Source organism: Lytechinus variegatus, chromosome 12 (assembly GCF_018143015.1).
Source record: "Lytechinus variegatus isolate NC3 chromosome 12, Lvar_3.0, whole genome shotgun sequence".
Classification (NCBI taxonomy): domain Eukaryota; kingdom Metazoa; phylum Echinodermata; class Echinoidea; order Temnopleuroida; family Toxopneustidae; genus Lytechinus; species Lytechinus variegatus.
In genome coordinates this window covers 10,059,897-10,204,075 of record NC_054751.1, presented here as the reverse complement: position 1 = coordinate 10,204,075, position 144,179 = coordinate 10,059,897, and the positions used below count along the sequence as shown (strand labels likewise).

At 37.4% G+C, this 144,179-nt stretch overlaps 4 protein-coding genes across 4 annotated transcripts in view; 2 read left to right on the top strand and 2 right to left on the bottom strand.

Annotated features, from left to right (window-relative positions):
• Positions 1 to 69,355: 69,355 nt before the first annotated feature.
• LOC121424881 (actin, cytoskeletal) lies at positions 69,356 to 75,393 on the top strand. Its single transcript, XM_041620729.1, has 6 exons — positions 69,356 to 69,459; positions 71,208 to 71,375; positions 72,250 to 72,489; positions 72,792 to 73,038; positions 73,488 to 73,679; positions 74,284 to 75,393. Exons 2-6 carry the CDS (start codon positions 71,250 to 71,252, stop codon positions 74,607 to 74,609), a joined length of 1,131 nt encoding a protein of 376 aa, XP_041476663.1. The 5' UTR covers positions 69,356 to 69,459; positions 71,208 to 71,249; the 3' UTR covers positions 74,610 to 75,393.
• Positions 75,394 to 79,579: 4,186 nt separating this feature from the next.
• On the bottom strand, positions 79,580 to 111,491 carry LOC121424988 (phosphoacetylglucosamine mutase-like). Its single transcript, XM_041620900.1, has 17 exons — positions 111,292 to 111,491; positions 105,934 to 106,004; positions 101,780 to 101,909; positions 101,401 to 101,496; positions 99,485 to 99,558; positions 97,907 to 98,034; positions 97,356 to 97,514; positions 96,668 to 96,710; positions 95,765 to 95,845; positions 95,169 to 95,212; positions 92,548 to 92,661; positions 91,089 to 91,190; positions 90,363 to 90,418; positions 89,269 to 89,332; positions 88,644 to 88,766; positions 82,628 to 82,801; positions 79,580 to 81,941 (listed from the first exon to the last, which is right to left on the bottom strand). Exons 1-17 carry the CDS (start codon positions 111,384 to 111,386, stop codon positions 81,849 to 81,851), a joined length of 1,647 nt encoding a protein of 548 aa, XP_041476834.1. The 5' UTR covers positions 111,387 to 111,491; the 3' UTR covers positions 79,580 to 81,848.
• Positions 111,492 to 116,669: 5,178 nt separating this feature from the next.
• On the bottom strand, positions 116,670 to 118,800 carry LOC121425517 (histamine N-methyltransferase-like). The gene is made up of 2 exons (XM_041621593.1): positions 118,381 to 118,800; positions 116,670 to 117,783 (listed from the first exon to the last, which is right to left on the bottom strand). Exons 1-2 carry the CDS (start codon positions 118,766 to 118,768, stop codon positions 117,419 to 117,421), a joined length of 753 nt encoding a protein of 250 aa, XP_041477527.1. The 5' UTR covers positions 118,769 to 118,800; the 3' UTR covers positions 116,670 to 117,418.
• A 24,866-nt stretch (positions 118,801 to 143,666) lies between these two features.
• The window catches only part of LOC121425502 (stAR-related lipid transfer protein 7, mitochondrial-like), an 8,533-nt gene continuing 8,020 nt past the window's right edge, over positions 143,667 to 144,179 (top strand). The window contains exon 1 of the mRNA XM_041621574.1: positions 143,667 to 144,179. This exon is cut by the window's right edge and continues 13 nt beyond it. Coding sequence (XP_041477508.1) covers positions 143,723 to 144,179 — 457 coding nt within the window. The 5' untranslated portion in view covers positions 143,667 to 143,722.

Below are 144,179 nucleotides of genomic sequence, written 5' to 3'. Positions count from 1 at the left end.
CCCTTACTCTTACAATGACATCAATATTGATGTTATACATTTCACCCCTAATATTGTTCTTAACCACATATTTTGTAATTAAAATCCAGTAAAAATGGACAATTAAAAATAAATTTGAGGAATCATGTATCTGAACTTAATTCTATCATACATAGGCCTATGAAGGAATATTCCATAGGGAATTCCCAGTGAGTAGAGAAAATTCCCCTCTGGGATTTTTCATTCAAATATTTTAAAAAATCCAAAAGAAAAAATCCCTTATCAAAACTGCCAACAAACCCTTTGCCAATTACTAGTATTCATGTATATTGTAAGAGAAATATTTCTCATCAATGATTTTTTTCAATTAGTCACAGCTTTACAATAGTCAAAGAGAGACTACAACTGTATATGTTAAGGATCTTTTTGATAAAAAGCTCTTCTCTTGCTACAGATATAGATGCAAAACTCTCAGTTTTGGAGAACAATATAGGAGATAGCTTAGTCAAAGGGTGACTATACTACATTCTGTTACTGTGATTTTTTTACATTAATCTACAATTTTTATTCCCATATTCTCTACAAAAAAATCTGTTTGATCCATGAAGTATGAAAAAAAATCTACTTACTTTTAACTTAAAGGATAAAAACTGCAAAACTGCTTAAATTACAACATATGTATTACAAAAAGAAGTATTTTATTTTAAATGAGACACAGCTTACAACTGCCAATGATTGTAACTGAAGTACCTGCATCTTAACGTTAAAATACAGTGTTAAATGTTTATTCTGAGTTTTGCAAATTGTTGTTATAGAGCTCTTTCCATTATTACATGCAGATACAAAACTTCCATTATTTGTAGCACTGAACATAAAATGGGCTGCAGTGACTTAAAAGGTTTATAAGAGAAAGCTTTTCTCAACAGTCAAATTATGACTGTACTACATTATGTTAATGTGATTTTTATAATTATGTTATTCAAAACATCAAATGTATGATAAATGTAACAATACGAAATAAGAGGCATGTTAAATATGTTGATTACATGCAGGTATCATTTTTTATTTTACATGACAGAAGTAGTTATGTGTAGGCGAAGGATCAAAACTGGAAAACTGCCAACAAACCTTTTCTCATCGACTTTTATATATTATATTTTTTTTTACAAACTGCTCTCTGAAAAGTCTTTGGATTATGTGAAAACTTTACGTTAAGAAAGAAATTGACTAATAATAACTGACAAAGAATGTAAAATTTCAGAAGAAAAACTCGACATAATTTACAAAAAATGAGTACCTATTGACAACATACATCTGTAGTTTTTAAGGAATTACCTGATTTTATTAATTTGATTTTAATTTGTTTTAAGTAGATATGAAGACTTTGTTGATCTTTTATTGATATAAAGTTAATTCAAAGTTTTTCAGTTGACTTGAAGAATTAAAACTGCATTGAACAAATACTTTGTCCATGATTTGTACATGTTTCAATGGAAGTGATTTAAATCAATGATTTTTTAAAAAAAATCATGGTGATTTAAATCGCGATTTAAATCACGATTTAAATCAACGTGATTTAAATCCGCCAACCCTGCGCAAAATCATGAAATAGCCTTTAATAAAAACGGACATACTGAAGTTCTTCGACATGCACTCATTGGAGTAATATCGAGATGAAGATGATGAAAAACAGGGGGATGTTAAATGGTAGGAGGATAAAAAGAAGAATTGAAAATGGCGATATGATGAAAAGGAGTGAAAGAAGAAAAGTGAAAACAAGGGAAAGATAAAAATGAAGAGGGACGAAGGAAGAAGGATAGGAAAAATAAGGAGTAGAAGGGAAACAAGGACAAGAAGAGAGAGAAGATATATTCTCAGAAAGTACAAAGGAGTACGAAGGGTGAAGACAAAAAGAAAAAAAAAGACGGAAAAAGAGAAGAAGAAGCATCCTGACTTTCAGGAATTTGTAACTACCATAGAACAGAGAACGACAATGATTATTTCCCATTATACATTTTATGGACAAATTATTCAACGAAAAGTAGGTTCCAGCATGGCAAGGGATGCAGCCCAAGGATATTGTTGTGGAAACCTTCGGGGAATCTCGATCTACAGTATTTGAGTGCATCGTGTTGGCGTCATTTTATAGGTATATTTCACTTCATTCTTTACCCCGGCAAAATTCAAATGATCCATACTTACGTTAATATTGAATCCTTTACGTTACTTTTTTCATTTTAAATAATTTTTTTTCCAATCCTCAGAGTCATCAGTAAAATTAACATTGAATGCAATTTGTGTATGAACACCTCACCCATCAGGGGAAAATACGCTTCCGTGATTGCCGTAATAAGAAACATGAGGTTTGCATGGAATATTAAATAGGATAGATATTCTAAATTGTCTCATAAAAAATGGTCATTGTTTCATAAGTCGTCGGTGCAACTTCTATATTTTGGCTAGCCATAATGAAAGGTTATATTTTCAAGGTAGATATGATACATTAAAAATATGTTGATAGTTCAAGGATGATATTGTTTTCATTATGAGTATAGCAATTAGGGTTGTTGTTGGTTTCTTCGTTTTCAAAAGACAAGATATTCACTTTCATTCGCAGTTTTGAAGTTATCTGGTCATATTATGCACATGTATCACTTACAATGGTCTTGATATCATATTAATCATTTTAATTTTAAAACCATGAGGAGTCATGAGCCTATACTAACAATGAGCAATGCCTCATCCTGACTAGAAGACGATAACAGCATTTGTTTTACCTATTAAAAACAGACTTAGGGGAGGGAGACGAGGCGGAGAAAAATATGTTTGCAACACACGATACCCTACAATCTTGGTGGAAACCACGGTCACTTATGAGATGCTTTAATGGCTTAATGTTTCGCCTTATGAAAGGAATTTATACATCCAGCTTTTAATTCAATCTCTTATGGAAATATAGGGATAACCGGAGGCTGAAAAGCATTTCGCATCGACAATTTGGATTTTCAAGGTCTACCACGGATGTGCAAAATCTGATTTATAAAAAGAACGCTGAATAATTTGTGTGACTTGCGATGACATTTCTAGTATCCGCATATAAAATGGATGAATGCGAAATGGCGTAATGTGTTTTCAACTGTAACTTTACGGAATAATCATCATGATCCTAAGAATGTAACATGACATTTTACTGAGGTGTTTCAAGACGATTTTGGAATTGCTTACGCTATAAAAGTTTGACATTCGCGATGGACTTTGTTTTATTTCATTATAATTCAAGAAATGTACATCCCACGCAGTTATGATGCGCATGGATTTGGTTGATTCTTTATCAAGAGAAAACATGATGTCATTTCTAGAACAATCGTAGAGCCAGTCCCAAATTGAGATTCTTTGTCAAATCAACTGTGAATGCACGCACACACGAACACACACACCCACGTTCATTCAAAAACGCACTACCAGGTCCACACATGAACTCACACCCACAACAGGCAACCCACATCATCAATATCTTAGCTCCCACTCATATCAGTGAATGACTGGGCTCTTTTTATTTCATATAAGCAACCTTGCTGAATAATTGTGAACTTTGTTATTCCAGTATTATTAATGATTCACAAGAAACAACAGCAAACGCCGGCGATTGATAGAAAGGAAATATTCACAAAAACAAAGTACGAGAGATTTTTTGTTGCGCTAGATTTAATGATATAATTCTATCACTTTTGGGAGCCATGATACAATGTCTTTCTTGCATTATTTTACTCTACGTCGCCGTATTTGACCAAACCATAGCCGAAAACATGTCTTTGTCTATTTCCCATGCATATGAATGCATATGAAAAGACGAATTAAACGTTTAAAAGTTTCCCCCTAAGAAAAAGAAATAAATTTGTCTACAAAACCTTTGAAGAAAATGACATTTATTGAAATTTGACACTGTCTCTGGTGCGTCAATTAATGCGAGTGGTACGATTGGTACAGTTGTCACGTGACGCTGTGGACCTCTAAAATTTCTGGGAAGATCAGAACCATTATTAGTTGCTCTGAATAGAGTGATCCATCCGTCTCGTTCTGAGTTGTTATATATTTAATCTTAATATTTTGTACAATGTATTTTTTTTAATTTTCATACGCTAAATAAAACCAAGCCAACCCACCTCCCCCAAAAAAGGTCTCAAACAAAAGAGGCGATGAGGGGGTGACAAGCCTCCCTCCCCCTCTCGATATCTAACGGGATCATCAACCCCCTCTTGATTTTTAAAAACTATTATAATATTATGTATATATTTTTCAATTCACGCCAAAACGCCACACGAATGACGTTCATAATTATTTCATAGACCACGAGTCCACGTGTATGACAAAATTAACCATGTTTTTCGATGATTATTTCGCGAAATATTTCAGCTCAATCGGTTCGCTCACTTGCATAACACAGAACCTTTATTATCCCGAGTTGAATTCTTTAAACAGATTTAGACAGACTTGGTGCTCCTTTCCATTCACTCACAACATAAAATCGCCGCTCGTGGTGACAGTTCATCTTATAATTTAATAAACAGAGTAGAATTCACTGAGCAAAATGCTGAAAATTTCATCATAATCAAACAAACAACAAAGTTATTAAATTTTAAAGTTTAGCAATATTTTGTGAAAACAGTCGCCATGAATATTCACTAGGTGGACTGATGATGTCACATCCCCACTTGTTCTTTTGTATTTTATTATATTTCCTCCAAGAACTAGAAAAATTGGATTTAGTGCATTAGATATTTATTGCTGCATCTTATTTCAATATAAGGGAGACATATTAGTCACAGAAGTATGAAATAATGAAAAAATGATGATTTTATGTAATAACATAAGAAAACGGAAAGTGGGGATGTGACATCATCAGCCCACCTAATGAATATTCATGACGACTGTTTTCACATTGTATTGCTAAACTTTAAACCTCAATATAACTTTATTATTTGTTATCCGATTTTGATGAAATTTTCGGCATTTTGCTCTGTGAATTTTTCTCTTTGTATCAAGATTTAAATATTTTCAACCCGGACCAACCCTTAAATTTCGCGGGGCTTTGTTTTCACGCTCTGTCGCGCGTTGTCCACACTGTACAAAGTGAGAGTCCATGTCAATTTTAACCAGATTTATTGAACTTATTGACCATGTTACAACATCGAATTAGCGATTGATATCGTTCTCACCGCGAAAACAATAGTTAAAACTATCAGGCATGCGTGAGTGGAACACCCAAGAGAGAGAGAGAAAAAAACTGAGGTATCCCTTCTCCTGAGGTGGCGTAAGTGGGTGGATGAGTAGGTCTGCTGCTTCTCATCTACGCCTCAAGCTATACGACAATTGAACCTGTGTATGAAGGCACGGTCTCTTTCATCCCCCGATGTTTACAAACGCCAATTTTGGAAACCAGCCTAAGGGTGTATTTCTATATCTCTTGATGTATATTTAGATCTATTGTTGATTCTTCCTTCATATCTTCTCAGTGTCAGTCTAATGCCACCAAGACTGGTAATTTCGAGTTGCAGATTATCAGGAAATTCAAGTGCACGCGGGTATTCGAATGCAAGAGACAAAACAAAGATGGATCGGATGTTTTAGAAACCAGAATAGTAAGTGGATATGTGGGTGGGGAATAGCGGGCAAAAGTCTAATCAAAGCCTCTGTGGTGTCGAACTATTTCTGGAGAATTACTAGTGGGAATACACCACAGATATATAGGACCCGAGGAAGGTATAATTATTTACATGCGGTTGTGTACCATCATGCAAAATCTTTATATCCCTATACGCACGTTAGGCTCTTTCTTTTTGCGCATACGATATGGAATACAAGAGGAACGGCGTGTGAATGGGCGTGGGGGTGAGGTGTGGGTGGGTGTGCGTGTGCTTGTTGTGTTGCAGTCAGAGAAGCAGGGGTGAGTTTAGTGGGAGGGTATGGGTGTGTGTGGGGGGGAGTGTACCACAGAGAGACAGGGGATAAGGGTGTGTATACATGTATATAAACATAGTGGTGAGTGTGTGTGTGGGGGGGTGTATGGGTGTGGTGCATGGGTGTGGGTGTACATGATGGCGGTATTAATATGAATAGATGTGGGGGAGGGGCAGAATGTGCTATTCATTAGCATTGTATCAACATTGCCTTTTACCCTTTCCTAACGAAAGACAAACACCCTGCACAGACCCATGAACGTGATTCCGCCACTATCCGAGCGGGTCTTTTCGATGTCATACGCCTTGGTTCCCTCTCATTTTTTTAAAATACAATTCTGACCATTTTGAGCCTTTAAATGTCATCTATGTATTTACATATCCCCCCATTAGGAGCAAGTTTTTAATCGACCCGCAGGGAAATCAGAGTTATGAGGATAGTATTTAAATGTGCTGCCATGTGCAACGAAGAACGTGATCAAGTATAGATTCACGTGACGATTTGGTCACGTGTCTCTGACGGAATGATTTCCTTTTAATATATATTTTATTAAGGCTTCACCACCGACTCATATTTATTCACCTTTTCGGTTTCCGTGTTTCTTATTTTCTTACATTAAGTAATGCATTTTTCTTTTCGTTTTTTTTTTAGAAACCACATCATAAGAGTAAGACAGTCAGGTGAGCATTAAGGTTCGGAAAGGGCAATTAACCTAAATTTTCAAAATAAACAAAACATGGTCTAAGTTCATCGACCCTAAATTACTTTTGACCTTGATCATGTGACCTGAAACTCAGACAGGATTTAGAGTAATATTTTATTACCTTTATATCCAAGTTTCATTAACTAGGTCCATACACTTTCTAAGTTATGATGACATTTAAAAAAACTTAACCTTGGTTAAGATTTCAATGTTGACGAGGCCGCCGCAGCCAAGGGAAAGGCGTACTCGATTTGATTCCGCGATTCAGGCGTCAGTAATCAATTAAAACATTTTTCTCATCTTATCGTTTAGAAATAATCATTTGCATTGATTTAAAATTAGCCGGGGAGCGTTTCATCAACATTTTCATCCGACAAGTTGTCAGATCTGACAATTTTCCTTGATAATGATTGGCTTAGATGCACTGTTGCTATGGTAGCTATCGGATAAATCAGGACTTGTCGGATAAAGGCCTATGACAACACGCTCCCCCGGTGGGATCATGTTCCACACTTTTTCGACACCGTTCTGTCCATTGCGGTAAATATTGATATCATCGGGAAAACGAAAATGGAAACTAGATACTGGAACTTCAATACTGGGCTCTACAAATCATATCTGATAATGTAGATTTAAAGACATTTTAGAGGCGTAGTCTGGACATTTTTGCTCATTCCCCAATTAAGAGGAAGCTATCATCTTACAACCAAACTTAAAAGACATTTTCAGTGATATTCCTTTAAAAGATATATTTTTCGATGTTTAACCGATTGGACTGAAGTTGGTCTTCAAAAATGATTCAATTTTCAGTGAAAATTATGAAGTCCATGCAACGAACAGCGATTACGTTTGACGTCATGACGGACGGCGCTCACAATGTTTCATGCCACGTAGCACGACGCTCACAATTTATGACGCCACGAAGTACGCTGCTCCCAATGTCTGACATCACGAAACATGGCGCTCACAATGTTTGGTGCCAGGAAGCATGGGGCTCACATTGTTTGACGCCAGGAAGTACGCCGCTCACAATGTGGTTTGACATCACGAAACATGGCGCTCACTATGTTTGGTGACAGGAAGCATGGGGCTCACATTGTTTGACGCCAGGAAGTACGCCGCTCACAATGTGGTTTGACATCACGAAACATGGCGCTCACAATGTTTGGTGACAGGAAGCATGGGGCTCACATTGTTTGACGCCAGGATGTACGCCGCTCACAATGTGGTTTGACATCACGAAACATGGCGCTCACAATGTTTGGTGACAGGAAGCATGGGGCTCACATTGTTTGACGCCAGGAAGTACGCCGCTCACAATGTGGTTTGACATCACGAAACATGGCGCTCACAATGTTTGGTGCCAGGAAGCATGGGGCTCACATTGTTTGACGCCAGGATGTACGCCGCTCACAATGTGGTTTGACATCACGAAACATGGCGCTCACTATGTTTGGCGCCAGGAAGCATGGCGCTCACTTTGTTTGGCTCCATGAACCACGGCGCTCACAATGTTTGGTGCCAGGAAGCATGGGGCTCAAAATGTTTGACGCCACAAAGCATGGCGCTCACAATGTTTGACGACACGAAGCATGGCGCTCACAATGTCTGACATCACGAAACATGGCGCTCACAATGTTTGGTGCCAGGAAGCATGGGGCTCAAATTGTTTGACGCCAGGAAGTACGCCGCTCACAATGTGGTTTGACATCACGAAACATGGCGCTCACAATGTTTGGTGCCAGGAAGCATGGGGCTCACATTGTTTGACGCCAGGAAGTACGCCGCTCACAATGTGGTTTGACATCACGAAACATGGCGCTCACAATGTTTGGTGCCAGGAAGCATGGGGCTCACATTGTTTGACGCCAGGATGTACGCCGCTCACAATGTGGTTTGACATCACGAAACATGGCGCTCACAATGTTTGGTGCCAGGAAGCATGGGGCTCACATTGTTTGACGCCAGGAAGTACGCCGCTCACAATGTCTGACATCACGAAACATGGCGCTCACAATGTTTGGTGCCAGGAAGCATGGGGCTCACATTGTTTGACGCCAGGATGTACGCCGCTCACAATGTGGTTTGACATCACGAAACATGGCGCTCACTATGTTTGGCGCCAGGAAGCATGGCGCTCACTTTGTTTGGCTCCATGAACCACGGCGCTCACAATGTTTGGTGCCAGGAAGCATGGGGCTCAAAATGTTTGACGCCACAAAGCATGGCGCTCACAATGTTTGACGACACGAAGCATGGCGCTCACAATGTTTGACGCCACGAAACGCGGCGCTCACAATGTTTGGTGACAGGAAGCACGGAACTGGCAATGCCTGACGCCATGAAGCATGGTGCATATACGACCTTCTTCAGCAAAGTCGGGGAATAGGTGGCATCGAAAAGTTTTAGCCCCAGTGCACACATTTCACCCTCTTTGATTTGAACGTAATACCCCTTAAAAATAGCACATAAGGCGGCTTAGGACACGTGTAGAAATTACATTTCGCCCACGGCAGAATAAGAAGAATCGAAAAAAAGGTCGGTTTTAAGGGTATTCTGAGTGATGGCGATGACATTTAAGGAAATTTCCCGGCAAAACAAGACTTGATATTTTCTTAAAATGTTAGTTCAATCTAATGAAAGCATTCAATTCACGGCAGTTCTTCTGGCATTATAAGAATTAAAGGTCACATCTCTCTTCCTCCCCCCCCCCCTCTCTCTCTCTCTCTTTCTTTCTTTCTTTTTCTCCTGCATCCTTGAACTTCAAAGCTCTTCGGGAAAATCCCTATTGATCTGGAAAGGATACGGAAGTACGAATGTAAACCACAGTGACGAATATTCTGATTTCCTATGACAAGATGTTCATAACAAATCGGAACTTGTAAACCAGAACATGTTGTTCTACGAAAAGTATTAAAATGACATTTTATATAGATACAGCCAGAGAAGTAAATTTTGCGTACACAAGTCGAAATGCTTCAACCTAATGGGTATCGTGGTTATTGATAATATAAGTAAAGTCTTAGTCTATGTTGTAGTAACGTTCGTCATGTTTGAATTGATGATCAAGGGGTACAGCAATATGTGACCGAATCTAGGACTCAAAAGCTTGATAATAAATTGATATTGTTAATATATTTCATATAGGGTTTTGATATCGATGGTAATAAATCATAATGTAAACATACGATAGATTTGAATACACCCTCTCTCTCTATCATTTCTCCGCTGTCCCTTCCTCACTCTCCTCTCCCTCTTCCTTCTCATCGGTCTCTTAATTTCATGTTTGATAAGGAGAACAATATACTTTTCAAACCAAACTCTGAAATAGGACAGGCAGAGGCGTCGATTATGGGGGGCAGGGGGGCGATCGCCCCACCTATGAAAATATTGGGGGGCAAACATATCCTTTTGCCCCCCCCCCCAATAATTCCGCATGTGCTAAAAATAAAATAAGATTGTAATGTTACACAGAAATCAGCAAGCGAGATTGAGATACACAACTCGTTCTTCGTCTAAAATCGTGCTCAAAATGTCCACCTTTCAGATTGGAATATCAAAAAATTTCAGCTCGCGCTTCGCGCTCGCATCATTTTTGCAACAAAAACCCATACTTTCCATGATTAAATAGGTGAATATGGTCCCGCTTTCAGTTCTAAACCTCAAAAGAACTCCCACTTCGATTTGCAATAATCTTTTGTTGGATATATATATCTTGTTCTCTATTAAAAACATCCATTAAACTCATTTTTTTTTTCAGATCGAAATATCAAAATTTTCAGCTCGCGCTTCGCGCTCGCATTAATCTGCTGGTGAGATATATATATATATATATATATATATATATATGTATGTATGTGTATGTGTGGGTGTGTGTATATATATATGTACACATATATATAGGCATATGTGTGTGTTTGTGTGATCGAGCGCCTTTGGAAAATTGATTCATGATTTTGCCCCCCCCCCCAATCTGAAAAATGGATCGACGCCCCTGAGGACAGGCCATGGTCCTAGCCTTGTCCATACGTGAACCTTTTAAGGGCACTCATGAAAATCGGATTGTGTTTATTCTTGTGGGCATGGGGCACGGAAATGGCTTGTTGGTTTTTCACAGGGACTTCTTTATTTCTTTCAAGCTCACACTCTAAGGACGGAATTGAATTTCAGAAACCCAAGCAGGCAACGTCGATCTTGTGACAACACATATAACCCTGCGATTTGCATACATATCGCATGCATTCTCTTGAAGTAAAACCGCCAACTTCAGTATTGCCCGTAAAAGTGTGTGACTCTTTTCCGGTTCAAATAAGTGTACTACAAACTGCAATTTAATTTGAATTTACTTGATGTGATGTGATTAGTGAGTTTTATCATAGACCTATATATAGGTCCATGGTTTAATCAACCACTTTTTACCACTTTACGACAAACTTTATGTAATATCTGAACTTGGTTATGGACTCTGGCACCAAAGTCTAAAAAAATGTTGTTTTTTTTTTCTTTGGTGGCCATCGGGGTGGAAATCGTTTAAAATTTGAATATATAGACCCTTTGCATGTAACAATCCTTTTTTGAACAGCGCCATGAAAATTCCTAATTGAGCACACATACGACACATGCAATTCCAAATAAATGTTTATCTATTGCCATTAGCATTAAACACTTGTATTTTTTCACGTTTGTTATGCTACAGTCACACCAACGAAACTAAATCCAAACCGATCGATGGTATGTCATTTGAAATAACATAATAAATTCGATCGGTCTGGAATTGATTCTGCAATTGTGACTGGGGCACTGGTTGATCTGGATTCAGCTTTTCTAAAGAACTCACGGACTGAAGAGCGCGTTTTTCTCCTATTGCACGATAGTTGAACGATCGCGCGATCTCGGAAATTTGCACTCTCGGTAACGGGATGCTAATTATCGATTAACCTGGTGCAGCAGTAAGAATGATACGTTGCAAGCCGAATATTCGATGGAACACTCAAATTTTACTGCGAATCGTGTAGCAAAGCGTCCAAGTCAGCGACAAGATTTAAATACTCATGATTCTAGAGGATCCTTCTTGACGGTCCGATCGTTCTCCACGATTCGCGTTTTAAAGTACAGTGGTTTGTATGAGGACAAAAATTAAAAAAATAAAACTCACAGGATACAGAATGGAGGTATAGGGGAAACCGTTATATTGCTATTGTTTATATACGTTGTGAGCATTATTATTAATTTCATATAAAATCATTCAGAATGCAGTCATAGTTTATTTAAAATCTTGTGATACGTTCATATTCATGTTTTGTTTTGAATTTAAATCGCAACTTGACGATCAGTCCATGAGAGAAGAAACGACAGGGCCGTCAGCCGGTACATAATTATGGGCATGGGAGACTATCCCCCCCCCCCCCTCTCCCGTGATTTTGAAGTGCTGAAAACATAACAATGGTAATAATCACAACGAGGAAACAAGAAATAATATGTGGTAAGAGGTGACTTTCTCAAACAACTGTTAATTGCCCCCTATTTCTTATTCTAAACTGAAAATCAAATTCCCATCTGGATATAAGTTATGTTTAATGCCCCAATCCCTCCATATCAAAATTTCATGACACCACCCCCGCGAGCCCTGCGAGGCATCCCATGTCTTACAAGAATTACTAAAATGTCGAGTTGCAAACATAATAGCTTTAATTTTTACCAGGGGATTTGCACTTGATTTTATAGGGCTCACTTTTCTTTTGTCATTTTATCCAAAATACCTCTTCATCATTAACCATGTTTACGGGACCTATTTATATTGATGAATACCTTGGAACATCGTGCAAACCACATGGGCATTTGAGGAGAAATATTATACGATTTTAGCCCCCGGTTTCTCCCCCGTGCATTATCAATCACATTCTACCCTCAATCAAAGATGAATGATTTATGTTCCTTTGCAGGGAACATGATGTTATATGATGATGTTAAGTAAAAAATGTTACCACCATTCTTTTAAATATATGTGCGGAAAATCTAAAGTGCCACGACGATATTGCGAAATATTGCAAAGTCGATTTGATTACTTTATCATGTCGCCTTATTTGTTAGTTGGTATGAGGAAGTCAATATCTTGCCGATTCGACTTCTAGAAAAATGCATCTCAAGATGATCATATAAATAACCTTACTACGTCGACTGAAAAACAAAATAGCAATGTTTCCGTGTAGACATTTAACTTTGTAATTATGTCGTTATGTCTACATGTATCTGTTTAGAAGTCGACTGATCAGCATACCTACCTTTAAAATCACCCACCCAGCCCTTTAGACTCCGAAGTCTAACCTGACACCATGCTCCATCTTTTAAAACAAAGATTACACTAGGTGATCGTGCCTTTGTTAGTGCTGCACCCAAACTCTGGAATAGTCTCCCTTCCTCAATAAGAAATGCATTATCTATTAGCTTCATCAAAACTAAACTAAAAGCCTACCTTTTTTCAACAGAGTATCAATAAATAGGTCCCTTTTTGCAATATAATTTGTAGAGATAGTAGGCTTCCCTTTTCCAGTAAATAGAACTTAATCGTACTTTCGTGTAATCATCTTGTTAACCATTTTACCTTTTATTATTGTAATGCGCGGATGAGTATATACAAATAGAAATTGCGCAATATGAAAGTATTATTATTATCATTATTATTATGTCGTCATACCAACTCACAAAGTTATTAATTCGATATGATGAGGTGATTAAGACAATGTGGCAAGATAAAATATCTCGCAATCTCCAGCTTTCGTAGAACTTTTTATTTATTTTTCCTTTATATTTTTTAATCACTGTGTTGTTAAATTTTTGAAAAATGTATTAATGGTTTTATCTTTGGAAATAGATGTTGAATTGAATTGAATCACGGATTGTGTCTTTTACGTCCGTGTATAGTGCCTTAATAAAAGTTACTCTTTAATAGTCATGCTAGTTCTATATTTATTATTTTATTTGAATATTTGTAGATCCGTTCAGTCCAGGAACTGCGATTTAAAGGTGAACTCCAGGCTGAAAATACTATGATTTGAACAGATTGAGAAAACTAGCATGTGTTTATGAACATGCGCGGCCCGCACCCCCCCCCCCCCCCTATAGACGAAAAGAGGGCGCCAAAGAGGGAGGAAAGGGAGAAAAAGAAAATGGGGAGAAAAAAGGAGGGGGAAAAAAAGAGAATAAAGGGGTAAGAAAGAGAGAAGGAAAAATATTTAGATGAAAAGGGGGCGTCAAAAAGAGGAAGGAAAGGAAAAGGGGAAGAAAGAAGGAGGGATAAAAGAAAAGAGAAAAAGGAAGAAAGAGAGAAGGGGAAAAAAGAGAGCATGGGGCACCGAATCGATGTTCGAGCAAGGGGGCGCCGAATTGGTGTTTGACACAGGGCACCAAATTGATATTTTACCTGTGAGCGCCGAAATGATTTTCGACATAGGGGGCGTCGAATTGACATTTGACCTAGGGGCGCTGACTTGGTGTTCAACCTTCGGGGGCACTGAATTGATGTTTGACATAGGGGGGGGGGGCACCGAATAGATGTTCAATCCGGGTGGGAGGGGGGCGCAAAAATAATGTTTGACTTAGAGGAAGGGTACCCAATTGATGTTCGACATAGGTGGCACCAAATTTATGATCCATATAGGGGGCGCTAAACTTTCGTTCGACGGGGGGGGGGGGGAGGTGGGGGGACCAAATCAATGTTTGACCAGGGGGCAACGAATCGATGTTCGGCATAGGGGGTGCCAAATTAATGTTCGACCTAGGGGGCGTCGAATTGACATTCGACCTAGGGGCGCTGAATTGGTGTTCAACCTTCAAAAGTGCTGAATTGATGTTGAATCAAGGTGGGAGGGCACCGAATTCATGTTCGACATTCGGGGCGCCGACTTTTTGATCGACATAGGAGGAAGGCTGAATTGGTGTTCAACTTTGGGGGGGGGGCGCTGAATCGGTGTTCAACCTTCGGGGGCGCTGAATCGGTGTTCAACCTTCGGGGGCGGTGAATTGATGTTAGATATAGGGGGGTGGCGCCAAATTGATGTTCGACCTAGGAGGGCGTCAGATTGATGTTTGACCTAGGGGCGCCAGATTAGCATTAATTCTTGGGGGCGCCGAATTAATGTTCGACCAAGAGGCGAATTGACGTTCGATCCAGGTTGGGGGGCGCACAAAATATTGTTCGATCTAGGAGGAGGGTGCCGAATGATGAATTGATGTTCGACCTCGGTGGCGTCAAATTGATGTGCGACCTAGGAAGCTGAAATGGTGTTCAACTTTAGGGGGCACCGGTTTGATGATCAGCGTAGAGGGGTACCTTATTTATGATCGACATAGGGGCGCCAAATTTATGTTTGACATGGGGGGCACCGAATCAATGTTCGACCTGTGGGGCGCCAGATTGGTGTTGAACCATGGGGTCTCACGGGCCTAATTACTAGTGGTAGGCCATAGATATTCATTCGAGCCAACCCATTGCTATTTTTTTTATTTTGATATGGCTGATTGACAAATTGTATGCATATGATTGTACATCTAACACTGATTCTATTTTTGGTAATTACTGAACTTCCTTTTCTAATTGGGAAGAAATATCACCAATTTTGGACTATATTTTGACTGGCGGAAGGATTAGGGCCATTTTGCTGTTTGAGTTGATGAATCTGCTCCCCCCGACGGTGTCTTCAAACACGCCAATTTATTTTTGAAATGAGCCGGTCGAGGGACCCTTTTCTGGTCAGATATGGATTGCCAGATATAAATCCTATCCACTGGTAGTAAACATTCGACCCCCGAATTTCATCCTTATTTTTTAATGAATTTTTTAAAGTGCCAATTTAACACATGAGTCTATGGGGAATGAATTAGGCCTGTGAGACCTTGGGGTGCCGAATTGATGATCGACATAGGGGGCGCCGAATCTATGTTCAGCCCAGGGGGCGCTGAATTGATATTCGAACCAGGGGGTGTCAAATTGACATTCGACCTAGGGGCGCTAATTTGTGTTCAACCTTGGGGGCTGAATTGATGTTCGACATAGGGGGGCGCCGAATATATGATCGATATATTGGAGCGTCATTGATGTTCGAATATAGTGCGTAGGGGCGCCGAATGGATGTTCGACCTAGGAACGCTGAATCGGTGTTCAACCGTGGGGGCGCTGAATCGGTGTTCAATCTTGGGGGGGGGTACGCTGAATTGATGTTTGACATATGGGGCGCCAAATTGGTGTTCAACCTTGGGGGCACAGAATAGATGATTGATCAAGAGGGGGGAGCTGAATTATTGTTCGACCTAGGGGCGCTCAATTGGTGTTCAACCTTGGGGGCGCTAAATCGATGTTCGACATGGGGGGGGGGGGGTGCCGAATTGATGTTCGAAATATAGGGCACCAAATATATGATCGATGTATTGGAGCATCAAATTTATGTTTTACGTAGGGGCGCAGAATTGATGTTCGGCCTAGGGGCGCTGAATTGGTGTTTAATCGTGGGGGGCGCTGAATCGGTGTTCAACCTTGGGGGTACGCTGAATTGATGTTTGACATAAGGGGCGCCGAATTGATGTTCGACCTAGGGGGCGCCAGATTGGTGTTCAACCTTGGGGGCACCGAATAGATGTTTAATCGAGCGGGGGGGGGGGTGGGGGAGCTGAATTGATGTTCGAACCAGGGGGTGTCAAATTGACATTCGACCTAGGGGCGCTTAATTGGTGTTCAACCTTGGGGACGCTGAATTGATGTTCGACATAGGGGGGTGCCGAATTGATGATCGAATATAGTGAGTAGGGGCGCCGAATTGATATTAGAGCTAGGGGGCGTCAAATTGACAATTTACCTAGGGCCGCTGAATTGGTGTACGACATAGGGGGAGGGGTGCGCCGAATAGATGTTCGATCCAGGTGGGGGCGCAAAAATAGTGCTCAACCTAGGGGGCATCGAATTGACATTCGACCTAGGAGGGCTTAATTGGTGTTAAATCTTCGGTGGCGCTGAATTTATGTTCGAGATAGGGGGACGCCAAATTTATTTTCAAACTAGGGGGGAGGGGCGAATTGGTGTTCAACCTTGGGGGCGCCGAATTGATGTTCGATTCAGGTTGGGGGGCGCAAAAAATAATTTTTGATCTAGGGGGCGTCAAATTCACATTCGACCTAGGGGACGCCAGATTGATGTTTAACCTTGGGGGCGTCAAATTGATGTTCGATCCAGGGGGTGTCGAATTAATGTTTGATGTACGGGGCGCCGAATTGATATTCGGCATGGGGGCATCGAATTGATGGTGAGCATAGGGGGACACCGAATAAATGTTCGACCCAGGGGGCTTCGAATTGACGTTTGATGCAGGTGGCTGAATTGATATTCGACATACAGTGGGGGCGCCAAATCGATATTCGACCTAGGGGGAGTCAAATTGAAATTTTACGTAGGGGCGCTGAATTGGTGTATGACATGGGGGGGGGGGGTGTGCCGAATAGATGTTCAATCAAGGTGGGGGGCGCAAAAATAAAGCTCAACCATGGTGGCATCATATTGACATTCGACCTAGGGGGGCTAATTTGCTGTTCAACCTTCAGGGGCGCTGAATTTATGTTCGACATAGGGGGGCGCCGAATCAGTTTTCTACCTTTGGGGCGCCGAATTGATGTTCGATCCAGTCTAGGGGGCGCACAAAAATAATGTTGGACCTAGGGGGCGTCGAATTCACATTCGACCTAGGGGTGCTTAATTGGTGTTCAACCTTGGGGGTGCCAAATTGATGTTCGACCTAGGGGGCGCTAGATTGATGTTCAACCTTGGGGGCGTCAAATTGATGTTCAATCCAGGGGGTGTCGAATTAATGTTTGACATTAGGGGCGCTGAATTGATATTCGACCTAGGGGCGTCGAATTGATGGTCGACATAGGGATCGCCAAATTAATGTTCGACCCAGGGGGCGTCGAATCGATGTTTGATCCATGTGGCTGAATTGATGTTCATTATGGGGGGGGGGGGGCACCGAATCGATATTCGACCTAGGGGTGTCAAATTTGACATTCGACCTAGGGGCGCTTCATTGGTGTACGACACAGGTGGGGGGTGTGCCGAACAGATGTTCGACCCAGGTGGGGGTGCAAAAATAATGCTCAACCTAGGGGGCATCGAATGGACATTCGACTTAGGGGGGCTTAATTGGTGTTCATCTTTCGGGGGCGCCGAATTTATGTTCGAACTAGGGGGGGGGGGCAAATTGGTGTTCAACGTTAGGGGCGCCGAATTGATGTTTGATCCAGGTTAGGGGGGTGCAAAAAAAATTGTACGACCTATAGGGCGCCGAATTCACATTCCACCTCGGGGCGCTTAACCTGGGGGAGCTGAATTGTTGTTCAACCTAGGGGGCATCAAGTTGATGTTCGATCCAGGGGGTGCCGAATTAATGTAAGACATATGGGGCGCCAAACTGATATTCGACCTAGGGGTGTCGAATTGATGTTCGACCTAGGGGGCGCCAAAATCATGATCGATATGGGGGGGGTTGTTGCACCCACAAATGTAATAACGCCCACAAATGTAATAACACTTTACCCACAAATGTAATAACGCCCACAAATGTAATAACACTTTACCCACAAATGTAATAATTTTTGATCGCCCACAAATGTAATAATGACTTTACCCACAAATGTAATAAATTTGAAGGGATTTTTGGCGAATCCGTTCTAAACTAAAATCCTATAGTAATGCGTTCATATAGCACAAAAGTGCAAAGTCTTTTTTTCAGACCGGGTTAATAAAGCATCAAAGTACAAGTCCAAAGTCTTTTTTCCAGACCCGGTTGTTTCAAAAATTATAATATAAATCCAAAGTCTTTTTTCCAGACCCGGTTGTTTCAAGAATTTTAATAAGTCCAAAGTCTTTTTACAGACCCAGTTATTTCAAAATTTATAATATAAGTCCAAACTAAGATACGATAATGATATTCCTGTGGAAAAAATGGGAATCGAGCTTGGTCTTTTCTCCAGACCCAGTTAATTAAAACTGGTGGAATTAATGTCTTTGATGTTGTTTCAACTTATAAGGTGTATATTGTGAATATATGCACTAAGAGTAAATTGAGAATCAAGCGTAGTCTTTTCTCCAGACCCGGTTACCTGTTATTTAAACATTATGAATAACAGTTTAAAAACAGTATAAAGACCCCATAATCTTATTAATGCTGGATATAGCGTAGTCTTTCAGCCCGACCATTTTTTCTTTAAAAAAAACGCTAATAGTAAAAATAAAATAAAAAACAAAGTCTAAGACCAAACAAACCTTCAACCTAAGAACCTGTTTAAAAGAGGTTGTGTTGTCTTTATTCCAGACCTAAAACAGTTACGAAAAAAAAATCTTCTAACATAAGACCTTATATTCTTATTCTCGTGGAATAACACGAGTTTTAAAACGTACTCTTTCCTCCAGACCCGGCTATTAAAAAAAAGTAACTGAAAAACTTCAAATCTAAGACCGAATTTCCAAAGTTTCACCCAGTAAAAATATGTCTTTTTTAAATAATACTACTACCCCTACAAAACATTGTAATAACGCGTGGGTAAGGCAGACATCCTTTCTCCAGACTTGGCTACTATTTGAAAAATAAAATAGTTTTTACAAATATTATAAAACAAATACCCAATAATCTAATTACTGTGGAACAACATGAAGACCGATTGTCGAAGATCGACTTTCCCCCAGACACAATTATTTCAGGAATTAAAAATCAATAAAACTCAACCCCCAACAACGAATCTAAGAACCAACAATCCTCCAAATTAAGACCATGCATGTAAAGCTCATGTTTAGAGCGTTGTCTTTATTCCAGACCCGGTGATTTAAAAATGATTTAAACAATCCTAAAAACAAAGGACTCATATTCTTATTCTTGTGGAATAACACGAGAATTATGCTTAGTCTTTCGTCTGGACCCGGTTATTTAAACGATAAAGAAATATTGAAAAAAATGACAGCTGACACCAATCTTCAAAATTAAACCCACTTAAAATGCTTGGGCTTAGAGTGTTGTCTTTACCCCTCACCGACGTATATTATAACTTTTGAAACGACCGGGTCTGAAAAAAGACTTTGGACTTGCATTATAATTTTTGAATTAACCGGGTCTGGAAAAAAGACTTTGGACGTATATTATGATTTTGAAACAACCGGGTCTGGAAAAAGACTTGGACTTGTACTATAATATTTCATTAACCGGGTCTGGAAAAAAGACTTTGAACTTTTGTGCTATATGAACGCATTACTATAGGATATTATTTTAGAACGAATTCGCCAAAAATCACTTCAAATTTATTACATTTGTGGGTAAAGTCATTATTTCATTTGTGGGTAAAGTGCATTATTACATTTGTGGGTAAAGTGTTATTACATTTGTGGGCGTTATTACATTTGTGGGTAAAGTGTTATTACATTTGTGGGCGTTATTACATTTGTGGGTAAAGTGTTATTACATTTGTGGGCGATCAAAAATTATTACATTTGTGGGTAAAGTGTTATTACATTTGTGGGCGTTATTACATTTGTGGGCGATTATTACATTTGTGGGTGTAACAGGGGTGCCAAACTTTTGTTCGACCGGGGGGGGGGGGGACTGAATCGATGTTCGAACGGGGGGCGCCGAATCGATGTTCGATCTAGGGGGAGAGACGAATTTATTTTTTATGTAGGGGCGCCGAACTGATATTCGACATGGAGGAGTGCCAAATCAATGTTCGACCTAGGGGAGTCGAATTGATGATCGACATAGGGGGCGCCAGATTGGTATTCAACCTTGGGGGCGCCGAATTGATGTGAGCTCCAGGGGGGTGCCAATTTGATATTCGACCTAGGGGGAGTCGGATTGATGTTCGACATAGGGAGGTACCGAACTGATATTCGACCTAGGAAGCGTCGAATTGACATTTGACCTAGGGGCGCTGAATTGGAATTCAATTTTCTGGAGCGCTGAATTGATGTTCGACATGGGAGGGGGCGCTGAATTTATGGCAATCCAGGTGCGAGGGGGCGAAAAAATAATGTTCGACCTAGAGGGAGGGCACTGTATTGATGTTTGACATAGGGGGCGCCGACTTTTTGATCGACATAGGGGGCGCCAAACATATGTTGGACCTCGGGGTGCTGAACTGATGTTCACCAATAGAGGGGTTCCCCAAAATGATTTTCGATTTAATGAGAGCGTTGCATTGATGTTTTACGTAGGAGCACAGAATTGATGTTCGACATAGTGGGCGCCGAATTCCTATTCAACCTAGGGGGCACTGAATTGATGTTTGATTTAGGGGCACCGAATTGGTGCACAAACTTAGGGGGCGCTGAATTAGTGTTCATCATTGGGTCGCGCCAAATTTATGTTCGACCTAGGGAGGTGCCGAATTGGTGTTTGATCTAGGGGGAGCGTCGAATTGATGTTATACGTAAGGGCATTGAGTTGATGGTCGACATAGGGGGGCGCCGAATTAATGTTCAACCCAGGGGGTGTCAAATTGACATTTCAGTGACCTAGGTTGTTGTTGTTGTTGAATATGATGGCGCTCTTCATCTCTTCAGATTATACGCGCTTAGGGGCGCTTAATCGGTGCTCCACTTTGGGGGCGCTGGATTGATGTTCAACATTTGGGGGGGGGCGCCCAATTGATGTAAGACCTAGGGGGTGCGAGATTGGTGTTCAACCTTGGGGGCAACGAATTGATGTTTGATCCAGGGGCTGAATTGATGTTCGACATGGGGGGGGGGGCGCTGAATCGATATTCGACCTAGGGGGTGTCAAAATGACATTCGACCTAGGGGCGCTGAATTTGTGTACGACACAGGGGGGGGGGGGGTGCGCCGAATAGATGTTCAATTCAGGTGGGGGGAGCAAAAATAAAGCTCAACCATGGGGCATCATATTGACATTCGACCTAGGGGGGCTTAATTGCTGTTCAACCTTCAGGGGCGCTGAATTTATGTTCGACATAGGGGGGCGCCGAATCAGTTTTCTACCTTTGGGGCGCTGAATTGATGTTTGATCCAGTTTAGGGGGCGCACAAAAATAATGTTGGACCTAGGGGGCGTCGAATTCACATTCGACCTAGGGGTGCTTAATTGGTGTTCAACCTTGGGGGCGCCAAATTGATGTTCGACCTAGGGGGCGCTAGATTGATGTTCAACCTTGGGGGCGTCAAATTGATGTCCAATCCAGGGGGTGTCGAATTAATGTTTGACATTAGGGGTGCTGAAATGATATTCGACCTAGGGGCGTCGAATTGATGGTCGACATAGGGATCGCCAAATTAATGTTCGACCCAGGGGGCGTCGAATCGATGTTTGATCCATGTGGCTGAATTGATGTTCATTATGGGGGGGCACCGAATCGATATTCGACCTAGGGGTGTCAAATTTGATATTCGACCTAGGGGCGCTTAATTGGTGTACGACATGGGGGGTGGGGTGTGCCGAATAGATGTTCGATCCAGGTGGGGGTGCAAAAATAATGCTCAACCTAGGGGGCATCGAATGGACATTCGACTTAGGGGGGCTTAATTGGTGTTCATCTTTCGGGGGCGCCGAATTTTTGTTCGAACTAGGGGGGGGCAAATTGGTGTTCAACGTTAGGGGCGCCGAATTGATGTTCGATCCAGCTTGGGGGTGCAAAAAAAATTGTTCGACCTATGGGGCGTCGAATTCACATTCGACCTCGGGGCGCTTAATTGGTGTTTAACCTGGGGGTAATCAAGTTGATGTTCGATCCAGGGGTGCCGAACTGATGTGAGACATATGGGGCGCCAAATTGATATTCGACCTAGGGTGTCGAATTGATGTTCGACCTAGGGGCACTGAATTGGTTTTCAACTGTCGCGGGCGCTAAATAGATGTTTGACATGGGGGGGACGCCGAATTGATGTTCGACCTGGGTGGCGCCAAAATCATGATCGATATAGGGGGTGCCAAACTTTTGTTTGACGGGGGGGGGACCGAATCGATGTTCGACCGGGGGGGGGCTGCCGAATTGATGTTCAATCTAGGGGGGATCGTCGAATTTATTCTTTATGTAGGGGCGCCGAATTGATGTTCGACATGGGGGAGTGCCAAATCAATGTTCGACCTAGGGGCGTCGAATTGACACTCGACCTAGGAGTGACTTGATGTTCGACATGGGGGGGTGCCGAATTGATGATCGACATAGGGGGCCGCCAGATTGGTATTCAACCTTGGGGGTGCCGAATTGATGTTAGTTCCAGGGGGTGGCCGAATTGATATTCGACCTAGGGGCGTCGAATTGACATTCGACCTAGGGGCGCTGAATGAGTGTCCAACCTTCGGGGGCGCTGAATTGATGTTTGACCTTGGGGGCAAGAGTTTGATGTTCAACTTTGGGGCGTCAAACTGATGTTCGATCCAGGGGGCGCCGAATTGATATTCGACCTAGGGGGCGTCGAATTGATATTCGACCTAGGGGCGTCGAATCGATGGTCGACGTGGGGGGGGGGGCGCTGAATTGATGTTCGACACAGGGGGGGGGGTCGAAACGAAATTGAAACCCAAAAGTGATGACAACTCTATGCTTTTTGGTCGTTAAGCAAATCAAACAGAAAGTCGCTCATGCTTCGTTCTTGCAATTATTCTATTAAAAAAATCATAGATTTTTTAAAATGAACTTAATACCAATAAAAAAAGGGTGATCTTCAATTGTCTTTTTTATGTGATTCTTCAACATGCATTTAAGACACCTACCAATGTTTGCCTGGAGGAAACGGTGGCACCATTTTTCAAAAAGTAGCCTTACACTGGGGCGCCAAAATCAAGTCGCCCCCCGTGGGTGCAAAATCCTGGATATGCGCCTAAATGGATATTCAATGAGCAAATTGATGATGTCATATTCCCACTTTTTCGTTTGCATTTTATTACATGTACATGAAATTAGGAATATTCTTCTTTTTTCCTTGAGGAACCAAAATATTTGAATTAACTAATTAAGTGCATTAGATATTCATTGTTGCAACTTATTTAATTATAATGGAGACATACCATTTACACATGTATGAAAAATTGAAACAATTATGATTTCATGTGATAAAATAAGAAAAAGGAAAGTGAGGATGTGACATCATCAGCCGCTGATCAGCCCATGTTCATGATGAGGTGCATGTAACTGTTTTTTGCACTTTGCTTTTCGAATTTAATCTATTTAGTATAGTATAGTAATGGTTTATTGGCAATACTGTATATACATGTACATGGATGGCAGCCAGTGGCTGAAATATACATGTTTACAAAATATGAGAACATACAAAGCGTATCAGGACAACTACCCCCTGGACAATTACCCCCGGACAACTACCCCCAGACAATTACCACCCGAGGACAATTACCCCCGGACAATTACCCCCGGACAATTACCCGAGGACAACTACCCCCGGACAATTACCCCGGACAACTACCCCCGGACAATTACCCCCTGGACAACAACCCCCCGGACAACTACCCCCCGGACAATTACCCCTGGACAACTACCCCTGGACAATTACCCCCCGGACAATTACCCCCCAGGACAACTACCCATCGAGGACAATTACCCCCCCCCGGACAATTATTTTATTCTCGAGTATCTTCGAATCAAACGATCACAGCTGACAGAAGCCGTAAAAAGTCGGCTTCATCTGCAAATCTTAATAAGTAGGCTTGTGTCGAAACAGAAAAATCAGAGAATAAGAACAAAGAAAATTTGAGAAAAAATGGACAAACAATGAGTAAGTTCTGAGCATTTGAATATTGCAATCACTAATGCTATATAGATCATTCCACTGGCAATGCGACAAGGATGTGTGATGCCACATGTGAACAGCTTTCCCTTTGATGGACTATCAAATACCCTCAAAATGTCTCTTTTTGCTTTCTCTTGTGGTGATACAAACTTATTATCCATGATGCATTTTATAAAAATCTGTATTACATGTCCTCCTATAGAAAGAACACATGATCTACTGATAGATGTGATAAAAGAGGCATTTTAAGTGAACGAAAACGAAAGTAATGGGGAGAGTTGTTTACAAGTGACTTCACGCATCTTTGTCGCATTGCCAATTTGAGAATCTCTAAAGCATTAGTGATTGCAATATTCAAATGCTCATAACTTTCTCATTATTTGTCCGATTTTTATCAACCTTCGTTGATCTGTTTCTTTGATTTTTTCTGTTTTCACACAAGCTATCTTGTTCTAAAGCCTTCATTCTCATTTTACTATACCATGGCGGAACACTTATCTATCTCTAAATACATTTTTCCATGAACGATCAAAATAATTTAAAACTTTCTTAATAGTGATACTCAATTTGTCCTTCACTTAATTAATTCGATGTAGTGTCGAAGTATTTTCTATTCACAATGTTTTTTATGAGTTTTATTTCCAATTTACATTTTAACATAAATATCTAAAAAACAAATACATATTCTTTTACATTCATAACACCTTGCTAGGTTGAAGTAATATACAACAGATTCTATTGAAAAAAAAAAAAATTGTATCACCATAGAAAGACAAGCTGATGAAATATATAAAGTACATGGTCAGCCTTCAGGGACGCAGTGTCCGATTGTGAAATTTCCTTGAAATTTTTTTGAAGTTCTGCTTATTTGTTATATATCAAGTTTAGAACAAAATTTTAAGGTGATATTTTGCGAAATTATATAGGCATATTCGCAAAAAGAAGAATGTCTGAATGTATTTACGTACACAAGTCTAACGCCAAAATGCCCAGGTCAAGTAGCTTATACATGTAATTCGAAATTCTGATTTCTTTATCATATTTCTTGAACTTCCTCACTTCCTCACAATCGTCTACTCTTATAGGGTAAATTTCAAGCGTCAAGAATAATTTGTAACGTAAACTTAAATGTTAAGGATGGTATACGTCACCTTAAATAAATGAGAGATCGAAGTACATTAGTTCAAAGATCAATAATTGCAGATATCATACGAAAACCTATTTATGCTGACCTCGTATCATATTATATTGCCTATTATATGCATTGAACCATTGTTTGGACAATTCAAAATCTGGACGACGTTGGTCAAACGTCACAGATGCAATGGACTCAGTTGAATCTGTCTAGCTTGTTGTATGTTTGGTGTTTGTAGTTTTTTAAAATATAGTTTCTTTGTTAACCCATTCATGAGAGTAGTTGTTCGGGGAAATTAAGATAATCCTTTATTCTTCAAATTGATAAGAGCTGTATTTTTTGTTAATAAGTGTTCGATACTATAAACAAATTGTATATGCTTAACACTGTCATGATTGTTCATTTGTATGTAAACCACTGTATTTGATTATGTCATAACGTTTGCAATTTAGTACTTAGTTTCCTTCTAATTACTTTCACCCTTAATGGTAAAGTTACATGGTGATCCTTTGCGTCTATTATCTTTACTTTAAAGTTGTTAAACTGATTATATTACGTTAATAAAGTCACGTTTTAATCTGGAATGTGCACCAATCGTTTCATAATTCTTAGCTTCTTGTTTTTTGAATTGTTTTAAATAGCAGTTTTATACTTGTCATTGTTTTCATGGTTGCAATATCGACTTTCATTATTTCTACCTATGAAGGTGTCTTTTTAATATTTTATCTATTTTCCTGATTTTTTTCATGAAAGTAAACCCAACATCAATAAAAAAAAATAAGATCAGTTTGAATCAGAGATGTTTATCATTTGTGATTATTATGTGTAACCGTGTCCTTTCATGAATGTTCGATTGTTTCATGAAAACTTAAAAATAAAAGGTATTATGAGGGATGCTTTATTATCTAATGCATATGTGCGCAACTGAATGGGAGGTTTGGAGGCGCAAGCACTGAAGTAAAAAAGGAAAAAGAAACAAAATGAGAGAGTAAATAGAGAGAAAGAGAGAGAAAAGGAAAGAACGTTATTAAGATAAGACGAAGTACAAAATATTTCGAAAACCTGTGCCACTGGCCAAGACTTACAATAGGTCCCGCTTGATTCTAACATCGATGCTGGAGAGGAGGAGGGGGATGGATAATTGTCATCGAGGGTAATTGTCCTCGGGGGGGTAGTTGTCCTCGGGTGGTAATTATCCGGGGGTAATTGTCCGGGGGTAGTTGTCCGGGGTAATTGTCCGGGGGTAGTTGTCCGGGGGTAGTTGTCCGGGGGTAGTGGTCCGGGGGGTAATTGTCCGGGGGTAGTTGTCCGGGGGGTTATTGTCCGGGGGGTAGTTGTCCTCGGGGGTAGTTGTCCGGGAGGTAGTTGTCCGGGGGGTAATTGTCCTCGGGGGGTAATTGTCCGGGGGTAGTTGTCCGGGGGGGTGATTGTCCAGGGGGTAATTGTCCTAGAACCCATACAAAGATATTTTACAAAGAGTACATAATTAAAAAAAACAGTCATTCCAACATAGTACACTAAATTACACAAAGATTTTCATTATGACGGATCTAATTACATAAAGGAGTTCTAAGTGTAAGTGAAATTATAAATCGCATTGAATCAAATATTGCATAAATAGACAGAATGCAAAATGAAATCAAATGGTAAAACAAAAGAAAATCATATTCAGGAGGTCAGCAAAAATCTAATTTTAAATCAAGTATTGGAAGATTTTAATACTGATTAATGGGTAAACAACATAAAATGTGTAATAATCTCATTAAAGTTGCATTGAATCAAATAAGTAAAACGAAATTAATGGACTGATAGTGTCGAAGGAAATGCATAAATGACCATTTATCATGTTTATACAGATGCAAATATTTTCGATCCGGAGCATACCTTTAATAAGTAGGTTTCCTTTTAATGTTTTTTTATTACATTGTATTTCGCAATTAACCATATTTATTGTATTTTTGTAATTGAACATTTTCAATAAGATTATATAATTTCAAAACACGAATGGACTAACGTATGTTTTCCTTAACAAAAAAAAAATGTGTAAGAAATAAAATACACGTACAAAGTGCATGGTTCAATTTCTTTTACACCTCACATTTAATGCTTAAGTTTCCAGAGGAAAAAATAGATTTACATGTAAGCAATTTAACTGATGATTTTCAGAATGAATTTACTGAGCGCATAGAACTGAAAATAGCTTCCAACTTTGTGGCAATATGGTTAATCATTTAAATTGAAAGATTGGAAGGGAACAATCGCAGGGAATGGCTCCGGTCTCCGATTCACTTTTTTTTAATTCCATGGAGAATAAGATATTCTCGGATTGCTTTCATTCCGATCTACACGATCCAGTCGTATCAAGTTTCCAATGTTTTAGAGATTGATAGCCCGTTCACACTCGCATTTCACACGAGTGATTGATGTAAATGCCTTTTCGGATGTTGTATCCGACAGAGTCTGTTTTATCAGACAGTTACCATAGTAACAGTCAGTTACAGTCTTTTCTCAGCCAAATATAGTGTTGTCAGATCTGACAATTGTTGATTGCTTAATGAAAATTATGTAATTGAAAAATACAATACACAGATTTCACTGAAAACCTAGAATTTGGGGCTTGAAGTCCATCCCCATCTACATTAATTACAAGTATAGGCTACGCCAATGAAAAAAATCAACTTTCATCATGGTTCCAGATGGATGCATCATTCGATTAATGGAACATCATCAATTCCCCTTAGGAAAACAAAGTTTAAAGGCAATAGAAAGTAACAAGGTTTCATCGATTTCCCTTAGAACCTGATCGAGCAGGTAATTGGTACTCCACTTCCGGTTGCTTCTTCCTTTCGTTCACGAGCACAATTATATGTATTTTGCAGTTACTCCAACATACGGATTGGTGGAAATTTGAGATATGAAATTGAGACGTAGGCCTAACTGATGATGAGCTCAAATGTAATGATAAATGAGAACGTGCAAAATTCAGCATTTGGCTTCCAACCGGGCAAACACATTAACCATTACATGTATTGATTTGAGGCAGGTTGTAGGCTGTGTGAGTTTCTTGAGATCGGATTATTATACCAAAATTATCAGAGCTGCTATTTTTTCTCTTATCTATTATTTTGATATTTTAATAGTTATCTTTCTCACTTTGAGTTAACCGAACTAACCACAAAACTGATTCAATTCTAAGATTCCTTACAAATTGTAAATCAAATAATTTAACGCGTTTGCGTTATTTTTTATCGCTTGACATAGGATTTATTTAAGAATATCTAATTTCAAGGTAAACCAGAGCAAGGTTAAACTCAAAAGGGATTTCAGTGATAAGATATTTTTTATTTAAAAAACACACCAAAATAATCAATAAGATTTAAATCGTATAAATAGGAATGGTTATACTGATCAAAATCTATACAGTTTTTTTTTTCCTTTTCGTCGTGCCTTTATAATAATTGTATGACATCCTTTTTGTGGTTCATAAAAAATCACTCAAATCACCAATTATTGATTTTTTTTCTTCTCATAAAATGAATGGGAAAGAATTGTGTTATTGTGTCTCGATTTACCGTATCGTGACTTTGATTCGGAAATGTAATATCGATCCTAATTGTATTATCATGGTCTTTATCACCAGCATTTACTTTTCTGACATCTTGATGGCATGGTTCAAATTTATCAGGTTTATTTCAATCAAAACATTTCATTTTCCTGATTACTCTTAGAAATATGATAAGATAACCAAATACAAATCTCGGTTATTCAAGCCCAACGTGACGTCTACGAGAAATCTAGATGGTTGAGGGCAAATACCAGACTTAATTGCTTTGGTCCGTAACCACTGATTAATGTCAAGGCGTATTATCAAAATCTACGTCATCACTCTGTAAATATTGTTTGGCCATTTTTTTTTACTGAAAAGAAAGTAATTAAAAGCACCAGCCCTGAAGATTTCTAGCGAAAACATGACTTAAAAGGAGATTTTCGAAAGTTTATCTAATGCCGAAGAGAGGCAATGGAAAGGTCAGAAGCATATTATTTTGACAAACAATTCATTTTTTTCTTGGATACGTCTTCGGTGAATCACGCATCTAATCTAATCATTGCTATTTCATGAATGTATTTCAGTTTTATGTCTATTACAGATAATAACTTTGTAATTGCTCGGCCTTATAGAATATCAATGAGCTTCAGTTAGTGAGAGAAAAAAAAACAAGAGTACATGTATATAGGCTAACAATCATCATATGAAACAAGACTTTCGAATAATTCTTACGAAATTTAATTACTATTTTCTTTCAAAACTGGGAAATATGGACGAAACACATATGGCCTGAGGTTGAAAGCCACAGTTTATCAAGACTGACGTGAGCACAAAGTGTAGAAGGCTTTTAATAAAACAAATTGGCTGTTTCATTCTTACTGCCCTCTGGATTACTAAATTTTCATTTTAATCATTTTCTTCTTTTTTTCTTATCGGTGGAACGGACGGAGCACCTAAGGTGTTTTCCAGTCTTCGGAAGAAAAAATGAAAATCAGGTCGGTCAAATATTGGGCTCCAGGGCAAAATTATAACGGTGCTTGAAGAAATACTTACGGATACGTGTTGATTGAAATTGATAAATTTATAACTTGGTTAGGTTTTTAATTTGCTAGCACCAGGGTGACCAGACGTCCCGTATTTTCCGGGATTGTCCCGTATTTTGCTCCTGTGTCCCGGCGTCCCGACAAACCCTTCCCCGGGACGCCTATTTGTCCCGTATTTCAGAATATTGATACATTTAAAAGTGACGAACTTTCATTAAATAACCAACAGCTGACGAAGCAAGGACAACAAATCGATATTTACTGTAAACTTTTGCAAGTTCTGCGGTGATTTCTTGCTAACCCAATGCATTGCAAATGTGTGGCAGGCTACTAGCTAGACATGTAGGATCGAAGCAAATTCTCAATGGTGAAACAGTCTCACATGATAAACAGTTTTTCCACCAAAATAATCACAAAATCGGCGGGAAATTCTTAAATTATGCTATGGATTCTAAGATTAATGATTTGGAGATGTAATCGGAGGAACAAGTTATTGAGTTTTTATAGATCTAGTTGTTTCAGCTTTCGTTTTGAGTCTTGGTGTGCACGCGATGCCGCGATGTAGTTTTAAGTTTAACAATAATGTTTCACTTTGAAATTTTATTTATTTCTAAAATATTTTATCTTTTTAAATTTTTAAAAATACATTTAAAAAACACCAAATGAAATTATGATTTTTATTAGATGATTGGATTTTTTTGTTTACTTGAAGTTTGAACTTTTCCCTTTTTCTTTCTTTTATATATACCCTATCCTTTCTGCTTGCCCTATTTTGTTCCATCTATCTTTATTTCCAATACCATACTTTGTCCGTATTATTTCTTTTGTAATTATCTGTGTTATTATTTGAATATTTTTTGTGTCTTTATTAATTATGAATACATCGCACTTCGGCCTTAGCTGCGATGTCTTGATTTTTATTATTAAACCGTTTATCTATATATTAGTTTCCTATCTTTCTTTCCTAGACATTTTCTTTTCTCTCTGTGTTCATTTTTCTTTCTTTCCTTCTTTCTCTTACTTTCCTTCTTTATCAAATATCCTTTTTTATTTCCTTCATTCTTTCCATATAATTACCTTGGCTTCCTTCTCTCTTCGTCTCCTGTTTCTTTTCGTTCTTTCTCTCCTTCCATTATTTCCTCTTTTTTTCGTTCTCTCCTCCCTTCACTCTTCCCTTCCACTCTTTCTTCCTTTCTTTATTTTTTCCCTTCTTATTCTTTTCCCTTATTCTTTCTTTCTTTCCTTTGTTTCTATCTTTTCCTTCCTTCCTTCCATTTTCTTTTTTCTTTCTTTCAAAGAATGAAGGAAACCTTTTTATCTCTTATTTCTTTCATCCTTCTTTTATTCTAACTTTCTGTTATTTTGTCTGTTTTCCTTTATTTTCTTTCCTTCTCAGTCATCTCTTCTTTCTCTCCTTCATTCTTTCGTTCACCTTCCCTTCCAATTCTTTATATTTTTTTCACAAGTCTAACACTTTGTGTGGGCTTCTTTGTTGATCTTCGTTTGTCAATTGTCCCGTATTTCATTTTGTGAAATCTGGTCACCCTGGCTAGCACTGTTGTATATTGCGATGTAATTATTTCAATTATACAATTTGTACGTCTTTTCTCGGTCGTCCAGGGACCCAATGTTCACATTGAAAGTTTAGTGGATAAAAGATATATTAACAGTGAGAATACATTTTAAACTCTGTGGCTTTAATATTGTTCACATACAGATATATAATGGGAGCGACAGTTTGTATTTTTAAACAAAGTCAAAGAGACACATTAATTTGAAAAAGGTTGACTCATCTCAGAAGAGACTACGAAATAATGTCCATCAAGTGACAAAGAACAACTGGAAGATCTTTTTTTCGAAAATTGGTGAACCTGAACGGCATTTTCTCATCCCAAGTTTCGGAGCCGACGAAAAACTGCAAAGATATCGTTAGTCCAGGGGAGCGTTTCATCAACATTTTTGTCCGACAAGTTGTCAGATCTGACATCTTTCCTTGATTCTGATTGGCTGAGAGACATTGTTACTATGGTAACGGTCGGACAAAACAGGACGTGTCGGATAAAACGTCCGACAAGTCCTTTTATGAAACACCCCCAGGACAAAACTGATGTTTTGATTCACCAATTTTCGACAAAGACTTACTGGCTGTTCATTGTCATCGGGGGGGGGTGGCATTTGACAATATATATTCCGTGTTGTTGAATCTGTCGTGCGTCGTGTCAACGAAAACTCTCCATTTTTTGTTCACAGAAAGAACGCTAGTTTTCATAATAATGTCAAGAAAACCATTTCGACGGAATACGGGAGAAGTTCTCATGCATGCTCAGGAGAGATTAAGTGATATGCCACTTACGAAAACCTTTCCACCGGATAGTGTTCTAAATAATAAAACATGTGATGGCTGCTGACAAAGCAAGGCCTTGTAGTTTCTACTCACCGGCAAATTATTGTGCGAGGATTCCTTGTTTGGCATCATCGTTAGCTATAATACATGGATACTAAACTTCGTTTTAGTATCTCGCATGCCAATTCTCAGTCACAATTTTAGTGCAGATATAGTAACTGCTTTTTTCTTTATCATACAATAATTTCTAGGAAGCAGCATTTAATTGCGCCGATCCTTCATGGTCCTCTACAACTTGGACATGAAGTAATAACTAGCAGGCATCACGAGCAGTCATTATCACAAGTCTCAGTGCGTGGTCTCTGCAGAGGAAATCAAATTTTCTTGGTAAACACGTGGGGGTTGTAACCTTTTCTGGAGGTTTAATCGCATAATGCTCGCAAATTATTAGGTCTTCAAATGTCATCGATTCAAGGACATAATACATCAAGAAATTGTACACAATTTTAGCTCTCTGTGTTGTCAGGGAATGTGATGTTGACAAAATGTGTCATATGCTACGGAAAAGTGTACATTTTGAAAGGCAATACATGCCTTCAATCAGAGGCGTCGATCCGGGGGGGGCAGGGGGGGCGATCGCCCCGCCAATGAAAATATTGGGGGGCAAACATATCGTTTTGCCCCCCCAATAATTCCACTGATGTGAAAAAATAAAATAAGATTGTGATGTTACACAGAAATCAGCAAGCGAGATTGAGATACCAACTCGTTCTTTATTCAAAATTGTGCTCGAATGTCCGCTTTTTAGATTGGAATATCAAAATTTTCAGCTCGCGCTTCGCGCTCGCATAATTTATGTAGCAAAAACCCATACTTTTCATGATTAAATAGGTGAATAGAATGTCCCGTTTTCAGTTCTAAACCTCAACAGAACTCCCGCTTCGATTTGCAATAATTTTTTGTTGGATATATATCTTGTTCTTTATCAAAAACGTCCATTAAACTGTCTTTTTTCAGATCGAAATATCAAAATTTTCAGCTCGCGCTTAACGCTCACATCTATTGTTCTTTTAGATACCCGGCTTAATCATTGGTACCAAAAATGCTTCGAATATCAAGCTTTCAGGCCAGAATATAAAGAAATTTCAGCTTGCTCTCGGCACTCGCATTATTTGTGTAGTGAGATATACATGTATCTATCCTCCTCATGAGTTACTACAAACAGTCCTAAACAAGTACCTTTTTCCTGTTTTCATGTCAGTATACTAAAAAATTTCAGCTCGCGCTTCGCGCTCGCATTAATTTGTTGGTGAGATATGTGTCTCTATCTCATGAGTCACATATATATATATGTGTGGGGGGGGGGTGCGCGTGCGTGTGTGTGTGTGTGTGGTTTGTTTGTTTTGCCTTTGGAAAGTTGATTCAGGATTTTGCCCCCCCCAATCTGAAAAATGGATCGACGCCCCTGCCTTCAATCCGATACATTAAATTCAGATTAGAAACGCCATATTTTGAAATCGGACTTTGCACGCAAACCATATGCCGGATATTGGCAAGTCCTACCTTTTAATTTCAGTTGTTACTTTGTGTCCAAACATTAATATTTCTCATGGCATGGCAATGACTGAGGTCACTTGGAGTATTAACATTATCAAGTTTGTCAAATATACCCGTGGCATTCATCCCAAATCCTGTTTTATTCCCTCACCATGGTGACAGCCGCATTATTTTAAGATTTATTCGCATGTTCTTCAAATATGCCAAGTATCGATTTCATGACATTAAACCGAATGTTGATGGAGACTGTGCCTATGGCTCAAACATGAAATTCGAAAATGGAATCATCGTAATGCATCTCGCAATAAGGAGTTTTCGCAACCACTATGCAGACACCTTCTAGAACGCAGAAAATCTATTGCCAAAAGTCCTTCAGGACAAAGCCATCTTTGTCGAAAACCAGTAAATCAAAACAGCAGTTTCTTCCGTGACTCTGTTTCTTCCGTTACTATGCAGACACCTTCTAGAACGCAGAAAATCTATTGCCAAAAGTCCTTCAGGACAAAGCAGTCTTTGTCGAAAACCAGTAAATCAAAACAGCAGTTTCTTCCGTGACTCTGGGCAACCGACATATAAGCAATGTATCGTCAGCTCCGAATCTTATAGGGCGATCTACTGTCCCGGGGGGTGTTTCACAAAGATTTAAGTATGACTTAAGTCGCACTTAAATGCCGACGCGTACAAGATATGCAACGCGCGATCTCATTGATAGATACGCATTGGTGCGCGTCCTCTTGAGACGATCTGACCAATACGGTCAAGTCTTTCACACCGTACGCAACCCGGCATTTAAGTGCGACTCTAAGTCATACTTAAATCTTTGTGAAACACCCCCCCCCCCCGGATCACCAATTATCGACAAAGGCTCTCAGCTGTTCGTTGTGATATGACGGGCATTTTCAATAGATTTACTATGTTGCAGGATCTGTCCCCGTTGCTATTGCGAAAACTCGCTCATGTGAGAATGGTATCAGTGAACCAAGTAGGCCTACCGAAAATCAGTGCTAAACTGCTTACTCTGAAAGATTTGAATTTCAAAACGAAAAGAGTAGATTAGGGGTGACTTTAAGGTGAAAATGTATTTTCGCCTATTTTTGTATACAAAATCATCCTTGAGATTATAATGGGTCGGGTATATTTTAAGCGCAGATACTAAAAGACACTCTAAATTAGCAAAAAGGCTAGTGCATTCCAATTGTAAAATTGACTTCGTTGCTAAATTTCACATTTCCCCCTCACTACTTGAATAGCAGCATTTCTAAATAAGATCTGAGATGGATGGGGGAGGGGGAAGAGAGAGAAGGGGTTGGCTTTCCTAGTGGTTAAAAAAATTCGATCTTATTTGAATAATGATAATGCAAAACTAAATAAATCACTATCAAATAATTGAGGAAGCAATTTCAGACTGGGAATATCAATTCAAAAAATAATATAGACATGCAGGAATCATATGTATACAATATTGAACCACAGTTCTCTCATTTTTCTATGAAAATAATAATTTAAAAAGCCTTTTAAATTATTATTTTCATTAAAAAAATGTAAAATTGTGTATGTGTGTGTGTGAATTCACACACACACATACACATTTTTTTATCGCGAAATATCAAGACGCTCATCTAGCTCAATCAAGGATTTTCAACAAAGCATCCACTCATCATCTATATTGTTCATCAACAAGCGAGATAGGGGGGGGGGCAAAACTTGACATCAGGTACCCCCTCTCATGAGAAGTGCATTTCTTTTGTAAGTAACAAAAGTTCTCTCTCTTATATTTGCCTTTCAGATTTATTTTCTTATATTTTTTAAAATTTGTGTTACATGTATTTATTTTTTCATTAAGAATCATTCATGGGGGATTATATGTCCTTTACTGTAAAAATATAATTTTTCAGGTTTGTGCACGTCGGCTAATTCTGAACTTCTAAATAGCACCTTGACACACTTCTCAACGTTTTCAATTTATCTTCGATATGACACGGTACGACCACGCGTATAGTCAACTATCTACTATCTAAATATTTAACTTTTAATTTTTAAATCATTATCATCATACTTAAATAAAAGAGGAAATAATCAGTTGACATTTATATTCATCTCGCTCTGATGCATCAATAATAACTATTTCATTAGTTGGAGCATGGGCGGAAATCCCAGGGGGGGGCGCGTCCCCCTACCCCAATTTTGTTTTGTTTTTGCTTGTTAAATTTTCCAGCCCCTGATCCCTCTATCTTTGGATGCAGATTTCCGCCCTTGAATTGGAGAGCCGTTGGTCAAAGGTATGTTCTCAACGTGGCCAATATTTTTGCAGTACTCATTCATCAATTTGATGATATTGTTTCTATTTGTGAAAACATAGAGCTTACATCGATACGAGAGCGCTATCATACCCTGACTGGAAAGACTGACTGTATTTTGTGTTCGCACTGTGAGTCTTCGTGTTCATTGCAATATAAATTGTTTACAAACCAGTATTCATAATTATTAAGTTTTATAACATCGAATTAAAAAAAAGAAACTCATCTCTCACTCAACCCATTCCCCAAAATGCCAACATCCCACGAGTTTGTACCCCTGAAATGGAACATGGAGGGTGAAAGCAACTGTCTTTGTTTTTTATAGATGAACAAGAAAGCTTTTAATTTCAACTTTTTAGAAAAAAGTGACAATATATATTGGAGTTGTCAACTCCGAGTTGAGTCTAAGTTTTCTGAAAGGAAAGAAAAAGAAAGACAATGAGAAGAATTATCATAAATAGTCTTACCTCAAATCCCCTCAAATGCATGAATTTAGCAAGATCTTCAATGAAACAGGTACAACTGGAAATGTCCAGCTTGATCAATGGAAAATGTTCCTGGATCGATCAATACATATCCACCAATATACCAGCATCAATACTCAAATTTCTTCATAGTTGAGATACAGGTGTAATTACATATCTCTGCTTATTACACTCAAATGGAGTCCCCTTGCGGATCAACGGGTGGCCCCTTACCCCCCTCTCCTCAATCGAGGGGTTCATTAACCTGTAGTGTTGAAGTCGCTTCACCTTAACATGAAAGAAATTATTGCGATTGGAGGGCACATTCATCATGTTCAATTTGCCCTCCGTGAAGAAACACGTTACATGCTGTGTGTTTACGAAAGAGAACATTCCACGACGTTAAAGGGCCGGTGTGTACAGGTGCAGGAACGAATTCAACCCCTGATACAACAGCGTTGGGTTTGAAGCTGGCTCGAGATCATTACACCTCCTCGTTACATGGTCCGATGCCTGCTATTGTGTCTAATTTCATGTAGCCTTATTCATGCGACACGAGTCACCTAACTTTAGCATTGTTCTTGCAACGTTCGTTAGTTACAACTATTGTTACCTGTAACTATTGTTTAAAATTTCTAGTTCAGTGGTCAAGCCTTCCTGGATCCACTAGGGGGCGTTTCAGAACTAAAGACCGAGGGCTTCATACCACGAACAGAGATCCAAGCTAGTATTCATGGTATTAGCGGGATGTTACATCGATTGGGCGTTGTGGCATGAGCCGGTAATCCAAGCCGCGCTATAACGTGGGAAAGTTACAAATTGATGGAGAGGTTCGAGGTTCGAGCCCAGGTCACGTCTTTCGGACGGTGACGTCAATTTTACACACACACACACATCCGTCCTCACCCACACACATATAAGTTGAACCATCTCTGAGGCTGGCCTCAGTCCACTTTCGACGAATGTGTAACACCCACCTTCAGAGAAAGTGCGCCATTTATTTGAAATTTTCTGAGTGAATGGTTCTCGCTATCCTATAAAAGAGCCCCCATTGCCTCGACAAAAATAATCATGAAAGGAACACTTATCAAGGGAGGGGGCACAACGCGCAATATGGAACAGAAAAGTGGGCATCGTACTCCACCACCCCCCCCCCCCTTCTGAATCCACCCCTTGAACCGAAACTCACATGGACACTCATTGAACAGTCGATTCTCACCTATTAAAATGTTAGGCATACCATGGACTATTAGACACTCGACAGACATAGTAACGGATAACTGGAATCCAAGTCATAATGGTAGTTCATTCCTTAGTTTTCTAGGAAATATACATCAATTTGGGTCACTTAACAAAAAGACATATCAAGCTTTATACTAGTCCATGGTCAAACAATAATCACGATGACAAGTGCCCCTTTTCAGATTCACATGCAAGGTTTTCACCCGGGGGGGGGGGCAATTCCATTCACGAGTGGATACCATGCGCGACCAAGGGGTCTCGAAAAGCACCCTAAACACGTAATTTTCATGTTCTGAAAATGCACCCCTTAACAAGTATTGGCGTGTGAAACCCTACCCTTAACAAGTATTGGAAACAAAACGATACTCTTGGCAAATATTCCCTGAAATGAACCCCCAAACAAGTACAGGATGTTTTATTGTTACGGGTCCTTCGGATCGCCGGCTTTACCTTATTTGGTTTAGTACGACCCCAGCTTCTACACCTCGCGCAAATCGGACTCTAAACATGAAGTGTTGGGGCAAAAAGGACATCCTTTATAAAACATTTTAATTTTGTTTTATCATTCCCGCAAATTCGACCCTAAACACGTAATTTTCCTAGCGAAATAGATACCCTTTTTCATTATTTTTGTATTTTTGACACCCTTATCACGTTACGTACGTAACGTGCCCTATCGTGAAAAAGATATCTTTTTTACGTGTTTTTTTGGTCGCGCATGGTATCCACTCGTCAATGTAAGTGCCCCCCCCCCCCGGGGTTTTCATGATAGTGAGAGAGAGAGTAAATGAAATAATAAAAATAAGACAGATGAGGTAAATTTTGAAATTGATAACTTAAAAATATTTTATTGATTTTTATTTCTGAAATTGATTATTGAAAATACGTGAGATTGATTATAAAATAAAATAAAGACAGGATGACCATCTTCAAAAAATTATCCTGGCAATTATTTTTACATAACTTTTAAAATGAAAAGAAAACTGTTTTATTCATTTCATTCATCCATCTGTCTACATCTATCCATCCATCTATTTGTCTGTCTGTAACTCCATCTATTCCATTTCCAGTGGACCTTATATAGGTCCAATATCTATATATATATATCTCTCTCTCTCTCCCTCTCTCTCTCTCTCTCTCTCTATCTATCTATCTATCTATCTATCTATCCACCCATCTATTTATCTGTCTGTCTCCAACTCCATCTATTCCAGCGGACCTAATAGGTCCATGATCTATCTATCTATCCATCCATTCATCCATCCACTCACCTACCCATCCATCCATCCATCCATCTATCTATCTATCTATTTTATCCATCTACCTTTCTATCTATCCTGTTTCATCAAACCAGTATACCGTCATTAATATAGATAGTCTTGGCCAATCCTAGAATTCTACTCCCGTGACTGAAGACCCTCTGATATAAATCATACTCCATCTCCCAGAAGTCAGATTAGATTATGGAACTCTGATAGGGTGCGCAATCATTTGGTTACAAGATCGAAATGATTAGTAGATTCATAGAAATGTTTGATTTACGACTCGGAGGGCGATGGTCTCGCCCGGTGTGTAACCATAACTTTTGGATGACTGCCGAGGTCGACCTTTCATAATCTGACCGCGGGAGAGCTGGATACAATTTTAAAAATGATTTATCATATGCTTCCTGCTTCAAAACAAGTTATGTGTTCACGGTTCACAGAACGAGAATATAAATAAATCAGTAACTAACCATCTTTATCGAAAAGAGTTATCAGACTATTAAACGAAGCCAGGGGATTTTTTTTTAAATATGCTATGCATCCAGTCAACTTCATGTATACATGGCTTATACTAAGCGCAATCAATTCCTTAATTGTTATTTTCGTAGAATGTCGACATCATCTATTCAACCATTGCCTAATTCGACACGATGTAATGACAAGCTTCTATGAAAATCCAGTACAATCGATCATCACGAATCATTGAAAATGACAAAAATACGGAATTCATATCACAAGACATCGTAATGCAGCTGCTCACATATCACTCCACAAAATGAAAACTTTCAAAAAATGATTAATATAAAATACCAGTTGTGGAAGATCTCAAAATGGGTTCAAACAGAATCCAATGAAATTACCACCAAAGTGTTTGTATGTATAAACAAAAATAAAAAAAATGTGCCAATAGCTCTTGAAGAAAATGCGTAATTGCTGAGAAATGAGCAAAATAACACGGATTTACATCTATTCAAATGTAGGGTATTTTTCGAAGCAATATTAATACATTGTCCCACATATGCTTTTCCGTGTTAGTGATCATCAGAATGATCGATTTTGAGCTAAGATCTCATGATTTTACAGAGATAAGTTTACATTAACGTACCAGATCTAGATTATGATAATATTTTGACAAATTAACCTTGATTTAAAAGACTATTGCCCTTTTTACACAGGATTTTCTTAACCCCGGACTATCGCTAACCCCGTACTATCCTTAACCCCGTACTATTTTTTTTCCTTTTCACACATGCCAAATTGTTATTGCTAACCCCGGATAAGGAATGCTTGCTTTTTACACACGAAACTCGCTAACCCCGGACTAGTGGTTTTTGTCGATCATTCGTAGTACAAGTGCTTCACTCGCAATTTCCTTAACCCCGTACTATTTAAGCTTAGCCCACTTTCGTTTTACACATGCGATCTTAACCCCGTACTATTGCTCTTAGCACCGCAATTGGTGGGATAACCCTGCTTTTTTGCAGGGCCAAATAATCCCGTACTATAGGTGGGGTTAGCCCACTTTGCAAAAACGCTGTGTAAAACGAAAGTGGGCTAAGCTTAACCCCGTACTATAGGTGGGGCTAAATTGCCATTTAGCCCCACCAATAGTACGGGGTTAAGGAAATTTTATAGGCTTTTTACACAGGATTTTCTTAACCCCGGACTATCGCTAACCCCGTACTATCCTTAACCCCGTACTATTTTTTTTCCTTTTCACACATGCCAAATTGTTATTGCTAACCCCGGATAAGGAATGCTTGCTTTTTACACACGAAACTCGCTAACCCCGGACTATTGGTTTTTGTCGATCATTCGTAGTACAAGTGCTTCACTCGTACACTTTTTACACACGCTACAATTTCCTTAACCCCGTACTATAGGTAGGGCCAAATTGCCATTTAGCCCCACCTATAGTACGGGGTTAAGCTTAGCCCACTTTCGTTTTACACATGCGATCTTAACCCCGTACTATTGCTCTTAGCACCGCAATTGGCGGGATAACCCTGCTTTTTTGCAGGGCCAAATAATCCCGTATAGGTGGGGTTAGCCCACTTTGCAAAAACGCTGTGTAAAACGAAAGTGGGCCGAAAGCTTAACCCCGTACTATAGGTGGGGCTAAATTGCCATTTAGCCCCACCAATAGTACGGGGTTAAGGAAATTTTAGCCTGTCTAAAAAGGGTATTAGCCTGTCTAAAAAGAGTTTGTTCTCACGAAATAATTATTTGATGCTACAGTCTTTTACCTTTTATCTTAATAATCATGATTATTTGATAGATTTGCTCTGAACCAGCATAAGCACGATTGATATTTCCATTTTCTACTGTTATTAAAGGTCAACCTGGCTCCGTGGTACATTTTCCTTTCAAATTTGTAAATTAATTCAATTGATATCCATAATTTTTATAGAGCCATTCATAATAACCCCTACCGAAATTTATTCTCTGTAATTATGGTTGTTGTGCCTACAAATGCTACTATTTTATTTGTTTAAACATGTGAGAAATAAATTATCATTCTCTGAGTCCATAAAACTTTCAGTGTATTACTTAACGTCGTATAATTATGATTTTTTTTTAATTCATCATGTTTTTAATGGCGGGGTGGTGACTGGTGAGTCGTAATAATTATATAAATATAGCTTGAAAAAAAAGATTCCCCCACCCCGTGCACACTATCGATCTTATTAACAGTACCGATTGGATTAAAGCTAGCAGAAAACATTTTGATTTCATCTTAACTTTAGGTCCATCCAACTAACAGGTTGAATATGATAAATAGGGAAAATGTAATCAGCAATAGGCAGAGACAATTACAAGAAGAAAGTAAAGTAATAAGATTATTTTGCTTTCAACAACTCTGCGTAATTTCACTAGATACTATGATCATCATGGTCAACAAGTACAATGTGCAATACCGTTGATGTCGCCAACCCACTCATTATTTCTTTTGCATTTCAATAAAAAAAAACTCAATTTATTTATTTTTTGTTCCAATGATACAAAATATTCCATGAAACTCCAAATGGAACTTGAAAAATTATCATAGTTATTTCTTTTGTTTGTGATACAGTGACAACTCGGGGGCTTTAACTTTTGGACTGGCCTTTAATGATGAATTCAGAATTTTCCTGCAATGATTCGATTTAAATGGTTTGCTATCTCTGAACAAATACCAGTCATCAATTCAGCATTTCGTCTGACATGTTTTGGGCCTTGTTCCGATTGTATTTGCATATCATAAAACAAGATTCATTGAAGGTTAATGATAAAATAAGCGAGACGGAAGGTCGTTTCCATGAATATCTCCGAGATCATTATTAGCATACAATTCCCTTTTAATTGGGTTTTGATAGACAACTACATATACACATGAACACTCACCCCACTCTCTCTCTCTCACACACACACACACACCCTTACACACGTACGATTTCTAATTGTATAAGTGTTTATATAAATTGTGATTGATTGAATATGACCGAAAATCATTAATTGAATAAGTATATACAAAATATATATAGAGAGATAAAAAGGAATCAATGGGTAAATTATATGAATTAATTTTTGTTCCTTCAGTTATTTGTACAGGTTCTGGAACTTTAGGGCAATACCCCCACCCCCGAAAAATAAAGGATCTCCGCCAAAAAAAAAAGTGAGAAAAGGAAGGAAAAGACAAAAGGAAATGGGGTGAAAATTACATTGTTTATTTAATTATGTATAAATCAAACACAAAATAAGATTTTCGTATTATTTTTTACAATTTTTCTTCTCATTTTTAGTTTCCTGCTGAATATGCAAATGTATGTAGGCATGCATCATAAATTTGACCAACGACAAAGACAACAGAAAAACGACTATGATTGCAAGTTGTAGGATGTTAGAGGGAGCCCTACAATTTTATTCATCGATTTTTTTTCTCTCTCTCTCTCTTCTCTTTGCTTTTCAAGCAAACACACGTTTTAAAAATGTATATAAAAACTAAAGAATTTGCATTAAGTACGAAATATAGGTTTGTTTACAATGTCTATCTGACAAAAACCATCTAAACAATATCTTTTGGGTTTTTTTTTCATTCCAAAAACAATCGAGGAAATTGTCACAAATAGAAGGACCCCCCCCCAAAAAAAAAAAATATATATAATATATAAATGAATATGTATATGAAGTAAATAAAAAAATAAATAACTTTTAAAAAAAACTTACGATAGGTCAACTTTAAAACATTATGAAAAGATTAGTTTATGGTGGGAGAGAGAAAGAAAGAGAGAGGGAGAGAGGGGGGAGACAAATGAAATATGATAGAAAAGAGTAGTGGTAAATGAAAACCTGATCACATACATCCACTCAGCACAAAAATGAGAGTATTACCGTAATACTTGGGAAAAGGGGGCGAAAAGTAAATAGTAAATCTGTCATGAGCTCATTAAATGAGAGGGAGACCTCCAGAAATTGTTTAGCCGATTTTCATGATTTATATTTTGCGGTGTTTCGGGGTGTCAAGAGTGAGAAAGGACGGACCTTCGAGCAAAGGATTTGTAATTGTTCAAGAAATTAGTTTTCAGCTTGTGTAAATAAACTTAATCTCCGCCGTAAATGAAAAGAAGATCAAATGGGACGACTGAGTAAGCTTGCTCTACTATTTTCTTGTAAAGCAGTCAAGGCTTTATGCATTTCTGCCTATCAATTGACCTAGTATTTCGTCAATATCCAAATACACTCGTATTGATTTGGAAGATAACTTCACATTCAATAGGAGTCTAGGGGAGCAAAGACTTTTCAGCACTGTTTTATCAGGATATCAAGTAAAGAATGGACAAAAGGGTGCAAATACAGAAGAGAAGTTTAAAGGAAACATTAATAAAAACGGAAACCGAATGGTTCAATTCAGCGAGATCAGTTCCCCCAACTTCTGATTTCTTTTTTATCAATGTGATTTCCATCGTCATTTAATCATACGAATTTGAAAGAGTATATTTCCCTTCAAAACTCATTTTTGTTATTTTTTTATTATTTGCTTACTGTACTGTAGGGACTGTGTAGAGAAAGTAAGGCTATAAAGGAATAAAACAGCGAAATTACTGCAGGTCATAATCGACACTAGCGGGCGTCCTCAACAGCTTGTCATTCGGACTATCAAGTTTGTCATGCATTCTAGATAAACGCAAATTGATTCCTTCGAGTTTCATAATACTAGGGAGAGGTATAACAAAATAATTGCCGAACCATATGGTGCATTTAATGTTTCATCAAAGTAAGTTCCCCATTTCTTATGATTGAATGGGGTCCGTCCCGGGTCCGTCGAAGGAGTTTATTTTCATCCATCTTTCTTCACCTCTATTACTATTGATATCATCACCTTAGTCCTTATTCAACAACCCCATGATCATGGTTTATGTTCATGAACATCAGTTATACCACCAACACCACCACCACTATCATCATCATCATCATCATCATCATCATCAACATCATCATCATCACCATCATCAACATCATCATCATCAACATCATGATCATCATCATTATCGTCATCGTCATCTTCACCACCACCACCGTCACCATCATTAACCGCTACCACCACCATCATCACTATCCTCCACCACTATCATAACTATCACCAACACCACCACCATCCACATCATTATCACACCACTATTACCATCCTCATCATCATCACTACCACCAACACCACTACCACCATCACCATAATTATCGCCACAATCACCACCACCATAATCATTATCACTACCACCACATAAAACAATTTTATCACCAATATTAATTACAATCGTTCATCATCATTACGATCGCAGTCACCACCATTTTTTAGTTCCTCAATACACGCATAATCATCTTCGTCATCGTCATCCTCATCACCATCATCACCACCACCATTTGTCAACACCATTCATCATCATGAACATCGCAATCATCACCCGTTAGTATTTCCTCCATCATCGTATTTTATCACACGCATCATCGTCATCATCAATCATCATCGGCAGCATCATCTTCAACATCTTCATCATCATCATCATCACTATCACCATCATCATCATCATCACTATCATCATCAGCAGCAGCAGCATCATCATCATCACTATCATTCAATTCAATTCATTTTCTACAATATACAGTACATGTATTAACAAAAAAGTATCAGAATAAGTATCATCATCGCCATTCATGATCATTATTAACTTAATCATTATCAAATCATCATTCTCTTTGCAACATCACAATTCTTTGTCTGGGCCTTGAACACTAATCCAAGATTATGAATTTACTCTGTAAGTCACATTTCACGTCTTCTTTCTTTATCTTTAATTAACAAAGTTACAGTGTAAATGTTTATCAATACATTCGTGTTCAGAGACTACGTGTCTTATACTACTGAACCAAGACTCTTTCCAACATCATCTTTACAACAAGCTGCATTCAAACAAGACAAGATGTCAAGATTTTCAATATTATCCCTTCGCACTTTTTCAAGACTAAACCATCATCACGTGTCTAAACGCTCCCAACAATCGCGACCATGTTGGATCATAAAATGGTTGGATCATAGAGCTATGGTTGGATAAAAATGTTTGAGTACTGTACATTAATGACACCACTAATGATTGATGGCACAGTGGCATCGCCCTTGAAACTAGCTGGTTGGTCCACTCGGTTTATCCCGACAGTGACACGTTAGGAATTCGAAATGCAATAAAAACTGGATTCCAATTACCATCTAATAACATATGAAAATATATATATCATATATCTTCTTTACTAATTTGCGAACCTATGAGGTATTAATATAACCAAGTTTGTTTAAGTACATTTCTTTATAATTGCTCGTTCGAGACAAAATACAAGTTTCAATGAAATAAACCCATCCACGAGTGAAATGGATCATCACCATAAAAAAACTACAAAATCGAAAGCAACAGCGGATAATGAATGAAAAAATATCAACAAATATGAAACCATTATTGGTGTATCCGCTCTGCTTGAACACCGCAACAATAAAAAGTTAAGAAATGAGGATGAAGCGAAAAGTGTATGGAGTGTAATGAAACAAGAAAAAGGAGGGGATAAGAGACAAACTAATGAGACAACGGACAATGGCAATAAGTGCAACGAAAAAATAATAAGCTACTTATGTAATACATTATCTGTTAAAAGGATAAGTCCACCTCAACAACAAGTTGATTGAAATAAAAATAGAAAATTCTAACAAGCTTAACACTGAAAATTTCATCAAAATCGAATTCAAAATAAGAAAGTTATGATATTTTAAAGTTTCGCTTAAATTCACAAAACAGTTATGGTCGCATGTCATAACGTGGTCCAATTTCATGAACAGGGTAAAAATGGTCAAAACTTTTATTTTTGATATGTTATAGCTATTACCATTCTCTAAATAATGAGAAAGTTTTAAGTCTCAAATACCTTTATTTTTCCTTAAAATGACTTATTAACAGCTTATTATTCCATAGACGTCAATGTAAATGTGAATTTTGAAATGTGCTTTTCTCCAATTGAACCTGCTGCACATAAAATGGTGTCAAAAGTTAATGCAACGTTGGATCACCCTAGTATTTTGCAGTTAAAATCATGAAACATCAATAATTAAATCTGTACCAAAAAATCGAATAATTATTATTATTGTATGCATATTAATTATACTAATCAATTAACAGTATTTAATTTCACATTTCTGCCCCCAAAATACCCGTCACTGAATTTATATGCTTGGCAAAATGACAACATAATGGGTAGAAATGTTTGTTGCAATGATGCACAACATTTGTACTAAAATTAAGATTACAAATAAGATAATTAACCAAATTTCTCCGGTTTACTAATTGATTAGGTTGCAGATCAGAGATGACATACACATGTATTTCATTGCTGCATATATTCAAAATTGTCAAATTTTTATGACATTTAGTTGTTCCCTGCTTTAAAACACCTAGAAATATGAGGATAACAGTCATATTACATATTATAGTAAGTTGTTAATTAGGTTTAATTAATATTCTATCATTCACCGCATCCACCGGCTCCGCCACCCCTGTTACTTCAAACTTAATGTGCTATAGTTTTTGTTCCTGATATTGTATTGATCTAATTAATACTAGTAATATATTTAGCCTATAGTTCTAGATTCAAAATGAGATCTTACTCAATAAATTTGGTCAAGATGCTGTGATGCAGCAACAATTTATCCATGGCACCGTGTGGAAAATTGTTCATATACGCTACTAGTACCCTTTTTGCATACCCAACTTATGAATGAAATGCGACCAAATATGCACATCTCGGTCGGTATGCAAATGAGAGGACTGATGACATCACTCATTTCTTTTGTATTTCATTATATGAAATATTCTAATTTTCTCCTCGTCCTGTGAAACAAAGTCTTATTCCTTCCTGAAAATGTGGTATTACCATTGTTACAACATTTTATTGGTCAGTTAAGTGGGTGTTAAATGTGAAATTGGTAAAAATTGAAATATTGTATATAATTCAAACAATAACAAACGGAAGAAATAGTGAGTGATTGACGCCATCGACTCTTTCATTTGCATGTCACTGAGTTGTGCAGCTAACTGTAACTTTTATGAAAAATAAGCGAAACTTGAAAAAATATCATAACTTTCTTATTTTACATCCAATTTCTGTGAAATTTTCAGCATTATGATCGTCAGATCTTTCTCTATTTATTCAAAATTAACACTTTTCTGGGGTGGACTTGACCTTTAAGTTAAAGGAGAAATATCATAATATCCCCACTTCATAAGTAAAAGATTCTTGTCAAAATGAAAATATTTATTACAGTAACCGGCAGTGGTATCTTTCCGACAAAAAAAAAACTTATAAAATCTCTGACAAGGTATCTATTCAAATTTGAGTAGATTGTTTATAGGGGAGAACCAGAGTAGGGGAACGAGTGTATACTCTCACTTTTTTTACAAATAATTAAGCAGTTACTGATACATAAAGATCAATGACAACAGAAATCGCAAGGCCTACGGCTACGCTGAGAATTCTTTTTCACAAGTAATAACGAATCCAAATTCACCCCCCCAACTATCACCGATCCGGCCATAGTTTATTTACATTCATCGCACAGGACATCCGGACAGTGGCTTTACAGCGGTGTGTTGAAAACGAATTGTTGGCCGTTCACACATCAGTCAGGGAGGTCTCCATTAAGCTAGTACCGACGAACAGAAGTCCAGTTGTGTAATCCCCTGGGGTACACTCGAAGCAGCATATCTCTAGTTTGCAGGCACAGACCCTCATTGGAACTCTGATCAACAAGGCATAAGCAGGCTGCACATTCAGACCCCTATTTCGAGTGAAGGTTTGCCCGGCCCAGCAGACTAGCATATCTCCGTGGTCAGGTGGTATAATCGTTCTGGAGATTGAAAAAAAAATATTACTCATTTACATTACAGTTTAGGAGAACATATTTTGTCTCAGAATTCTTGGAGGTCATGTGAAACAGGTAGAGGAGGGATAAAGGGAATGGAGCTATATTGATTGATAAGATTAAGAGGCTATTTAGTGGTAAGATTAATAGGGTTGAAATATTGCATGAAAAAGAGAATACCCCATCTCAATATAAAGTAGTGTAGTGAGCTGAAAATAATCATATCTAAATTCAATAGACTAAAAAATCACCGAGCAAAACGCCGAAAATTTTATCAAAATCTGATAAAAACAAGTCCAGATATATAATTTCAAAGTTTGGCAAGATTTTGGTGGAAAAGGTTATGTTCATGACGAAATTGAATGCAGTAGATAGGATGATTATGTCACGTCCATATTTTCCCTTATCATCAGCATATGGAAATAATGTTTCACAATTTTCATACACGTGTATGCCTATATTATACGACTCCCTTATTACAAAAAAGTTGCAGCAATTGCTATCTAACATATTCGATTAGCAGTCAAATCATTTTCCCCCCATTCTTGGAGGGAAAAATGTGAACGTTGGCCCTAATTTCATAATGATACAATACAGATGACATCATCATCTTCGGTTTGCTCAATCATGAAGACATGCATAGTACTGTTCAAGGAAGTAATGCAAACGTTAATGCCATAATTTTGTCATTCCTTAGGCTTTATCTGATTTCGATCAAATCAGTGTTTTGTTCGTTTTATTTTGCATCTGCTCAAACGATATCAATACCAGCCTATAGATAGAGTATCTCTTTGAGTAATGTCGCTTGATCATAATATATTTTTTTAAGTGTTGACATTTCGTGGAATAAACATTCAAAGATGTTGTTTGAACTTAGGTTTGCATGGTGGCATGTACAATTGCTGTGGTTTACGGTACACCATGTGGAGTGGATAGAAAAGTTTAAAGGCGTCAGGGGTCCGTTCCTGAAAGAGTTGAGTTTGAACGCAAGTCAAAAAGGCAATCCTGTATTTTAGGGGTCTAAATTATTTTAGGTTGCTAACTTCAGTTAGTATAGAATAACGGTACACCTAAAGCCGTTGGGGTGTCACGTGACCCGGGACTAGTCATGGCCGGGAGGGCGGGGGGGGGGGTATGCAATGAAGATATATAATGCCAAATGCCATGCAGCACACCTTGGTTTTAGGGTGTTTTATTATTTGGGGCATAATAGGGGGTATATCTGAGCACTTATGGGTGAAGGATGAAGAGTATAATGGTAATTTATATCAAACCAACAGTAATCAGCGTTACTTGTCATGGCGGGGGGGGGGGGTTATAGAATGAAGAAATAATAAACGGCCTGCCATACCCGGCACGTACGTACGCACTACTGAACTACCGTTAACAGCGGTCGTGGAGCTGTTGCCTGAACTGACGTTAGCAACCTAAAATAATTTAGTCCCCTAAAATACAGGATTGCCGTCAAAAAATCAATCTCAAGTCCAAAATGCGCGCCGTTGATCGGTTGAAAATCAAGTTACGCAATTTTTTTTAAAGCTGCGATTGATTGCAACTCTTTCTGGCCCCTGGGGAGCGTTTCATCAACATTTTTGTGCGACAAGTTGTCAGATCTGACAAGTTTCCCTGATTCTGATTGGCTGACAGGTACTCTGTTACTATGGTAATTGTCGGATAAAACAAGACTTGTCGGATAAAATCCTTTCATGAAACGCTCCCCTGATCAGCAGATTAGAGAAATAAAACAATCTCCAATCCGTGAATGAAAGGAGAAGGGGATGCAGACGGTGTATCCAGGTCAAAAAAGGAAGATGGGTAATTTTTTCCTTCTTCATTTTTGGGGACGGTTTAAATTCCACAAGTACAACAAGAAAGGGAACCTAAGCATAAACATGCCGAATATTTAAAGGTCAAGTCCATCCCAGAGATATTAAACAAACATCATCATCATGATTATGCCCAAAATTTCATCAAAATCGGATGTATTTAAGAAAGTTATGACATTTTAAAGTTTCGCTTATTTTTCAGAAAACAGTTATACAAAAAAATATAGACATGCAAATGAGAGATTCGATGATATCCCGCACTCACCTTTTCTTTTGTTTTTTATTCTTTGAATTGTACAATATTTCAATTCTTACATATTTGTCAATGACAAACATGACTGAACCTTGAACAGTTAATTTTTTTTAAAATGGGTAATTACCCATGTTCAGGGGGATTAAAGGGGACAATGAGGAAAAATTAGAATTATTCATATCTCAGATGATAAAATACAAGAGAAATAGTGAGTGAAATCATCACTCCCCTCATTTGCAGCCCACAATGGGTAGATGTAAAACTGTTCTGTGATATTTAACTAAAGCGAACTTAAAATTGTCACAACTTTCTAACTAGTTTTCACCTGATTTTGATGAATTTTCGTAAGTTTGCTGTTTGGATTTTTCTCTTTTTATTAAAATCAACTTACTTTTGTGGTAGATCTGTCCATTTAGTTTTACTTTAATGTTTATCTTTTTTTAATTGTCTGATTTATGGTCGACAATTTCAACCCCCCGCCACCCCCTCATGAATTAGCCCCTTGAGTTTGAACAGAATTCCATTTCCATATCAAATGTAATCAAGGACATATAATGAAAATCTCGGATGCGATTTCGTTTATATTCCATGTACATTTATATGATGATTCGATTAAACAGCAGGAAAAACCTTAAAATAATATCACCAGCTGCAATGTCTGATGCGGAAGAGAAACTATGAATCTACGAATTTTCTAAACAGAAGCTTAGAACATGTAAGGCCTAAGGGGGTCCAAACTCCAAAATTAATTAAATAATTACTAAATTAGCTCAATTTCTAAAATTTTCCTTCGTTTCGTAAAGAAGTGGCGAATATCACACTTTACCTTATGGTCTTTGGATTCTTGTTTCTTCAGGGTGAGGAACTTTCTGTCCATTTGGACAAAGATGCCCTTCTGCTCCTATTCCTAAATTTGTCCGATTCCATGCATGCCATGGGGCAGTATTTTATGGTATGGGCACTGTCCCCATTGGCCCCGCAGATGGGGCATGTGTACGCCCGAAGAACAGGGCAGGTTACCTTCCCTACATCGTCCTTCAAAACATGTGAGCTGTAAAAGCTTAACGTCTCTTTATTGTTCTTGCAAAAAACGCAATACACGTTCAGATATTTCTTCCTTTCATGATGCGGAGAAGGTGAGGGAGGTGGTGATGGGACAGGTGGCGGTGATGATACGGTGCGTGATGGGGTTACAGGTAATGGCCAGGAGAACTGCGGGGATTGCGGACTCTGAGTCTGAGGCTGTGGCGGGGAGCATGGGGATGTCGGCACCGTCCGTGAATAACACATCCAAGTCTCCATAGTAATCGTACGATCTTAAAAACTTTCTGAAGCTTGAGCTCGGAAAGCAGGACACGAGTGCAGTGGACGATACTCAAAGTATGCAATGCGTCGAAATTGATATGGCGAACTACATACTGCAAACTGAACCCCCACTTTGCGGTCAAGCAAAGTTCGAGATTACGCAATTTTCTCATCGCCCCAACTTTCACGATGGTGGGGGAATAACCCCTGCTTAGTTGTATTTCAGGCGGCACTAAACATTAAATATATTTTGCTTGTATCAAAGTTGATTCTAGCACAGTGAGATGGTATCACATTTTGAAGAAGATCAATGATTATAAAAATTTGCAACATAATTATTCAATTATTCTCATTTTAAGAGAAATTTACATTCAGCTGAAGCGTTGATTAAGCTCAAATAAATGACCAAGACTGGACAATAGAGATAAATGAGATCGAACGCAACTTCTAACCTCTGGGATGAACGGTGTGGCTGGAGATAAAATAGTCTAGAAATCTAAACATTTTACTTTCAGTGAAAGGAGCGGTGGTCGATGGGATCTTTCAGATCAAACTCGTTTGGAAATTGAATAATACCCTATTTACAATTTCCTTAACCCCTTACTATAGGTGGGGCTAAATTGCCATTTAGCCCCACCTAATTTTTCAGGGTGACCAGACGTCCCGTATTTCCCGGGATTGTCCCGTATTTTGCTCCTTTGTCCCGGCGTCCCGACAAACCCTCCCCGGGACGCGTAATTGTCCCGTATTTCAGAATGTTGAAGCAAAACACATTCAATTTAAAAGTGACGAATTTTCATTAAATTATAAATAACCAACAAATGACGAAGCAGAGACAACAATTAAATCGATAACTGTAAAATTTTGCAAGTTCTGCGGTGATTTTCTTGCTTCTGTAACCCAATACAATGCAAACGAGCTGGCCTCCTGCCTTTGTGTGTGTGGCAGGCTACTAGCTAGCTAGGCATGTAGGATCGGAGCAAATTCTCAATGGTGCAAACAATCTCACATGATAAACAGTTTTTCCACCAAAATAGTCACAAAGTCGGCAGGAAATTTTCATAATTATTCTCAGATTAATGATTTGGAGATGTAATCGGTGGAAGAATTTATTGACTTTTCATAGATCTAGTTTTTTTCGGCTTTCGTATTGTATTGAGTCTTGGTGTGTACGATGCCGCGATGTTTCATCTAATTTTTTTAGTTTGAAAATATTATGCTTCACTTTGATATTTTATTCATTTCTAAAACATTTCACTTTTTGAAACTTTTAAAATACTTTAAGAAAAACACCAAATAACTTTATGATTTTTTATTAGATGATTGGATTTTTTTCTTTACTTGAAGTTTGAGGTTTTTTCATTTTTCTTTCTTTCCTACCCTATCCTTCCTGCATGCCCTTTTTCGTTCCATCTATCTTTATTTCATATTTTTCTTTCCTGAACATTTTTTTTTTCTCTCTGTAAATTTTTTCTTTCTTTACTACTTTTTCTTACTTTCCTTCTTTATCAAATTTCCTTTTTATTTCCTTCATTCTTTCTTTTCTTAAAATTTTTACCTTTTCTTTCTTCCCCTCCTGTTTCTTTTCGTTCTTTCTCTCCTTCCATTATTTTCTCTTTTTTCGTTCTCTCCTCCCTTCTTTCTTCCCTCACTCTCTTTCTTCCTTTCTTTATTTTATTTTTTCCTCTAATTATTTTCCCTTATCCATTTTTCTTTCTTTCTTTCCCTTCCTTCCTTCCTCCTTCCCTTCCCGTTTTCTTCTTTCTTTCAAAGAATGAAGGAAACATCTTTCCTTCATTCTCTCTTTTCTCCTCATTTTTCCTACTTTTCCCTTTAATTCTCTCCTTTATTTTTTCTTTCACACATTTATTCATCTTCCCTTCCTTTCCTTTTCTTTCGTTCTTTCTACCAACCGGTGTGTTGGCTCAGTTGGTAGAGCGTCCGTCTCACAACCGGGACGTCGGGGGTTCAAACCCCGGCCGCGTCAGACCAAAAGACGTTAAAAGATGGGAGTTGCTGCTACCCTGTTTGGCGTTCAACGATTAAAGGGATACTGGAGCGTCGTCGATCTGGCGCTGCACAGTGGCTGCCGGGCCCGCGACCAATATTGGGAAAAGCAAATTTTCGGAGTATTTCATTTCATGTCTATTTCGAACAATAAATTATGGATTTTCATTTTTTCATTTTTTATATTCATTTCAAAGAATGACAGAAACCCTTTTCTCTTTTATTCTTTCTTTCATCCTTCTTCTGTTCTAACTTTCTCTTATTTATATTTTTCCTTCATTTTCTTTCCTCCTCAATTCATCTCTTTTCTTTTTCTCCTTCATTCTTTCGTTCACCATCCCTTCCAATTCTTTATATTTTTCACAAGTCTAACACTGTGCGTGGGCTTCTTTGTTGATCTTTATTTGTCAATTGTCCCGTATTTCATTTTGTAAAATCTGGTCACCCTGCCACCTATAGTACGGGGTTAAGCTTAGCCCACTTTCTTTTTACACAGCATTTTTGCAAAGTGGGCTAACCCCACCTTTAGTACGGGATTATTTGGGGGCCCTGCAAAAAAGCCGGGTTATCCCAGCAATTGCGTGAGATCGCTATAGTGTAAAACGAAAGTGGGCTAAGCTTTACCCCGTACTATAGGTGGGGCTAAAGGGCAATTCAGCCCCACCTATAGTACGGGGTTAAGGAAATTTTAGCGTGTGTAAAAAAGGGTACGAGTGAAGTACTTGTACTACGAATGATCGACAAAAACCACTAGTCCGGGGTTAACGAGTTTCGTGTGTGAAAAGCAAGCATTCCTTATCCGGGGTTAGCAATAACAATTTGGCATGTGTGAAAAGGAAAAAAATAGTACGGGGTTAAGGATAGTACGGGGTTAGCGATAGCCCGGGGCTAAGAAAGTCCTGTGTAAAAAGGGTATAAGAGTAATACAAATTCAATAAGAAGGTAGAAGTAATTGTTTTAGTATTATCCAGTATGTGGCTACAAAATGATAATCTCTAGAATAGTTTGCACAATCGGATCGAGGGATTTTTGTTCAGAAGTGGGAAATGTAGAAGGAAAATAAAGAGAAGGAAGATGGGAGGGATAAGGAGTTAAAGGGAAGAAAGAAAGAAAGAAAGAAAGAAAGAAAAAGAAAGATAGAAAGAAAGATAAAGAAAAAGAAAGAAAAAGAAAGAAAGAAAAAGAAAGAAAGAAAAAGAAAGAAAGAAAGAAAAAGAAAGAAAGAAAAAGAAAGAAAGAAAAAAGAAAGAAAGAAAAAAGGAAGAAAGAAAGAAAGAATGAATGAATGAAAGAAAAAAAAAGAAAGGGAATGAAGGAAGGAAGGAAGAAAGAAAGAAAGAAGAAATAAAGAAAAAAAAGAGAGAGAGAGAATGAAAGAAAGACAGAAAGAATGAATGAATGAAAGAATGAATGAATGAATGAATGAAAGAAAAAAAAGAAAGGAAAGGAATGAAGGAGAAATAAAGAAAGAAAGAGAGAAATGAATAAAGAAAGAAAGAGATGTGGCTGGAGATAAAATAGTCTAGAAATCTAAACATTTTACTTTCAGTGAAAGGAGCGGTGGTCGATGGGATCTTTCAGATCAAACTCGTTTGGAAATTGAATAATACCCTATTTACACAGGCTAAAATTTCCTTCACCCCTTACTATAGGTGGGGCTAAATTGCCAATTAGCCCCACCTATAGTACGGGGTTAAGCTTAGCCCACTTTCTTTTTACACAGCATTTTACACAGCACAGAAAGAAAGAAAGGAATAATAAAAGAAATAGATAAAGAAAAACAGTAAAAAAGAAAAAAAATATACCGGGTTTGCTGGTGGAGAATAGCATGACGAATCGCAGAAATACCACACATCGAAATAGCCTGTTCTTTATCACCCAGAAATCTGTTATTTGTCAAAGGGGCATTATTCCCATTTCATGTTTTCAAGGTTCTCTGTCTCAAACGAACTGATTAACAGATTTATGACTTTCTTCTTTTTTTTTACTTAGCTGAACATTATTTTACCTCAATTAAGGCCTACATACCATGCAAAAGTTTCCAGGCTTTTTTAATACATTTGCCAGATTTGTGTGGGAGCTAGATTCATGCAGATTCAGATTCATATTCGATTTCAGTTTAATATTAATCCATGCTTTAAAAAGAAAGAAAACAAAGAACATAGATATTTGACCTCATCTGGCACATATTGTGTTACTTATTTTTCAAAAACCAGTAGGAAGTGTGGTCTTTTCATCATTAAAACATATTTTAATCTTAGCTGCATGGATGAGATCTCTGACGCACAGCTATATAGGCCAAAGCTTGTCAAAGCATCCATAACAATCCCAGCAACAAAAATAACTCATTTTTGCGAGGCTTTGGTCGAAAGGACAAGTCCACCCATGGACCTATCACAAACAAAATGTAGACTTTGATAAAAAGAGAAAAATCAAACAAGCAAAACGCTGAAAACTTAATCAAAATCGGATGTGAAGAAAGCTATGACAATTTAAAGTTTCGCTTAATTTCACAAAAAAGTTTAATGCAAATCCTGGTCGGTATGCAAATGAGGAGACTAATGACGTCATCCACTCACTATCTCTTGTGTATTTTATCATATGAAATATTTCAATATTCTCCTCATTGTCAAGTGAAACGACGAATATATCCTCCCTGAACATGTGGCATTAGCATTGTTTGATATATGGTTCGTATGGTTCCGTATTGTCAAATCTGTAAAAAATGAAATATTGTACAATTCTAACAATAAAAAAAAACAAAATACAAAGGAGACATCATCGACTGACTCATTTACATTCCACTGAGTTGTACATATCACTGTTTTGTGAAAGATATGTGAAACTTTTAAAGTCATAACTTTCTTATTTTACATCCGATTCTGATGAAATCTTCAGCGTTGTGCTAGTTTGATTTTCTCTGTTTATTCAAATCAATGTTTTCCTGGGGTGGACTTGACCTTTAAATTGGTCAAACATGGACCTGGCCATGGAGGATTATCTATTGTTACTGGGGGTGCAGTGACAATGCTCAGCAACCCCAGTACTAAGATACAATAATCCTCCGTGGACAGGTCGCTGTGGTCAAACCTAGACTCTTTTCGTATACACAGTCTGATAGTTCGAGGTATCCCATAACATAAAACAATTTTATATAATGCCTGCACTTCGTCAAACAAGTGTATGGCGTCCCTGTGTAAATGCAACATCCACATCACAGAAACCAACTTCAAACCGACCGACGATGTGTCATAATAGCTATGATAGCAGTCTATTTGGTGAGATTGTTTCCATTTCGCGGTGATTGACTCGACACAGAATATTTTGTAAATATTCTGCGAGGTTACTCTCTATCTTGTATACAATGTGCAGATGAATGATAATTCATGGAAACAATTTTTTTCTTCCGTTCGCTTTTCTATTTTTTATATACCTGATATTATACAAATGCTTCCCATTTCTGGGAGAATCATTCCGTTCTTATCTTTTTTTTCAAATACTTTTATCTTTGTATAATTATGGTTGGTTCTATTTAATAATAGTCATATTTCCAGTGAAAGGTAATGTCTTATCAATGCTTACATTTTTGTCTGAAATCATGAGTAATCGTAATACATTTGATTCTAAAATAAAGTTAAGCACTATTCTTGGGGTGGCCTGAATCACTGAATCAGCCCCCTAATAATGTCCCTTGTTTTAGTTGTATTAATGTTAAAGGGGAATGAAACCTTTGGAAAAAACGGACAAATAATGAGAAAGTTATGAGTATTTGAATATTGCAATCAGTAATGCTATGGCAATGCGACAAGGATGTGTGATGTCACATGTGAACAACTTTCCCTTTGATGGACTATAAAATACCCTCAAAATGTCTCTTTCTGCTTTTTCTTGTGGTGATTCAAACTCTTTATCCATGATGTATTCTTTAAACATCTGTATTACATGCCCTCCTATATAGAAAGAACACATGATCTACTGATAAATGTGATAAAAGAGGTAATTTAAGTGAAATGGGGAGAAATGGTGAGAGTTGTTCGCAAGTGACGTCACACATCTTTGTCGCATTGTCAATTTGAGGATCTCCATAGCATTAGTGATCGCAATATTCAAATGCTCATAACTTTCTCATTATTTGTCCGATTTTTCTCAAACTTTCGTTGATCTGTTTATTTGATTTTGCTGTTTTCACACAAGCTATCTTGTTCCAAAGGTTTCATTCTCCTTTAAGGGGAACAGGAATGATGAACAATCCATTGGTAAAAAAAAATAAGAGAGAAAAGCAAATTAGCCACATGGGAAAGTAGCGTTGAGAACAAATGCCTAGTCTGCAGGCACAGACTCTGATTGAAACTTTGATTAACAAGTAAGTCTCCACGCAAAGACTAGCACATACAAAACTATCTGTTTCAATCAATAGAGCTATTGCAGATCGGAGCAAGAGGGCCTTCAGTACAGTGTGTGTGTCTGCTTGAGTTTTGTCAGACGTGTATCAATCAGAAATGATTATTTACGTCTGGGACCGACCTTTAACGTCACCATCCGAAAGACGTGACTACGCAGGGCTCGAACCTCGAACCTCTGCATCAATTTGTAACTTCCCCACAGCTTGGATTACAGGCGCACGCCACTACGCCCAGTACAGACACAAGGCATGCATGAATAGGCTGCATATTCAGACCCTTAACTAGAGTGAAGGATTGCACAGCAGACTGCTAAGGCGACCGCACACCTTACGATTGGTCTGCGACCCGATTTCAGAATAAAATGTAGTAGAATTTGCTGCTAATATTGAGACTTGGAATATCTTACTTTGTAATGTTCTGAATCATCGTACGAATACCTATGTTCAAATCTGTAACCATGCTATCATCCTTCTTAGAATAAAAGCAAATTTAATATCTAGTCGTAATGACGTCATAGCAGTCGTACGATTGGCTACGATTTTAAACTTATTTGGCCTTAACTCCAAAATAAAGGTCTTCAATCTTTCAAAATGGTTATATTAGTAATCTTTCAATTAATTTTAACCTAAAATCAAATGATATGTTCCATTCACATTTTCAGAAAATGAGCAAAATGCGATTTGTTCCAAAATCGGATCGCGAACAGTCGGAAGGTGTACGGTGGCCTTTAAACAAATGCCCGACTCCCTTTACTCCACCCATCGAGTTTCTCTATTTGGTCACCGTACACCTGATGCTTTCTGAAAGCATTTAGTTTCATACCGCCATCTACGACATAAAATAGTTAGTTTTGTAGCAAAGTTGTCAAGAGTTCCTGTTTTGAAACCTGGAAAGGATCCCACTTTAGTGTCTACTTACAGACCAATTTCTTAATTATCAACCTTTTTCAAAATGGTGGGGAAAAAAGATTGATAACCATCTGACGTATAGTCCAGGCGCGGATCCAGGAGGGGGCCGAGCCGGCCCCGCCCCCTATTTTTGACAACCTGCAGAAAAATGTGTACTCTTTACCTTGATAGAAACTACGAAAAACAGAAAGAAAAGTAAGAAAGAGGTATTTTACCCATGATCCGTAATTTACAGCCTCGTAACGACGTAATTGAAGGTTTTGCGAAATTCACCAAATAATGATAAAGTAATGGATTCTTAATCTTATAATTCTGTGATGTCTCGGGTTAGTAGAACAGTGTGCACCCCCATAGTGGCATTCATAGAGCTTTACAGTCATTTTACATGCCCATACAACATAATCAGATACATATTTTCATGTACGCTTAACAAAAAATTAGCCGTTGTGAAAGTTTTTGTTTTTTACAAATGCCATCATCTAATATGGGGAGCAGTCACTCGGTAAATTGCCAATTCGTCTACTGCCATTCCGTCCACTCACCACATGGTCTACCTTCATTTTGTCTATAATGCCCTTTCGTCCATCAACATTTCGTCTATAACCATTTCGTCCACAACCATTTCGTCTATCACCCATTTAGTCTAACTCCATTTAGGCTAATGACAACGCGTCCATTAATCAGTTCGTCCGATGTTCATTTAGTCCAATAGCCACGTCGGCTAATATCAATTGATCCAATATCCAAATCGTCTACTTATCAACTCGTCCAATTGCCATTTCGTCTAATTATCATTTCGTCCACCACCCATTAGATCCAATAATCAGCTCGTCTAACAAGCAAATCGTCTAATAACCATTTCGATTGCCAAATCGTCCAATAGTCATTCAGTCTAATAGCCAATTGGTTCATAGCCTCCCTGTCTAACACAAATAGGTTGCGTTATCCGAGCGGGGGCGACGAAATGACTTCTTAATTATACCTTGATATTATTGAAGATAAAATAAAAAAAAATCGTGATGATAACTAGGCCTACTATCAAGAACATCGATACGGTACTCCAGTAAAGCCACCCCCCCCCCCGCCCACCACTTGCTTTCTTTCTCTATCACATCACGCACGCAAGGGGGGGGGGTGGAGTACTAGTAGTTGAAATGATAAAATTGAAATAGGGTCCTTTGATGTGGAATTTAACCTCCTTTTTTTTCTTTTGTTAACAAGTGCACACCAAAAAATGATATTCATCAATGATAATAATAATAATAAATGATACTAATACTAACAAAATAATGAAAAATAATGATAGCACTAATGGTAAGAATCAGTGGCGTAACTACGGGGGGGGGGGCATGGGGGGCACGTGCCCCCCCCCCCCCCATCGGCTGGCCAAAAAAACGAGGACACCACTTAGATCTTCGACTAAAACCATTTATTTTCATTTAAATACAGTCATTTGTACTTTCCTACAGGAACTAAAATACATGAAATATTCAAGAATTCCTCCATGCAAGCGAGAGATCAAGGTAACCTACACTAACTGATTGTTTAGTATTTTCAAATTGAAGATCATATAAATTTATATAATGTCTACTTTCATAATTTCGTTTTTATTATTTTTTTACATGATATTAGGTTTTAAACATTATGGGGGAAGGGGCAAGAGCCCCCTGCCCCCTCCACTTCATAAAATCGGGATTATTTCATTACTACGGTTATTACTCGATGTATACCGTTGTCTATTTGTCATGGGGCTTAATAAGTTTTATATGAATAAAAAGAAACAAGAAACATGAATGGTTTACTGTACATTAGGATGGGAAACCCCCAAACACTTACACATAGCCATACCCTAATCAAAGTCCTATATGCTTTTTGTCATAATGAGATGACTAATCTCGGCCAAGACCAGGAAATTGTGATAATATTAAGATCAACAAACAAGCCTCTGGGACGAATTTGGCTAATTTGTAATATACTCGGATCGGAAACCCAAACATGATATAAATAGAAGCTTGGTATTTATATCTCACAATATTTAAAATAGAATGCCTAATATTTTTATCACCAAAATCGAGCCATGAGCTGCTGCTAGCATAGAAGGACAGATGGTTATTATCATCACGCTGGTTTTATCAAGTTTGATAAGTTTATATGTGAAATGAAATTTTCTTTTACCACTTTTCTAGTATGACACGCTTGTTATGTATCCAAACCGAGATACTTGTGTGAGGAATGCGAGAGGAAAGCCTCTCCCTGCCCCCGGCTAAGCCCCATTTACCATTTATGAACAGAGCGAGAACGCACCAACGAGATTTCCCGACCCCCAGCGAGAACTCGCAATAAGTAATGAATATGTATTAAGTTGTTGTTATTATGGACAGGGTCAATATATGAGTATGTCATTTTGGGGTTGAGTGATGATAATTATAATTAAACACTTAATTACTATCCATGCTAATTATCAATTCTAAATAAACACTCGCCAATTTTTTTTTACTATACAGTGGGCTGCGGTTCAACGTTAAAAGGAAAGATATACAGTGCGTCCCAGAAAAAACGAAACCGAGATTTAGCGATCATTTATCATTACTTAATCATAAATAAAATAGACAAATGACCTACCAATTTAAAGCTTAGAATCTCCTCTTTCATCTGATATTACATACATTATTTCTCATTCACGCATGAGTGAGCAAATACAATTTGAAGAAAGGATATCAAAAACTCATTTGGCGGGGGGTATCTGGGTTTCAAAAAGAAAACCACATTTTTGAAAAGTTCAATATCTCCTCTTTAATTTGATACCTAAATTACAGAAAATGGTCAAGAAATAAGAAAGTTCTGGTCATTTGAAATAAGGCTTGAATTTCAATAATTTCATAAAATGAAGAGGTTCTCCAGGCTGGCTTTCAAACTCACTCGACACTCCGTTTTGTTGACGATCAGCCATGCATTGAATCTTTTGTTCACCATGTGAAAGCTTCTGTGGGAAACCGGTGAAAACACGTTTATCTCATGAAATTATGGAAATGCAAGCCTTATTTCAAATGACCAGAACTTTTTTATTTCTTGACCATTTTCTGTAATTGAGGTACCAAATTAAAGAGCAGATATTTAACTTTTCAGAAATGTGGTTTTCTTTTTGAAACCCAGATACCCCTCGCCAAATGAGATTTTGGTATCCTTTCTTCACATTGTTTTTGCTCACTCATGCGTGAATAAGAAATAAGCTAAGTAATATCAGATGAAAGAGGAGATTCTAAGCTTTAAATTGGTAGGTCATTTGTCTATTTTATTTATGATTAAGTAATGATAAATGATCGCTAAATCTCGGTTTCGTTTATTCTGGGACGCACTGTAGTGAAGCAATATCACCTAAAAATCAAAACAAAAACATTTGTATTGTCGAAAACAACAAACATTTAACTCATCATAATGAACACTGATTTTCTTTATGTGGTCGTTGAACTCTACCCTCACTAAACAAAACTTATGATGTACATAGAAATACTTCTAATTATGGATAAGAGCATACAAAGCTATACTCTGTACACAAGGTCTGTTCTAGTAGGATTACATCTGCACATGCTCATTATCTCGTGACGAGAAGTTATATAGTTATCCCCTCATATTATATTCTTCCTATTTCTTGCATTATGAACAGGCAAAATGCATTCCATCAAATATAAGTTTTATACACAAGTTCATTGAGATAACTTGTGTGTTTGGTATGAATTATGCATCGTACCGCGTACCTCACTCTCTGCCAACCCATACCCTTATATGGGTCGGCACGTGCCCCGTCGGTCATGAACGGGAGGGGGCTGACGGGCGATGGCTTCGCGTTGCTATGGTGATCCCAGCTCCGATGTGTGCCTCAACAGCTATCGGCTGCTGACACAGAAGTCATAGATGCTTTTTGATTCGCAGTTCGATATTCATCTACTTTTTTTATATTCATCTATTTTATTTCTTACTCATGATATTGAAACTAATTGGGGCTAAAGAAGTTTATCAAGTTAACCATTCCTGATCTATAAAAAGGCCCGATGTCCATTTCTGTTCCAAACATTTTGTTGCGATGTACAGTGATTGTAGGGTGCAATTTATTTCATTCCATCATGCGAGTAAAGAGAAGGGATGCACTTAAATAAACTGAAAGCTAATGACAGGGGCATAACACTGAGAAGCGGAGTTGCTGGGGTATACTGTGTATGTTATACACCAAAGCAGCAACCCCTTGAAAATAGGTTGGTATGTTAAAAAGTAGAAATTTAACCTCCATTTTGGAGTGAAAACGTTTCTTTCTTTTTGGTTTTCATTTTTTTTTCACCAAAAAAGTTTGGAGTGAAACTTTATTTATTTGCTTTTGTTGAAAAACCAGCATCCCTCTTTAAAAAATCGTTCCCAGTTTATCGGGAGTGGCTGATTCCCCTCCGAACCACACTCACCTTTCCCCCAATATTAACGTGTACAGACAAATACACTTTGATTGTATTTTTTGTTTCATTGTCAGCCCCAACTTTCAAAACAATCCTGTGGCCATGAATGGTAACCCAACAAGATATAAATTATATCTTAAAAAAAATGAAGGTATCACATTTCACCCTGAATTCTCGAAATAAATCCCCGGTCCTGTCCCTGTATGGGGATGCAGTCGTCACAGTTATTTGATGAAAAAAAGAATATTATACTATCCTATTTGCACCCGGACAAGGATCACCTCTCTTTTTTCAATTGAATATCTGCATGGAGTGCGTACGAATCAACATGTTGCACTTATTTTCACGTTGTCAAAATAAATCTGATAACATAACAAAAAAGAATTGCTGCCATATACTCATTGTCTTTTTTTTTTACATAGGGTCGAATCCAACGTGTTGTCGAACATTAACACACTGTAAAAACTGCGGTATTAAAACTGACACCAAATGGTGTTATATAGAGGACCACACCATGAGGTGTTAAAATTACAACCTAGATATTAAACGTAACACCAAAGAGTGTAAATGTAGCAACAAAAGGTGTTGTAATAACACCTATAGGTGTTATTACAACTAACACCACCAATTCAACACCGGTGTAAAATATAACTGGTGTGGTCCTCTATGTACACCGGTTAACACCACAATTTTTGCTGTGCACCCCCTCCTATCCATGGAAAGAATAAATTCCTTTCTTAGAAAATAGACAAAGATAACTAATTTTCAATCAATCTATTATGCATACATGTATATTCTAGAAAATTAGCATTTGAACAAAAAAATTAAAACTCTTGAGTTATTCACAAACATTTGTTCTTTGTATTCCAAAATAGGATTCTTTCCAACTTGTTTGTACTATTTCTATATATGTCCGGTCCCCTGGATTAAAATGGGTGCTTGTATAAACATCTCTTCTTTAAACAAGTCCCTCCGTTTTCATTTACTACCTGTATTATATATAGAGAGAGTGAGAAAGGGTCAAATTTATTTTAAAACGTTTATAGTCTATATTGATGTGACGTCATTGTGATTTAGATATTGAATTAACTTTTATTCTAATAGGAAGTATACTTTTGTCACGGAGTTGAACATATAGTTTACATATAATATGACGACGATTTCGAACTTTTCAAAGGGAGATGTTCCGTATTTTGAGATTCGGCACACAAAAAAATGTTACGACGCTTTATTCCTAAATCGGTTCGTAGACTATTCGTAAGGTGTGCGATGGCCTTTGATTCGAATGGCGTATCTTCGGTCGGTTTGGAGTCTGTTAGTGCGACTGTATAGCAGTAGCATGAAGCGATCGAGCTCAGCGATCGAGCTGATTCAGAAAATAAGTTTAGCATATATCAGTCGAAAGTGAGGTGTTGCGTGCAGGCCAATAAGTTGAGTATATTTATGTGAACATTTGCACTGAAAGAAAAACAAAGGGTTGACAATTTGTTTTCGGGGGCAGCTAACCTCTGTCCCCATTATAGAATTCATGGTTCAGAAGTGTTGACCTTTTATTTTCACAGTACTTTTGGTTTTTAAATCATGTACGATGACAAGCAACATCATGGCATACATCAAATCACCGCTAGAATAAAAAGAAAATAGTCGGGAAAATAGTTTCTTTTGAGATTGTAATCTTATATTTTTGTATGAGTCACAGCATCCATTGTTTAATGATAATCACAATACAAATTGACACTTAATAAACATTTAACATAATAATGTGACATTTTGATAACAATAACGAGATAAAATATGGATAAACAACTTGCAGGGGACAGTTAGTATACATGAACAACCAATCTCTTTACGGAATGGCTAGTCAGGAAAAGCAAAATGCACCTTAGTACATTCATCCCAGCCCAATTGAGCGTGCCAAGGGAATGGCGCTACGGCTTCAGTCAGGGCCAGTCATGATTACCCTACATTCTTATGCTCTCCCGAGGTTGGGACGAGAGCTCATAGCATTCAAGAAATTCCTTCCTATTTAGCAGCTTAGGGATGTGTAGTTGCAAATATACTATGGAGTTAAGTCCTGCCATCCCGACCCATGGAAGATTAACACATTGTTGAATGGACTTCCCTGTTTTTTAAATAAATAAATAAATATCATCACCGACATAATTCGTACTCTAAGCAAACAATTTTTCAAATACTTTGCTTAGCGATATTTATTTTGTAAATTTTCTACCTAAGTCTAGTGTGTGTAAGTGCTCATTGATAATTAGTTCCCTAATTTTCTTCATAGATTTTGTTGAATTATTTACTATGTCACGGATATCATAAACTTTAGTTTATATTTTACTGTTATTGTGTTGTCTATAGGATAACTATTCTCATTTCATCGTTTCTTCAAAAATTGACTATTTCATCTTTGAACAACTTTTGTATTAGTGATAATTCTGATTTTGATGTAATTGAATTCATTCATTACTTGTATGGAACCCAAGCTACACTTGTATCTTTTATGTATATAATGTTATTTCATTTTTACAGGACCTTGCTGAAAATCAGTCAATCTGAGCTTGTTATCCTGTATAAATATATTTGAATAAATGAATAAATATAAATAAATAAATGAAAGGATATAGTCAGAAAAGGCTGCATCTGCTTTTATACTCTTTTTCGCCATTTTGTTTCATATATGATAGTGAAGCAGTAAAATCAGAATCAGTGCAATTAAATTCTGTAGTCGCAAGTCATTCCTCGTCGGTTTGCAAGAACTATGAAATAATATCATTTATTGGACGGGCGGTTTGGCTTACGAATTAGTTTCCTTGCGATAGCTTCTCATTAGAAGCATATTTTCCACGAAGTATTTTTTTACGGAGTGCATAATGGGTGCAAATAAAATCATTTTCAAAACTATTTACTAGGTTGACTAGCATTATGATTGCCTAAATAGTAAACATGCTTCACGAGAAAGCATTTTCAGAATACTTTTGTAAATGCGAATGAATATTTTGTATGATCATTTTAGTAATACTGTATAATTGTTTATTAACTTAATGTTATATTGAGATCAATTTATGGTACTATAGTTTATAGTTTGAATTAAATAGTTCACACACACTTTAAGACAATTAATTGGGTGGGTATTCAACAAAATTTCTATAAAAATCAATGAAAATGTTATTGTCAAATATTATGAATAGAAATGTTACTAAGTTTGACAAGAAGTTTTTAATGGAGATTATTTTAAGTGCCTCTGACAATGGACATTTCTATATTCAAGTATATTTTTTACAATGTGATGCGCATAAAGCATTCGTGTATTTTTGTTTGGTCATGACTAGACATAATACTTTTTAGACAGTGAATAATGTAAATAAAAAAAATAATAAATGTATGAAAAAAGGGGAAAAAGGAAAGAAGGAAAAAAGAAAGAAATAAAGAAAACAATAAATAAAGAAAATGGATGAAAAATAAGTATGACTATATTACGTGATTATGGTTGGATGAAAAAATCATATAAATTATACTCTACATTGATCAGTGAATTTATGTAAATTAATGTATTAATAATACTACTGCTATGATACTGATACGTCTACCACACCAGTCCCGCCAGTATCTTTACGAAGATGATAACGATTACAATCGTTTTTTCATTAAAGAAACGAGGAATTCGCCCTCCTTTTTATCGCCAAAATAATAATTAAAATCATTAGCAAATCATGTTTTGTCTTCTTCAGTGCATCATTTCAATGCAACGGAGGTTGTGTAAGCCGATTCATTAGGCAAAACTATAAACATGTGCAACGAACAAACAGTGTATATTGTTTTGGTTCCCATTTGGACTATATTTCTTCTAAATAACTAAATGCAAAGGTTTATTGCTACATCGGCATAAAAACCAATGCAATCCGTTCTTTCAGTGATGATGACGAACAACAGATTTCATTGTTTTTCGGGTTAATGAAAATCTGAGTATCCCATGGTGCACGCCGAGATCATGTAGATCAAGCACGTCGTGGGTATATAAATAGGGGAATTCCCAGATTCTAAAAATAGGATCATTGTGCTCGGCGGGCTAAGAAACACCGTCTCTCCTTCAAAACATCACAGCAATATATTTTACATGCATATTATGCAGATTCACATGATGTATGGCATTTGATGCCAATCATTGTTCCTTCGTTCGGTATATTGCGTTGGCCTAATCTCTTTTGACCTTGATAGGATTTATAATGATCACACAATTACTTCCCATTATTCTCCAACTTTATTACAAAAGTCAATTATTTTTTTCTCAAATGTCACATTTTGGTTCATTCATATTTTATGTGTAATGCTTGAAAAATTACAAACTATTGAATAACAGATTTCGTTCCCAACATGTAGAAATATGTAGGGGCCAAGTCGACTTCTTGTTATGAAATATATTAGCAAACATGTGTTTTAACTACTCATTCTATTTGTTTTAATAGCCATATTTGAATAGAATGGTTGTATGTTTCCTCTTATTTTTCCCCCGGTAAATTTGCATCAACAGATCAAGTTTATTTACTTTATTATTATACACTCATAAAAATGAACTAAATGGGGCCTAAATAAACTTATAATTGAATAAAAATTTGTGTGAAGTATAAATGAATATCTCATATCTCAATTTTGAAATAAATGGCAAGATTTTGTTTTCATTATTTCTTGTAAAGATAATTTTGCGCATTCTGAAAAAAAGATAAGTATGGCGAAGGACATGAATAGATTTAAAGGGATACAGTCGACGAGGATATGACTGTTGGATATCTTTTGAGAGACAAATTGCAATAATTGTTGTGAAAACTGACAACACGAGTATCCTTATACCTTGAATACACAAGAAAAAGACTCGGCAGACACTTCAGAAAATAATTCCGAAACTAAATGCAAAGAAAGTGCTCTTTGGTAGGGTGCCAATAATGTTTAATTGTATGGAAAGGTCACATTACAGTCCCTCCTTGAACAGTTGAATGAGAACGTACAACATGTGTGGATGTATTGGTATATTGGGTATATTAAAATATGAACAATAATTTGTTGCATGTGGGTCGTTGGTAGATGTAATGCTTTCCAATGTATGGCGCCGCTGCAGGGAACAGGGGGACTCACCGAAACATACCTCCTATTAATGCATTCCTCCCTCCCCTCCATGCACCTTCTCTCCTATCAGTTCCCCGATGCCATATTCGGTCGGCCGTCTTGGTTGATCCAAACATAGGTCGGCCCCGTTCTCATTGGCCGCCCCATCTACCTCTTCCGAGAAAACTTCCCGTCATGCATATTCATCATCATCCATATTCATATCGTATTCATGAGAGAAACTCCGCGGGCCAGTCGCAGGGCGTGGTGCGTCCCCGCGCCCGTCCGTTAAGGCACACGAAGTCCCGTTTATGTCGGGATGCAGATTGTACCCTAAAATGGGCAGGGTCGATTGGGGTTTCGCAGAAAAGACCCACTTCCTCCGGTATATAAGTCGGAGCCTCCACCTCCAATCTCCACACCTTCCGTGAACAGCGGCAGCAAAAGGAATAGCGAAATCGGTGAGTTGAGTTGTAGAGTTTATACTGCGTCTGTTTCAATGCAGTTTAGTTTCTTCAATCATCTGTGCATCTGTTTAGATGAGGATGTGGTTGCTTAGGATACACCGACGGGCATCTCACCCGGTGGATGATAGCTCGGGCAAGGATGAGGATAGGCGCCTCCGACAGTCTGGATATATCTTAATTAGCCATTCAGGATTTAGGATATAATTTGATTTCATTATTTTGAAGCACTGCCTTAATAGTTCATCTGTCTTAAGCACAGGAAAATACTCTTCCGTCATTGGTCAAATTATTGCGACAATTCTTAGATTTGAAACAAAACGTTTAATTGGTCATTGGTTTGAACCAAATGGAAGGAGTCATTGACTTTGATGTGTCTTTAATCATGTTAGCATATGTAGGCTACTCTTACAATCATTCATGTCTCTTGTTGTTTCACTTATGGCAATCCAACTTGGCATGGATTCACATTGTATCAACCATGCCAAACTGTCATTGAGATATAGCATAGGTTGAACTTTATTGATAGCATCTGTGAATCGGCAACCAATTAATTAGTAGTATCACATCCTTAGATTGAATTTGACTTCAGGTTATGCGCGTATGTCGTAATTTTTTGAGAATTATGTGAGAAGCACAGATAGAACTTTAAAATTGTTTTACAATTTCGTTTGCTTAAATCGTACTTCATGCGTTTATGCATTCTTGAATTTTAGCTTTTTAATGAATTTGCCTTAGGTCTGCAAAAAAGATTATGCCTTCAAAAGCGCTTTACTGTTTAGAGAAGCCGCGATGCATATTCATAAAACTCATTTACTTTTTATTGGTCAAAGCTTATGACCGAAGAAGGACTTGGAAATGCGAAAACCCGGCTTTACCGAAACACACGAACGACATTGGCTGAACATTGGTTCACTGCCACGCCCACTTTACTCCGCACCAATGGAATGTCTAGCAGCACTTCCTTATTTGGTATTACTACTCTTGGCTGACCGGCCAACCAGCGACGCTCCGCTCTCATTCATTGACCTTCTGCGCCCATCAACCCAAAAATGCACTTCATTCGTGAGAAATAACTTGGCATAAAAAAATTACAATGGCATTCGAGAAATCTAATTTAGATTCTGCTGTTGGAGGTTAATTTGATCACCGGCTAATCGAAATTCCTTTTGCAAGTTCAGGTCACGAATGATTCAGAGCATAGTTATTGCAAATTGCGTTAAACTTTGAACGCTGCGATTTTTGACAGTTGTTCTTTTTTATCCAAAAAGCATTTAGATTACAATGTTACTCGGCTAAAGTACATATAATATTTTCGCTCTTCGCATTTTATTAACTTAGGACTTGGAGATAATTAGGGCCCATATGGTCTATACGTACATGCAAACTAAGGGTTAGAGGTGTCATTGTCTTCGAATTGTGAATTACATGATTTGAGGTTCAAATCTCGATGCGGCACAATAGTATCATTTGTCAAAAAAGAAGGCTCTGTATACATTATCGCTCCCAGCTATGGGATATTGTAAAATATATCTTAATGATTACCTTTAGCATTCCGTTTCGGCAAAATGAAATATCATTCCATTAAGATTATATTTTTGTAATTGTCGCTTGAAAAAACAACAACGTATCATCAATTTTTGCATTCAATATTTTCGTTTAGTGTTGCCTTTTAGATCGCCTACTTTATTATATTCGATAAATCTATATAATTTTATTTTGTCTTTCTTTCTTCCACTCTGCAGGTCTTTGTTTTAAAGTCACGTGAAAACACATAAACAGTCACCATGTGCGACGACGAAGTAGCAGCTTTGGTTGTAGACAATGGATCCGGTATGTGCAAGGCCGGTTTCGCCGGAGACGACGCCCCAAGGGCCGTCTTCCCATCCATCGTCGGAAGGCCGCGTCACCAGGTACGTTCATCTTGATCTTGTTCGGTCTCGCGTCATTTTGAGATCGTTGCCGCGCACTATTGCGACAGTTTTGGATGGAAATATTATAACAGAATTAAATGCGTCACTTCAAGTACTTCCTGAAATTATGGAAAGCTGATATAATTTTGTATTAAAAAAAATCTTCAATTGTCGAGTGCAAACCACTCGGCAGATTATACAACGGCACTAATCTAACATCTTAAATATATGAAAAGTCAGTTTCTCTTTACTCGATTTTTATTCTTCTCGGTTTCCAAAATCATATCTGAAATATCTCAACAGTTTATTTTTCTTTTTGTTTTTTTTACGTTTATCGATTTTGCACTTATGATAATCATTATGATTTACTCTTGAAATGAATGAAAAACTTTTACCAAACATGCAATTTTATTGAAAGTGGGTTCTTATATTCTTATATGTGTTTTTTTTTGGGGGGGTGCGTTTGCTTTCTCAGAATTTCACCCACCTTAACTTTGCGTATAAAATCTTTGGCGTTATGTCAATCAGTTTTATTTTCCATTACGAAGAATGCCAAAACTTGCCTCTTGACTAAAAACAAAACATTCATCTAAACTTGCGATACATGCATAATGTCTTAATACACTATTCCAAAATCCAAACCAATATTCAGGCTGACCACGCCATGAAAATGTTGGTATATTCATGTAATAATCCAAATTCAATCTGTCGTTTGATTATCCATTTGCAATAACCTTTCCTAAAAGAACCCTCTCACCGTAATCAACGGAACAGCACGATGTGACGCTAATGTTTCATTTCTTAAGGTCTTATTTGATATTTCTGCCCCCAAATTCTCCCAAATGCGATATATTTTTTCTCTCTCCCTATCCAGGGTGTCATGGTAGGTATGGGTCAGAAGGACAGCTATGTAGGAGACGAAGCCCAGAGCAAGAGAGGTATCCTGACCCTCAAATACCCCATCGAGCACGGTATCGTCACCAACTGGGACGATATGGAGAAGATCTGGCATCACACCTTCTACAACGAACTCCGTGTTGCCCCAGAGGAACACCCCGTCCTCCTTACCGAGGCTCCCCTCAACCCCAAGGCCAACAGGGAAAAGATGACCCAGGTAGGTTTCATATTAACGGTCGTCATTATCACACCATCGGAACTTCTTCAAAATTCTGACAATTCTCCCAAAACGAGAATTCCAATTTGATACTCTTTTCGAGACAGTTAATAATTGCTTTAAAGCGACTTCATTATCGAGAACAGACGCCCAACATTGCAAGAAAGATGCAGGCAAACAATATATTTCTTTCGAAAAACTTGACTTGCGTGTCAGTAAGCGATGATTGTTCGTCAGTTCATTTCTCCACCTCTTATCATTTTTGCCATCGATTGTTTTGATTTTGTTTTCTCCCACCCCAGATCATGTTCGAGACCTTCAACGCCCCCGCCATGTACGTCGCCATCCAGGCCGTCCTCTCCCTGTACGCCTCCGGACGTACCACCGGTATCGTCCTCGACTCCGGTGATGGTGTCACCCACACCGTCCCCATCTACGAAGGTTACGCCCTCCCCCACGCCATCCTCCGTCTGGACTTGGCCGGACGTGACCTCACCGACTACCTGATGAAGATCCTCACCGAGCGTGGTTACTCCTTCACCACCACGGGTACGTTTCGTTCACCCCCAATTCGAATTCTTAACTTCTCATATCCGACAGAAACTGGAAAGATATAACAATTTTCACAACAAAGGACTACAGATTATAGCCCTGGCCCCTGAAAGTAATTTTGGAACCCATAATCTTGCTTTCCTTGTTCCAAATCACTTTAACAGAATCGAGATTTTTCTTTGATTATATGACATCAAAATTTCATATTATTTTTAACTGGTGACGGATAAATAAATATTTGAATGTTACGTAGGACCGTCTATTCTCTTCATAGAACAATTCTTACATTTCTTATGAATTTCATTTATTGGGTTTTTTGGCGCCTTTTAGCGTGATCGGTCAGTTTTTTCTTGACAAAATTCAGTAAAATCCCCCCCCCCCGAACTTCATTTTTGTTATTACTTCACTAACCAGCGTTCTCAAATACCTTTCTTTGCACCCAACAGCCGAGCGTGAAATCGTCCGTGACATCAAGGAAAAGCTCTGCTATGTCGCCCTGGACTTCGAGCAGGAAATGGCCACCGCCGCTGCATCCTCCTCCCTCGAGAAGTCATACGAGTTGCCCGACGGTCAGGTCATCACCATTGGCAATGAGAGGTTCAGGTGTCCAGAGACCCTCTTCCAGCCAGCCTTCATTGGTAAGCCTTCTAAAACACTTTAACCTGAAAAGATTTTAAAACAATCCACAGAGGGTAATACTTTTATAAAGTGATATCTCGCTGAATAAGTAAATGGGAATACTTGAGAATTACCCCCGGATATTATAGTTCACGGTCACGGTGGTCTCTAATTTTCTACGTTATTTCTAGTCTTGGATTCTGATATTTCATAATGATTCAGTTTACAGTTCAAGAGACGTTTGAAGCATATTTGAGCGCTGTTGTTATACATCATCTACATCATCATTGAAATGAAAAAAAATAGTCTTAAAATCAAAGACAATATCATCCTTGGTAAAATGCCTTTAGAATTTCAGATACTATCCCTTTGATTTATATCATATTCATTCGAATGTTTCATACATTTAGCCTCGATCTATTTAAACTTTTCATTGTGGGTCTTATGCCTTTATTTTGACGATGAAAATTGTTTCGATTTTTTCGGGCCGTTCTAATTATATCGGGTTTAAACCTTTACGCGTTTGTGTTAAATCATGCCCAATAAGACGTTCCTCGTTTCGATTCTTTTCGACCACTCTACTTGACACCGCCTCTACTATTTTTTTCCATTCTCCGACCCCAGGTATGGAATCTGCTGGTATTCACGAGACCACATACAACAGCATCATGAAGTGCGACATTGATATCCGTAAGGATCTTTACGCCAACACCGTCCTCTCCGGAGGCACCAGCATGTACCCAGGTATCGCCGACAGGATGCAAAAGGAGATCACCGCTCTTGCCCCAAGCAGCATGAAGATCAAGATCATTGCCCCACCAGAAAGGAAATACTCCGTATGGATCGGTGGCTCCATCTTGGCTTCCCTTTCCACCTTCCAGCAGATGTGGATCAGCAAGCAGGAGTACGACGAGTCCGGTCCATCCATCGTCCACCGCAAGTGCTTCTAAACGTCTCGCTCCAGATCCAAATCAAACACCGAGATGGACACATGCAAAGACACTCTTGGCGCGCAGGCTAGGTTGAACTGTCACCTGAACCTAGACCTTGGTCCGGAATACGTTCCATCTTGGTAACACCAAGAAACTTCTATACAGTTAAGCCGCGTCTCTTGTTCTTTTCTTACACCACGCGTCACATGACCCTCAAACCATGTTTCAAAATATTTCTTTTTATGTAAATTTGCTCTCTCTCCCTCTCTCTTTTTTAAAAATGTCTCTGTCTTTATATTATGTCTTACATCAACGGATAAGGGCTCACTGGTCTAGGAGGGCTGACATTGGCAGTTATTCTTTGTGCAATCTGTAGTCGGAGCCCTGTAGGTTCTATATTAATTTTAGAGTATCATTTATAGAATTATTGTGACGTCACCCTCTTTCTGTCATTCATCTTCTAAGATCACGCCCACGACATGGGTCGCCCCTCTGGGGTAAGCATTGAGAGCGTCTAACTAAGATTGATTATGTTGAATGTCCGATTTTCTTACATGATGGATCATCTAAATGATGGAAAGTCAACTGGATATAAGATCTAATGGATTGGTAATTGGAATTCACCAGAACTATATGTTTCGAAAGATAACGAACAATCAAAAAGAAATAGCTTTTTTGATCGGCAAAGGCAATATTTTGTGACTTCTTTATTTTTTATTATTTATTATTTCTAGGTATAGTTGGAATGTAACTTTATATGGTTTAGTATTCATATCAATAAAAGTACTGAAAGCCGTTCAAATCACTCTGATATCTGTTTACATGCTCTGAGGTAATATCATTGCTGGTGAATTGGTGAGATGAACTGTTTGCGATTTTTTTTTCCACCGACGAAATTTCCCATTTACGAGATTTTGTCGTTGGAGAAAAAACATTTGCGAGCTGCTCTTGTGAAGATTGGCTATCGTTTAATTTGTCGGGTTGGTTGATGTGAATGTTTGCTTTGGTTATATTTTCATTGGTGAACGTTGATTCGAGAGATGTATTTTGGTAGAGTAAATGGCGTGCATATCGAGATTGTGGGAAGTAATCTGGTTAACAGCTGAGAGAAAATAATAAGAGATGAACAAGAGTGAAATGAAAATTCAATTGTGCAAAAGAAGTATCAAAACAAAGAGTGGTTGTTTTCTCGTGAGGGTGAGTGTTAGAGAGAGTGACAGAAGAACAGAGTTGATACTTTGCGAAAGAGAAAATATCCGAAGTGAAGAGAGTGAGAAACATGTAGAAGGGAAAGGTGACGTTAAGAGGAATTAAGAGCAGGCAATTTCGGAATATAGTTCAGTAAAAAATAAATAACTCTACCCTCACCTTCCTTCTTTCTACCCCTCTCTTTATTGCCACTTTTCTCTATTCTCCCCTACCCCCCTTTCTATTCCAACTCCCTTGCTCTCTCCCACCTTTCGACTCTCTTCCAATGCCCCCCCCCCCCCCGCCTCTCTTCTCAATGCCATATCCTTCCCGCTTCATCTCTCTTCTCTCTGCTTTCTCAGTTTCTCTTCTAGCCATTATACATTCATTCTTTCTTCCTAACTCCGCCTCTCTCCACCACTGAATCTTTCATTCTCTTCTTCCTCCCTTTCTGTCCTTTTCCAAGAATATCCCCCTTCACTCCCTCTTCCTACCCCCTTCTCCTTATCTCTACTCATTCTCTTCTCTCTCCTTTCTCTCGTTCCCATGCTCTTTTCTTCTTCTTCTGTATGTCCTCATTTCCTACCTATCACACACCCATTCTCAATCTCTGTCCCTTCTTTCCTACCCCTCCCTTCCAATCTTCCCCTTTTGTGCCCCCCCCTTGATTCTTTTCCCCGTCTTTTTTTTGTAACCCTGCCTGACCCTTTGTAAGGTAAAGTTTAATTTATCCAACGTTGATTTAAAAAAAACAGCAATAAGTTTAATAGTACCTTCCTGAATTTCGAACATTCTCCTGAAAATTACTGAATGGATGAGATGGAAAGTGAATAAATAGAACCGCAAGTGGGGGAAGTGATTGTTATTATGAAAGAGGAGAGAGAGAGCAATATGTATGGGAGATGAGATGTTAACGGGGCAAAACTAGAACCAGGGAGTTCGAGTAGACTCTCTGCTAGAACAGATTACAATATGTTCGAAAAATGTGTCTCATCAAACTTGTCAAAATGGCTCCCCTGAAAATGAAAGAATTGGTGCACCATTATTTTATACAATTAAAGGTACTACAAAAATTTCTGGGAGAGATGCTTTGCTAGCCCCCCACCCCACACCCTTCCATCTCCACACCACGATGTCTAAAGCTTTTGAATGTACATTGAATGATTACATCACCCACTGGGATGAGCCACAAATTTTGACAAAGCTAAATATGGCAGATGGGGCAAGAGTTCTAAAAAGTTGCGAGCAAGCACAAAATCAAGCAATAATTTTTTTACTTTTTTAATGCAAAACTATCCAATATCCAGTAAATAATGCAATATCTTGTAGGGTTTTTGTCTTCTGCCACATGAGTTGGGATTAGACATAAATTTTGAATGAAGGTTAATATAGAGTTGCCACACCCAAGTCACGACTATTAAAAAAAAAATTACTAAAACCACAAAACTTGGTCTACAGTCGATTTTTACATGTATTTACACATTTTATAGGACTTTGTCATGAATGAGTACCGGTATATTATCACCCCATTTCAATAAACAAAAGTGAGACATGGATGGTAATTTCATCGTACTTGGGTTCTCTGTATGTATCTATCACGGTGACACGACATTTGCTCCTACGACAATTGCTCTGGGCTCAATTTCGTCTAAGATGTATGGTTAGTGTTGCAATAGGGTTTTATGTTAGCCGGTTAGGTTTAGGGTAGGGTATAGTGTTAAACCCATGGTTAATATTGGTAATTTGATTAGTGTGTGGAATTTAGAGCAGAGCTATTGTCGCCAGAGAAAATGTCATGGAACCATTTATCACACTAACTTCAAACACAAAGAAATCTGTGTGAATATTTACACTTAGGGGTGTCGCACGAAAATATTTGCAATCAATTGCAAATATTCTGTTGCAAATTCATAACTGATGGATCAACATAAGCTGTAGCAAATCAGAGTAAACTTCTTGTTTCAAGGAGCAAATTAGCAATCAATCACTAATTTGAAATTAATTGCAAGACATATGATTGATTTAGAGACCAAAAGTAGACTTGCAATTGATCGCAAGTTTCTTGCAACACCCCATTAGAGTGGGATTTTCAGGAAAAAACAACTGATGAATATTAGCATATCCATAACTGAACACACGCATGTAACCATGAATCTCTAATCTGTACGTGAGAATGAGTTGTTAACGATTTATCACAAAGAGCTTTGAGTGGGGAAAACCAAATATTGTTTGCATTTAAGAAATAAGTAAATAAAGCACTTGATGGTCTTTTGAGGTGATGTTTTCACGGTTTCACCGTCACATGATTAATACATGTTTTAATCATATCATGCTGTTCTTATTTTGCAACACTGCCACGCATTATCATTTTTATGTATGGTGTGGAAATGGAGGTCAATGAAAGTTGTCTTTTTACTGAAATCCACAATGATTTCATGTGCACTGTATTGCACATACATGGATCTGAAACCATATGTGAAAATAAATGAAATATGATTGCAACCAGACATCATATTTTACACCAATTCCACGTGATTGACATGTAACACATGAACATCTCTCACATAAAGGTCAGAAAAATTATTCTTAGATCTAACAACAAAAATATTTACAAATATCTTTCTCGTGATCTCATACATATGAAATAAAAGTTAAAAAAATATGACTACTGAATATCTTTGCTTGCTATCAATGACATGAATCTGAAAACAAGGAATGGATACATCGATAACATTTGTTTCCAGCAACGATCTACGACAAAATAATATTTAAAACAAGACAGACAAGAAAAAAATGGTGTTTCATGTCAAATCAACATTAAGAGCACTGGAACTAACCATTTATTTACTGGGTTTTTTTTCCTTCCTTTCTAAAATGGCACCAAAGAGCTACAATAACTATTGCACCACAGTACAAGACAGTAAAACTATTGAAACTACTTCCTTCACAAATAATATTCGGATGTTACTGAAGACAGGTTAGTCAGCCAATTACTGGAATACTCCCCAGGGGGTGGAGTATGTGTATACATGTTGTGGAGGCAATCCAGAATCTAAGAAGACTTGCTTGTGTTATTATCAGGGGTGTGAGCAACAACAAATTAAAATAGCTGAAATTGCAAAAGCTCCTATACTTTTGTACAGACAAAAAACAAAGAATGCTGAAATAAGCTTGACAATTAAGAACAAATATAGCTGAAATCAGCTAAATAGCTGAACTGTCACACCCCTGTATTATGTTGTTATTAAGTTACAAGAGCCACCATCAATATGTAACTAGAAAACAAGAAATTAAATAATGTTCCTTTAAAACATGTGTTTTGATCATATATTTTCTTTGTATTCGGGACATCATTGAATGCAACCTTTGATCGAAAAGGTATTCTAATGAAAGAAAATAAACAAAAAAACACATAAATGATTGTATTAACAAGGATAGTGATGTGTCAATACGTTGCTCTTTCTCTCTCTTTATAAACATTGTAATGAATAATAAAATATATGATTTGTATAGCCCAATGTCCACCTTGTTAGGTGCTCAAGACTCTCCTATATTACCCCGGCTGAACTAGTCTACCGATTCCGATGCTCAAAGCTTTTTGAGGAATTACTACCTGCCACCATACCTGGGTTGAGTGCAGCACAATGTGGGTAAATTTCTTGCTGAAGGAAAGCACGGCATGGCTGGGAATCAAACCCACACCCCTCAGATTGAAAGACGAGAGAGTCTTAACCACTAGACAACACCCCCATACTTACTTCATATTTTTATGCCAAATCTGAATATTTTTATCTTTACAAGGGGGGGGGGGGGTGGATGAATACAATTATAGTTCACAGACTGAGTGATGATCTTTATATACTTTTCAACAAACAGATAAACTACTATGCAGAAAGTCTAATACAATAACAGTGGAATGTTATTTAATCTTTGGTGCGATATATAGGGTTGAATCGTCTTATGAACAGCCATCTTCACCATATCCTGAAAAAAAATTGTTTAATGTCAGGGTTTCCCAGCTCTCTCATTTTTCCCCTTATAATATTTGTAAATCATATTGATATCCCATAATTAAAGCAAAACAAAGCCAAATCAGCAATCATCATAAAATAAATAGGTGCACTGAATGCCAGCAGATATATGTACTGTCTTCTTGTTTTAGTACAAATGTACAGAAAAACTTTTAAAACTAAGATCAGACCGTTCTGAGTTGTTTTTATTTCCAGAATTGCTTGAAGCTTGAAAGTGCAACAATTTATGGCCAATATTTCTAAATTAACATACAAATAAACATCCAGGACTTACAGAATACCATTGAAGTGTCTATTAACAGTATATGATTTTTTTGATAGAATGATTTAGCAGAAACACAGAATGATGCAAGTGATTGGAATGGTGGGTCAATTAGCACTCTTTCAAGTTTTACAATCTATCCACCAATTCTCAAGAAAAGAACAACGCATTCAATTGTCTAGATTTTCAAAGTGCACTTACAGAAAAAAAAATTTAATGAGCAGTTACTCACCTGTCCACTATTAAGAAATATACACAAAATTTAAAGTGTAATTTACAGAATAACCTATACACATGGCAGATGGAACTGTCAAATAAAAAAACTAAAATTTGGCATTATACTACAATATCTATTTTTACTGATAATATCTCCAATATTATATACATGTTTCTAACACCTGCATAAGTGTAGAGTTTTGATTATACAAGACTGAAAATAGAAGTCCACCCTGATATCAAATAAGTTACCAAAAACTATAAGAATAATGATACAGAAGTTGCAGTCGATGACGGCATCAAGATTTGGAATGGATTTGCTTTATTCCTATAGAGAGGCTCAAAATAGATTGGAATTTCATACCACTATTTGGAAGTTTGATCATTAGAATGTTCACATATCAAATGCTATTTCAATACCTTTGTAAATCTAATTGCAATGGTTCATGTAGTGTGCACCGGCCTTTGAATACCAACAAATTTATATACTTCATGATGTACATGTAATTTGTAACTAAGTACTGTAACGCCATAATTATTTTTTTTAAATACTGAATAATACTGCAATTCATATGGAAGTCATAACATGTCAGTCATGTTTTAATCACCATTTACTCGTCACATGACAAGCATTGTGGGCATTAGAATCATAATCCTTTCAACAAACAAAAACCTATATAATTTTCTCATGAATGATATGGAAGTATATCAGCACTAAAAACATCTGAACTGTAATTCACAAGAGTTATATACATGTCACACATGTTTTGATCACCATTTCCTTGCCATGTGACAAGCATTTAGAGCATTTGAAAAGTAACTCTTTTCAAAAGACTGACATGGAAGTATGTATGAAATGAAAAATGAATTGCAATTCACTTGGAAATCATGAACCGGAATAACAAATAAAATGTTATGTTTTTACTTTTACCACAATGTTAAAATCATTCTTATTCATTAATGATTTTATCTACGTACCTTTTACTTAGTAGTTCATTAGTACGCAGGTAATAAAAATCAATACACAGGTGATTGGATGACCATGTCGAAATGCTATGCATTTTATGGTGGAAAAGTGTAATATTCTTTGAATTGGTAACACATAAAAAACAAATTGAATCATCAAGTTACACTACAAATTGGCAAAACATCAATGAACTGTACTTGGCACCTAACTATGCATTTTAACACTAATATCATACCACTGAGTTGTAAAATGTTTTATTTCAGAAAATAAAACAGTGTGAGAATGCTTATACAGGTTGACAAATTATTTCATGACTGTGTAACAATGCAAAAATAGAGTAAAATGAACTATGCTGCCAATTTAATGAAAGGAAGTCTATAAAATATCCGTTTCCAAAGACGTTGGAATGTGAAAACAGCACGTTAATGGCTAAAAAGTCTAAAATATCAAATATATGTATGACAATATAGCACTAAAAAAATACTAAAAGGAAACAAAATCTTTGTTGCCAATTTACATAACAGAATTTAAGCTCTTTGATCCTTTCCTGAAGATATTAGAAGGCGATTGCAGTACAATACATGATGATCAGATCAGCTTGATGGAGCTACTGGGCGATCACCAACACCGTTGGTTAGATCATATACTTTTCCTGCCACTTCATAAGCTAGTTTGTCTGCTTGTTCCTGGCAAGAGAAATAGAAAAAAAAGGAATAATGAAAACAAAGATTCCCCAGCCTTGTGCACATCACAAAAATATGAATATTAAGGTATACTTTACACAAAGTATGTACAAAATGAACCCTAATAAGGACTGGGGAATCCTTGGTTAGTATGTTTGATTGTACATAATAATCAACATAATAATGTGTTGTACAAGCTATGTTTTGAAGGAGCTACTGGAAGAACTACAAGAATACCTACTTTTTCCGTATAATGATGATATATACAAGTATATGTCTGAACCCTGTGATCAGGTGTTAGGCTTCGTTTTACAGGGGAAGGGGCCAGGAATAATGTTGACATTTAAAGATGGCTGTAGCATCAGTGCTTCAAGTTGACTTAAAATAAGAATAGGACTCGCAACTGCACACAGTCAAAACGCATGCTTCTATCAATGCAAGGCCAAGAATATATATTACACATCTAGCTTTAATGACTTCTGTGACCTTTGACCTCATGACCCCCCCCCCTGCATAAGGCCATTGTCACTTCTATGATGCATACAGTTTGGTTATAACAAGAATGAAACAGGATGGACAGATGGATGGATGAGCCCCCCAAAAACATAATGCCTCTGACAACCACCCCTGTGAGCAGAGGCATAAAAACAATTTCAGTGTATCCTCAAAGTACGATCCTAATTACTCACTCTCGTTGCAGCTTCAGCATAGACCCTGACGACATCTTCTGTTCCCGATGGTCTCACAAACGAGCGCGCTGATTGGTAGTTTGCTATCAGGGTGTTGATGGCATCCTGTAAGCCAGCCGGTCTGGTGCACTGTCTCTCGGCATCTGTTGTCTGGACTGCTGTTCGGTCAGCCACCTGAGAGGGGATGATTTACCAGTCTTCCAATTATATTCAAAACAATTATTTCTACAAGTGAATCTGCCTAATTCAAATCTTTTGGAACCACAGAAAACTGCTCAGCTTGGGCAAAATTTGAATTAGAAAGTATAAATCACACATGTTTGCATATTCTAGTCTGGGGAGTGCTTTGACTTATCAGTTATTTGACTTGTGGAAAATTGCCTTAAGCAGTGTCTATTGTATTTGCTGTCTTCAGTCCTCATGTTTTACCATGAATATTCTGTATGAACTTTGTACATGACTCTTCCCTAGAATAATTGTTCGTAGAATTGCGCATTGGATTGCTAAGCAACATTTCACAAATATGCTAATACTATCCTTGTTCATAGGCGGCGGAAGCGGGGGGTGACTGGGGGACCTGTTCCCCCCCACTAAATTTGAAGTTTTTTGTTGATAACTTTTTTTTTCCTGTGTCCATCCCAAAATTTCAGGTGGACCCCCTAAACTTTTTGGCTTCCGCCGCCAATGTCCTAGTTTACAAAAAAAAGTAATAATTAAAAGTCAAAGAATCTGGTGAATTATTTTTTTTTTCATACTTCATAGCAAATAATCTAATTTGTACAGTAGGAATATTGATTGCTTGGCAAATTCTATAAGACTTGTTTTGTGTGTGTCCTACACTGTATGTGTGGGAACTTTCTGAAGTAATTTCTGTTTTTCTAGTTTATATGAAAACTTGTAATGCTCTCGAATCATCAAGACTTGGGAATTCATGAAGTGAGTTTATAAGAATGAAGGAAATAGGGGTTCAGATATACAAAAAAGTTGATTATTGGCAGTCTGCTGTATGTGACTCTAGTTGAACAAGGCAGACAAAGAGTTCAGAGGTAAATCAAGTTTGATAGGCCAGATTTTAACATTGAAAGAAACATATTGTATAAAAATCAACAATATGTATAAAAATCTGAAATTCAAGGTTAATGTTGATAACTGTTCCCCTGTTTTTGTGCTGAACACATAACTGCTTGTTTTCAAATTTATACATGCTGTCTTTGGTCCTACTTCAAAATTCAAAATGGCCGCCACAGGAATTTCTGGACTGGACATAAATGCTAAAAGAAACACCCTTATTGATAATAATATTGGTTAACAGTATGTTTTTTTTTTTGTATTTTCATGATATGTAGTATTATGTTGATTTATTTTCTCTCAATTATTTACCAAACTCTTATTCAACATAGCCACCAAAGTGATATAGTGACCCATCCTTACACAATTATCATTGTGAGATGATGACAAAATGATATCTTTTTTTAAAAAGAAAAGATGTACTTCATCAGCCTTTTAATTATTCACCACATTCTTGTAAAATTATTTAATCAGTTCAGAGGGTTTAAGAATGGAAGATTATTTCTTCATTTATTCTTTTATCTATTTAAATCTCCCACATAAGCTTAAACTCAGCAAAATTTAGAAAGCCCTTTCTTGTGGACAAAATTGGAAATTGATAAAAATTTAACATCTTTCTGAGGTAGCCTGTGATAAAAATCCAATTATGCATTGTTTTCTGGACAAAATTCACAGCTCCTCAATTGACTCACATTGCACAAGAAACAGAGTATCTCTTGTCTGGTAATAAAGAAGGGAGTACAAATCAAGGAATCATAATCTTAGCAGGAGTAAAGAGAGGAAGAAGCCATATCCAAACTTTAAAAATTCTTGGATGCACTAAACATGTTTGAGGAATGCAAGGAAGAGACCAAGAACCAGATGATCAAACTTGTAACAAAGGAAATAATTCAAGAGGAGGTTGCAAATGGCATACTTTCAGTTGAGAAGGTTGGAAAGGAAAAATATGAGAAACTTTTGAATGATCAACTGAAGAAAAAAGGAAACCTATGGAGTAAAATGACAAAGACAAATATTCAGTCATGGAAAAAAACTGCCAAACCAGTAAAGATGAAGACAGGAACAGAAGCTGTGGTGTTGACAGCCTCTGCATCTCTATGTGCAAGATTCATAATCATCACCCTATCTGGGAGAGAAGGTATTGACCTCCAGGAGGTGATTGGCAAACATGTATTTGCAGGTACAAACAAATGAAGAAAAAATCCCAAAACAAGTGCACACCTAGTTAACACCATCCATATAGCATTTCCATTTATTTGAATGTAGATAAAAAGAGCATTGTCGATTAAATGCCTTGCTCACAGGCATACATGTAGGTACCAAGAATAGTACCCCAGACTTTCAAACTCCTGGTCAGGGGCCTTAGACCACTCGACCACAGCACCTCCACATTTTTTCATTGTTGATTGATCTATGAGATTTAAAGGATCAATACATCCAGCTACTGACAAAAGTCAAGTACTACACATTTTGTGTTAGGTGTCTGGTGTTGCAATAAAAAGGTATGTTCTAGCATCAGTGGATCAGAACCACCAATCTTTGAGGAAGCAGAGGTGTCTCCTACCTGATGGTATGGCTGTTCTTCAGGAAGTAATGGCAGTAGGAAGCTTCCAAACCTGCAAGGATATGGCTCGTATGTATGTGCAACATACAGATGCATAGGCCAAGCATTATAACCAAGCCAGAGTTGTGTATGACAAAAGTCACACCAACACACCAAAGTCTTCACTTGAGGAAAACACAAGGCAAAGACGGTGAGGATGTATGAAGTCAGTGATGACAATACCTCTATCAGGGACAAAAAGGAATTCCTGTTCACCACTGAAACAAAGGACTCACTCACACTTTAGCTGACAGATGTCATAGTTCGACTAAGAATGGCTATCGCAAAGATGTAAGGTGCAGCATTGACTTTTCAGTTACAACACCAGTAAACATACACAGAAGCTGACCCTCTTTCAATTTTACATGCAGCTGAAGTTGCAATATTAGGCTTTGCTGTCTGCATCTGCTCTCGTGATAGATGTAAATTATGTAATTTTGTAAATTACACTAAATCCAAATATTTTACTTTATAAGAATTAATTACACTAATTCATTCATGAAGTCATACTTTTTGCTCTAATTCACTAAATTAAGTTTCTAGATTGCTAATTTTATATGCAAATATTCTTTACAGCTTTCTTAACTTTTGTAAATGAAAGCAAAGTCCTGGTACAAAAAAATGATTTCTTATGTATTTGATTGTTTTTTCTAATTTTTATGCATTTTTTGGTCTTATACTATACACAACAAAAAAAGTAAGTCCCCCCCTAAACAAACATCAATAATTTCCGAACCAATGCCAGTTTTTGATATATTTTTACATGAGCGTGTAGGTAAATTTATAAGCTACCCTCTGAGTAAATGTTGTGGACGTATCTTACGTCGTGCTTCAGTGAGCACCGTCAGAAGGCAAAAATGTCACTTTTCAAAAGTCACAAGCAAAATATCATGACTTTGATTCCATTTTATTGGAACTAATTCCACATTCTCATCATGAAAAATAGTCAGAAGGCTTGTAAAAGGTACTTTCTAAAAGACGATTCAACTTTTTTAGCTAAATTTCACGGTTGAATAAACTCAAGTCCAAATTTGCTATAATTAGATTTTTACACATTTCTATCAATAAAACTGCTAGAATATGATGACAGTTATTTTGGGGAAGACTATCTTCAACAATATTCATCATTTCACGGTTCAATGAACATTTATTGGAAACAAAAAATGCGATTTTCAAATATTGTAGGCAAGTATTGCTTCATTTTTGTAACAGAAAATGAACTTTTCTCAACTTTTTCGTTATGTTCATGACCAATTATCATGCTTCAATGATTAAAAGGTGTCAAATTAAACATTTACGCTTGAATGAACATGTGGAATGTGATTAGTTCTTTTTTACGTTATTGGAAAAAATGAAATTTGTAACTATGGATATCTGTCACAAAACTCCTTGCACAGTTCATTTGATTTGATTTTTATGAAAATCCCGATGTTTAATGCATCAATGAGCACACAATATTCAAAAATTATGCAAATGAGAAAAAGTTCAAGGCCTTGGCCCCACTCTTTACCGTATCGAATGGTTATTTTGGTGTGCGCACCTTTTGGATAGTGTTACTCTGAAGCCATGTGTGAAGTTTCATGAAATAACTGTTGGCAGAAGTAACAAAAACCGTCAATGAAACAAATCCTCATTTCATATATGTTAAAATTTTGACTTCCTCTCTCATAGACTTGTGTACATTATGGGTGCATATGTTTAAGCATATTTACGTAACCCCTTATTCAATATGGTGGAACTTTTTTTCAAGGCTGTCTTTAGCAATGTCATTTGGCAGTAATGTTTATTAACCTATGGGCAGAATTCTGTGCAAAAGTGAAATCGATTTGTTTATTTATGGATGAGCAGGCACACAAATGGGAAAAATTGGGATTTTCAATGTCACAGACTCATTTTAAAGGGTAATAAAGTGAATATTGGGGGCAAATTTGGTTTCAAATGTGTCTTTAATTGCTGTTGTTTTTATCATCCATCATTTCTATCACCAAACACTTTCCGAACTTTAACCAATTTCATGGTTGAGCGAGCACATTCGAAAACTTAGGAATGAATACTCTTTATACCGCATAAATGTATTCTTTTCCGAACAATTTCTCAGGATCAGTTGAATGTATGGACAGATCAGTGGTGGATCCAGAATTTTAAATGGGGGAGGGGCCTCTAATCGGGGGAGCCATCAACATTTTCAAATTTTAACATGATCTAACAAGTTGTAGAAGATACTACCAAAAAAACCCTATGATGATTCATTACAATACAGGGGCTGCAGAGTAGTTTTCTAAGTGGGGGGGGGCGGGGACTGACCATGCCAAAAATCACAATCGTATTACATTTTTGTACTTGCTTATGAAAAAAGTGGGGGCTGAAGGCCCCAGCCCCCCCCCCCCCCCCCCCCCGCTTCCGCGTCCCCTGCAATACATCGTGCTCACTCAACCATGAACTACATACGATATCAAAATTTGGTCTGAAGTGGTTAAATGATGGATAGTAAAACAGCATAACACCATAAAATTCACCTAAAAACAAATTGTTCCCAACTTTGTATTTGCACAATCTGAAAAACGACTCTTGTGACTTTCAAAAATGGTCATTTTTAATTCAATCTTTAATTACTCATGCATAACTCAACCGATCAATCTCATTTTTCCCCAGGAGTTGCTTAATGAGTAAAGAAAACCACCCATGAAATATCATATCTCAAAATAATTTGGTTCAAAAGTTACAGCAATTTGATTTAGGGGGGACTTACTTTTTTTGTTGTGTATATTTATATTATTGTTTTGTTTCTTTCTAAAGTTTACCAGCATTATTTCACTTATGCACTAACCTAATGTTGCATAATGTATACATGTATTTTAAACCTCTCTGGAGGCAGTACAGTAACTTTTTCGAATTAATGTTAAAACTTCTGGCTTTATGGCTTTAGTCTTTATGTAAATGGGTATTTACTTTCACTGTATATAATTCTTATGAATGTATTACTATCAATGGTTTTATATGTTCAATATGATATTTTTATGTTTATTGACTTGAAGTTGTGAACAAAAGAAAAATTTCCTATATGAATAAATAAAGACCAACTTGAACTTGATAATTTCATATCTGCATACCCGGATGTCACAAATTTGGTCTCAATGCAAGAGATTTGCAAGTAAGAAATCAGCGAGCGGCACAGTAAAAAAACTTAACACGGTACATTTATCGCTAAAAATGCCAACCCCCCCCCTGTAGTAATAGGGTTAAATATTGTGAGAATAAATAGAAAGTAAACTCTTTCCTATTGTTGCAAACAGAATATACAGAATAAACAGTGATCTATTTTTAGCAAGATATGATGGATCTGACCTTGACTTTGAGTTGTCTGTTAGGGAGGTCTGTATAGGATGCATTCCATGTGTCTACCGTCCATCTTTTAGCCCAGAGAATGGTCTCTACCAGGAGCAGATCAGAGAGTGCATCTCCTACAGTCTGTTGGGAAAAATAATCAAGATATAAGTCAAAGTCTCAGACTATCAAATAGTCCTTAACATCACTCAAGAAATCTCTATCATCCCCAATCATCATCATCACACCACCACCACCACCACCACCACCATCATCATCATCATCATTATCATCATCATCATCACCACCACCACCACCACCACCACCATCATCATCATCATCACCACCACCACCACCACCACCATCATCATCATCATCATCATCATCATCACCACCACCACCACCATCATCATCATCACCACCACCACCACCACCATCATCATCATCATCATCGTCACCACCATACATGTAGCCACAATCAACACCATCATCATCCACCTCCATCATTATCACAACCATAATCATCTACATCATCACAATCATCAGCACCATCACCACCACTACTATCACCAACACAACCATCATTGTCATCATCAACTACCAAGTCCAAGCAAGCATCCAATATCTGTCTCTGAATCATCTTTACCTGGTTTGTGAGGTCAACAAAATGTTTCAGGACGGTAGCGGATTTCTGCTGATCCTTTGAAAGGCTGTCCAAGAAATGAGTAAAAAACAATAATAATCATCATTTTTTATCATTTACCAATTTACAAAATGGATGGGTTTACAGGGATTTGTATCAATACATGTTTCCGTTGGTCTACATCCAAGATCAAGTACTCCTGTAGCTAAACCCACTTTTGCTCCAAACATCATACGTTAGACCCACTCACACTGACTGTAATCTGAAAATATGATATGGGTGGCACATATAGGTGTGAAGTCTGATTAAAATCCAAAGATTTTAATCACTGCAAAAATAATGCAAATGACAGTGCAACTTATAAAGCACCAAATCCATTCTGCACATTGCCTCAAGGCACATAGAGCGTTAGAAATAAATACCCCCCAAAATGAGATTCGTAACGAAAAATAAATATACAGTACTGTTGATGTCTTAAAGAATGCCTTTTCACAATCTGGGGCATGCATGAGCAAAGAATGCCCCCAGCAAGTTGGAGAAAACTACCAAGAAGAATTAAGATATATGGTATATCAGATTTCATGGGTATAATTTGTTCTTCAAGTAATTCCTGATGACCCAATATATTCCCCTTTGACAATTGCTCTAGACCTAATTTCTTGAAAGTTAAAGAGTCAACTTGTGCTAGGATTTCTAGAATAATGTAAGGATTAGAGTTAGGGTTATGGCTTCAGTTTGGCTGAATGTGCAGATTTTTCAATGCACCAATAGTCAACAGATCTAGAGGGTGTGTTTCACAAAAATTTAAGTATGACTGAGAGTTTCAGTTAAATGTTGACGCATTTAACTGCAACTCTTAAATATATGACACAACACACAATATTGTTAATACTCAGTAGTGTACGTCCTCTTGACATGATCTGACCAATGCTGTCACGTCTTTTATACCGCATGCAACTAGGCATTTTAAGTTCGACTCTAAGTCACCCTAACTCTTTGTGAAACACCCCCAAATGGCACGTTACATTTGACGTAAGGATTATTTGTGTTCCAAAATCTTACTCTCTCTCACAAAGAAATATTGTTGTAGTGCCTACCTTGAATCTTCACAGGCTTGCTGGATTTTCTCCTCTGCATTTTTACTGTAAAGTACCTATAGCAGATCAAAAATGAGAGAAGCAGAGAATCATGCATAAAAAGAAAGAAGTGTCATAGTCATTGCTTTCATTATCATCATCATCATCATCATAATCATCATCATTATCATCTTCATCATTATCAACATCATCATCATCATCATCACCATTATCATCTTCATCATCATTATCATCATCATCATCATCACCATTATCATCTTCATCATCATCATCATCATCACCATCATCATCTTCATCATCATCCTCATCATCACCATTATCATCTTCATCATCATCAGCATCATCATCATCTTCCTCACAATCATTATCATCATCATCATTCAACATCATTCATTCATTCATTCAATCACATTCCAATTGGGTAGCTCATTCAACAAGTTTATATTCAATGGGACCCTGAAAATATATGTACATCCAAATATACATCCAGTTAAAAGCAATAACAAATATATTAACAATATTGTAAGCATGGATTAGATATGACGCATCAAGGTGTTCAAATCATACAATGCTGAATAATGGCTAATGGTGCAGATACTGTTATTACAGAGTACCTCTTGTTCCTTTCCTTGAGGAGCAATCGTCATACCATATGCTCGATTGAATATTGATGGCATGGAAAATAACTGTAGCAGTGATAAGGAACTGATTTTGAAAGCTACTCACTGTTCCATGTCCATTGGCTTCAAAGTAGACTCCAATGTCAAACTTCTGAGCTTTGTGGTGTAGGTGTTTCACGCCCGTATTTACACAGGCAACAGGCACTTTCTGTTTTGAGAAACAATTGTATGACTTATTATTTTCTTCTTCAACTTCTAATTCATCTTTTGGGCTTGAAGTTGCCATCATAATATGAAAAGAAGACAAATTTATCAAGCAATAAACAATGATTAACATAACTTATACACTATGTTTGCATACTGTATATTTAGAATAACAGAAGAAAGATTTATACCAAAAATATTAGATGTGATTAAACATAATTCTTAAATCTGCCCATGTTGGGAGCTGTAGGAAATATGTAGGCAGGAAGTGAGTTCCACAGGTGAAGTGTCCTTGGTGTGAATGAAGAGGTGTGTTCAACAGTCACTGTACCAAGTTACTTGTTTTAATTTTCCTAAGTGTTAATTGTAATATTTATCAGAGGACTGGAAGATGATACGATCATGAAAAATAGACTCAAGTATATAAACTTAATCATGAAAGATAACATCTTCATTTCATTGGAATTTGGATTAGAGCCAGCAACGATTTTTTTTTATGTTCCCAAACTATTCTCATCACCTTATAAATTACTGCAATGTTACGTTTATCATTATTTGTGTGGCAAATTTTGAGAGACAAAATAGATACTGAGTCTGCATTCCACGATGTGGTTTGTATCTCTAAAGGAAATATCACATATTATCACCCGAATCAGACATCTGAGCTGGTCATTTACAAAACCGTATTGCCCTACATTTTCTGAATATCGGGAAGGGTAGGTATATTGTTTGTATTTTCCTCGGTCTCAATGTGCGCATTTACTTTGCATGCAGAGATGACGCAAAATATACCTTTGTATTTTCCCTGGTCTCACATCCGGGCATTTGTGGATGCGTATAAAGACATACGCTTCATAAGGATCCGCGCACCAACAATATACGTCATAATAAAGACAATGCTGGATCCGAGCGCTTGCAAGTACGTCATAATGGTAAAGTGCAGAGCCTAGACCGATATTAACATGACACAAATGAACTCTATTTTCAAAAGAAATATCCCCATTATCATGATTTTTGCTCTAGATATCTGATTTGGATGATAATAAAAATATTGACTAGCTCTTCTTTCGGGGAACATCAAATATATTGCCCTTAAATGACCCATATTGCCCTCGTCTAAAGACTCGGGCCAATATGATTCATTTGCTGGCAATATATTTGATGTTCCCCTCAAGGCCAGTCAATATCATATAAATATGCCACCTGATATTCAAACACAGTAAAAATATATTAGTTCATATTTTGAAAGGATCTACACGTTTACCAACAGTAAATATTTCTATACATATATATATCTACAAGATAATAAATACATTCAATTAACAATCCCCCTATGTTTGAGGGTTCGTCACTTGACTTACTAGAGTTTCTGATGCATATTTTGTGGAACTTCCGTTGGCATATGCTGTCTGCACAAGACCCAAATTGAGCTGCAATCCACTCTGTGTTAGTAATTCTTGAATATAACCAGCAATCTGAGAAAGAAACAAGACTCATTTTAATAAACGATGTTTATCATGCCTAGGAGGAGGTTTTAGTGTTGGATGCATCCTCCAGCCCCCCCCCCCTTCCTCTCTCTTCCTAGCTTTCTGCATAACTACAAGTTGAAATAATATCTTTGAAACCCCTAGTAATATGTTAACGTCATTCTCCAAGGAGAGCTGACATTTTTTTTGAGGGGGGGGGGGGTGGGGATGTCCTCCCCAGGAGCCATGCACTGAGTAGGGGGATGATCTGGGGGCCCATCTTACAAAGAGTTACAATTGGTCTAATCGACCTCAACTGTATGGAAATCTATCAATGTCATTTTTTTTCTACAGGAAATTTACACGAAGCCTTGGTAAACAAAGAGAAGCCCACTGAATTTTCAAGCAAACAATTGAATATATTAATGTACATTACAGTTAGAAAATATTTTGAACAAATACGCATTTAAGATGTAGACTTTGCTGGCTTTCCATAGTTGTGGTTTTTATTTTTATTTTATTCTACTTATTTACATACCACTTGTGGGAAGGAACACCTTTTCGGCAAATGCTGTTTTAGGCAGGGGTCCATGATTGATTGGATCAATCGCAACCCTTTGTAAGACGGGGCCCTGGTGTGAATAGGGGTAGTACTTTCATGGGACAGCTGCCCTGGGATTGTTCTATTTTCTAGTTCACATGAAAACTTGTAATGCTCTCAAGTCTTCATTAAAGTGATTGGTTAACATTGGTTTGACTTTAAAAAAATCTGAGCTAGAAGGTCACACTTGTCACCTGTGTCTGTGATATGTAACAAAAATGAAGCCCAGAAAAAATTGGGTTCGAAAATAATTATTTAGTGCTTCAAAAATTGAAATATGTGACCGGAAACACCATCTTAATTTCATCCTATACACTTATGTGTACTATTTAGGCGTCTATAAGACACCTATTTACAAACTCGGGGTTTGTCTTGTAGTTTTAGCTTTTCATTCTCTTGTTTTCAGGGTTTATTAGTTCTAATACATGCACTTGTACACATGTTTCATCTTGGTTTGAGAATTTTTTTAAATCGGCTGCTCACAAAGTTAAACAATACCTTTAATTTCACATTTTCCTGATCATTCAAGCAGAAGGACTTGCTACACTATGAGGAAACCAAACCAATAAATTTTCACCTTTCTTTCTCACAATTGTATATATTTTATTTCTGTCACCTTTGGTAAGAGTTAAATATGAATATATACACACTTAAATCAAATCTTTGCAGCAGTTGTTAACATCAGCTTGATATAACAATTACAATAGAGATCTATAAAATATTGTTTTTGTCCCCAACAGAAATGTTGTATTTTGCATCACTCTTAGTGCACCGACCTCATATAATAAGCTAGGTCGACGTTGTGTAAACAATCATTGATGCAACTATAATGCATTCAAAGTAATGTTGTGCATGAATAGTTCAGATATTCAGGTCACTATCTGGTGTAGTTACTGCAAACATTGTAATCTTACATGTTTAATTTGAGTTATTGAATGGTACTATCGTGCTTGAGTGAAGCCACACCTAAATGTAAAATATTGAATATTGAGACATTAAAACTGAATACAGAGGCCCGTATTCTGAAGTCGGGTTTAAGTTAAACTCAGGTTTAAAGTTGTGGTATAAGTATGGATAGCCAATTGTTACATAAATCACTGACAGTAGAGATATCATATTTCAGCTCATTTGGCTCTCAAATCATTCATAATTGTATAGGGAGTATAAAAAGATTGTCTTCACCATCAATGAATCATAAAAGAGCACAGCAAACATAAGAAACATACAACTTAATAAAAATTTTGACACTTTTGGCTTCTTATGATTTTAGCACAGAGTTAGACCATGGTCTAATTTAAGCCTGACTTCAGAATACGGGCCAGAGAGTCAAGACTGCATTTCATTACATATTCTGTCTACATTGGCCCTTATGTTATTCAACAACACTCCAGTCAAGCAAATATGCTTACTGATTGATAGAAATAGACATTTTTAGGGGGTGAGGGTGGGGCTGCTCATGAGTATTTGAAATAAAAAGAAAGATCCCTTACCTCCACTCCTTCAAAACTACCCGTTTCTATTCAGAATATTCAAGGATATATGTTTTGATCCTACATGTACATCTACAAACTCAGAAAAACAAATCTGGGTCCCATTTCATATTAATAAAAGACCTGTTATAATAACAATTGAAAAGTTTCTGTAACAAATTTACCATCAGCCAATCAGATTAAAGGATTTCAGTAGCTTTTAACTGTTATTGCAAATTTGTTATTACAACAAGTTTTATGATATTGGGCCCCAGGGCCCTGTTTCACAAAGCACAGCCCTTGCTTGAAAGGTTGATTTTTACTCTTCATTACATTGATTATTATGTGCAATCAACCACAAAACTCTATTATACGATCGATTGCTAGGCTTTATGTGACAGGCCCTAGAAGTAAATGAATGCTAGGAATATTCAACCAATTCTCACCAATGTCGCTATCTTGTCGCCATCAAGGAGATGAAAGCACTGATCTGCAGAAAAATCGGAAGAATAATTCAATAATTCTTTTCTATGTTTGCACACACATCTACACTTTTAAAACGAATATGTAACATTTATATATTGCCTATTAAACATAGTGTCTCTAAGCACTGTATATACAGTTTCCCGGTTGTCGGGGTGAGAATGAAAACATGTTAACATTTACAGTGAACTTATTTTCTTTATAGTCAAGTTTGAAAAATCATTAAAAAAAAACACCCAACACAACACATGCAAAGAGCATGCCCTCCAATCCTCAATCTAGACATATAAACATATTTTTTTGTATCATCAACTACATATGTTATTACATACATGTAAATAGTTGGCTCACTAATACAGTAACCAAACCTCAGTAACAGATGTTGACTTCCTCAATAAACATACTTAATAAAGCGTAAATAATCAATTAAATCTGCATAAACAATGGTTTTTAAAGCACTGATTTTAAAAACATTTGAGAATTCAGGCTTTATGAATCATGGAAGAAAGAAGAAATGGAAAGTTTAACATGACGGGAAAAAAATTCCACTCATTCTTACTTGTGTCGATGTAAAAATAAACAATTCGATCTGCATCGCCATCAAAGGACACACACTTCACTCCTACTTGGCTTGGCATACCTACACATACAGGGGAAATAAGAAAAAGGTATTAAAACTATTTATTACTGCCAGGATAATAATCAGGATGATTCTCATATGCCGTGATCATTGTCTTCAAGATTATGATCTCCAAAAAGCAACTTCAAGACAAGTTCAGTTGATGTAAGTAATTAGAATTCATTTATTCATTCATTCATTCATTTATTTATTTATTTATTTATATGTTTATTTATTTCATTTTGTTTACCCAGGGTAACCCCATCAGTGGACTAAGCACTGTTTTTCTTGGGGGCCCTGCATACAAGTAGCAAATACATAAATATAACAAGTATAAACAATGAAAAGGTATAAAACAAGGGAGAAAATATGTTCAAAGAGACAAGCAACCAATAAGGTACTGCAGGTTTAATTCTCAATTAGCTGGGTAGCCAGCAGACATTTTCACACACCAGCAAACATGATGATATTAGTATTTGTATTTGTACACCTATTAAAATTTGAAATAGCAGGGTAGCCAGTATACTTTATACATGTCGATATATCACCTGTTTGAAGTGCATTAGTATTTTTATGGCTCTACAGAGCACAATGATAATAGGAAGCAATACACATCAATCAAATTTGAGTTATCAATATTTCATAATTCAGGGAGTGTGCTCATTCCTTATGGCCAAATGATGCACATTAAAACTCATCTTGCCAAGATATATATTCTGAAAGACAACACCATATTACACTGACGTTAGTATAAATTGACAGTTGCTAACTACACTTTACAAGGAAATGTTACTTTTGTCACTTGCTTCCTTTTTGTGATTATAAGGCAGAACATAGACTAACCTGATGATGGCTTCTGCTGAACTTTCACATAGTCGGCTCCACACTATTGAAAAAATAAAGGATTAACTACTACTGTATTTTTATTCTTAATAATATATTTCAGACACACAGGTTAAGTATTTTGAAGCATTGTTAAAGCTCATTATTTTTGTATTCTTCATATTGGCAAGCCATATATTTATCTTCCTTTTTTTATATCAATGCGACTGAAATAAATAGAAATTAAAACGGGATGTTTATTTAGAAAAGAATACTCTACATCCCAACAGTCCACTTTCTTGCCCCTCTATATCACTTCTACCTAAATCCACTTTTCTCATTCCTTAGGGCTCACCACATGGTGTACCAAAAAAAAATCCATCGAATGATGGTAAGGGATGTTTTTCTGTTAGAAATTTGCCTATTTGCATAGAAAGGATTTTAGTGATCCTTCCTTTTTAATGATACAAAGAAGTATTGACAATCTCATTGGAACATTTGGTGTTGGAGGTTGGTGAGGCAGTTGATTCATGCTCTTAACACTAACTCCAAAAACATTGTACTTAAATCACCATCATTCATCCCTAAACAATACCAATGTTTATATCAACACTAAACCAACATCAACACTGTAGACCAAAAACAATTCCAGCACCAATACCACTACTGTATTAAAATTCTCCCCAAGAAGTGTCAAAACCACTCTTACCATCTCATTGAGTTTGCCATTTGATCCATCGTTACATACAGTAATATTAAGGATAGAGCTCTCCATATGGTTTAGGAACTGCATCACTTTGAGGGCACCAACCCCATTGGCTCCATCAAGCAAGATTTGATTACTGTAGTCTCCGCCTCCTACATCACTCTGAGGAGAGAATAAATACAGAACTCTTTTACAATCATGAAAGTTCATCTGTGTTGTATTGGTAGAAGATATTGAAAGCATAAACGCACTCGACAATTTATCTCAATTTTTTTCAGATACACACTGCAGCCATAATCAATGTGACCAGATCTAGCTATGCTGGTGGTATAATCATGAATATCAGATTGAAGTTAGGTGGAAGTTTTGGAGAAGGTGCTGCTGATTATCGAAAATATTTACATCCAGGCACTCAGACCTAGTTGCAAAAAAAAAAGATTAAGGGCGCTACAAGCTTCCACATGTCTACAACTCAATCATTGATCATTATCTCCGCAGGGTCAGATCAGATTCCAGTTCCACAACGACTATGACAATACAGGAAAGAATCTTACCAGCTTGTGAAGACTGTGGAATGCATGGGCCAATTTCTTGTAATAGCCTTGTTCTGTATGCTGTCCATATGCTTGCTTAGTGTTGTAGCACCTTACCATATAATGAAGCTGGGGTGTTGACAACAAGCCTAGAAATTAAAACAATTTCAGGAATTTGTGGAAATCATCAAAAATGTATAATGTAACATGATTCCCCTACTACAAAAAAGGACTATTTTGTAATGTTTTCATTTAGAAGGGTTTGATTCCATTTGATCATTAATTATAACAAGGCAAAAGCAATTTTGTGTCTTGCCCACTCGTGAAAATAACCAGAAAATATTGTGATTTGCGGGGGCACGCAAGAAAATTATATCGAAACTTCATTGTGAAATGACTGGGATGGAATAACACTTGTCATAAGAGCCTTGAAGGTAAACTTAAATGTTGACCTGAAAATGACCTTTGACCTTACCATGTGACCTCTGACTGCAGCATAACATGCACGTCCCCAAGTCTATCTAAAATCCAAGTTTGGTTGAAACGTGACTTACGGTTGTGGAGTTAGGTGTCATAAGAGAGTCTTGCATGTAAACTTTAATGTTGACCAGAAAATTACCTTTGACCTTACCATGTGACCTCTGACTGCAGCTTAACATGCAGGTCCCACAAGTCCATCTACCATCCAAGTTTGGTTGAAAAGCAACTTACGGTTGCAGAGTTAGGTGTCATAAGAGTCTCGCATGTAAACTTTAATGTTGACCTGAAAATGACCTTTGACCTTACCAGACTGCAGCATAACATGCAGGTCCCCCAAGTCCATCTACCATCCAAGTTTCGTTGAAAAGCAACTAACGGTTGCGGAGTTAGGTGTCATAAGAGATTCTTGCATGTAAACTTTAACGTTGACCTGAAAACGACCTTTGACCTTACCATGTGACCTCAGACTGCAGCACAACATGCAGGTCTCCCAAGTCCATGTACCATCCAAGTTTGGTTGAAAAGCGACTTACGGTTGTGGAGTTATGTGTCATTACAGGTTTGTGACGGACTGACGACGGACGACATTTGGATCCCTAAGTCCGCCTTCACCTCTGGTGGGCGAGACAAAAATGAATGGTATTGAGCTACAATGAGCTACTAAAACCCAATTAACTTAAAATGCAAGATGATTTGATTAACACATAAAACATAAATAATACCCCCAAACAGACATGAAATATCATATTTTTGAAATTTTTAAGTTTTGCTAAATTTTACAAAACAGTTATACCGCAGTATGCAAATAAGAACACTGACTAATTGATTGTATTTATGAAACAAATAAAAAAATTGCATATTTCTCCTTATCCAATGTAAAACATATTTTGAATGGGCCATAAACATGTGAATCGTCATTACTGTAACTTTTGTGATTCAATCAAGAGCTTCTTTATCAAATCTATAGCAATAGAAATATTTGAATTTCATACATGACAATAGTGAGATGTTACTTCTCTCATTTTTTTTACTTGTTGAATATGGGTACACAAAATCTATCAATCTAGTATGGACCTTGCTCAAGAAATTAGATAAAACCATCCTTCACGAGGGGCTTACCATAATCCGTTAGTTGGCTTTCCATAGCAGTGACACCATCCTTCAGCGACTGAACAAGAGATACACTGCTGGGTCTGATTAAAAAAATCAAACACGAATGTAACATTTTGAACCCTAACGTGCATGTATGTCGTACATGTTAAAAATGCACATGCCAGTTCTTTTTTAAAGCAGAATTCCAACTTCTCTCTCCTTGCAATTTCATAACTGATTGATGAACCATTAAAGGACAAGTCCACCCCAACAAAAACTTGATTTGAATAAAAAGAGAAAAATTCAACAAGCATAACACTGAAAATTTCATCAAAATCGGATGTAAAATAAGAAAGTTATGACATTTCACAATTTCGCTTCATTTCACAAAAACAGTTATATGAACGAGCCAGCTACATCCAAATGAAAGAGTCGATGATGTCATTCACTCACTATTTCTTTTGTTTTTTATTGTTTGAAATATGAAATATTTTGATTTTCTCGTCATTGTCACGTGAAATGAAGTTTCATTCCTCCCTGAACACGTAGAATTTCATTATTTTAACATTTTGTGCTTCAGGAAGAAGGTCCTAATTGTCAAATTCATAAAAATTGAAATATTGTATAATTCAAACAATAAAAAAACAAAAGAAATAGTGAGTGAGTGATGTCATCAACTCTCTCATTTGGATGTAACTGGCTTGTTCATATAACTATTTTGTTAAAAATAAGCGAAACTTTGAAATGTCATAGCTTTCTTATTTTACATCCAATTTTGATGAAATCTTAGCATTGTGCTTGTCTTATCTTTCTCTATTGATTCAAATCAACATTTTTCTGAGGTGGACTTGACCTTTAAATATTTACAATGATAGTTCACTGAAAAGGATATCATTCATATCGATATATATTTTTAAATAAGAAAAAAAAAATCATTTTTTTTGGAATACAGATTTTTATACATGCATTAATGTTTTCACTAACAGATGACTAACAAATAAGTTCACACCCCCTTTTTTTACATTTCTTCAACACTAATGGAGAAATTGTACAAAAAACAAGCAGGTTCCATAATTATGGATTGACACTATTTGTAGACTGAATAGCAAAGCACTAGCCTACAGAAACATTCTGTACATACAGTGTAAAGGCTGAAATTTAAATAAAAATGTACCATCTGTGTACAAAGTGTAAACAAACTGCCTTCATCACACCCATGATTCAAGTGCAACTCAAAGCTTTATTTGCTCTTCTGACAGAATTTTCTCACATTTGAATTTTCTCACATTCAATGTTTGTTCTGTTGCTAAGCAACAAACTAGCAAGCACAGCAGAAAAAGTGAAATCTTGTTTACTGGGGTAACCACTTCTTAAGAGGGGTGTGGGTATACATTTAATTGTCAAACCCTGTAGATGTTCATGATACCAACATCTCCGGGATATTGACTCAACCATAAATTCTGGAGACTAAAATCATTTCATGATCAATGTAGATTGAATTGTCCTATTATAATAAGTTCAGCTTTGTTCTGTTTCAAACTGTCTCAATATGATTGAGAAATATTGATAATGATCAAATAACATGTATGCTGCCAGTTTTTAAATAACTAGATTTTTATTTTGTTTTCTTTACTTCATAGTTTAAGTTTCACGTGTTCCTCACAGAGAAATGCAAGTTCAGCCTGAACAATTCATACTTTGGGTAATATTTTGAATATGAGTGCATCTGTAGAGCAGTCTTTGCAAGGAACTCAATACTGTTACAGTTCTGAATTAACACAGAAAAAATTAAAGCTCATCATAACTACTTCATATTTCCCACAACTTTGACTTTGCCTCTCTCTCTCGAAATAGCACTGTTGCCAATCAGCACCAAATTATACACAATCATAAACCTCATAGCGTTTCAAGTCATCTGGCAAGTATAAGAGATAACTTCCTACCTTGTATCTCTGGCTACGAATACATTAGCAGACACTGAGAGGTCTACTTCTGCTTCTTTGATCACCTTCTTCACTGTGCTCTCAAGATCCTCATTGCTGGAATCAGATCAAAGTACAAAGAAATCTTACAATTTGCACTGTAAAGTAACCAGTTCCCAATTTCTAAAATTTGTCCTTCAGTGTTCTAAACATCAGATTCTGTGTTCGTCTTTGACATGAATAAAACATACAGTACATGCACGACATAGCAATTGCAGGAGAAAGTTACACAAGATAAGACATGTCCGGAAGAGTTACGCCAGAATGAAGGTAGTCCATCTGAAAATGTAAAAAACAAATTGGTTTGGACCGATTGGGTATAAAGTATAAGCATCCGTACCTGGAGTTTGCCATCCAAGTTGCATATCGTTCCCAATCTGGAACGAGCATCTCACCCATAGGTTCTACCAACTTCACACCATTATCCTCCTCTGGATTGTGGGATGCGGTTATCATTACTCCAACAGTGGCTGGTGTTTGAAAGAGAACAGAATGATTAATGTGGAGTGTTGTGGATTAGTGTGGAGCGTTGTGGCCCAGTGGATTAGTCTTTGGACTTTGAAACAGAGGGTCGTGGGTTCGAATCCCAGCCATGGCGTAATTTCCTTCAGCAAGAAATTTATCCACATTGTGCTGCACTTGACCCAGGTGAGGTGAATGGGTACCCGGTAGGAAGAAATTCCTTGAAAGCTCGAGCGCACGATCAAGGTAGCCGTGCTAAAGCCGGGGTAATAATAGCAGGGCCCGCTGGGAGAACAGTTTTCGGAACTGAAGTGGCTACCCTGGGTAAATATGTCGCTATTATTATTATTATTATTAATTGTGGCAGGGGCAGAGGAATTATTTGTTCTTGAATATTACATCACACTTAATGCTATTGCCACTGCAGTTATTATCACTGTTGCTCTTGATATTGATTTTGTAATTGTCATCACTATCACTATCAATCACAATCATAGACATCCGTCATGAATATTTATAATTGTCAATGCCATCATCATAGGCAGCATCAGCCCCCCCCCAAAAAAAAAAAGCAGTACACATTCACTACCATTGATCCTCATTGTATAATGACAATGAACTTCACCATCAGCAGCAGCCCTGCAATCCATTATCATCATCACCGTCATCATCATCACCATCATCATCATCACCATTATCATCAGCATCATCACCATCATCATCATCACCGTCATCATCACCATCACCACCTTTATCATCACCATCACCATCATCATCACCATCATCACCATCACCACCAAAACCACCACCACCATTATCATCATCATCACCATCATCAACATCATAATCATCATAATCACAGGCCTCGAAATAATCGACGGCCATCGACGGCCATGGCCGTCGATGCCCCCATTACTGGCCGTCATGCCCTTCTTCTTTTTGCTATAAGTTACGGCCACTAAAAATGTGCCCTTTTTTATATGGCCGTGGTGCCCTTTTCCTGATATATAATGTGCTCCTTTTGAAAGTCTGCACCTTTTTTTCTGAGCGAGGAAAACTTTTCTCCGATCTCAAAAAATATTAAATACCTTAGCTTTACCAGTGACGTCCAGTGCATGTATGCAGTCTAGTCCGAAGCAGCGCGAGCCGAACGATGAGCTAGCTATACACCGCTAGCGGCCGGCCGGCCGGCCGCTAAGCCGCGTTACATATGCTATGTAAGCTGCAGCATAAGAATGAACGAGCCTTCGATAAACAAAATGAGTTCATTGTCTGCGTGCACAAAACAATAAGAAAACACACAACCAAGCTCACTTGAGCTGATTGGACCTTCGGATAGCCAATGAAACTTTTGGGAAACAAAGAAGAAGGCACGTGGTTCCCTTATCGGAGAGGTCATGACTTCAGAAATAAATTGACCCCTCCCCCATCTGTGTGTGTGTGTGTGTATGAGGGAGAGAAATATAAGGGTGGGAGCCGGAGAATTCCTTTCATGTTTCAGAACAATAATGCAACCTTTTATCTATCCCCCTCACACCATGAAAACTACATTCCAACATGCGCCTGTCTTCACCGCCCGGGGGGCCACTTCCATTCACGAGTGGATACCATGCGCGACCATGGGGTCTCGAAAAGCACCCTAAACACGTAATTTCCATATTCTGAAAATGAACCCCTTAACAAGTATTGGCATGTGAAACCCTACCCTTAACAAGAATTGGAAACAAAACGATACTCTTGTCAAATATTCCCTGAAATGAACCCCTAAACAAGTAAAGGATTGTTTTATTGTTACGGGTCCTTCGGTCGTCGGCTTTACCATAATTGGTTAAGTACGACCCACCTTCTACACCTCGCGCAAATCGGACTCTAAACACGTAGTGCTGGGGCAAAAAGGACATCCTTTCAACATTTGAATTTTGTTTTATCATCTCCTCAAATTAGACCCTAAACACGTAATTTTCCTAGTGAAATAGATACTCTTTTTTCATTATTTTTGTGTTTTTGACACCCTTATCACGTTACGTACGTAACGTGCCCTATCGTGAAAAAGACATCCTTTTTACGTGTTTTTTTGGTCGCGCATGGTATCCACTCGCCAATGTAAGTGGCCCCCCGGGCTTCACCGGTACTTTCTCGACTAGTCTCCAAAAATAGACCCAGTTATACATGTAGGTTCAAATGATAAAAAATCGTAATTTTAAAAGGTATTTCAAATTAAATATTTTGCAAAATATTTTTTGAAATACATGTGTAGAATCGTGGGCAGTGCCACGAGTGGGGGCGGGGACATGGTGTGGGCGGGGACATGGTGTGGGCAAGGAATGTAATTGTTCAAGAAATGCTCCACCTGGGGTCAGTCTCAAAGAATAGTTCATGAATGAGTTGTTTACATCTTTGGGCTTTGGACTTTGAACTGGCTGATCTGGGCTGATTCATTCATATGCAGGGGTGTGGCACTTGGAGGGATGCATGCATAATACCAGAGTACCAGCATGGATTTAGGAAGGATTTTCATTGGAACAATAAACTGAAAGTTTTAATCTCATTTCATGTAGTTTCTTTTGATATAAAAATCATGGAGAAGGGGAAAAAGGTCCTACTTTCATTTATTCTAAGCATGTGACTTTGATGGAGATTTCTTCATGGGGACGGGGGTCACAATAAAGTAGGTCAACTATTGTGACTTAAAAGACCTGATTCCCGACGAACAATCGAATCATTCGATTATTTTTTCAGGAAATTATTGAATGGTAAAAATGACAATCGTCCCAGGCCTAACATCCATGCACCATAGCGGTCACGCACAGTTCTCAAACTCCTTTGCTATTCGTTCATTGTGTGCAGAGAGGGCGGGATAAAATGACACAGTACAAGTACATGTTCCTTGTATACAATGCATTTATTCCAAGTTCCACTCCCATCATATCAGCCCATATCAGTAAGCGCAGCTACCGGTAGGTCACGGAAGTAGGTCAATTTTTGAGTGCGTGATTTCTGATATTCCGGGGGGGGGGCGTTTCATCAACATTTTCATCTGACAAGTTGTCAGATCTGACATCTTTCCATGATTTTGATTGGCTGAGAGGCACTGTTCCTATGGTAACTGTCGGATAAAATGGGACTTGTCGGATAAAACGTCCGACAAGTCCTTTCATGAAACGCTCCCCAGGAATCTCGATTAATCGAACTAATCGATTGTTTCCTCTGGCGAACAATCGAATGGCAAAAAGGGTATTCGTCCCAGGCCTACTTGGCATGCCATGAGGTAATTTGGATAAAGAATTAGATGAAATTAATTTACTTCTACCAGAGGTACTTTTACTTGATTTGTTAATATGTACATGTTACATGTTGGATGTCAAATTCAAGACTCAAAGCAATGCAATGATGTGTTATCCTGTCCTGAAGAGACAAGAAGAATAATGAAACTTTCTTTTAAAACCTTATACAGTGAGTGTTGTCAGACTATAAAGTTCATTTTTTCTTAAGTAAATAATGTGGTTTGGTAATGAATCTGATGTATAACATCGACTATGGAAAGCCCCCCCCCACGCCGCGAAACTGTAACACCTACAAATAATTTATTTCATGCCCCTTAAAAATTGGCCTTGGTGCCCCTCTGTATGGCCTTGGTGCCCTCTGCTGCCTGGCCTCAGTGAAAAAGTGCCCCTCAAAAAAGTGGCCTTGCCCCCAAAAAATCCTATTTCGAGGCCTGTAATCATCACCATCATCATCATCATCATCATCACCATCATCACCGCCAACACCACCACCACCATTACCACCACCATCATCATCATCACTGTCATCATAATCATCACCATCATCATCACCTTAATCACCATCACCACTATAATTATCAGTATGAGTACGAGGGGTGATAAGAGCATTCATCATATTGGACATGGAATGTTGGTCAATTTATCTCTTTTGGGGTACATATCACACAAGTTCTTGTCCCTAATCAACAATTTTCATTTAACATGTACATGTAGTTATAGATATACAGAGGAAAAAAAATCAACATACCTTTCGTCTGTTTTGATCTAAGTGCTGCAAGGATACCCATCCTGTACATCACAGAATCCAGAAGATTTGCCCTGAGATTTAGAGGGAAAATGTAAAATACTTTGACATAAAAACAACATGCTAAAAACTTTTATTCGAATAAAATTTAGACTCAAAGCTACCCTGATGTACCCCAAGAAATATGAAAGGGCATTAATTACCGGGTAAGCTTTTTTTGTACTGTATTCCTCAATACTAGTATTAATATAATGTTCAATAATCTATATTGTTATACCGATCAATTCCATTTCTATTTTTGAGCTGAATTGTTTATGAGCCACAGAAGGGCACCAGCGGCGGATCTTTCTTTTTCTGTTACTCTGCATTTTTCCAATACATGTTAGTTCTCAAAACAATCACTTCCAAGTTCTTGGTATTGGAAAAAAAATCACAAGGAGTGAACATGATTTTAAAGGGTAAGTTTATACTGAAGAAAAGTTTGTTGTAAAAATAGCAGAAATATTTGTGAGGGTTTGAGGAAAATCTATTAAAAATGAAGAAATTTATTAGAATTTTAAGTTATAACAAGTGGAATGCCTCTGGCCGTCTCACCTGCATCACGCGGTTCAATATAGCAGCAGTGCTGACTTTGCATACTACTCTAACTCGCACAAGATGTTCAGTGATACATGGTTACTCTTATGTCCTCTTTTTATGAACTAGACCAATAAACTTACAGAGATATGATGGTTATTCAACAAAAAACCCCAACATGGCCAAAGTTCATTGACCTTACATGACCTTTGACCTTGATCATGTGACCTGAAACTGGAACAGGATGTTCAGTGATACTTGATTACTCTTATGTACATGTACAAGTTTCATGAATCAGATCCATAAACTTTCAAAGTTATGATGGTAATTCAACAGATACACCCAATTCGGCTAAAGTTCATTGACCTTTGACCTTGGACATGTGACCTGAAACACGCACAGGATGTTCAGTGATACTTGATTACTCTAATGTCCAAGTTTAATGAACTAGACCAATAAACTTTCAAAGTTATGATGGTAATTCAACAGATACCCCTGATTCGGCCAAAGTTCATTGACCCTAAATGACCTTTGACCTTAATCATGAGACCTGAAACTTGCACAAAATGTTCAGTGATGCTTGATTACTATTATGTCCAAGTTTCATTAGTCAGATCAATAACTTTCAAAGTTATGATGGGATTTCAACAGATATCCCCAATTCGGCCAAAGTTCATTGACCCCAAATGACCTTTGACCTTGGTCATGTGACATGAAACTCATGCAGGATGTTCAGTGATACTTGATTAACCTTATGTCCAAGTTTCATGAACTAGGTCCATATGTTTTCTAAGTTATGATGACATTTCAAAAACTTAACCTCAGGTTAAGATTTCGATGTTGATTCCTCCAACATGGTCTAAGTTCATTGACCCTAAATGACCTTTGACCTTGGTCATGTGACATGAAACTCTAATAGGATCTTCAGTAATACTTGATTAACCTTATGGCCAAGTTTTATTAACTAGGTCCATATACTTTCTAAGTTATGATGTCATTTCAAAAACTTAACCTCAGGTTAAGATTTGATGTTGACGCCGCCGCCACCGCCGCCGCCGTCGCCGTCGGAAAAGCGGCGCCTATAGTCTCACTTTGCTTCGCAGGTGAGACAAAAACGAGCAGCTGCCCCATATCATGTTATGTAAATGTAATATAGAATACATAAATTTCATTTTTTAATGGTTCCTGATGACTTATTTCTGTTTTCTTTTCATGATCGGGTGCAAAATGATTTGTCTATTGATAAACAAAAGGTACCGGGTACAGTAAACACCATTTTCATTTTTTTGAGAAAAATCACTTTTCATTGATTTTTCACCATTCGCTGTGTAGGAATGCTGCTTGCATGACGTCACAAATCAAATAATTAATAATTAAAGAACTTTTTAATCCTTTAATGGATTTTCTCAAACCTTCAGCAACATTTTCTATTATTTTGGGGCTATTTTTCCAATAAACATTTTGTCAAGGCAAACTGCCCCTTTAAACAATAGGCAGGGGCGGAGCGACGTCTCAACAATGACAGCACCGACCTTAGTGCAATGAAAACAAAGTATACCATAAGAAACACAATGAAATGAACAGCACTGAAAATTTCAGGAACATTTGTAAACTTCCAAATAACGAATGGGTAAAATTGATTATCACGACGTTCAGCATAAGTAGGAATATGATGTTTGTGTATTATTTTACACATTGGAGCAATTTAAAAAATGACCCCTATTGACCACATTTTGACCCCTAAGTATAACACGGTCAAGATGACCGTTAGAAATTTGTCACCAAGTTGAAAGTTGTTCCTTTCGATGTCACCAATTAATTGGCCAATTTGTCAAAGTAGATTACCTATTAAGCTGCCTGACTAAAAGATCTGCCTGTGGCTGAGCATGTCATGTGGGCTGTGGCCGTTCACCCATTTGTTTGCCACATGTTCCGGCATGCGCCGGCCCGCTTTGTGGGCCGGCGCCCAGGAGCTCACTGTGTATTTACCCATACTCACGGGACTAGGGTAGATTAAAATTTATTTCGTGATCATAAATAATTTATATATATTGATATTGATATATAGGCGTAGGAAGGTGTAAGAATGAATAAAATTAACAGAATTCTTGTGATTTTGGTTTAAAAAGGGAAATCCATCTTTGTTTTGGTTCTTCGCTTAAGACACTATGGAGAGAGTGTCAAGACGTCAATGATGAAGAACTAGGCCTATATGACATATAAAATTCATCATCATTGCGTCCTCAAGACTAGGCAGTATCCTGACATCGAGGCACAGACTGGAACCTCAAAAAACGAAAAGTTCTCTCCTTCTACCCCAGTCTCGATCAGCCATTTGTTATGAATTTTGTAAAATGGACGATCGAGACTGGGGTAGGAGTCAGAACTTTTCGTTTTTTGAGGTTCCAGTCTGTGCCTCCATGTCAGGATACTGCCACTCAGCTCGATAGACCTTCATCCATATGATCGTGGTAAGTGCATAATTTCTGTTTTCACAATTTATTTTGCTAGATATTTTGACCATAATCTACCCTCATGACCACTTGTTCACTGCTTCCACCCTGCCTGTGGTGAATCTACAGGTAGGACTATGGTATGTCAATGCTGTACAGAGCACACACTTAAAAAAATCATTAAAATAACACTTTTGTAACCAAAATTACTAATTTTCATACAGTCGCAATTCATTTTTCATTAGTAACTTGGGAATAATTTTTGCATTCACCAGAGCACTCAAAAACTTGAATTTTGGGCATATTTTGTGTACTCCCTCTATTGGTGGAAAGTAATATGGCAAGAAAATTTTCATTTTTAGATCTCTATTTTTAATTAAGATAAAAATGATTTAAAGAATCAAATTGAAATAAGAGCCAAGTTGTATAGGTGTAATGAAAACTGTCAGTGTAAAAAAATCAGGAATTTGCCCCAAAGAAAAAGAGAAAATAAGCCAAACATTGCCACCCTTATTTTGCCACACATGGAGATATAACTGAGAACAAGGTTACCGGTATATCATAACCTTGTTCATTGAATCAGTGCTCATGACCTAGTCTTGAGGACGCAATGATGATGATTTTTTTAAATATGTCATATATTTCTTCATCATTGACGTCTTGACACTCTCTCCATAGTGCCTTCAGCGAACGACCAAAACAAAGATGGATTCCCCCCAAAAATCCATCCTTTTAAACCGAATTAAAGAGCATTCATTTAATTTTATTAATTCTTACACCTTCCTACGCCTAATGCGTAGGAAGGTTTTAAATATTACTATTTAAAAATGTAAAAAAATGAAGATTTCTTACCTAACTGATGCCGCGTAGACCCCTCGTTCCACATGTAAACAACGGAAATACAATAGCGTCGACCCTTGAACCGCTTATGTATGACGTACTTCCGGAAAGCAATGCCGTCTTAACGAACAATTTAGAGATAAAAAATCTTATTTAACAAATATTAAAATTTATTTTGTGATCATAAATAATTTATATATATTGATATGAATTATTTATGATCACAAAATAAATTTTAATATTTGTTAAATAAGATTTTTTATCTCTAAATTGTTCGTTAAGACGGCATTGCTTTCCGGAAGTACGTCATACATAAGCGGTTCAAGGGTCGACGCTATTGTATTTCCGTTGTTTACATGTGGAACGAGGGGTCTACGCGGCATCAGTTAGGTAAGAAATCTTCATTTTTTTACATTTTTAAATAGTAATATTTAAAACCTTCCTACGCATTAGGCGTAGGAAGGTGTAAGAATTAATAAAATTAAATGAATGCTCTTTAATTCGGTTTAAAAGGATGGATTTTTGGGGGGAATCCATCTTTGTTTTGGTCGTTCGCTGAAGGCACTATGGAGAGAGTGTCAAGACGTCAATGATGAAGAAATATATGACATATTTAAAAAAATCATCATCATTGCGTCCTCAAGACTACTCATGACCCTAGTCCTGTGACTCAGTGTGAGTATGGGTAAATACATGGTTGTAAGGGTTTACAGGCATACACAGTATTGTTTGCACTAGAAGCTTTCATATATATTACTGAGGACTGCTTAATTCAGCTTATGCTTGATACATGTAAGGGAGAGGAGTGCGACTTTTGGGAAAGCTGCTAAAGCTATGGTCTTGGTTATGAGTTATCTGTAGAATAAAGCCTTTTAATGTTATTGTGTGACTCTAAAACTATCCTGTCTGAAGTCTGGTTCTTGTTCAGGTATTCTACCCCTTTCACGGTGATGGCTCCCGAGTCCTGGCGCTCCCTGGGATACATCATACATGTTCACATGATTTGAAGTCGCGAACTTCAGTTCACATCAAAATAATAAAAAAGCAAAGTGATGTCTGAAATTAAATTCAGACAATGACATCAAGATTGGAGCCATTAATTTTTATTTCGATCTAGGCTACAGCCGTTCCTGATCACGATAATCAGAAAAGGCAAAGCAAAAAAAAAAAGCAGTGGGCATGTTTTGGCATGCCCATATTTTATTGACATTGGATTTTCTTTGGAATGTGACTGAGTGGGACTGGGAGACTTGCTGTAACTTTTGCAAACAATTCCTGACAAGGAAATTTGTCCGAAGTCGGCAGGTGCGAAACTGAATCAGACTTTGCTTGCTAAACATAAACTCGCCAGGTGCGAAAGTGCACTTGCGCCGAATTGAGTCCACAACCCAACCCCGCCGCAGTTTACGGCGCAAACCCGCCGGTCGATACCCTCCGTCGTTTCTGTCTCAGCTCACGAGATGAAACTTGAAAGAAAGGAAGTTTCACTTACCGGCAACGGAATCCCGCGGTACCATAAGAATAATTCTGATCGATGGGTTTACCATGTCGGGCAGATCCTGTAGCTATCTTTTTGTAATACTCCATTTTTCTCTACTGAGGAGTGAGGATTACAGGTGTGAAAATACGTCAACGGCACGCTAAACACAGATTTACATGTGCTGCTAAACGTACACGAACTTTTCAATTCATTGACTATGGTACGCCAAAATGGGGATGTTGTTCCATAAATGAGGCCTGGTGAAAAAAAAAGTGATAGGAGAGCAGGGGCGGATCCACGATTTCCAAATGGGGGCACAGTTTTACGACGAAAATTTGTCAAGTAAAAAGGGTCCTCGCTTTAAAGGGGGGTGCATACTTGTGTCACAACGGCATTTTTAAAGGGATGGTCCGGGCTGAAAATATTTATATCTAAAATAAATGGAGTAAAATTCACAAAGTAAAATGTTGAAAGTTTCATCAAAATCGGACAACTAACGAAGTTATTGAATTTTAAAGTTAATATTTTTTTTGAAAACAGTTATATGCTCATCGTCATGAATATTCGTCATATGGGCTAATGATGTCACATCCCTACTTTCCTTTACGTTATTACATGAAATCATAAATGTTTCAGTTTTTCATACATGTGTAAATGATGTGTCTCCATTATGATGAAATAAGTTGCAGCAATAAATAACTAATGCACTCAGTCAGTTGTCGATTCAATTGTTTTACTTCTAGGTAGAACATTTTTGAATAAACCTTATTTCATATAATAAAATACAAAAGAAAAAGTGGGGATATGACATCATCAGCCCACCTAATGAATATTCATAAAGACATTCCTAGAACCGTTTCACCGAAATAATGCAAATCTTTAAAAATCAATAACTTCGTTATTTGTTGTCCAATTTTGATCAAATTTTCAGCATTTTGCTTTGTGAATTTTACTCTATTTATTGAGATATAAATATCTCCAGCGTGCATGTACCATCCTTTTATAATAACAAATTTTGATTATGCCTCTCAGAGCTAGGGGGGGGGCATTTGGAAATTTCATATTTTTTTTCTTGTTCGCACTTTTTCACAAGCTTCGGTAATAAATTGAACTTTGTTTCATATTATAAAGAGAAAACATAAAAAATTACATATTTCCATGAACGAGTGACGTCACTGGTTCGCTTGCATAACGACCACTGTTTTTTTTTAATATCATAATTTTCTTATTTCACATTCGATTTTAAAGCTCGGTCCCACTGCACTTACGGATGCACAGAGGACGTAAAACGGAAAAGAATCTTGTCATCCTTAGAGTACCTACAAAATAAAATAGAAGAAAATAAAAATGATTCTAAAAGACTTTGGCAGAATCTAAAAAGTTTGGGATTAAAAAAGAAAAATGGAAAGGACCAAGAATTAGTCGTTTCAATTGATGGAGAATTATGTCATGATAAGATAACTATTTCCAATGAATTCAATTCCTATTTTACAAATGTCGCAGCTACGTTGGTAGAGAAACTTCCATCTTGCAAAGACATTTTTAGTGCAGACAGTGAAAAGATTCGTGAATTTTATGAAAAAAAAAATATAAGCCAAGATAAATTTGAATTATTACCTGTTAGTGATCAATTCATTTTTAATGAGTTGCGTAAATTAAATGTATCAAAAAGCACTGGTTTAGATTTGATACCTGCTAAATTTCTAAAAGAAGGAGCAAAGAGTTTGTACAAACCATTAAATTTCTTGATAAATCTATCTATCTTTACTAGCACTTTCCCAGAGGATATGAAAATTGCAAAAGTAACTCCTATTCATAAGAAGAAAGATAAAACTGCTGTTGAAAACTATAGACCTATCAGTGTTTTAAGCATAGTATCCAAAATTCTTGAAAAGGCGGTATGTGTTCAGATCGAAAAATATTTTAAAGAAACTGATATGATTTACGAATATCAGTCAGGTTTTCGACATGACTATTCGACCGAGACATGCCTTATTCACTTGACTGATTATCTGAGAACAAATATTTCTAAGGGACAATTCGTTGGGATGGTACTTCTAGATCTTCAAAAAGCATTTGATACAGTTAATCACGGCATCTTATTGAAAAAATTACAAATATTGGGTTTTAACCAGGCTACTGTAGCATGGTTCAAATCCTACTTGTCGAATCGACATCAAGTAGTGGCTATTCGCGATATTCGTTCCAAAATTATGCCTATAACGTGTGGAGTTCCACAGGGAAGTATTTTAGGCCCAATCCTATTTTCAACTTATATCAATGACATGTCTATTTGTATAAAAGCTGGCTGTAAATTATTATTGTATGCAGATGATAGCGTACTACTTTGTTCAAATTCCAACCCAAAATTTGTTGAGGAAAAACTTAGCGAACAGCTGTCTACATGTGTCGATTGGATGACTGATAATAGATTATCGTTACACTTAGGCAAAACCGAAAGCATTCTGTTTTGTTCTAAAAGTAATCATAAAACTTCATTTGAATTTGAAGTATCATACAATAATAAGATAATTCAGAGGAAAGAATCTGTAAAGTATTTAGGCATTGAGTTGACTAGCTCCCTTTCATTTTCATCTTTAGTAGAATCAATCGTAAAAAAGGCGAATGCCCGTTTGAAATTTTTGTACAGGTATCAAAGTTGTATGGATCAAAAAGCAAGGCGTATTCTCTGTTTTGCACTTATTCAGAGTTTATTTGACTATGCTAACCCTGCTTGGTATAGTGGCATAAGCGAACTCGATAAAAAGAAGTTGAAAATTATACAGAATAAAATTGTTAGATTCATTAACTGTTCTGGTCCCAGAACCCATGTTGGCTATACCGAACTCACTGGAGCAGGTTTTCTTGAAGTCAACAAAAGATCAAAGCAGCTTATTTTGCACCACGTGCATAAAATCTATCACAATAGATCGAACCATTACATTGGATCAAACTTTAATCTCGTTACCGAAATACATAACTATAATACAAGAAACAGCCATTTCAACTTTTGCTTACCAGAAAGGATAGGGAGTATTGGTAACTCCTTTTATTACAATGCTATAAAACATTGGAATTCCCTTCCCAATTATATAAAGGAAATAGGAAACTTTTTGCATTTTAAGAGGAAATTGAAAGAATATCTTTCACTTGAGAGTCAAAAAGAAGATGCAAATGAGATGTTATACGGTTGATTAAGCCTGAATACTGACCTAGGTCTTTTCTCTTCTCTACCAGGTATTATTATGTATTTTACATAGTGTGATTGAAGCTTCGATATGTTCTTTCTTCTATTTCTATTTCTTTTATCTCTTCCTATTCTCCTCTTCGTGTTGTTATTGTCGTCACCGTTTTTGCTGTTGTTCTCCTTATTTATTTTCCTTCGTTATCAGTTTCTTCCGTCTCCTTCTACTCCTCGTCCCCATTATTCTTCTGTTGCTCCTCTTCCTTCTCCTTCTTTTCTTCTTCTTCTTCGTTATATTCTTGTATATATCTAATTTATTGTCTATATATATTATTTATTGGTAATACTAAATTCTGATTTTTTTCCTTCATTTTTAATATGTAAATATTATAATTGAACCATTTTATTATCTTAATTCAGGACCCCACTGGAAATAAGCTTTCGAGCTTTCGTGGGTCATCCTGTGCAAGCCTGTTGTTTTAATGCTACTGTATATATGTTATGGTGACTTGCCAAATAAAATCAATCAATCAATCAATCCTTAGGAAAACGTTATGTATCTGTTGTGTACTCTTTGCATATTGTTTCATATGTTCTATATCCATCGAGCATCCGTCCACTGTGATTTCATTGTTCGCCAGTTCGATTGGATGAAAACGGATGGAGATTTTGCTTGTCCGCTGTATCCGTTATGAATTCGTTTTGTGTCCGTCGGCCAGTGGGACCACAGTTGCCTCGTGGGGAGGTCTTTAGATGATTTGCAACTCAACTTTCTTGTAACTCCCCTCACGCTTCTAATATCTAATACATACGATTTGATACAACAAAATGAATCATTATTTCAATATCCCCTCCAAATAGAGAGAAGCCTTTGTCAATGTCCCGATCGATGATTATCATGTATACGCAAACTCATTTGCATATTATTTTTCTCTATACGCCCTTAACTTTCAAACTGGAACTGGAAATAAAACTCTATAAAATAAATTTTCTAATTTATTCTGACAATCTCTTTGTAAACTAAAGCTGAGGATATGAAGGGATATGCTAAAAATCAGAACTTATTGAGCGCGGAGTCTGTGGATGTTGATCGCCCTTATGAATAGGCCTATAGGCCTATTTAGTTTTGGTATGAAAATGAAATACGAAAGAAATCAAGAAAATCATACGGAATAGCATTAATATTTGCTGTGAAGATATAGTAAACATGATAATGAAATTTAGACCGGAAAAAGAAAATGATTATAAGCTGAATGAGTATATACGGTATATATAAAGAAAGCTGCAGTGCATCTGTATGAATGAGAGATAAAATATCTCGCCATGTTGACACATCACTTTTTATAAGTCAGCTTGGCAAGATAACGTATCTCGCCATGTCGACATATTTTTAAGGTTATTATGTCGACATGGCAAGATAAAGTATCTCGCCAAGTCGTCAAGTCGATGGCACTTTAAAGGTTCCGTAGAAAACAGTTAAACATAGGTATAATGAAAAAAAAAACGTTTACTGGCTTAAATCACAGGATGCACGGAATGACATCCACCAGGGGTGGATCCAGGATTATCCAAAAGGGGGGGGGCACATTTTCCCCGAGGAAAAATTTGACAAGCAAAGAAAAATGTCTTCACTTTCAAAGGGGGAGGGGGCACACTTGTGTTTTAACGGCATTTTTACATTACAAATTTTAATTGTGCCTCTCAAAGGGGGTGGGCGCACGGGCCGGCTGTGCCCCCCCCCCCTGGATCCGCCAGTGACATCCACATTGCCACAGTTCTAAAGAGGGGGATGGTCTTAAAAACCATTCCCCGCATTCTTCGATTAAAAAAAATGAAAACAAATCTTTTATCAAATAGTCTATATCACTCTTAATGGACGAGTGCATTCAGCTCCAATTGCCTTTAAAGTAATGACATAATTTTGCAATCTAAAACTCATTTCTTTGATTTGATTTAATTTGATTTCATTTATTTATTTCCACATTCCAATAACAAAAGTATATACAAGTGTAATGATTTTTTTCTTAGCATTACATAACAATAAGCAAATGACATAATGAATAACATATGCATACATACATTATAACAATCTAATTGAAATATATTTATACCTGATTAAATATCTTTTTTTTAATTATTAAAACAAATAACAGAAAAAAATACACATAATCGACATAATACATTTTGAAATGTGGGAGACCTCCATCTTAATCTTAGAGCTTGAAATTGATAAAGGCCTCAAAAGGAAAAGGGGAAAAACCAGACAAACAGTGCAATAATTATTGAGTGCAATAATTAACTGATGAATCACAGTGAACTGTATAATTCCAATGATTTTTAAATCGAAATGCACTTAAACATATTGGCCTATTATGTGAGAGGCGCCATGCAATCTCCAATAATGCTAAAAAAAAAGAATTATTGCTTATCAATCTTAAACACGTTCAAAACTTTTTTTATTCGATAAAATAACGATGTCACTAAACGATGTTATTTAAATGGCCTATGAATATATTTTTGTGATATTTATTTTTTTACCTGTTGTATAAAAAATGACATTTTCATGCTTGAAAACGTTAAAATCGAATATTACAAAATACAGCTCAAAAATACTTTTTAAAATCGTGTTAAAATATTATATAAACGACTAAAACATTATAGAAATATCATTGTCCCATGACTTGTGATAAACACGAAGAAAACCACAACAAAAATATCTTTCGTATATTTTTGAAAGACGTTATTTTGAAATCATTGAGCATGATTAAAATGTTATATACATATATTGATCTGGGTATATCTTTCTATGGATCTACTAATTTTATATATGATCTATATGCATCCATCAATCTATTCATCTATCTATCAATTACATCCATCTATCGATGTATCTGTCCATCTTTATGTCTAGGCCTATATATATCTACAGAAAATTGTACATTATGCTAATATGCTTTAAGACGAGACCGGTTTTTGCACTACGACAGCATCCCAGTCATTGATGAGGAGAATCGTCCCATCCTCTTTTCGCTTCGAGCACTTGCTTGACCCAAGAAAATCGACCACCTCTCTGTAAAAGTCGGGCGACGCCGTTCCACGCAAATCGTTGATCTGAGTGATGAAGTCGATGAGATAAGCTCCTTCGGTTGACCCGTCTTGGAAACAGCTGCTGATGTCGGCATGAAATGGTTGGCGCTTTTCTTCGAAGGTGAGGCCGAGGGAGTAGAGACATTGGCGCACCTGGTTGATGCACATGTAGTGTCCGACGTTGTCCCGCAAACGGGGAAAGGTGTCGTACAGACGCCAGAAACCGCAGGTATCTGTAACATGATTATCAATATCAAGATTTATCATTTATCATTTGACGGAGCAACACGGCAGCTACACAGGTCGTCCGCCGGTTTGCATCTGCCAATATGGCAGTCCAAAAACTGCTGTGTTGGCCTTCTAGACGTTAATTGACCTCACTGCAATGACCACCAAGGTGCCCAATTCGTCTACACGGATCTATCCTATCCGGGGTGGTCCATTGTCTGCAACTTATCTTATCAGTGGCAGATCTACGGGGTGTTAGGGGGTTTAACCCCCCCCCCTTGAGCTGCCAAGTTAGAAAAAAAAAGTATGGCCTACATTTTGCAGCCACCCCCAAATTACTTTATTTTATAGTGAACCATTTTTTGGAGAGAAAAAACAATTATCGGTACCATAATGACCTTCAGGCATGTGGTTGCGAAACCAACTTTTCTTCTACTTTTTTTGCATGTCAAATTTCTTGGTCTTTCAGTAGTGAAACTTTTTTCTTTGCTTTTCTATTTTTCGGTCAAACTCCTTTGGAAAAAAAGCTAGTTCCGCCCCTAGTGACTTGGGTTTAAAACGGAAATTACGAGTGAAAGGCGAGTGAAATCAACCGTACTCACCCGAGACAATCGTGATTAACATAACTCCGCCCTTCTCCAAGTGATCGTAGAGATACCTCACTGTGTCCTTAACGTCATCAACATAATAAAGGGACTGAACCGCGTTGATGAAGTGGTATTTGGGTGGGTGATCTTCTCCGTTGGTACGATACTTGTCGATGCTGAGTTGGCGCAGGTCGAACTCGATGCCTTTAAAAGCTGACTGATTACTCTCAATAAGTGAACGGTACATCTGAAGCTGTTTCTCAGAGGGGTCCAAAACAACATTTCTGACAGAACTAAAACGGGACTTGATACTTGCTGCCATTTTACTATCCATCTCTCCTGCAAAATGCATAAAAATATCAATGTTAGTATTGTTGGTAACATACACGATTCGATAGGACATTTAATATATTTCAACCCTCGGTCACACAGTTCTCTGCGTCCACCGTTGCATGAAAAAGTCGTTCTTTTTTATAATCTACTTACGGAAAATGGTGCGGACGATAAGTCTAGATCCCGGGGGAGGGGGCCACTTCCATTCACAAGTGGATACCATGCGCGACCATGGGGTCTCGAAAAGCACCCTAAACACGTAATTTCCATATTCTGAAAATGCACCCCTTAACAAGTATTGGCGTGTGAAACCCTACCCCTAACAAGTATTGGAAACAAAACGATACTCTTGGCAAATATTCCCTGAAATGAACCCCCAAACAAGTATAGAATGCTTTATTGTTATGGGTCCTTCGGTCGGTCAGCTTTACCTTATTTGGTTTAGTACGACCCCACCTTCTACACCTCGCGCAAATCGGACTCTAAACACGAAGTGTTGGGGCAAAAAGGACATCCTTTATAAAACATTTTAATTTTGTTTTATCATCCCCGCAAATTCGAACCTAAACACGTAATCTTCCTAGCGAAATAGATACCCTTTTTCATTATTTTTGTGTTTTTGACACCCTTATCACGTTACGTACGTAACGTGCCCTATCGTGAAAAAGACATCCTTTTTACGTGTTTTTTTGGTCGCGCATGGCATCCACTCGTCAATGTAAGTGCCCCCCCCACCCGGGGTCTAGATGCGTATTCTTGCGTCCCCTTGCGGATATTTACGGACATGTACGGAACGTTACGGATAGTTACGGATTGTTACGAAGAATTATGAACAAGGCTCAGAACATTTCCTGCCCAGACATGACAAAACAACCATATACCTCCAAAATACCCTTCAAACGTAAGACTCTGAACTAACAAAAAGGGCAGAAATTATTTCCAAATCAAACTATTAGCATTCTAATCGGAGTCTCTGAAAAAAAAACTCTCCGCCAATTTATCCAATACCATTCTTGGAAAGACATCTTTAACCCATTCTTCCAACTGCTTAAACTTAGGCCTATACATTTCTTGACGTAGATGTGAAATGTCTTTGCATTAGTCCGGATCACCGTTTATGGATTTCATCCCCGTCTCCGCCATTTGTGTTTTTTAGGATAAAGAACAAGTCAGATAAAATAAAATCACTATTTGACAGGCCTACAGTATGTATCCACGGTTATTTCGCCGAGACTTCATCCCAGGGGGCCACTTCCATTGACGAGTGGATACCATGCGCGAACATGAGATCTCGAAAAGCACCCTAAACACGTAATTTCCATATTCTGAAAATACTCCCCTTAACAAGTATTGGCGTGTGAAACCCTATACAAAACGATGTGGCAAACATTCCCTGAAATTACCCCCCTAAACAAGTACTGGATTATTTTATTGTCATGTCCTTGGCGGTCGTCGGTTTTACCTTTACATATCGTTTAGTTACGACCCAACCTTTCACACCTCGCACAAATCGGACCCTAAACACGTAGTGTTGGGGGAAAAAAGGACATCTTAAAAAAAAATGAAATTTGTGTTATCATCCCCGCAAATTTGACCCTTAACACGTAACTTTCCTAGCGAAATAAACACCTTTTTTCATTATTTTTGTGTTTTTGACACCCTTATCACGTTATCATGCCCTATCTTGAAAAAGACATCCTTTTTACGTGTTTTTTTTTGGGGGGGCCGCGCATGGTATCCACTCGTCAATGTAAGTCCCCCCCCCCGGGAATTCATCTGCATATATCTGGCTCCAAAGGCCGGCATATATCGACATAGAAATACCAAGGAGATATCACCTCTTTAAGAGGTGATATCTCCTTGGAAATACCATACACGATTCCCAAGCACAGATGATTATTTTTATCCAGGTGCACGCTTCTAGGTTATTATTGCTATCATTAATGCAGCCATGCACTTATAAACTTCGTCAATCAAGCATGTCCACTTGGATCAATAAGCAAATCTAGAGATTAAGTGAGATTAAGTATAGACTTACAAAAAAATAAACTGAATTTCTATCCTTTATCAACATGATTGAGTTCATTGAAATTGAGCGAAAATGAAGGTAAATATTGTATATACATGTACCTGTATTCATCTATACCCTTTCATCAGTTTTTTTTTTGTTTTTTTCTGGTTAGCGTAAAATAATGGTTTTGTAATGACTCAATTAAGCTTCAAGCTTATGTTGCAAGACCTTTGTGTGCTCTGTTAATGAGAGATTATGTTATATTTTCTTTACGTAATATTGTCTTTATGTAATAAACATGTATCACTGTATTTTCATATATGAGATTGTGGATGATGTGAACACACATGAAACAATAAATAAATAAATAAATAAATAAATGTATTTCTTTAGATTCAGAGTGCGTGTAAAACAAGGGCAAATAAACGATGAATTATTGTAGAGGTGCAGCGCAACGGGTTGGTGGCTTCTTGCGCTTCCACTTCTTCTTTTTTTTCAATGAACATGCTAGCCCTGTATATGTGATTTATCATCCATGGATTTATATACGCGGAGATGAATCACACATTTCACACTTGTAAAAGTGGGCATAATTTTACACAGGGCATGGGAGGGGGTTGATTTCTAGCTACCTCTACTCAGTAGTCTCCCATGCACCCCAGGCTGCCCATAATAGGTCACTTTCCTTGTTTTGAAATCATACCCCCCCCCCCAAAAAAAAAAAATGATAATATTAGAACTGCACATGTCTTAAATGGTGGATATGGGTGAAAAGACTCTTTTTGGAGTTGGGATTGATCATAGAAAGCAGGCGCGTATTTTGTACCCCGGGGCCCCGACCTAATTTTGACGCCCCTGTGAACTTTTCGGACGATGATGCACCCCCCCCCGCCAGGCAAATATGTGCCTTAAATGCTTATTTCACAATCACGTGAAAAAAGGCCATCGAAGATCATTGTTCTGTAATGAGTTTATGAAAAAAATATCCATGAATATGTTGTAATACCACTTTTTGAAAATAATAAATGCGAACAGAAAGCATAGAATTTTAGGCACTTTGGGGGTTCAATTTAGTTTAATTTCTCGTCAGAGTAGGCCTTCCTAAAATCATGTGAGCGGGAGCTGTAATTTCTTTACCAGGGACGGATCCAGCTTTTGGCAATGGGGGGGGGGTCGGAAAAATATATATGTTTCTCGATCGGACATTAGTACTATTTGTAACCGTGAACATTATAATATGGATATACGTGTATTTAAATAATTATGATGCGAGCGCGAAACGCGAGCTGAAAATTTTCGATATTCTGACCTAAAATTTGGAAAGCCTAAAAGCACTTTTGGTATTCGAGAGCAGGATGGGTAGGCCTATTTACCTCAACATTTTATGCGAGTACGAAGCGCGAGCTGAAAATTTACAAATTAAGACTTAAAACTGGACGTTTCTAAGCACTTTTCATATCCATACACAAGATTTTTTATATGAACTAAATAATTGATGAGAGCGCGAATTTTTTTATATTCTGACCTAGATATTGGACATTCTAAGCATATTTTGGTAATCATGAACAGGATGCGTATCTGACATAACATTTTATGCGAAAGCGAAGCGCGAGCTGTAAATTTTTGATATTTCGACCCAAAGTTGGGCATTCTAAGCACTTTTCTAACCATGAACAGGATCGTCACCTAACTATCAATTCAGATCCACACTGGACATTCTAAGGAAATTTTGTAACTATAAACGGAATGGATATCTATCTAAATAATTTATTCGAGCGCGAAGCGCGAGCTGAAAATTATTGATATTCTAACCTTAAATTTGGAAAGTATAAGCACTTTTGGCAATCAAGAACAGGATGGGCATCTAACTATATGAGGCAAACGCGAGCGCCAAACTCATGTGAAGCATGAATTTGGAGCCCCCGGTCAAACATCGAATTGGCGCCCCAAAGGTCGAAAATGAATTTGGCGCCCCTTTCTAGGTTGAAAATTAATTTGGCGCCTCAGGACAAACATCAAATTGGTGCTCCCTATGTCGAACATCTGTATGGCGCTCCCTTGGTTGAACATCAATTCGGCACCCCCTATGTCGAACTTCAATGCGGCGCCCCTAAGTAGAACATCAATTTGGCGCACCCAAGGTCGAACACAATTTCGGCGCCCCCTATATCAAACTCCAATTTAGCACCCCTAGATATAACATCAATTCGGCGCCCCCTTAGGTTGAAGATCAATTCGGCACCCCAAAATAAAACATCATGAAAGGACTTGTCGGACATTTTATCCGACAAGTACCAGTTTATCCGACAGTTACCATAGGATCAGTGCCTCTCAGCCAATCAGAATCAAGGAAAGATGTCAGATCTGACAACTTGTCGGATGAAAATATTGATGAAACGCTCCCCAGTTCGACGCCCCCTATTACCGTGTTTACACTTAATCGGCATTTGGTTCAGAACCGCAAGCCGATTCAAATGCCGATTAAGTGTAAACACGGTATATGTCAATACGAATACGCGAATGGTAGATTTTAAGGTTACCAGTTTTTAGAATGAATATGCAGAGCTATGAATTTTGACAATAAGACATGAAGAGGAATTCCATTGGTTGACAGAACTTAGCTGCCCCACCTAATAAATTGGCCTATAGTCGTGTGAGTAAAATTTTCAGCCCACTTCAAGAGAGGAGTTCAAATAAGTATACGGACAAAGTGGATTATAATCACCTTCACATTTTTTAACGTTTCTAAAATAGTTGAGTCGGAAATAGCCGGTTTCCGGTGCATCATTACATTTTAACCATTAAAAAATGTGTAACCTAAAGTGTCTAGCGAATTAATTTATACGTTTTCATTGCAGATGAATTTGCTATTATGACGGCCATCTTTGAAGTTTTATGGAAAAATAACTTTTTAACAAAATACCAATATAATGTCAATATAAATTACTCGATATTGCTCTAAAATGATACCAGTGTGCCTGTGACAAGAAATTTATCTTGTCACAGGCATACAACCGAATTGCTTCTTGGACTTTACTTGAATATCAATGCCTTGCTCTACCGTGTATACTGCAATTCTCAATCTAGGGAAAACTGAACAATTGCAGGACTCTTTGCTTTGATTGTAAGCTCAGACACCAATGATGATATAATGTTTCGCTATGAACTTTTGAATTTTGGTTGCATTGCACTGTTGATATTTATAAAACGTGGATTTAATCGAATTGGTTTTCAAAATAATCTAGGACTTTGTTTACAACCACTTTCTGTTCTTCAGATTTTGAGTGTTGTTAATCATGAGCATACGGCCACAACAAGAATTTTTTTTTTTCAAAAACAATAACATGTATGTTAAAACTACACCGTTGGTTTTAAAGAGGATTATCATAACATAGAGTAGTTCCATGATATACCAAGCATTGTACACTACAGCGTGTCCCACAAACATGTTAATGGCACTTTAACTGAGTATAATGTGAAACTACTAAATCCTATTGTATATAATTTATGTAATCATAAATTAGCATATTTGGCTTGAATTTCATGCGACATTATTCATCAAACAAAGAGAGATGGGCCTTCTTTCAGATTGAATAAAGTACGCACCCAATCACGTCTTCATTCACTATTTATCTATTTCCTTTTTTTTTAGATTTTCGGCCCACAACTTGCGGGCCGATACTTAATTTGAAAGGAAAATGAAGGTTTAAGAATATCGGCATGACATCTTTAATCAAACGTGATTAATCAAACATGAAACTGACTTTAAACCAAGGGGATGAACGGTTAGTGACTTGCGATTTATTTTTAGTTGTTTTTAAGTGCAACTCTTTAATAATAATAATAATAATGCTAAATTCTTGTATAGCGCATCACACATAGCATGTCCCTATGCGCTTTTAAAGAAGAAATAGTGTAAGGTAAGAATAAAAATTCTGCAACAGGCCCCTGGACTAGCATTATGCAATCGACGACATTCTGTTAAAACATTCGATCCGAATAAAGAAATGTTTATGAAGTCACTGGTTCTAATTGAGCTCAGAATCTTTCATTGAGCTGATGGTTCCTATTGTGCTGATTGTGCCCTCAGATTCCCTATATAAAGAGCCGGTTTTCAAAGTGTTGGGGCTGAGCCAAAAGTGGGAGGGCTGACCATGCAAAAAAATCACAATCATATAGTAATTTTTACGTTTTTGTACACGGTTTGGGAAAAAAAGGTGGGGGCAGCCCCTCCCCACCAGCCCCTCCCCCCCCCCGCTTCCGCGTCCCCTGTTATAGGATTATAGAGAACAAGAGAAAAAAAATACACGGGGGTTGGGCAGGGCCCTGGGAATGATATTTTAACTGGGGATGCTGATGTAAATTTAACAAGGCAAAAAAAATCACGAATAAAATGAGGGTCACTTTGGTCGCGATAAAGGGGGACACTTTTTTGTTACATTTAGTAATTCATATCCAAGGGGGTGCTTCAAATGAAGAATAATACATGCAGCAACCCAAGTCAAATATTGGGGGTGCTTCAGCACCCCCGCTTCCCAGGACCACCACCCCCCCCCCCCCCCCCCGCTGACTAAGGTCATGTGTAGTGCCCTAAAGGATTATATGGGGCTGAAAATATCCCGTTTTCAAAATAATTGTTTCCAAAGATATTCTGTACTATATTAGAGTTACTTTCTATTTTAGTTTAGAGAGATAGGCGCCCTACTCAGGATTAAAAAAGATGCCGAATAAATATTCAACCCGAGCTTCTCTCTGACATTTTTTCTTTTATAAATGAGATAAACAGCTTGCTATCTGTTAAAAGACATGCTATTGTCAGGTTAGAAAATTCATTTTTTTTTGCTGGCCCCTCGCGCTTGCATTGTTTAGGTAAATACGTATCAAGTTGATTATTAAACAAATGTGATAGCATATCCAATTTTTAGCTTTCAGTCTCAGCTTCTCTCAATTTTAGCTCCTTCTTCACGCTGACATTTTTGTTTAGTGAGATAAACATCCTTTTTTGCCATGAAGCTCATGTTAGAAATGTTCTGTTTTTAATTCAAAATTGTCAACTCAGGGTTCGGGCTCGCATCAATCGTTTAATTAGATACTGATAATGTTCATGATTTGGGGGTGATTTTTTACCCCATTTAAGCATGAATGCTTGTTAGCAAGTAACCGGAGCACCAACGGTTTAAGGTCCTCTCCGAGGATTTAAATGCCTTACCAAAGGGCACAAGCGCACCAAGTGGGAATTGAAGCCAGCTAGGTCACCAGATTCCCCTCTCTACCGATTGAGCTATAGCGCCTTAGAATGTTTCCTTTCTGATTTAAAAAAGCAGCTCGCGCTTGTACTGTTTTTTTTAATAGATACATAGTGTTCTTTATTTCAAAACGTCATTAAATGTCCAGTCTAAAGATTGGAGTATAAAAAAATCAGATTGCACTTATTGAAAAATATGTATTAAATGCCCCGTTTTCATGTTAGAATATTTCAAATTTCTGAATGTTTTTTATATGATAATTAGATACGAATCGTGTTCATAATTACACCTACGTATTGTTTAATTTTCAGCTCTAAATTTCATGGCATATACAACAAAAATGTGCTTGCGCTTCGCGCTCTCATTACATAATTAGGCCTTGTCAGATACCTAATCGTGTTTGTGAGAATAAAGCTAATATGTACTTGATAATAAATACTTTAAAAATAAATCTATTTTGGTACCCCCTGTAAAATATCAAGTTCCCCCCCCCCTCGTGCTCCTCTGCTGACAAAATCCTAGCTGCACTGCTGGTGAGTGTACTGAGTAACCGAGTCTTTTAAACAAAAGCCTTGATTTAGGGCAGAATTTGTGTTTAATAAGAAATCAATGTTTTAAATTACAATATTGCACTCAATTGAGGTCATTATTGATAAATGATAAAATAAATAAATTAGCAAACAAAAATACACATTTCTATCTATTTTTAAAAAGTTATATGAGCAAGACTCTGATGTTGGAGTTCAGATATAAGAAGCAATCAAGGAAAGGGCTAATAGAAAATTTTAGAAATAAGCGAGTCGTCGACATTAAGCGAGATAAATGCAGAGGGCTGATGGACAAGCAAAATCAACAAGCGAGACAATCCACTGACCCCCTCCCTAACTCTCTCCATTCTTTTCCTTCTGTTGTTCTATGCCTTTTCTTGAAACTTTTTTGGGCAAGTTTCCCCCCTACCCCTCACTTCCACGAATCTTTATCAAAAGGCCTATATGTCAGTGTCCATAGTCCAATTTCCTGATTTTAGAAAATAGAAGGCATCGTTTCATGCAACTACGGTCTCTTTTAATTGACCAGGACTGTAAAAATATTGGGTAAAATTTTAGCCACCACGAGGATAATCATATATGTGTCCATGGACCTACCACTCTGACAGGACTGGTCCATGATGTGTCCAACCAATTTGGGGGAGTATTTTACCAAATACGGGAATATTGCAATTACTTTAGAATGGGAATTTTTGTCCTCACACTGGATAAATAAAAATGCCCCCAAGAAATGCCCGATATTGGTTGGACACATAATTACCCTCATGGGGCACTTTTACCCAATATTTTTTTTTTAGAGTGAGTTCATTAGACCAGAAATAATAGATAGATCGGTCCATAACCATTTGAATGAGCTAAAGGTTTTCATATGTGGAGGAAGATGTTTGAAATACCAAGAGTAGGCTCTTATAGAGTTCATATTTTAATTTTTCTTTTTTTTTAAATCTCATTTCTTCACATGCATTGTCATGTTGGGAAATGCAGTCGTATGACCACCATGACAGACGAATCTAAAGGCTAATGACCAGAGTCCTGCACAGATATTGTAATATAGATTGAATGTATAATTTTACCTGTGCACGTAAATTATTAGCTGTCTTAGACCATATAGAGCGTCTTGAGTGGTCCACACTTTACAAGCCTTGCTTTTCAGTGGACCACTCCGTTTTTCCAACTTTTTTGATATATTATCCTCTGTATCAGGTGCATATTCTATATATTTGGTTTACTTGAATATTTATCATTTGTATTTTCTGATGTCATATTTTATTTATTGTAATTATTGCTTCTTAATTTTGTTGGAAAATTGAATAAATGAATGAATGAATAGAGCTATTAGACTATGATATATAAAAGCATGGACCTATGATAACAGCAAATGCGCAATTGAAGGTAAACATAGATTTGTTGTAATCAAGTAAAATGAACCGAGTAAAAATCTTAACTTGCAATGCAAGAGACCAAGAAACATTTATGACTATACTTATTCATATTTTCACATAAAGTTGTTATTTGCTTTAATAAACATAGCAGCATATTTCTACAAACGTAAACATATTCCTCAAATCATGACGGATATCGCACTGATCTATATACTGTATATATAAATAGAATTATAATCATGTGCAATATAGATGTATTATGTATATTTTTTTCTTTCGGATCACATAAAATGATATATCTCACATCTTATTTCAATTTTTTTCGCTATATGTAACATGAAAACATTTAATATGTATTTATTCGATTAACGCGTTAAAATGGACGAATTTGAGATGCGGAACACAAACATTCTATTCTATTGATAGTTTTCACAAACTTATATTTTGAGTAAATCACGATTTTGTATTCCACATAGCCATATATGTGTGTGTAATATTCAAATTTGAAATGTATATAGACTTTTAATTTTGATTAACCCCAAATAAGAATGATCGCATATCAAATTAAAAAATGTAAAAAAAACATATTCCGTCAAAATATCAAAATACGTGATTTTCGACATTCTATCAGATTTTACGCGAAAAATGATACTTTCAACAAAAGTGCACTTAGCATCAACCCGTACGTTATTTTTCAGTATTTCCGCAAGACTTTAAGCTAGGTTGCCAAGAAATTACAAATTTTGCTATCCAAACTTCGAAAATATTAAAACTCTTAGTATGTAATTTGTACATGTACTTACGTACATAATGTACGGTACATGTATGTTCAATTTTTAATTCAAAATGCGCAACTGGTAAAATATACATTAACTCATTTCGGATAACATAAAATGAAATATCTTCCATCTTAATTGAAAATTCTTGTAATATTTATAACAATAGGATATTTACTATACATTCAATGGGTAAACAAACTTAAATCGAAGAATCTAAGTTGTGTAAAAAAAAATATTCAAACTATTGATAGTTTTTACAAACTTTTATTTTTAGGAAATCGCGGTTTTATGTTTCACTGCGCCATATTATGTGTGTGTAATATTCGAATTTGAAACGTATATTTATCAGACTTATAACTTGAAAGTTCAAATAAAAGGATCGCATGTCAAAGGTAATAAAAAATATCAACCTATTCCGTCAAAATATCAAAATGTGTGATTTTCGACATTTTTTTCAGATTTCACGCGAAAATGACACTTTCATTTTCATTTCATATTTTAGCAAGACTTTTAGCTGGGATGCCAAGCATTAACAAATCTACTAATACGCTTGTGATGAATTTTCCAGATACTTTAGACATAAAAAACCTACAATCAGAGGCGTCGATTATGGGGGGGGGGGCAGGGGGGGGCTATCGCCCCATCAATGAAAATATTGGGGGGGGGCAAACATATCGTTTTGCCCCCCCCCCAATAATTCCGCATGTGCTAAAAATAAAATAAGATTGTAATGTTACACAAATATCAGCAAGCGAGATTGAGATACACAACTCGTTCTTTGTCTAAAATCGTGCTCAATATGTCCACTTTTCAGATTGGAAAATATAAAATTTCAGCTCGCGCTTCGCGCTCGCATCATTTTTGTAACAAAAACCCATACTTTCCATGATTAAATAGGTGAATATGGTCCCATTTTCAGTTCTAAACCTCAAAAGAACTCCTACTTCGACTTGCAATAATCTTTTGTTGGATATATATATATCTTGTTCTTCATTAAAAACGTCCATTAAACTCAATTTTTTTTTAGATCGAAATATCAAAATTTTCAGCTCGCGCTTCGCGCTCGCATTAATCTGCTGGTGAGATATGTTTATATATATATATGTATATATGTGGGGGTGTGTGTGTATATATATATATATATATATATACATATATATATATGTACACATATATATAGGCATATGTGTGTGTGTGTGAGTTTGTTCGTTTTGTGTGATCGAGCGCTTTTGGAAAATTGATTCATGATTTTGCCCCCCCCCATCTGAAAAATGGATCGACGCCCCTGCCTACAATATTTATGAATATTCAGTGATTTGTGGTGCCATGGGCGACAAGCAGACTGGCGCCAAGCCAAGTATAATCGCCTTGCAATTTTATGAAATAATATACATGAAAAAAAAAATAATATGGTGATTCTTACCTGACCCACTTCCCACGCCCAGCATTCTAATCGCGGTCTCTGTGGAGAAACTCTCTGCCAATTTATCCAATACCATTCTTGGAAAGACTTTTTCGACCCATTCTTCTAATTCTGTAAACCTGTTAGGCCTACATTTCTTGGCGTAGAAGTGAAAAGTCTTCATGTAGTATTCCGTGTCACTGTTTATGGATTTCATCAATTCCTTCGACATGTTGTTTATTAAAAAAAAATAGAGACCAATCTAGACGGGATAAGCCCGTCAGTCATAAGGACCATAAGTCATAATACTAACTGGTCATAAGGACCGCTAGTCATAACGTGTAAAATCCTATACCCAAAAGCTCGCTATTCATAATAGGCAAAAGGGGTCGCTAGTCATAAGGTCATAAGGACCATGGGTCATAAGGTCCGATTTTCATAATGCAAGATAAGGGTTGCTATTCATAATGGACCATAAGGGTAATTGATCATAAGGATCGCCAGTCATAATCAACAATGAGGGTCGGAATTCATAATACTAGATGAGGGTCGCTAGTCATAAAAAGGAAGAGGCTACATTGATCATAAGGGTCGCCAGTCATAATAGGGGATGAGGGTCGCCAGTCATAATGGTAGAAGGGGTTCGCCAGTCATAATAATGGATGAGGGTCGCCAGTCATAATAATGGATGAGGGTCGCCAGTCATAATAGTAGAAGGGGTTCGCCAGTCATAATAATGGATGAGGGTCGCTAGTCATAATGATAGATGAGGGTCGCCAGTCATAATAGTAGAAGGGGTTCGCCAGTCATAATGGTAGATGAGGGTCGCTATTCATAATAGTAGAAAGGGTTCGCCAGCCATAATGATAGATGAGGGTCGCCAGTCATAATAGTAGAAGGGGTTCGCCAGTCATAATAATGGATAAGGGTCGCTAGTCATAATAACAGATGAGGTTCGCCAGTCATAATAGTGGATGAGGGTCGCTATTCATAATAGTAGAAGGGGTTCGCCAGTCATAATAATGGATGAGGGTCGCTAGTCATAATAATAGATGAGGTTCGCCAGTCATAATAGTGGATGAGGGTCGCTATTCATAATAGTAGCAGGGGTTCGCCAGTCATAATGATAGATGAGGGTCGTCAGTCATAATAGTAGAAGGGGTTCGCCAGTCATAATGGTAGATGAGGGTCGCTATTCATAATAGGCGAAAGGGTTCGCCAGTCATAATGATAGATGAGGGTCGCCAGTCATAATAGTAGAAGGGGTTCGCCAGTCATAATAATGGATGAGGGTCGCCAGTCATAATAATGGATGAGGGTCGCCAGTCATAATAGAAGAAGTGGTTCGCCAGTCATAATAGTGGATGAGGGTCGCTATTCATAATAGAAGAAAGGGTTCGCCAGTCATAATAATGGATGAGGGTCGCCATTCATAATAGTAGAAGGGGTTCGCCAGTCATAATAATGGGTGAGGGTCGTCAGTCATAATAATGGATGAGGGTCGCCAGTCATAATGGTAGAAGGGGTTCGCCAGTCATAATAGTGGATGAAGGTCGCTATTCATAATAGAACAAAGGGTTCGCCAGTCATAATAATGGATGAGGGTCGCCATTCATAATAGTAGAAGGGGTTCGCCAGTCATAATAATGGATGAGGGTCGTCAGTCATAATAATGGATGAGGGTCGCCAGTCATAACAATGGATGAGGGTCGCCAGTCATAATAGTAGAAGGGGTTCGCCAGTCATAATAATGGATGAGGGTCGCCAGTCATAATAATGGATGAGGGTCGCCAGTCATAATAGAAGAAGGGGTTCGCCAGTCATAATAGTGGATGAGGGTCGCTATTCATAATAGAAGAAAGGGTTCGCCAGTCATAATAATGGATGGGGGTCGCCATTCATAATAGTAGAAAGGGTTCGCCAGTCATAATAATGGATGAGGGTCGTCAGTCATAATAATGGATGAGGGTCGCCAGTCATAACAATGGATGAGGGTCGCCAGTCATAATGGTAGAAGGGGTTCGCCAGTCATAATATTGGATGAAGGTCGCTATTCATAATAGAACAAAGGGTTCGCCAGTCATAATAATGGATGAGGGTCGCCAGTCATAATAGTAGAAGGGGTTCGCCAGTCATAATGGTAGATGAGGGTCGCTATTCATAATAGTAGAAAGGGTTCGCCAGTCATAATGATAGATGAGGGTCGCCAGTCATAATAGTAGAAGGGGTTCGCCAGTCATAATGGTAGATGAGGGTCGCTATTCATAATAGTAGAAAGGGTTCGCCAGTCATAATATGGATGAGGGTCGCCAGTCATAATAGTAGAAGGGGTTCGCCAGTCATAATAATGGATGAGGGTCGCTAGTCATAATGATAGATGAGGGTCGCCAGTCATAATAGTAGAAGGGGTTCGCCAGTCATAATGGTAGATGAGGGTCGCTATTCATAATAGTAGAAAGGGTTCGCCAGCCATAATGATAGATGAGGGTCGCCAGTCATAATAGTAGAAGGGGTTCGCCAGTCATAATAATGGATGAGGGTCGCTAGTCATAATAACAGATGAGGTTCGCCAGTCATAATAGTGGATGAGGGTCGCTATTCATAATAGTAGAAGGGGTTCGCCAGTCATAATAATGGATGAGGGTCGCCAGTCATAATAGTAGAAGGGGTTCGCCAGTCATAATGGTAGATGAGGGTCGCTATTCATAATAGTAGAAAGGGTTCGCCAGTCATAATATGGATGAGGGTCGCCAGTCATAATAGTAGAAGGGGTTCGCCAGTCATAATAATTGATGATGGTCGCTAGTCATAATAATAGATGAGGTTCGCCAGTCATAATAATGGATGAGGGTCGCTATTCATAATAGTAGCAGGGGTTCGCCAGTCATAATGATAGATGAGGGTCGCCAGTCATAATAGTAGAAGGGGTTCGCCAGTCATAATTGTAGATGAGGGTCGCTATTCATAATAGTAGAAAGGGTTCGCCAGTCATAATAATGGATGAGGGTCGCCAGTCATAATAGTAGAAGGGGTTCGCCAGTCATAATAGTGGATGAGGGTCGCTATTCATAATAGAAGAAAGGGTTCGCCAGTCATAATAATGGATGGGGGTCGCCATTCATAATAGTAGAAGGGGTTCGCCAGTTCAAATAATGGATGAGGGTCGCCAGTCATAATAGTAGAAGGGGTTCGCCAGTCATAATAGTAGATGAGGGTCGTCAGTCATAATAATGGATGAGGGTCGCCAGTCATAACAATGGATGAGGGTCGCCAGTCATAATGGTAGAAGGGGTTCGCCAGTCATAATAGTGGATGGGGGTCGCCATTCATAATAGTAGCAGGGGTTCGCCAGTCATAATGATAGATGAGGGTCGCTATTCATAATAGTAGCAGGTGTTCGCCAGTCATAATAATGGATGAGGGTCGCCAGTCATAATAGTAGAAGGGGTTCGCCAGTCATAATAATGGATGAGGGTCGCCAGTCATAATAATGGATGAGGGTCGCCAGTCATAATAGAAGAAGGGGTTCGCCAGTCATAATAGTGGATGAGGGTCGCTATTCATAATAGAAGAAAGGGTTCGCCAGTCATAATGATAGATGAGGGTCGCCAGTCATAATAGTAGAAGAGGTTCGCCAGTCATAATGGTAGATGAGGGTCGCTATTCATAATAGTAGAAAGGGTTCGCCAGTCATAATATGGATGAGGGTCGCCAGTCATAATAGTAGAAGGGGTTCGCCAGTCATAATAATTGATGATGGTCGCTAGTCATAATAATAGATGAGGTTCTCCAGTCATAATAGTGGATGAGGGTCGCTATTCATAATAGTAGCAGGGGTTCGCCAGTCATAATGATAGATGAGGGTCGCCAGTCATAATAGTAGAAGGGGTTCGCCAGTCATAATTGTAGATGAGGGTCGCTATTCATAATAGTAGAAAGGGTTCGCCAGTCATAATAATGGATGAGGGTCGCCAGTCATAATAGTAGAAGGGGTTCGCCAGTCATAATAATGGATGAGGGTCGCTAGTCATAATAGTTGATGGGGTTCGCCAGTCATAATAGTGGATGAGGGTCGCTAGTCATAATAAATGATAAGGTTCGCCAGTCATAATAGTGGATGAGGGTCGCTATTCATAATAATGGATGAGGGTCGCCAGTCATAATAGTGGAAGAGGGTCGCCAGTCATAATAGTAGAAGGGGTTCGCCAGTCATAATAATGGATGAGGGTCGCCAGTCATAATAGAAGAAGGGGTTCGCCAGTCATAATAGTGGATGGGGGTCGCCATTCATAATAGTAGCAGGGGTTCGCCAGTCATAATGATAGATGAGGGTCGCCAGTCATAATAGTAGAAGGGGTTTGCCAGTCATAATAATGGATGAGGGTCGCTAGTCATAATAGTAGATAGGGTTCGCCAGTCATAATACTGGATGAGGGTCGCTATTCATAATAATGGATGAGGGTCGCCAGTCATAATAGTGGAAGAGGGTCGCCAGTCATAATAGTAGAAGGGGTTCGCCAGTCATAATGGTAGATGAGGGTCGCTAGTCATAATAGTAGATGGGGTTCGCCAGTCATAATAATGGATGAGGGTCGCTAGTCATAATAGTAGATGGGGTTCGCGGGTCATTTATAATGGATGAGGATCTCCAGTCATAATAGTACATTGTAAAAAATGAGGTGCTAATCTAGCGCTTACAGTGCTTGTATAGTGACTGCACTGGGAGTGTTGATATTCTAGTTTAAATGTGAACTAGAAAATCAGCACTACTAGTGCAGTCACTATACAAGCACTGTAAGTGCTGAATTAGCAATTCATTTTTACAGTGTAGTAGGGGTTTGCTAGTCATAATAGTAGATGAGGGTCGCTAGTCTTATTAGTAGAAGAGGGTTGCTAGCCATGATAGTGGAAGTGGTTCGCATGTCAGTAGAAGGGAACTTTGCTACATAATAGCTGAGGTGGGCGCAAAGCGTGAGAACACAAAAAAAGGTGATTTTCAAGCCTAATATGTATTATGTTGTAGTTCAAGAAGGGTATTTAATTTCGAATAAGAGCACATTTTTATTTTGAAAAATGGGATTTTTTTTAATCATAACCAGCAGGAGCTATTAAAAATGACACCCTTTAAAAAGATAGATTATCTCATGTTATTGACATTACTTTTGTGACCATCCTGAAATGTTTTATGTTGGACTTCAAGAACAGTATTTAGTTTTGAAAAAAGCGCACTTTTCATTTCGCCAAAAGGCTTTTTACTTTTGAAAAAGGGCATTTTTTTTACCTACGGCGATTTTTTTTCATCATAACCAGCAGAAGTTGTTAGAAATGATACCCTCCCCTAAAAAATCAAATTATCTTTAGGCGAAAAGGTGTAGATTGTGAATAATTCCAATAACAAGGAAATATTCCTTGAATATATGCATTTAAGATAGTGTTGACCTAAACCTGTACCACAGTACTTTCTAAAAGCCTTTTTTTCAATAGAGGTTGGTTTTTTTACAGAAAAATGTCTTTTCTATCTATATTATACTTATTTTTAGTTGATGTTGAATATGATATGAGCATGAAATTATTCCTTCATATTATATATTTCATTTTTTGAAAAGGAAAAAAACCCAAATATTTATTGTTTACAGGACACTCATTTTGTAAAGGATTTGGAAGAAAACATATTAAAGGAGTGGGAGGAAGGTTTTTTTCTCATATAAATCATCTAATGCAATGCTATATTATTTGATAAAAACATACAACTTGTTATTAAGAGAGTAAAATGCGATACTGATGGAAACTATGTTGCTTATTTCATTGATATCATTGTATAGGCAAAATGACCCTAATTTTTTTAGATGTATAGAAAATATCTTATTGGACTATGATGATCCTCATAAAATCCTATGTGGTGATTGGAACCTGGTCCAAAGTTTTGAGTCAGTGAGTTAATTTAGTTGATCCATGGCGTCAGTTAAATCCAAATTCAAAATGTTATACTTGGAGACAGTCCACACCATTGAAGCAAAGTAGAAAACATTATTTTTTGATATCTTCAGATATTATTTCTTTGGTTAGAAAATGTGATATTGATTTAGGATATCGTACCGATCACACAATGGTCAGTTTAGAGACTGTGTTAGATGAATGTTTTTACAGTATCTTGATATTGATTGTCTTCATGATAAAGCTTTTGAAACTGTTAGAAAAGAGAAACTCAGATTTATTATTGAATATCAGTTGTTTTGTTTATACACTGTTCATAGGCGGATCTAGGGGGCCCGAGGGGCCCACCCCCCAAAAAAAAAGTAAAAGGGGAAGAAAGAAAGAAAGAAAGAAAAGAAAGAAAGAAAGAAAGAAAAAGAAGGGAAAAGAGAGGAGAAAAAAGAAGGGGAAACACAAAAAGAGGAAGACGAGTGAATAAAATAAGATGAGGGGAAGCCTAGAAAAATGATTTTTAAAATCCTTAATGTCACTATAAAAAAAAATCGCTTGCGCTTCGCGCCCGCATTGCATGTTAGGTGATTTACATATCAATATGGAGATTGAAATATCAAATTTTGAAGTCAACATAGAAAACATATTTCAGCTCAGAAATCGTACTTTCATTATTTTGTTTGATTTTCAAATTGATTTTTAAAAAGTGCTCTGCAAAACTTTTTGTTTTATGGTCTGAATTTTTTAAAATTTCGGCTCGCGATTCGCGCTCGCATTGATTGTTGAAAATCTATCAACTCACGCATCTTCTTCATAAATCATAAATACAAAAGTGCTTTAAATGTACAGTTTTCAGGCCATAATATTAATAGATTTCACGCTCTCACATTAGGCTTATTAGGTTAATAAATAAGATATTAATTCAAGAATCAAATTGTCCCTTTTTCAGAATGCAATATCGACAAGTTTTATCTTGCGCTTAGGAAGAGAAATAAGAAGATATAGTCATAATTTTAATATGATGACATAATGCTCTTGGAATGTCCTGGTCCTATGTCAAAACTCAAAGTAATAATAATGAAACTTTTGAATGAAATTAAAATAATGAAACTCTTTTTTTTAATGTCATCCATACACACCTCACAATTTTTCCTACAAAGTGCTTGAAATACAGAGCTTAAATTGACCCTTTTCAGATCGGAATATCAAATGTTTTAAGCTCCCGCTTCGCGCTCACTTTATCGATTTTAACGATCAAAAAAGGTATTTAGAATGCCCACTCAGATTCTAGGTCTAAATCTGAAACACGCGCGCGTTTATTCAGATACGCAGCTTGTGCTCTGTATAAATCATTATCCAGTTTTAATCCACAATATAAAAAATTTGTGCTCGCGCTTTGCGCTCGCAATATCGATGTAGAAAGATATCCAATTACTCATCCTTTTCACGATTTACAAAACATGAATGGAGTGTCCCGTTTTTAGGTGTAAACAGCGGCGTAACAGGGGTCGGTGGCCAAGGGGTGGGGGGGGGGGCAAGAGCCAAAAATTTCCGGTCATATCATGGTATAAACAGGCGCAATGGTGTAATTAGGCGACGATTTCGAAAGGGCAAGACATTGTGTATCAGGCAGAATTTATCTTTTAAAAAAAAGTCGCGAGAGAGCGATGCGAGCGAGCGATCAAAAATTTTGACATTTTTAATACAAAAATCCAATTTTGTGATAGATTTTGACATGATATCCAGAGAATATATTTCACTCTTCTCTCTTTCCATCCCTTTTTTGTGATCTGTACGCCACTGTTAACAGGATTATTTGCGGCAGTAGCGTGCAGAGTAAACAAAACAAAAATCAAGGTGCGCAGTATGGCGCATGTGCTAAAAAGCTGTTTAATATAAGTCCCGAGCGAGCGAAGCGAGAAAAAAATCACCTTTTCATGAGAATCTAACTTTGAGATATCTTTTTTTACATGGTAAAACTTTTGGGGACCATGGCCCAACCCTTCCATACTCATATACGGCAGTGCTATGCGGTTGGGGTCTGGGGCGGAGCCCCCGGAACTTCTTGATCTCAAAGCCATTTAAACCTCGCAGATTGCCGCTATTTAATCAAATTGCGGGTATATACAGAATATAGCTTTTACACAACACATTTATTCAACCCAGTTGAACCAAATATTTTGAGGGGGCAAAACATAGCAATGTGGGGGGGGGGGGAAGTCGCAAGCGAGCAAAGCTAGCTGGAAAAAAATTGCCTATTGAAATTAAATTCTAATTATGTGATAATTTCTCCATTATATTCAGCAAATAACACATTTCATTGTTTCCATTCATTTCATTATACGTTGTCTCCCATAAATTCTTTTATTTCCTCTTGGGTGTTGAACCAAGACCCCCCCGCGCCTGTACGCCAGTGATTGAACGTAAAGCTTAATGTAGGAAGGGTCCCTAAGGGGGGGGCGTAATAGAGCCATTTGAAGGTCATAGATGAAGAGCCCCTACTGCTTGGGGTCTGGGGCAAAGCCCCGGTAGCTTTTTTTGCATAAAATTTAGCAAGCTAATAGCACAATGTTGTATGCAGTTCCTCTTTCTTCCCGCTCTTTATTTTCTATCCTCGTCAGCCCGGTCGTGTTATTAAGTTTTTATTTCTTGTCCCTTTTCTTTGTTTTCCAATTTTGCTTTGGACTAATTCCATTCTACCTTCATTTCCCGCTATTGTTTGCCATCTTTTAATTTATTTCCCATCATGCTATTGCACTCTATAGGTCTATTTCAGAATGATTTGTTCTTTCTCAAATGTTTTTCTTTCGTTCTTCTTCCCGCTTTCCTTCCTTTTCTATTCCAAAAAATACATTTTTCCTTGTTTTCTTTCCACTTTTCCCTTCCTCTTTCCTTTTCCTCCTTTCCTTTCTCTCTTTCCTTCCCTTTCCCTTTCTTTCTCCATCCCTTTTATTTTTCCCGTTTTTTTATTTTCCCGGTGAAATCCGCCGGGGGGCAGCTTGCCCGCTGCCCCCCCCCCGCCTGTTACGCCACTGGTGTAAATCTCGAATTTTTCCGCTTGCACTTCGCATCAATTGTTTAGTTACATACTTATCCTTTTTACGATGACAAAAAGTGCTCAGAATTTCGTTTTTCAGGTAGAAATATCAAAATTTTTAGCTCGCGCTTCGCGCTCGCATTATTTGATCATTGAAATATATAACGTTCTTAGGCTAACTGCAAGCAGCCGTTAACAGATCATTTTTTTATTACATCAAAACGTATATATTAAAAATTTCTGCTCGCGCTTTGCGCTCGCTATATTAAAGGTCAAGTCCACCTCAGAAAAATGTTGATTTAAATCAATATAGAGAATAATCAGACAAGCACAATGATGAAAATTTCATCAAAATCGGATGTAAAATAAAAAAGTTATGACATTTCAAAGTTTCGCTTATTTTCAACAAAATAGTTATATGAACGAGCCAGTTACATCCAAATGAGAGAGTCGATGATGTCACTCACTCACTATTTCTTTTGTTTTTTATCGTTTGAATTATACAATATTTCAATTTTTTTCGAATTTGACGATTAGGACCGTCCTCCTTGCGTGAAGCACAAAATGTTAAAATAATGGAATTCCACGTGTTCAGGGAGGAATGAAACTTCATTTCACAGACAATGACGACAAAATAAAAATATTTCATATTTCATTTAACAAAATACAAAAGAAATAGTGAGGAGGTCAGGAGGTGATAATGTGAAATATGTAGAATAAAGGGGAAAATCTGAAAATATGTGTACAAAACAAATGGAGAGTTGTCCACAAAATCAGCCATTCAGTCATTTCTGCTCGTGCTTCACGTTTGTAGTAGTTATTCATTTGCATGCACATCTTTTTCAGAAAAAATACAAAAGATTTCCCAAAAAATTAGCTCGCGCTTCGCGCTCACATTATATAAATAAAGATATGATATTGTCTATAAATGTTTATTTATAGGAATAAAGCTAAGAAGTGAGTATTAGGATTACCCCTTCAAAGAAACCAAAAATCATCTTCGAGTGGCCGATCGGGGAAAATATGTCTGAAAAAAATCCGCCCCCCCCCACTATTGGCGAAGGCTAGATCCGCCCCTGCTGTTGATGGAGTTGAGAGCAGCGACTATATTGTATGTAATAAGAGAGAAGAGAAAAGAAGAGAGTGTAGAAAAAAACCTCGAAATTGAAATACTTAACTTAGAAAAACTTCTAGACCAAAATATAAATACTAGAATAAATTTACAAAAAATTAGGCTACTTAGGAAATAATTAGAACAATTTAGATAAGACTTCAAATAATGCAATATGGAGAAAAACCGTCTAAATATTTTTTTATCTTGAAAAGCAGAGGATAGCAGAAATAAACATTTGTTGAATTGATTCATGATAATGGTACAGTATTGCAAAACAAACAGACATTTTAAGAGAAATTGGCTCATATAATGAACAGTTATATAAATATGCAAATAGTGATGCTGAAGAACTTTTTTTTTATCTTATTAGAGAAGAGAATTTCCATAGTCTTACAGAGGAAGACGATTCTTCTTAAGGAGAAATATCTTACAGTGAAGTTGATTTAGCATTAAAAAAATATGAAAAATAATAAGCCTCCTGGACGAGATGGATTTTCAACTGATTTTTTTTAAAGCATTCTTTCAGGACTTAGGTATATTCTTGGTACGAAGTATGAATTTTGCTTATATTTCTGGAAAATTATCCATCTCACAAACAATAATGGCTTGATAACATTAATTCCTTAAGGTGACAAAGTAAGACATTTCATCAAAAATTAGAGATCAATTTCATTGTTGAATGTTGTTTATAAACTGTTGTAAAGTTGTATTGCTCACATACTTTAAAAAGTATTACCATATAATTATTCATGTTAATCAATCAGGATTCTTGTCTGGACGATTTATTGGTGAAAATAGGAAAATTTTGTATGATTTAATTGTGTATACGGAGAAGAAACATATTCCTGATTTCTGATTTTTCATGATTTTTTGTTTAAAACGCTTTCCATTTTTTAATTTGGCAAATCTTTCATGACATGAATAAAAATACTTTATCAGAATGCATTTTCTAGTGTTATAGTCAATGGGCAAATGACATTAAGATTCGTTTTTGCTATGCTCTAAAATTCATGGGTTGTTAATTCGAAATTCATACTCTGTCAAATGAATTTATGTTGGCTTAAAAGAATACAAAGTTCTTTAATATGCGGATGACACAGTTTTATTTCTCGATGGTACAGCTGCCAGTTTCTGTAATGTACTAAATATTTTGGATTCATTTGCTAAATGTAGTGGGTTGAAGGTCAATACGCAAAATCTACCATCTACCTCAGCTACCATTATGACTATCGACCCAATCTACTATTATGACTGGCGAACCCTTTCTTCTATTATGACTGCATACGACCCTCATCCATTATTATGACTGCCGAACCCTTTCTACTATTATGAATAACGACCCTCATCTACCATTATGACTGGCGAACCCCTTCTACTTTTATGACTGGCGAACTCCTTTAAGTATTATGACTGGCGACCCTCATCCATTATTATGATTGGCAAACCCTTTCTCCTATTATGACTGGCGAACCCCTTCTACTATTATGAATAGCGACCCTCATCCATTATTATGACTGGCGACCCTCATCCATTATTATGACTGGCGAACCCTTTCTACTATTATGACTAGCGACCCTCATCTACCATTATGACTGGCGAACCCCTTCTACTATTATGAATAGCGACCCTCATCTACCATTATGACTGGCGAACCCCTTCTACTATTATGACTGGCGACCCTCATCCACTATTATGACTGGCGACCCTCATCCATTATTATGACTGGCGAACCCCTTCTACTATTATGACTGGCGACCCTCATCCACTATTATGAATGGCGACCCTTATGATCAACGAACCTTTTTCCTCCTTATGACTGGCGACCCTCTTCCTTTATTATGACTAGCGACCCTCTTGTTTGATTATGAATGGCGACCCCCATCGTTGATTATGACTAGCGACCTCTATGAACAAAGCCCCTTATGAATAGCGACCCTTATGACTATTATGACTAGCGGTCCTTATAACTAGCGGGTATTATGACCAGTGGTCCTTATGACTGGCGGGTGGACCCCATCTAGACCATATGATGTCACTGTCGGATATTCCGTCGAGACTTATCTGTTATAAATCATGTCTTGCTCAACAGACCGCCCTAAAAAGATCAGGAATGCTTTGGTTTTGAATGAACCCCAATAGAACAGACAGTTATAATTCTCCTTTCCACTATCCAGTTGTACACTTACTCTAAATGAATTCGATGGGTGTGTCGAAAGGTAAAAAAAAAGTTTTTTACATTTTTTTCACGAAGAAGAAGCACACCTCTCCTCGAACACATTAGCTCATGACAATGCTATAGCAAATTCTATTGTGTATCGTCACCACGGAGCTTAATATTGAAATCGAATGATTATCAGATTATGGGGGAAAGCTGATGCGTGCATTTTTTTCAAAAGTCTTCATGTGGAGAAGATTGCACTAAATAAACAGTTTATTTTGCTGAGGCTGCAATTGCTCCTACCGAGAATCCACACATTATTAATCTAAACTTATCCTCGCTCCCGGTCCTCGCTTCATTCTCAATCCGACCTTCATAATCTTCAGAGAGAGTAACAGAGGAACAAAAATGTATTGTTTGTCATAGGAATATAATTATATCTCTTGATCCATAAGCAGTGGCGGATCCAGAGGAGAGGGGACTCGTGCACACGATACCCCCCCCCGACATCCATATTTGAAGGGGCTTCTCACAGGGTTACTATGGGACACCACTATCTTTAATATTGTTAACTTCTGCTAAATTATGCTAAAAACATACACTACTATCAAGAAATACAATATAATTCTATCAATTATTATATTTCGCATAATATGCATGTTTCTCAGCGCACAACAGATAAAAAGAACAGAATAAAAATAGAATGGACGTGTGAAAGCGATGACTAAATGAAGAGCAATGCATATAGCTAAGTCTCAAGAAGTGCTTTGAATTAGTTGTTTGTCATAGGAATATAATTATATCTCGTGATCTACAGGCAGTGGCGGATCCAGGGGAAGAGGGGATTCGTGCCCATGATGCCCTTGACAGCCATTACAAAAACAAAATTGCAGGGGCTTCCCACTGGGTTACTCTTAGACACTAGTCACACTACTATATCTTTAACATCGTTAAATTCTTCTAAATCATGCTGAAATCCTACACTACTATCAAGAAATTCAATCCATTATATTTCGCATAATGCATGTTTCTCAGAAAGAAAAGGTCAAAATGGTGAATGACAAAGTCCACTCATGAAAAGTTTTGGTAATTTTGCTCCATCGCATATAGGCCTTCAAAGGTTATTTGAAAAAAAAAATCTGTTCACTTTTACTTCCGCTGCCACTTTTCATTCGTGAATGTTATCGGAGACCAGTTTCCATTTATTTCTACCATTCTTGCTTTCATTTTCGGGAGAGGGGTGGGTTTTTTTTTTTGGGGGGGGGTACAGAACTAGGCTCCCGCTCTCAATTCTCAAGAAATACATTTTTTACTTCGGATAAAACATCATATGGCGTACCATAAGCTGATATGCGCACATGCGCTTTCAATACTTTGGTCATATAAGAACACCACCGAAATTTCATAATCTTAATTCATAAAATGATAGTGTTTCAAGCATTTTCAAGAATTCGGCCTCTTTTGTCGATTAAACCAGTAACAACAAGCCCATCTGATGTCGCAAATAAATTGGTTAGAGGATATAATTGGAGGAAGCGGTGGCGAACTTCCAGTTACAGTTCCAATAATGTCGGCGACACCGCCGTTAAGAGGTGGAAGCGGATCCTACTCATTGCCCTGCGGGGAAGTTCTGGGCAGACGTTCTCTGAGCACATCGCTACAATCTTCAGTCTCCTTACCCGTCAGTGCAATGTGTATGCTGCTCAAAGATTGAGAAGACTTGAACAAATGATGCTCCTGTACCGATCAATTTATTCAGAGCGATCAATCCAGTCTCTTGCCGTTGGTTTTGCCAGAAGATATCTCAAAGGAAGGCGATGGAATTATGTGATGTTTGGCGGTGCACTTTTTGCATTGGATCAGGAAAGAATCACCAATC

Bases quoted from the DNA above. Each gene is read 5' to 3' on its own strand.
- LOC121424881 (XM_041620729.1), top strand. From the start codon at position 71,250: ATGTGCGACGACGAAGTAGCAGCTTTGGTTGTAGACAATGGATCCGGT. The intron at 71,376-72,249 runs GTACGTTCATCT...CTCCCTATCCAG, and splicing joins TCGGAAGGCCGCGTCACCAG to GGTGTCATGGTAGGTATGGG. The intron at 73,680-74,283 runs GTAAGCCTTCTA...CTCCGACCCCAG, and splicing joins CTTCCAGCCAGCCTTCATTG to GTATGGAATCTGCTGGTATT.
- LOC121424988 (XM_041620900.1), bottom strand. From the start codon at position 111,386: ATGGAGTATTACAAAAAGATAGCTACAGGATCTGCCCGACATGGTAAA. The intron at 106,005-111,291 runs GTAAGTGAAACT...TCTAAATCTCAG, and splicing joins ACCGCGGGATTCCGTTGCCG to GGCAAATCTTCTGGATTCTG. The intron at 91,191-92,547 runs GTAAGTCAAGTG...TTCTCAAAACAG, and splicing joins AATATGCATCAGAAACTCTA to AAAGTGCCTGTTGCCTGTGT.
- LOC121425517 (XM_041621593.1), bottom strand. From the start codon at position 118,768: ATGTCCTATCGAATCGTGTATGTTACCAACAATACTAACATTGATATT. The intron at 117,784-118,380 runs GTGAGTACGGTT...ATCATGTTACAG, and splicing joins GTTAATCACGATTGTCTCGG to ATACCTGCGGTTTCTGGCGT.